The 127,148-nt window shown below is 38.8% G+C and overlaps 3 protein-coding genes across 3 annotated transcripts; 2 read left to right on the forward strand and 1 right to left on the reverse strand.

Annotated features, from left to right (window-relative positions):
- The first annotated feature begins 10,491 nt into the window (after positions 1-10,491).
- pdk2a (pyruvate dehydrogenase kinase 2a) lies at positions 10,492-17,542 on the forward strand. The gene is made up of 11 exons (XM_014983912.2): positions 10,492-10,725; positions 11,484-11,625; positions 12,050-12,121; positions 12,258-12,442; positions 13,675-13,764; positions 13,949-14,026; positions 14,354-14,430; positions 14,527-14,625; positions 15,705-15,815; positions 16,045-16,158; positions 16,254-17,542. Exons 1-11 carry the CDS (start codon positions 10,608-10,610, stop codon positions 16,392-16,394), a joined length of 1,227 nt encoding a protein of 408 aa, XP_014839398.1. The 5' UTR covers positions 10,492-10,607; the 3' UTR covers positions 16,395-17,542.
- Positions 17,543-30,033: 12,491 nt separating this feature from the next.
- Positions 30,034-116,678, forward strand: myo1d (myosin 1D). The gene is made up of 22 exons (XM_088001099.1): positions 30,034-30,465; positions 50,139-50,347; positions 50,824-50,917; positions 51,874-52,039; positions 52,781-52,834; positions 53,451-53,546; positions 54,170-54,286; positions 55,580-55,783; positions 56,226-56,371; positions 56,458-56,572; positions 57,394-57,564; positions 69,397-69,467; positions 70,485-70,559; positions 71,909-72,041; positions 72,417-72,583; positions 72,986-73,193; positions 82,661-82,884; positions 84,040-84,178; positions 85,260-85,364; positions 85,541-85,654; positions 91,521-91,675; positions 111,617-116,678. The coding sequence occupies exons 1-22, from the start codon at positions 30,371-30,373 to the stop codon at positions 111,771-111,773; spliced, it is 3,015 nt and encodes a 1,004-aa protein (XP_087857225.1). The 5' UTR covers positions 30,034-30,370; the 3' UTR covers positions 111,774-116,678.
- Positions 116,679-121,264: 4,586 nt separating this feature from the next.
- Positions 121,265-122,253, reverse strand: cdk5r1b (cyclin dependent kinase 5, regulatory subunit 1b (p35)). The gene has a single exon (XM_088000880.1). It carries the CDS (start codon positions 122,171-122,173, stop codon positions 121,265-121,267), a length of 909 nt encoding a protein of 302 aa, XP_087857006.1. The 5' UTR covers positions 122,174-122,253.
- Positions 122,254-127,148: the final 4,895 nt, after the last annotated feature.

The following is a 127,148-nucleotide window of genomic DNA, read 5'->3' on the forward strand; positions in this document are numbered from 1 at the left end:
CATCTGTTAGATTGGCTCTGTCAAAGTCTAGACCTAAATCCAATTGAGAATCCAAATCCAATTTCACCAAATCTCCCAATCAGTAGATAAGCTTGAGGTTTTTTTTGGCGAATATTTTTAGCCTTTAGATTTTCAAAGCTGATAGAAACATATAAGCAGCTGTCAGTAATACAAGAGGCGGTTCTGCAAATGATAAAGCATCATGTATCCACCACTTCATGGTTATGTGCACAACATATATTTCCAGCTGAGTAAATATTGCGAGAAAATGTAAAAACTTTCAAACTACGACAAAGGCACTGCAAAATCCTCTGCCCCTCAGGCCTGGATCTTTGCAAAAAAAAAAAAAAAAAAAAACTTGAAAATTACGGATCATTTTACAGGACTTCTCAAACGCTCCCAGGCAGATTGATATCTCTCTGTATATGATTTTGCCAGATAGATTAAGTTGAATTGTGCGAGCATTTCCGTGTGGTTCGTTGTAACTTGTCGTGTCCGTGGACATCTAAATCCTGATGAAATAAAATTAAAAAAATATATATAATAAAATAAAAAAGGAAAAAGGAAGCAATTATGTTCTGGTGTTTCGCGCTGCTTGCGGCGTTTTGTGATGGAACCGGGGCTCTTTGCGGACCGCTCTCCCATTAGCACCGAGCTGAAGTTGAAGGTTGCCCGCCAGGCTGCGGCCAGGGCATCGCTCAGACTGGTGCTGATGTTGCAAACAGCGGCTTCCAGATCGACCCCCTTTCCCTGCCTTCCCCTCCCGCCGCCTCCCCCCTCCCCCCATCAGCGATGCTCACTGCAAACACATCGCTACAGTAGTAATACTACATGAACAGATCTGTGGGAAGCACCCCTCGTCTGGCCTTCTCCCCCCCAACCCCAACACCCTGTTCACTAAAACGTCGCCATCCAACACGCAGGAAACGAACCACGTCGCATTGTTTGGGTAGAAAACACATAACTTACGCGCTCCAGCTGATCGATCCGTGGATGGCATCCCTTTTTTTTTTTCTTTTTTTTTTTTTTCCACCCCCGTTGGTGGAGGCTTAGCTCCTCCTAAAGCAAAAGCGCGTCCTCGCTTATTGTTATTCTCTTCTTTAATTTGATGTAGCGGTGAGTCCAGGTGGAAGCCCGCTCTGCTCCTCTTGTGGCGCGGCTCAGCACGCCTCCTGGAGATGCTGCCGAGCAGGACTGAGGAGCTCCACTAATGTGGGATGATGATGATGATGGTGATGATGATGTCGCGGGAATAGGAGCGTTAGTTTCCTCCTAACGAGAACATGCACCGCCTGAGTCACCGTGTATTTTCCAGGCAGAGTCCAATCTGTCAGCAGCACGCTGGAGTGGAAGGTGATTTATCAAACATTTAAGTCCGGCTGGAATTTAAATTTGAACAACATTCTTCATCCTCCACGGGGTTGAAAAGAAAAGAGAAAAAAAAAAATAGCGTGGAGACAACAAAAAAAAGCATGAATCTATTTATAGCCCACGCTTTTCCAACAGCTTACATTTAAAGACACATGCCTCTTCCAAATGCTACATCCTCCATACATCAGCTTTGTTTGTTTTCGCACCTTCTGTTTGCAGGACTGTGAGGAAAAAACGTGGCTGGAGTTGTTGGCACCGGATCCACAGCGAAGCGCCGGGATCTGCAGGCGTCTTTTACAGCCATAGGAATAATGTGGGTCAATGCCCCACTTATGTGTAGCACAAACTGTTGTCTTACTTCTTCCCCTCATATACTGGGGGTTTCATTTTCAATAAAGGTTTTTCTTAAAAAAAAAAAAATCTGTTAATAGTACAGCTAGTAGATATATAGTCTTCAAATCTAACCTTTGTGGCAGTCGGAGAACACAGCACCTGAGTGAAAACCAAGATTTGTTCAAGTAAGAAGGAAGCATGGATGTGAAAATTATCAATAAAAAGAACATGGGTAAAGATAAGAATGTATTACAGTGGAAAATAAACCCAGAATACCGAGGAATTCAGAACTAATGTGACAGGAAAGAACGGATTAGAATGGCCCAGTCAAAGTCTGAACCTTAATCAACTGAAAATCTATGGCAAAACTTGGCAAAAAGGTTGAAAAAATAAACAATTCAGAAGAAAAACATCTGATTTACATGAACCTGTGGTTCAGCTTCTGACCAGAGCACAAATTATTTAACCCAGAAAACCCTTAATTTAGGCTAGATTAAATCATCATTAAATTAGATTTTTATAGTGTTTTTATTTCCTACATATTTGACTGTCATTTTACTTTTGTATCTGAAATGCATTCCTTAAAACAATTACTTTATCGAGGCACTAGATGGCAGTGTTGTACACAATAACTCTTCACTTGCAAACAAACGTTTTTATTCCTACAGAGTGATCAATGCAATACACATCTGAATTTTTACAAACTTTTTTCAAACTTCTGTTCCTTGCAAAACGATTTATATTCCTTTAACTTTTTTTTCATATTATGTCATGATGCAACCAAACACGTTGATGGGTTTGATTGAAAATGCGTAGATATTCGCAATGTACCGAAAAGAAAATGATTCATGAGTTTCAAAATATTTTCAAAATAAAAATCAGAAGTGTGGCAAGCATTTGTAATCATCCTCCCCCAACCGTCTCTTTACTCTGATTCCCTTAAGTAAAATCTAGTGTACAAAAGGCCAATTAACGCAGACTGGCCAGCGATTACGATGTGGAAAACATTAAAGTGGTGTTAGGTTAAAAAGTTAACTCCGACGTTTTTGGACCAGTGTTCATCCAACTGCAAAAGTGCCAAGAAAAAGATAGCCCAGTTTAAGGAGCAATCAGGGAAACAGAGGAAAAGTGTATGCTAACTTTTTATAAGTTGAAGAGATCCATAGCTCACATGGAAAAATACATTGATAAGAAATCTAACCAGGCCAGAGTCATAGCTGAAAGAAAGTCATGAAGGGACACATCAGTCCCGTAGAAGAAATTTCTCTGGTCAGATGAGACCAAAGTTGAGTCTTTTCACAAAAAGAGGAAACGTTTTATGAGTTGCCTCTTCACAGAGGAACATTCTAGTGATTGTGGGGTGTTTTCCCTCAGCACAGACAGGAAAACTGGTCAGAGTTGATGGAAAGATGGATGCAACAACATACTGCCCAATCCTGGAAGAAAAGTGTTAGACTTGAAACTTGGAGAGATCTTTGCCTTTCAGCAGAACAATAATCCAAAAGTCAGAGCTGCAGTGGAACATGTGGTTCAAAGCATGTTCTTGTGTTTAGATGGGCTTGTCAAAGTTCAGACCTAAATCCAATTGAGAATGTCTGGCCAGGTTTGAAAACTGATGTATGAATTCTACCCATTCTGTCTGAGCTTGAGCTATTACGAACAACGGGCAAAATCTGAGTTTTCAGATGTGTAAAACAGATAGAGGAACAGCCCACATGACTGCAGTTTTAATTGCTGTGAATATTTTTTCCAAGACTCTGTAAATACCTTCAAAGTACACTAACATATTTTAATAGCTGAGATCCAATGAACTGTTGACATGGGTTCTTAGGAAAATTACAATACAACTGCAAATGTATCCAAAAGAAAGATATAAAGCTGTTGGTAGTTTTTCTTAATGTTTTTTTTTTAGTTTGTCATGTGGTGTGGGTGTTGGTGGTGAGGAGAGACCGCTGAGACCCAGGTTATGGTGATGATGATGAATTTAATGGTGAAAAGTAAGCTCCACAGTCCATACAGGCAGCACGGCAGAGACTAGCACACAGCTAAGTACCGGTAGCAACTGATTCATCAGACTCGACGGGAGCAAGCACAAACCAGGACTTTACAGTTCAACTGGCGAGTGACAAACTACGACAAACGACAAGGACCCGACTAGGAACACAGACAACAGGAGGGTTTAAATACACACGGGGTAATCAAGGGAATGAGACACACCTGGGGAGCAATCAACGGGGAGGACAGGACAGAGACTCACAGGGAAACAGGACTGAACACAGAAAACTCAAATATAAACACACAAAAATACGGATCTTGACAGTACCCCCCCCTCAAGGGCGGATACCAGACGCCCACAAAAACAGAAAAGTCCAAAAACACAAAACAACCCAACAGGGTGGGCGGAGGGGCGACGGAAGGAGGGCAAGAGTCCATAGAAAAACAGTCCAACAAAAAACAACCCAACGGGGTGGGCGGAGGGGCGACGGAAGGGGCCAGAGTCCAGAAACAGTCCAAAACCAAAAACAACCCAACAGGTGGGCGGAGGAGCGAATCCGGCGGGCGTCGCCGGCGCAGAAACCGGAATCCCGGAGGCGGGTCCGGCGGGCGTCGCCGGCGCAGGAACCAGAGACGTGGAGGCGGGTCCGGCGGTCTCTTCCGCCGGCGCAGGAAGCAGAGACGTGGAGGCGGGTCCGGCGGGCGGCGTCTCCGGCGCAGAAAGCAGAGACGTGGAGGCGGATCCGGCGGGCGGCGTCTCCGGCGCAGAAAGCAGAGACGTGGAGGCGGATCCGGCGGCCGGCGTCTCCGGCGCAGAAAGCCGAGACGTGGAGGCGGATCCGGCGGGCGGCGTCTCCGGCGCAGAAAGCCGAGACGTGGAGGCGGGTCCGCCGGGCCGGCAGGAAGGCAGACTCAGGAAACTCGGGCGGAGCAGACTCAGGAAACTCGGGCGGAGCAGACTCAGGAAACTCGGGCGGAGCAGACTCAGGAAACTCGGGCGGAGCAGACTCAGGAAACTCGGGCGGAGCAGACTCAGGAAACTCGGGCGGAGCAGACTCAGGAAACTCGGGCGGAGCAGACTCAGGAAACTCGGGCGGAGCAGACTCAGGAAACTCGGGCGGAGCAGACTCAGGAAACTCGGGCGGAGCAGACTCAGGAAACTCGGGCGGAGCAGACTCAGGAAACTCGGGCGGAGCAGACTCGGGGAGCTCTGGCTCGGGGGAAGGCTGCGCTCCGGCAGCAGGCTCGGGGAGCTCTGGCTCGGGGAAAGGCTGCGCTCCGGCAGCAGGCTCGGGGAGCTCTGGCTCGGGGAAAGGCTGCGCTCCGGCAGCAGGCTCGGGGAGCTCTGGCTCGGGGAAAGGCTGCGCTCCGGCAGCAGGCTCGGGGAGCTCTGGCTCGGGGAAAGGCTGCGCTCCGGCAGCAGGCTCGGGGAGCTCTGGCTCGGGGAAAGGCTGCGCTCCGGCAGCAGGCTCGGGGAGCTCTGGCTCGGGGAAAGGCTGCGCTCCGGCAGCAGGCTCGGGGAGCTCTGGCTCGGGGAAAGGCTGCGCTCCGGCAGCAGACTCGGGGAGCTCGGGCGGCTGCGCTCCGGCAGCAGACTCGGGGAGCTCGGGCGGCTGCGCTCCGGCAGCAGACTCGGGAAGCTCGGGCGGCTGCGCTCCGGCAGCAGACTCGGGAAGCTCGGGCGGCTGCGCTCCGGCAGCAGACTCGGGAAGCTCGGGCGGCTGCGCTCCGGCAGCAGACTCGGGAAGCTCGGGCGGCTGCGCTCCGGCAGCAGACTCGGGGAGCTCGGGCGGCTGCGCTCCAGCAGCAGACTCGGGGAGCTCGGGCGGCTGCGCTCCGGCAGCAGACTCGGGGAACTCAGGAAGCTCGGGGGGCTGCTCGTCAGCAGCGGGCTCGAGGAACTCAGGAAGCTCGGGGGGCTGCGCACCGGCAGCGGACTCGGGGAGCTCTGGAAGCTCGGGCTGAGGTGGAGTGAACGGTGGAGGTGACGGAGCTGGAACAATTGAGGTATGTTTCTCTTGAATGAAAGAATCGTAGAGTTCAAAAACTATTTCCAATATGGCCGGTTGGTTCTTGAACTGATGCATGAGGTGGAGGTAATCCGGTTCCGTGAGGGCGTTCCAGCTTACTGGGTCCATAATGGAAGCGTTCCTCACCAGTTCAGGTCGGGTCCTTCTGTCATGTGGTGTGGGTGTTGGTGGTGAGGAGAGACCGCTGAGACCCAGGTTATGGTGATGATGATGAATTTAATGGTGAAAAGTAAGCTCCACAGTCCATACAGGCAGCACGGCAGAGACTAGCACACAGCTAAGTACCGGTAGCAACTGATTCATCAGACTCGACGGGAGCAAGCACAAACCAGGACTTTACAGTTCAACTGGCGAGTGACAAACTACGACAAACGACAAGGACCCGACTAGGAACACAGACAACAGGAGGGTTTAAATACACACGGGGTAATCAAGGGAATGAGACACACCTGGGGAGCAATCAACGGGGAGGACAGGACAGAGACTCACAGGGAAACAGGACTGAACACAGAAAACTCAAATATAAACACACAAAAATACGGATCTTGACATAGTTATTTTAGATGTATGACATCACCAGAGCACCCTCACCTAATGGTGCTAAAAGTCTTGAAGCCCAACTTGATCCCCCATGTCCAGATTGGCTGAAAAATAAATGAAACTTTAAATCACTGTTCTTTCATTTAGATCTACTTTTTTTTTCTCAGGACTCTCATCAATGTTTTTTTTTTTAAGTGACACCAATGATACTGTGAAACTTCCATTTATCAGTCTGAATATGTAATCAGACTACTATTATCCTTTGTCGCGTGAAAAGAAACTCACCATTAGTGTCTCGGTCATTACACTTGTCAGAAACACTGTTAAGCCCGGATATTTACTAAATGGCATTTCCACAGGTAGTGCATGGAGCATTTTATTCCTGCTCAAGTGGAAACTTTTGTTTGTGTACAGAGGAATGCAAGCATTTGCATTTAGATGCACCTTTTAAATGCAAAGCGATCACAGCGGTAACGGTCCATCGACGGTTCCCCCGGGCCTACAGAGGATTTTCCACTGGGGCTGTTATTGTCCAGTTGGTCACCCTTCACGCAGCACGGCTGTGACAGAATGCCCAAACATTTAGGCCTCACATGCCTGGGCAGTTTGTTGACTGTTGGGAATTGGAGCTGACAACTGGCAGGACTGGAGCCTGATGGGGTGCGGAAAAGTACTGGTGGTAGCCCGAGGGGCCCCGCCTCCCCCCTGACCAGTACAGTTCCCATTGAGGCAACTTTGAAGAAAAATAACCTCTAGTTTCAGGCTAAAGTAAGATCAAGCTTATCATTATATTGTGTAAATAGAATTTTATGTCCTTCATGGGTTCATTATAAACTGATTCAAACCTTGTTGGAGTGTTACGGATGCAGCTGGAATGGACAAGTATCTGTTTATCCCTGATGCTGATCATATTTCAGCACCTTCTCTCGACCTGCTCACATTTCTGAAAATCAGCAAAAGTGTCTTTGTAAAGTCTCTGCAAAACTTTTTTTTTTTTTACTGATTATCTTCAATTCATTAGTTCAGGTTTATCTAATGATCCAGACAAACTTTGTCATAAAGAAAATATTGTTAGTGTACATTATTTCAGTCTACTTTCTACCTGTCTATAAATAGAAATGCTCATACTTGTCTCATTCAAAAATGGCCCCAAAACAGTTCTGTGGGTACTTTTGCGAACTGTTTCAAACGTTTGTTGAAGAATGATCCTCTTCAGGTTTGACTGTCTGAATATTACAGATGTTGAACTAGTAATTATTAAATTTAGTGGACATTTTCTAAAACAAACTGTGAACTAGCCCTAGTTTGCTGCGAAATTGGAAGTTACAGATCAGCAGTATCAACTGGTTACTGACTGAAAATACAAAAAAGCATTGGGAAACCGTATCGACAGACTGTATTTTGTCTCCACTCTTTCACCCCCTTGATGGCCTGGGGCTCTGACCAGTGAGGCACGTTGCCACCAATGCTAACAACTCAGGGGTGTCCAAAGTGCACCACAATTAAAAAATACAGAGAATCTGTCCTGCTGTAAGCACAGAGGGTTGATGCAGGTCAGCACTTTTCTAAGAAAAATCTGAAAAGAGTGAGAGTTTCATTTTTATGTTATTAACCATGTTGCTGTTTTTAATGACTAAACTTTGCTAAATAGAGCAAGGCCTGACCCTTGCCCTGTGCTTGTTCCCCATCACAACATCTGAGGACAATGGACCCAAAAGAAATTATCATTAGTACAGCAATTGTACAAGACACTTTTTGTGTTCAAGATCAACAATGATTTCCATATCACTGCTTCATTAAAATCTTGCATGTTTAGAGTGTTACTGAAGATATAAAAAATATATATATTTGTAGAGAAATTCATTTTTTGTGGCCCTTGAGTGCTCTCAACTCTTTGACTTTGGCCCTGTTGGCAAAAGGTTTGGACACCGCTGCCTTAAGTAGACAAAACTGAACCAACCGAGCTATTCTGAGCGTCTACACTGTAAAACACGATAAGTGGACTTTACTTTAAAAATGTGTACAGACTTGTTGCCTCGAAAAAAAACAAAGTTTCAAAATGTAAAAATGTTAGTATGTGCAAGTTTACACACCTTGACTAACTTGACCATTTTCAGTAAGTTATAATGACATAATAATACATGACTTAACTGAAAATTCTAAGTTCCTGGCTCCTACTTTTTATGTTTCTCTGCTCAAAGATTGACAGAAAACATAAAGAGCAGTGATAGTTTGCTCACTTTTTTGCAGTAAAACAGTCATACTTTAAAGCATTTTTACCTGAAAAGACCCTCAGCTTTTCAAACAAGTATGTTGTGCAGTATTGCAAACCTAAAGTTTAAGTACTGCGAACCTAAAATAACCCGATACATTTTGTTTAGTTGTACATGAACTAAACAGAAAATACATCTGGACTTAAAAGTCATATGCAAATAAACTACTTTGTCAAAATAACTTTCCATGGTTAACAATACTCTTAAACGTATCTAACATGTTATTCTCAGCCATTGTTTTTCTTTCTACATCACCAAGAGCATTGTATTTGTTACATACATTAAAAAAAAACATAGTGTCATCAAATCATATTTTATTTTTCAAAACTTAAAAATCAGTTGTACAGAATTTCAAAACATTCTCTTTGGTTTGCTTGAGCAGAAATGGAGTAACGTCTGGACTTGTCCTGAACGTTAAGTGTTAACCCTCCACAATCCAAAATCTTTCAAATACCTAACTTTATTTGACTGGGATTTCATCATCAAAAACAAAAACAACCAACTCTGACGTGTACATGCGATGGTCATGCTCAGCGGGGATCATATCACATGCTCGTATGAGGAGTTAAAACTACAATAATATCTAATCTCTATCTTCATGTACAAACGTCTGACTCTTCACTGTTATATTACTTTCTCTTTTGTGGTTTTTCAAAACAAGAAACTGCACAAACTAAAACATGTTCTGACTTAGAGCTCACTCGTGCTGGCTTTCTAGAGACAATCCCAGCGGTACTGACGCAGCCGCCGTTTATGTAACAAGAGATTTGATTAGGACAGCCAGTTCCCTGATGAAGGCATTTCTATTCAAAACTTTACGTGGCAGACTTCCAGGGAATCATTCACAGACTGGGAACTGGGAGGACGTAAACAAGTAGCAGTGGACCAGACTGTGTCATCAAGAAGATTAAGGAGAAGGTTGGAAATTTGATCTTTCAATGAAAAAAAATCTGATTCACATCAGATCCTAATGAATGGATGTAAAAGCAAATAAATAGTTGAACAGTTCATTTGATTACTAATTATATACAATATATAAAAAGCATAGATGGATGGACACATGGATGGACGTATGCATGTATGAATGGATCCTGTTATACACATAAAACCTGTGTTTATGTGGGTGTGTTAAGAAGAAAGCAATTTCTAAAAGAAAATCTTTGGTCATGTTTGCCGTTTGACACAAGCCACATAGTTTACACAACAAACATGCAGAAGAAAGTGCTCCAGTCAGATTACACCAAAACTGAACTTGGTACTGGTAGTGTTAATGCAAAAACACTTTGTGTGGTGAAAAACTGACCTTGCACATCACCCTGAGCACAACACCCCTATTGTGTAACATGATAGTGGCAGCATCATGCTGTAGGAATGTTTTCTTTTCAGCAGGGAACTGCACAAGCTAAAATATGTTTTGGTGGTCAGAATCGATGTGGAAAAACACCTTTTAGAGACTTTAAAAAGACTTAATATAATAAAGGTTAATCTCCCTGCAGGTCAACTCTCCTAAGCAGGCAGTCAGACCTCAATCAATAAAGTTTATTTGTTGATTGAATGGCCTAGTCAAGGCTCAAACATAAATACAAACGCATGTTGAATCAAACTTGCATTAAATGTCTCATATTAAATTGAAGTTAATTGTTTGCATTTAGAGTCAAAAATAAATTATAAACTTGAATAAACTCTAATATTAACCCACTTCATATGTTTCTGATATCCCTGCCCACCAAAGTTGCAGTTGGCGATTCGTGGAATGAAGCGGGGCTGCCAAACAGCACGTATGTTTACTTGAGCCGTTGCTTCAACTGTTCTGGAAGCGCTTCCTTTCTGGGAGGGTTCAAACGTCACTAGCCACGCCTCCTAACGGCTCCGATTGGTCAGTCTGGAGGGTAAATAAAATTCCTTTCTTCTGATTGGTTGAAGATCAGTATTTTCTTTCCTCCCGCAAGCCGTAGCAGCTAGAAACCAACCCACTCTGAGAAAACTGGGTGCAGAGCCTCCCTTCGGAGTTGTTATTGACACAAACTGGACCTAGAAGAAAAAAAGGAACCATCTAATAGCCATCATGAAGTTTGTACGCTTTATAATGAAAAACGCCGCGTTGGCCAACGCGCCGAAGCACATCGAGCATTTCTCCAAATTCTCTCCGTCTCCGCTCTCCATGAAGCAATTCATCGATTTCGGTGAGCTGAGCTCGAATTTGATTTGGTCCATTTTAGCAAAGCTACCTGAACGGTTTAAATCCGTAGCTAAATTCTGCAGCGCTTATTCATGCTGTGTTATAATAGTGAATTTCAAAGCATGCATCTGCTGTGGTGTGCACGGGCCTGCTGCAATTTGCTGTTCATAGGCGCTCAGTGTTGCATCAGATCTGCTGCAAACTCTGGCTGCACCATTTTGCCTCTAACTGGTCACAAAAAAAAAACAAGTCATAATCTGCAGGTGTTAATTTATGTAAAGGAATAATTTTACTTTAATAAAATGGTAAATGTACTCAAATAAAACAAACTTTAAAGTTGGGTCAATACGCTTGCTCAGCCGGTTTAAACTCTAAAGAACTTGGCAACTTAAAGCGAAACAGAGGAAAAATAATTTATTTTTGCAAATAAATTGCTCAATTTATTGTTTTCACTCTTTCAGACCTTTATCTACCATCAAATGAAGTTTTTTTTGAGCCAGTACTTATCTGGCTCTAACTGTTCAAATAAACAACTTTTAACCTGCAAATGGGACCATTTAAACATACATCATATTTGACTTTATTTATTCAAAATACACTCAGGTAATTCAAAATTAAATTTCTGATGGATGTGCTTGCTCAAAACTCTTCAAAATGTCTAAAAGAAAGTAGAACAATAAGGAATAAATGAAACTTTGTATATGTGTGAGAGAAAAAAAACAGAATTGATTGTTTTCCTCTCTGTTTACTCCTAACTCTCAGGTTCCATCAATGCCTGTGAAAAGACATCCTTTGTCTTTTTGAGGCAGGAACTCCCCGTGAGACTCTCCAACATCATGAAGGAGATCAACCTCCTGCCAGACAAGCTGCTCACTACTCCCTCAGTTCAGATGGTGCAGAGATGGTGAGTTGTTTATCCAGGAGACGGCCTGTCGACTTTCATTGACCTGGGTTTTGTCTTCAGGCTGAAACGTCGCCCTTTCTCGTGGCCAAGTTTTATTACAATCACAGCGGCTGTTGTTTACCACAAACTGGGGCAGTTGATCCGCCCTCTTTAGTTACATAACACTCTGAATTACAACAAAGCCGTGTGACCGAGTTGTGCTCTCTCCAACTTGCTCAGAGCGGAGGATGGTGGGGAGTGGCTCTGAGCTGTGAACTTTAGCCCAGTTTCCCCCGTCACAGGCCCACGTGACCTGTGTTATTCTCACTGCACTTTTTTTGCTTCCTTCATGAACTTTCACTTCCTTCAGATTTACTCTGCTGTGCCTCCTATGTTTCCCATCATATGTTCATGGGTTTTGCTTATTTTTATTTTTATTTTTCAGGTATAGTCAGAGTTTATTGGAGATCCTTCACTTCCTAGACAAGAATCCAGATGACCACAGAGTGCTTGCAGAGTAAGGCTTTAGTTCTTGTCCAGATGTTATAACAGAAGGCTAACTTCCCAATTAATGCGTAAATGCATCTGTTTCTGGAAGATGCCAAGTGCCCGACAGCTGAAGGTGTATACTTTCTCCCATACTTTCTCCCCAGGTTTGTCGATGCGTTGGTTACCATCAGAAACAGACACAACGACGTGGTGCCGACCATGGCGCAGGGGGTCATTGAATACAAGGAGGTTTTTCCCCAGGATGTGGTCACCAACCAAAACATCCAGTATTTTCTGGATCGCTTCTACATGAGTCGCATCTCCATACGAATGCTGATCAACCAGCACAGTAAGCCCACAACCAGTTTCGAAATTCAGCTAGAATTAGTTTTTCTGTGTTTGTTTCTTTAATTTATATTTTCCGTTTGTGGTTTACTTTCATTATTGTTTTTTTTTTATTATTATTTTATGCCAAAGCATTTTTTTTTGTTGTTAAAGACGTGTTACAAGTTTCATTTGTCGCTTGCCTGATGAACAACCTAATCACTCACAAAAGAAATCCTTAAAGGCAAAAATATTGAAAAATGTCCGTTACAGTTATAATCTGAGGTGATTTAGACAACGAACGTAACAAAAGCTCCTTGTTTTTCTTTCAGTCACCATTGACCTTACTTAGACGCCACGGTTCAGCAGAGGACAAATTTATTGACCTAGGTTTTTAAAATGTCAGTTTTGTGCTGAAAATCATCCCTTGTTGCATTTATTTCTATGAATATCGAATATTATTGAGTAGACATGACAGCAAAGGGAGCGTTTAGCTTCTTATCTCATTTGGATTGGCAACAGACATTCACATATTTAAGTTTACACAAGTCTGTTCCAAACATCACACCCCACAAATGATGAGAGCCAAAAGACAGGAGAAATAAAAGTGGATAAGGCCGCTGATGCGTCAGCATGTTCTTCATTAATCAGCTCAGATAGCCTATCTCTGCTTAGCTGCTGACATGTTTCAGGCCCCTATGCGTTTGTGTTGCAGCTGAATTCATACGTGCAGTAAAACCCGCACAACTGGTGCAGAAGGAGATAAGAGAAGGAAAGAACGGTGTCTTTTTTTTTTTTTTTTCCTTTTTACCTGGAACGGTCCTGCAAAGTCTAGTTTTGTTTGCCATAGAGCGCCTGGATAATCCACGATGTTGAAACACAAACTGCTGAAGCACACACTATCGTTGATCCAAAGTGAAATATTTCAAAACTGCTGTTGCATGAAGGGGAAACGTCACGCGTTATATAACCTCGTCCCTATCGAACCAGTTTCACACCCGGGCAACTTTTAATGCCCTGCACGTCTTTCGTAACATTTTGTTTTTCCAAACTAGGGGCCCGAGCAAAAATGACTGCATGTATGCATGGAAACGACTTAATACTTTTACTCTTCCTTTGCACAGGCAAGACCAAGAGTGTGCAATCGACAAGACTTTTTAAACATTTAAAAACTTTTTTTTCTTGCAAAAACTTTGTAGGTAAAATATAAAATGTCGAAAACCCCTGATTTTCCCTTATTCTCTTGTTTTTTTGCAGCTCTTGTGTTTGATGGCACCACTAATCCAGTCCACCCAAACACAATAGGAAGCATTGACCCTCAATGCAATGTAGGAGATGTAGTCCAAGGTGAGTCTGAACTTGACTTAAGGCCTCAAAATACTCAAACTGGCCACAATTTATAGCAATCATTTGTTTTTCAGCTACCTTGCGGTTAAAGTAGCTGAAATCATGTTTCATCTACTTTTAAAAACAATGTTTTGTGTTTTGTTTTGTCTGCAATTAAAATTAAGTTCCTTTTCATTTTCATCAGATGCCTTCCACAGTGCGAAGATGTTGTGTGACCAGTACTACCTCCGCTCTCCTGATTTGGTTCTGCAGGAAATGAACCGTAAGTTTTCCTATGATTTGTTCCATATAGTTTAACGATTTGGTGCTATGCAAAAGGTTTCATAGTCCTTGACCCTTTTTTTCACTTTTTGTGAAGTTTCACTGTATTTTATGGGGATTTCTTGAAAACAGACCAACACAAAGCAGATGAAATGAAAATTTGTGTATTGTGCCTTTGTTTTTATATTCCCCTAAACAAAGCAAACAACAGCCTTCAGAAATGTCCCCATTGGGGGAGTAGATGTTGTGTGTAGCAGATTATGAATGAAGAGCTGATATCTGTGTAGATATTTATATATATATTTTTTATTCTTCTTCTTTTGCACAGACAAGACGAAGAGTCACCCAATAAGCATCGTTTATGTGCCCTCCCACCTTTATCACATGTTGTTTGAGCTTTTCAAGGTAGGAGATGCTGCCTTCTAATTCATGCATGTGCCTAAAATTAACAATCATAAAAAAAAATTCTAAGTTTCTTTTTTTTTTTTTTTCCCTTTGTAGAATGCAATGAGAGCTACCATTGAGACTCATGAAAACAGGAACAACCTCCCGCCCATTAAGGTCATGGTGTCTCTCGGTGGAGAGGACATGTCAATCAAGGTGAGACAAAGTTTAAAGTGCAGGGCCACTACATTTCCAGCATTGGATAAGATGAGTGCACATAGTTTTACAACTTCAAAGGGCAGTAAAGAATATGCTTCATGGTCAGATAAAATATTTTATTTTGGGGCCATGAAGACACCAAATCTTTATCCTCTCTCAGGATCTTTGCACTGACCAGTCTTAAGAAATCTGAATGTGATCAGTTTTGTCTTTCAATGTGTGAAATTCCTCAGATTTAAATGAAGCCAGTATTTCCCAGCAGAAGTTGTTTTTGCTCTCTGAATGTTTGATCTGTCCCACTTATGTAACGTTTTAGTCCTCGTTTCATCGCCGCGCTTTCTGTAGCCTCTCCGATAAGATAAGTCAACATGAATTGTGCTTTTACAGTCAGCCCGACGTTTCACCGGGATCAGCAGGCGTCTGGTTGTCATCTGGCTACAACTGGCCCAGTTGAACAAACAGAATCGCTATAGAGAAAATCAGATGACCTATGTATGATTATAAAAACAAAAGCTCTGGGTCAGGAGTATCTTTGATGACAAAGAGAAATAAAGGGCAGACTGGACTAATACCAGCAATAACTTTAATGTCTTCATTTATGAGAGAAACAATATAGACCCAGAAGTACTGAGCCAAGTCTACTTTCAGTTGAAAAACAAACATAGTGCACGCAATGTAAGCTGAAAGCTTTCCTTTATTAAGTGTAACTAGACTGCTGTAGTAGCAAGGCTGAAAAACACTGGACACTTTCTCTACATGTATCAAACAGTGGTTGCTAAGTAATCCAAATTATCATCCTGCCTTAAAGTAGTAGTAGTTGCGTTTTTCAAAATATTTGATGTATACATCTGTGCTAATCATTAATCTGCTAGGGACCTTTATATATATATATATATATATATATATATATATATTAATTAGTTTTTACTTGCAAAATCTGCAGTTTAACGATTACAACATTCTACCTAATCTTTTCATTTTTGACCAGGTTAGCGCTCATCTCCCGTCAGCACTCATTCATGTCTTCTGTTTCTCTGTCTGCCCCCCCCCCCCCCCACCCCACCCCACCCCCGTAGGTGAGCGACAGAGGCGGCGGAGTCCCGTTTCGCAAGATCGAGAACCTTTTCAGCTACATGTACTCCACAGCTCCTGCTCCACAGATCAGCGACCACTCCAGCACACCGTTGGTAAGGAGGGTTTTGGTTTAGATGTACAGATGCTCTCAGCCTTTGTGCTTCTCAAAAATGTTTTTAGTCTTTTATATAGACTTAGATCTGTAGAGATTGCATTTCTACCACCTTTTTTTTTTTTTTTTGTCATTTGACGTTATCTCCCTACAGTCATCAAAAGCGAATCTAAAATAAGGTGCTACTAGTTCCGAATGGCAAGTTTTAAGCCTTTCCCCTTTCTCTGCAGGCTGGATTTGGCTACGGCCTTCCCATTTCTCGTCTGTACGCCAAGTATTTCCAGGGGGATCTGCACGTTTACTCGATGGAGGGTTTCGGCACAGATGCCGTCATCTACTTGAAGGTGAACTAGTCTGTGCATGGAATTGTGGCACAAAACAGTCGGGTGAGAACTTCCTTTTGATTTAGTAAATTTGTTTTTATGGTATGTCCCTCTAGGCTCTTTCCACGGACTCTATCGAAAGGTTGCCAGTGTACAACAAAACCGCTCTGAAGAACTACAAAATGTGCCAGGAGGCTGATGACTGGTGCGTGCCCAGTAAAGAACCCTTAGATCTGCGCAAATACAAGGTGGCCTAGTTAGACCTTCGGACGCAGCCGCCGCTTTAAGACTACAAAGCATGGATTCTCCATGAACCACGTCCTAGTATTCCCATGGGATCGTCCGCCGAAGCAGACGAGCTTCTCGCACCTCCCAGAACCAGAGCAGATTTCAGCCGGCGTCACCAGTAGCATGTCATTTCCAGCTTCTGTCATTCGTTTTGGTTTCTGTCTGCAATAGAGAAATTAGACAAACTCAGAACTGCTACCAACAGGACATTTAAATAAAGTTACCATGGAGACCTGGTGAAGCAGCCCGAGCGCTGCCGAAACGAGACTCGGCGGTAAAAGGTGGAGTCATGTGCAGGTAGGGGGAGACGGAGGAGGGCACCCAGCGAGTTATCGGGTGCCCGGAAATGAGGGAGAAGTCGAGAGTAAGAGTGGACAGAAGAAGAATAGGAAGTTGAAAGAGATCCAGCAGTTTTGAGTTAGATGTTAGAGGCTTTTACATAACAGGGGAAATTTGTTGTTCATCTATGCCTTATAGTAGCAAATCCTCCCAAAGGCACGTCTTGTTTAAATACTTGAACTATCACAACTGATATTTGCACCTCAAATTTGATGGTACTGTAACGGTGTTGGGTTTGGAAATTTTGAGCAAATGCTAGACTCTGAAGTTAAGTTTTCCTTTATTTCTTTTTTTTTTTTTTTTTGCATGAATTTTCTTGCAGACTTTCTGTGTTTCAGCCTTTGTAAGTGTAAAAAAAAAACTGATCTTGTGCTCAGTTTTCTGGACCAGGCTGAATTTAATCCTCTTTTTTTTGTGCATTGTTTGTAAGAACTACAAAGAAAAAGGGCATCGTTTTTAACAAGCCGCAGCCCCACTGGGCCCAAGTTTGCTGTCAGTCCATCAGAGTATTTGCCAGCCTTGTCTCAAAACTAAAAGCTTGAAGACAAAGTCATTATAAATGAGTGTTATTAAGCCTCAGTGGGTGCCATGTTTGTGGTTTTAATAGGCCAGTTTTTCCGCACACTGTGCCAAATGAGACTGTCGAGGGTCCAGGTGTGTTCACAATAGTTTTTATTGTGTTAATCTAACTCATGCAGTATGTAAAATGTTATTTTTATAGCTACACTTTGACTGAAATAAATGTAAATACTGTTAATAAAAACACCTGAAGGCAAAATTGTATTTTTGTCTTGTTTTTTTTTTTTTCTTTTTTTTTTTTTGTCTTGTGTTTGGTCATTATAAGGTTGTTAATTAAATCTGTACCGAGAGACGTGAACAAAGCACACAGAGCTACTGGTTTAGTGTCGCTGGCAAAGAGATCAGGTAGAGCTGACGTTCCATCATCGGATAGTTGAAAAGAAACTTCTTGCTGCACTTTTAGCTACGTTGTTCATTGCTGTTGTCAGTCTATTCGCCTGTGAGTACGAACTGTTTTGTCACACTGTTATGCCAGCAGATTGTTTTCCGGCCGTTTCTGGCTCAAAGCCCAGTAAGGCAGAGGTTGCAGGGGGTAAACCGAGACGGGAAGGGCTTGTTTGTCTAGTATTCGAAGCATGTGAGACCCCCGCAGCTAAAGGCTAATAGCCTGAGGCAGTGCTATTAATAGCTGACTGCTTATAGACTTTGCTGGATGTGATTTTTCAACCATGGAGGACTTTATGTGGTAGACACAAAGTGAAGCAAAAGGAGAATTTAGCCGGAATTCCACTTATGTCTAATTAAAAATCTACAAAATAGGACAGACACATTGAGTTCCTTAAGTCAGTGCTTTATACGGCCATCTTTATTCTTAATTTTTAAGTTTCGAGTCATTTGGGATTTTTGTAGATTTAAAAACTGAAATTCCTTCATTTTTTTCTTTTTTTTTTTGCTTAGTGGCTCAGACGGAGTCAGACTGGATGGAGAGCCTCCATAAACGCCAATCTTTAGGTCATGCAATAAATCCATAACTGGATTCTGGTCTGGACTGACTGGGCCCAGCTAAAACATGAGTATTCTTAACCCTTGTGTATGCAAGACTGAAGCGATACACCTATTAGCAGCCAGGAAAGGGTCTCCTTGGAAACTGAAGATGGAGCGCTTTAGATATGATTAAATCACAACAAGAACATTTCAGCTGCAGTTCATCTTTTATGTATATTGTTTTCAGGTCAAGTATTCTGGTTAACAATAAATGAATGAAGTACTTTGCAAAAGTATTCACACTATTTTTTTTTACAGTTCAACCACATTTTTTTTTTGTTAATGTAATTTGAAAATAAATGAAAACCCTGATATGTTTGTTGTAAGTCAATACTTTGTAAAAACCAGTTTTTGCCTAGTTGTTTGGATTGCCAGTTTTGCACATATATTGACTGAAATATCTCTCCATTATTCATTATAGAACAGCTCAATCTCAGTCAGGGTTGATGGAAAGTGTCAGTGAACATCTATTTTTAAGTCTTGCCACATAATTTCAGTAGTTTTTCCCAGTAGCAAAATGCCTTATTAGGTTTACGGGGTAACTATTTTAATTAAAAGGTAAGTTGCTTTGGATCTCCATTTTTCCCTTGAGAAATGAAAATAAAAAAAACAAACAAACAAACTTGTGTACATATGTTTTACAAAGTTTTGCCAAATATTTAAATGAGAGACAATCAAAGATAGATATCGGCATTGTAAATTGGCATTATGCTAAAATCTGATAGTTGTCTGTTAATGTGAAGTCATGATTAAAAATTGCACTTCTTGATTGATTTCATTATATTTTTCATTATCATTTCTTTGTATTTTTTTATAAGCAGTCTTCTGAGTCTAATAAAATCTCAAACAAATAGTAATGTAAATACACACAAGGTATGCTGCTGGCCTCTCTAAAGAGGAAAAAGCAACAGAGAACAGAAAAGCAACCTTGTCCAAATTCAGGAAACTGCTTCTCTTAAGTTGATCCACAATGTCAGGGAGCAGAGTTCAGTTATCCACCAAGTGTAAGTGAGTAGGGATTATCCCCAATACCCTGAATTTGTCCTGCCTATTGATGTAATCTGCAGTTATAATGTCTTTCTCCATCACTGCAATGGAGTAGTCAACAAAATACTGTTATTTACACCCTTTGAACTGAGCCATAGTTTGTCATGTTTCACCTATTGGTTACGTATTATAGCTTAATTGGTAGATCAAATCACTGCAGCCTGATATTTTATTGGGGAATCAAAATAATCTCATCATTTTACTTATTAATTTTTTAATTGAAAAATCTGGGGTGCATTTGAGTACCGTCTTTATTACTCAGATACCCCAAAATAAAATCGAGTGAAATCAAGCACTTTCAGTAACCTGTAATAAAAGAAGTAACCTGTAATAAATAAAGTCCTTCTTTGTCATAGCACCAATGTTTACACTGTTTTTCAATGCTTCCATGCAATGCATGTAAGCACCTATTACTCTACACCTAAAAAACACAGAATAATTAATTTGGTATTAAGAGATAAGCGTTTTCTACTGGTATTGAACTGCCACGAAGCATAAATCAGATTTTTACTTTTGTGTTGAATGTCTGTTTTACAATATATTTACCACTAATGACAAACAAAAAAAACAACACTTTTCTGCAAAATTTACCAGCTGCACAATTCTTGTTAAATAGTGTAAGATAACTAGTATTTCAAAAGAGCAGAACAATTTTTATGTTTTTGAACAATAACAATATTTGTTGTTAATCTGTTGCTAAAAGATGAGTGTGTTTGCTGGTAACCAAGTGCCACGAAGTGAACATCAGATTTTTACTTTTGCAAAATTTGCCGACTGTAAATGTCTTGTATCTAATCAGGCAAGCATTATTTTTGAAAGAGCTTATCTTTTATAAACTATATAACTTATTAATTTGGTTTTAAGAGATAAGTGGATTTTTTTCTGGTTACGAACTGTATAAATTGAGATTTTTACTTTTGTGTTGAATGTGTGTTTTATAATATATCTACTACTAATGACAAAAAGAATTAACTTGTCTGCAAAATTCACCAACTACACAATTCTTAAGTATAAAATAAGTAGTATTTCAAAAGAGCAGAAGAAATATTATATTTTTTGAACAATAAGAATTTTTGTTGCTAATCTGTTGCTAAGAGATTATCGCGTTTTCTAGTAACCAAGTTCCACAAAGTAAACATCTGATTTTCACTTGCAAAATTTACCAACTGTAAATTTCCTGTGTTTAAGCAGATAAGCAGTATTTTTGAAGAGCTTATATTTTATAAACAATATTACTTATTATTAATTTGGTGTTAAGAGATAAGCGGGGTATTTTGGTAAGGAACTGCGACGAAGTAATAATCGAGATTTTCACTTTTGTGTTGAATGTGTGTTTTGTAATATTACCACTAATGACAAAAAAATTTACTTTTCTGCAAAATTTACCAAGTGCACAATTCTTGTTAGTGTAAAATACTAGTATTTCAAAAGAGCAGAACAAATTTTATGTTTTTTGAACAATAACAATTTTTGTTGCTAATCTGTTGCTAAGAGATGAGTGTGTTTATTGGTAACCAAGTGCCACAAAGTAAACTTCAGATTTTTACTTTTGCGAAATGTACCTACGGTAAATGTCTTGTATCTAATCAGGTAAGCATTATTTCGAAAGAGCTTATCTTTTATAAACTATATAACTTATTAATTTGGTTTTAAGAGATAAGCGTTTTCTACTGGTAACGAACTGCCTCGAAGTGTAAGTCGAGGTTTTTACTTTTGTATTGAATGTTTGTTTTATAATATAACTACTACTGACAAGAATAATTAACTTTTCTGCAAAATTAACCAACTACACAATTCTTAACAAGTATAAAATAAGTGGTATTTCAAAAGAGCAGAAGAAATATTATATTTTTTAAACAACAAGAATATTTGTTGCTAACCTGTTAATCTGTTGCTAAGAGACGATCGCGCTTTCTGGTAACCAAGTTCCACAAAGTAAACATCTGATTTTCACTTTTGCAAAATGTACCAACTGTAAATGTCTTGTGTCTAAGCAGATAAGCAGTATTTTGAAACAGCTTATGTTTTATAAATAATATTACTTATTATTAATTTGGTGTTAAGATATAAGCAGGTTTTTTTCTGGTAACAAAGAGCCACGAAGTAAATCGAGAATTTTACTTTTGTGTTGAATGTGTGTTTTGTAATATATTTACCACTAATGACAAAAAAAATTTACTTTTCTGTAAAATTCACCAACTGGACAATTCTTGTTAAGTAATGTAAGATATTTCAAAACAGCAAAAGAAATCTTATGTTTCTTGAACAATAACAATATTTGCTGTTAATCTGTTGCTAAGAGATGAGCGCGTTTTCTGGTAACCAAGTGCCACGAAGTAAACAATTAATTTTTACTTTTGCAAAAGTAAAAATAAGAAAGCAGTGCACAAGCATTATCACAAACATTGCTAATGTAACTACTGCCCACATTAACAGTGGCCATTTTCCTAAAATAAGCTTTTTAGCTATTTTGATTATTTATTATATATATAATAAATATATAATATTTATTATATATATATATATATATATATATATATATATATATATATATATATATATATATATATATATCAGTGATTCTTGAGAATAGGGACAAAACAGGTCCTATGGATAAAGCATGAAATTTGAATAAAATATACACAAAATATATTTTTTTCAAATATCTAACTAAACTAACCTGGGTCATGTGAGCACAACAATGTATATTTTTCTTTTTTTTGCTGAATATTTTTTTATTTTAAACATTGTAGTCGGTGGATGATGCCTGTAAAAGCCCTTGTCCAGGAGCAGAACTCAACACATTCTTATAGTTTAAAACAATTAAAGAAATACTGAAATTATATATTATGACAATTAAGTATAAGTAGTCATATAAATAATTATAAAAGTATCGATAAATTGAATTAAAAATAATTTTTAGATATTTTCCAACTCCGTTAAAATTTGTCCTTAGTTTTTGTCAACACCGTCAGAAATGAAAAGAATGTAAAAAAATCAGGCATTATTGGGGGGCACCAGAACTTCTGAGGACCCCATGACGTTGTCTTTTCTCTTCCTTTGCTAGGAGGGCTAGTTAGCTCCGGTTAGCTTAAGTTATTCTTTAGTTTTTTCTTCTGTTTTATTCCTAAGTTGTTTGTCACAACCATGATGTGTCAACTCCATAACTGACAATTTACAAAACTTTGATGAAATTTTGCGAAATAAAAGCTTAATTTTGGTAAACTGTAAAGATTTAATGGACCTGACGAGCTACAATATGGCCTCCTTCAGAATAACATCATATAAATTGAGGTAGTTTGGCATTTCGTCAACTCCGTCAGATGTCAACTCCGTCAGAGTTTTTCTGACTCTTTCAGTGAAATTGTTGTCAAATCTCACTTAATTGTGCAACTAATTCATTTTAATGTATTTTACATGAATTGCATTACTTCACATGTACCAAGTTTTTCATTTTACTCACTAGTTTGTCACCACCTTCAGTTCTGTGTCAACTCCGTCATGCACTGTCAACTCCATCAGATGGACTTTTTCTTGTTTTTTGTTTTAAATAATATTTATTTTATTTCTTGAGAAGCATTTGTCTGTAAATTGAGTAAAAATATCACTAATGGGGTATTTTAAAAATCATTTTAGATTTATTTTTGTCAGATGGTGATGACAAAGTTCTGGGTCAGGTCGATTAAAAATGTAATTTTTTAAAAAAAATTCGCAACTGGGAGCCTGTACCTTAGCATCTTCATATTTTCTAAACATTATTTGTCATATTTGCATACATAAGGTTGAGAAATAATAAAAAAAAAATATGGGAAAATTAAAACCCATTTTGTCCCTATTCTCAAGAATCACTGATATATATATATATATATATATATATATATATAATCCCTTTTCACCCTTCCACAGGTGGTCTCTTTAAATCCTCTGAACTCGGGTCCTCTACCAGAAGCCTGGGAGCTTGAGGGTTCTGCGCAGTACCTTGGCTGTGCCTAGAACTGCACATTTCTGGACTGAGATGTCTGATGTTGTTCCTGGGATCTGTTTTAGCCACTGCTCCAGTTTGGGGGTGACTGCCCCAAAGGCCTCTGCGCTCCTTGGCCCTGTAGACGCAGGGTGAATCCTAGCAACCTACTGCCTCTTTGCCAGGAGTACTGGGCGCCAGCTGATGGTGTAGACGAGCCAATCTCTACCAGGATCGGTTTGGTAAATCCCAGGTTGCTGACAAATAAAACTTTCGTCATTAGGGATTTCTTTTCCTCTCAAGGATTGGATGTTTTATTTATAACAGAATCATGGACAAGTGGTTTGGGTGACTCCAGCATTTTTAATGAACTTGAACTGCGGAACTGTGGCTATTTTAATGCTCCAAGGATGTCGGGCTCTGGTGGAGGAATAGTGACTGTTTTTAAAAGTTGTTTTACTTGTAAACAGTTGCCTCTGGCCTCATTTAGTAGTTTTGAGATTAGCCTATTTGAACTCGGCAGCTCTCACACTGTGCTGTGTGCAGCGGTCTATCGGCCTCCAAAGTACAACAAAAACTTTAGAAATGACTTTTCTGATTTCCTGGCTGATATCATGCCAAGGTATGACCGAGATCTCATTGCTGGTGATTTTAATATTCATGTCTGATGTCCTACTTCACCTATGGCTCAGTCATTTCTTAATGTTATCAATTCTTTTAATTTTGTGCAGTCTGTTACTGGCGCTACCCATGAGCATTGTCACAGTCTTCATCTGGTTTTATCTTATGGTCTACCAGTTTTTAATTTAGTAATTGGTGACTCATTTTCAGACCAAATGCCTGTTTTATTTGAGATAACGCTGTCCTGTGCTAAAGCTAAAGCACGGTTCTGTCGTGTTCTCGTGATCAGTGAGTCAATGTCTCGCTCGCTCTTGGCGTACAGCTTGATGCCGTCCATGTAGAGGAGGGTTCGGGTTAGATGAATGGTGGCCCCATTCTTGAGTCGGTATCCGTAGCCAGTCTTGTTGATGATTTGTTCTGAGGGGGTTCAGATGCAGAACAGCAGTGGACACTTTGAGTGAAATTCAAACATTTTTCTGGTACAAGTTGGGCTCTGCAGTGGTCATGTTTGTGGTGACCCTGGTGGAGCATAGCATTGCTGTAGCTAGGTGTCTGGTTTGGGAATCTCATTGTATCATCTCTACTTTTTAGAGGTAATGTGGTTCTGCCAGAGTCCTACTGCCATGACTATCAAAATCAGAGCTGTTCCTCCCCATTTGATTAATTCACCTCAATGTATATTTACATTTCTGATCAGAATGCCTGCCTTTCTTTAGGATACATTCCACTGGGACAGATAGAAACTCACTGGACAGAGCATATTTCCCTTCTGGCTCTTTGAAGCTCTTCAAGAGAATTCACATCAGCTGCACAATGTCCTGTCTTGTCAGTTTTCACACATCGTTTTATGCCTTTCACACACGTTTGATGCGTTGCGCTGAAGTGTGCTTAAGCAGGACAGACCTTCTCTATGCGCGTATGGGCCTAAGCCAACCTGTGTTGGGTACACAACCCGACTTCGTGACCATATTTAGATCAGCTGCTTTTGGCCTTATGACCCACACAAACATGATACGGGTTGTGAAATAAGTTTCACCTGACCTTCTCACCAGACCTTTCATTCATCAGCAAACAAAAGTGGACAGGGGGCGATAACATCATGCCAAGTAGAACGCAGCTCTCAACTCACAAACAGGCGATTACATAAACATATTGATGCATGAACTTTTTATGTACAAATGAATAGCCTTCAACTTTCAAAGAACATAGTTAGTAGTTCTTGGTTGACTTCAAATCTGTGTTATATAATTATTGTCTTGGTTTTATTTTATTTGACAGGCGTTTAAACCTCAATCATTCAAGCACAACTTAATGTTCTCCACTTCAGTTATGTGCTGAATGAACTGAAATGAGCTTCTGAACATAAAAGTTGCATTTTTTTTTCAAGGAGTGCAAATATTTTAACAAAATGTCTTAACTTGTTGACAAACCTTATCAAGCTCACCTTTTAACCTCTTTCCTTTCTATGATAATAATCAATTATGCTAACATTTGTCGGGAAACATAAGTTATGCATAAATAAGTGGAGATGCATCCAGCAACTAGCCAGAGCTCAGATTTACGCTTCACCAACTTTAATTGCTTTTTTCTCTTTGTGGCTGACTAGTGTCAGATGCTTCCCAAAATCTGCATCCTATTGGTTGATCAGCTCCTCATGATGACTCATTCCCAGAAACCTCCAGCTCTATGTGAGCTGCTGAGTTTTGAGACTAAAAGTAGAGATAGAAACGCCAAGAAGAAGTCAAAGCCAGTCAGAATTGAGTTACCATTTGATATTTGGTTGCTTTGTTGGTTTTATCAGATTCTGTGTGGAGTTCATAAAAACTTGTATTATTTTTCTGTTTTACTCCCCTCCTGAAAGACATTCAGCTTCCCTCACTTATTATTCAAGCATGTTTATTGATTCTGAATCCAAAGTGTGACGTCTTCCCTCAAAGTTAGTGCCAACACGGCCTTTTCGTGCCACAAAGCCCTGTTTAAATTTCACAGAGAGACCAGTAAAATTGATAAAAGGACAATCTTCATTCAGTTTAGACACTATTGAATATCCGACGTGTTATTCAGAAAATGTTTCCTTTATTTTCCTGTGGTAGCAGTCTGTAAATTTCATGTCGTGTTTTCTAATTAGTTTTTTTGTCTTCCTTTTGCTTAAATATATTAATTGTAAATATAATTAATAATAAATGCTTTCATTGATTGAGTGCAAATATTCTGGATAGCAAACAGATAATCCCTCCTTCACAGTAACCAATGTACATGAATATCTATAGGCATATTTTAGCATTCATGAAACACAACACAAGCCCAATTATTCAGTTTTATTAAATATATTTTACATTATGTTACACAAGTTATGGGCTGTCCAGGTCTAACAGGCCACCAGCATCTGATCTAAAAACAACCATGAGCAAGCTGTTTACTCAAACACGAGCCGGTAGATCCGCAGACATGGAGGAGTGGAAAGAATCCAGTGGTGTCATCCTTATCACATGGAAACAAAAGCCTCTGATTAACTCGCTGTAGCAACAGGAACGGCTGCCAAAGCACATCGTGTCCAACATCTCGTGTGTATGTTTATGTGCAAGGAAGTTCTTAGAGTTCGCATCATGCATGACGTGCAGAGACTGAGCAGCAGCTACAGTTAAGTCATTTGCAATATGAAGCACTGAGATTTAAGAAAATGTTTTTTTTTTTTTGATGATTACGTTGCTGTAATGACTCGTCCTAACATCAATGCTGAATGCATCAAAAGATCGACCCTGATCTCGTTCTAGTCCTGCAGGAAGGTGAACTTCCACCTTGGTCTGCAGCGTTTTGCAGCTTCTAACAAGTTTTATCCCAGTTTTCCCTCTGAGCTCCATCCTTCTGACCAGAACACTGTCTCACACAGGTCGGCAACCTTTTAATTACTAACCGTTAAGTCTGTCAACAAATTCACCTGCCAGGTATGTGGATCTCTGCAGCTCCCAAAGGATTACTGGGTTATTTTTTCATTAATGCTCTCCTTCCCTGCGGTTTTGGTTTGAACTGACTTCCATGTCTTGGTAGATTTACAATTGGTGCCATTCTCTTTCATATTCAAGCGTTGATTAAACACTCATTGGGATTTGAAAAGTTGCTTTAAACTTATCCACAACTTTATCCCTGACCTCTGTGTTGACTTCATTTGGTCTCTGTGGCAGTGTTTGCTCGCCGAAGTTCTTTAACAAACCTCTGGTACCTGAGGAATCAATCTAGAATAGCTGGATTTAGCAGAGATCAAATTACACAGAGGTAAACGAATTAATCTTCATACATTGCAACACAAAAATTGTTGACAAAAGCGATGTTGTGGCCTTTAGCAATAATAGTTTTCTAAATAGTTGGCTATGAGGGTCTGAATTAAACACACAAGCTTTGCATTATTGATAGCTGCCCTATAAAATGAAAATGGAAGAAGTGCTCTGCTGCCACAGATAGAAACTTGACTAGATAAAAATTTAAAATGAAATAGAATTTAATCAGGATAACACAATCAACCCTTACAATAAATGCTGTTTAGTAACATGCGACAGCAACTACAATTATATGACCTAAACTGCTCAAGCTTAAGGAGGGAAAATCAGATTGTAGATATAAAAAAAATCATGGCAACGACTCCAACACAACAAATAATAATCATAAACCAATATCAGATGATAAGCAGCAAAGAATGAGCTCAGTCCCAAGTCTCACTGACCTGCACCGTGATATCATTTTATGACATCAGGACTTTACAGTTGCATCCCTGCTGTGTGTTTGGTACACATTTCAATTAAACATTCTCAAGTTTCCACAAAGACCTACAGCAAATGTATGATTGTTACTTTGATGTGTAGTAGTTACACAGAAATTTAAATTTTGTTTGCATTAAATATTTGATTTCATTGTATTTTAATGCAAGTCATAGTTGTAGTGAAAGTATCAGTGTTCCGAATATAATGTCGGGGCTTCATTTAGAACCCGTTCCTCTGCCGCCCTCTGGTGGTACGTTTGGTGAAAACAATACATTTTCAGAAAACATATGAAAGTGGATTTCCTGTAGTTTTCTTTGAAACGTCTGAGATGTTTGTTTACTGTGTATTGTTAAAAAAAAGAAGAAGAAAGAAAGAAAATAACTGCTGGAATTTAAAAACTGAAGATAAGCAATTCATTACAAATAAAATGCAGGACTCAGTGGATTTCTATAAGAATTGCAAGATGTGTCTAATTTAGTCTATTTTTCCCTCCAACACGTAAAGTACTAAAAAACTTTGGCTGTGTTTTATTTTTAATAAGCTGAAAAGAGGTAAGAAAATAATCACCTAATGTTTTATTTTTCAAAATTTTTAATATGTGTTATTAAATTTGATGTGCATTGTCTTTTCATTTTGTGCTTTCTAGGTTTAAAAATATAGATATAGATATAAAAATCTTTGGGAAATTTGAGAATTCAGTACCAGAAACAGTACTTATGTGTAATTTAAACAAACAAATAATGGGATCAAGATCTAAAAATAGGATATGGAGACCAGCGATAATAACATTTTGTTTTGTGTGCAGAGGAGTTACAATTTAATTTGTATACAATTAGTGTGGATAAAGGAATTCCCTTGGGAGGCCAAATGGAAACTAATATGGAAAATATGTCACAAAGGTGCTGATATAGAGTTTAAGATCAGTCTGGGGAAAGGTGGATTATGGAGATATTGTTTATCTTGTGTTGCAGGGAGTGACAGAGTGAAACAAGAGGAAACGATAGGAATTTACTTTTTTTCTTTATAAGTGATCCATGAACATTTGTGTGTTTTTTTTTATAAACTTATATCTTGATTTTTATTGCAGCTGTCTTTACCTTACCTTTATTAACTTTTCTGTAAAGCACATTGTACCTTGTATCGCCTAGACGTGAACTTGCATGCATTTTACACCAGGTGGGACACTAAAATCACTGTGAGCCTAGTTCCTTTCACCTTAAACAAGAGGCCCAATTCAAACATTGGAATATCAGCTTTATATAATTTTGAAGAAGGACTGGTTCAGATTGAGGTAAATATCTTCCAATACACATCAATGTATTACTCAGTCATACGTCTTTTGATGAACTCCACTTCTCTTCCTTTTATGGTAACAGAGAACATCATAAAATAAAAATAATAATGCGGTTTTCCCTCTGCTTTTTGCGCAGGCTTCGTCATTGCTGTGGAGTAGTGGTCTTTGGGAATACTTGCGATGTTTTCAGGCTGACACAATGCCCAGTCTGGCCCAAGTCTACCCAAACACCTCTGCACTTGTGTGGGCGGGGCGCCTTCAATAAGGCTGCAATCCTATTGGCTGGGGGGCGGGGCGGGTGATACGTACACAGACATTGAGGAATAGACGCAATATTGACTTTCCAGCCCATACCAGTCCACTCGTCTGCCACATTGAACGTGGCAAATTGACCTTGGTAATTGATACACTTGTGTTTGAAAACTTAGATCTAATAAATCTGAATGAGTGATCGTTGCCCTAAGAGAAACACTCACACATATATTCAACTGACCTGTAATTTTCAGTTCAGAACTAGTGACAATTCAGATAAAGAACAAAGGTTTGCAACTGCAAAATACATATTACACAAATAATATGAAACAACCACGCTTGGAATTCCGCTCTATTACACTACCTTGTAGCTTATCCTTGGTGACCTTTTGACTTCATTTCACTATCTTCTTGAGCACACAATATTTGTGAATCTGATTAACCTGAAATAAAGTTTGGTTGTCCAGTAGGGTTTTCTTTAAATTTGGTAATTTGTCTGGTCATTGAATAATCAGAGGGATCCCATAATGAAGATTTGCTGGTGAGGAGAAGTATTCAAACACTTTGAAACACTACAAATAAACCCTAATACAGCAAAGACCATAATCAATCATTCTGAGGAAATGTAGAAAAGGTTCCCAAAAGGTAACAGAACTGTCTTGCGCTGCGCCGTTGATTTTGCCCGTCATAATATGGCGGCCACATTGACGTGGGACCCGGACGTTCGTTTTGCGTCTGTTTTGGTAGATCTACGCAGCGTGAAATAAAGCGGGGGTGAATACGACTGAAGCTCGCGCACGCTGTAACGGGACGATTTCAGGAAAGAGCAGGGAACTTTGTATGGATATGAGGGTTTTTTCCTTGTGGATAAACAGAGCTGCTAAAGGAGGACAAGGTTTTGCAAACAGGAGAGGCTTTTAAAGATATGTTCTAGCTTAATTTATCATGAGTGGACATAGAGTTTGACTTGCCAAACAAATCAAAATGCGAAGCGTTCTCTGAGGAGGAGCTCAACGAAGACCGCCAATGTTCACCTTTTTCTAGGCACTTTACAACAAGTTGTTCAAATATTTTTTTCGCTACTTGTTTCAGTAAAAACAACACGGCGACAGCATGGCAGAGCACGAAAGCTTGGAGTTTGGGAAGGCAGACTTTGTGCTTTTAGACAACGTGTCGATGGAGGAATTCATGGCCAACTTAAAACTCAGGTAAGCGGTCACTCACCTTTAGAACCCCGCTGTGGCGACTAATAAGGACTTGCACTTAGAAAATGTAAGCATTTAATCAATTTTTTGGCCTGATGTGGATTATAGGTGGGGTTAAACGGTGCATCAACAGGTGCTAATAGTTGACGTGTATGCAGCTCTTAGAAACAGTAACTATTGTCATTGTTTTACAATCCTTTTTTTTTTTGTTTTTGTTTGATCTTAATTGTATTCAGTGTATAGTTTTGGAGCCACGGCTCGCGTTTCCTTTAGTTTTCAAACCGAACAGGTGACTCCTTTTTGAAAAATGTGCGACTCCACCCAGTCTATTCAGGCTCTCTCCGTCAGCCGGTTTGTGAAAGCATGATGTCAGGCATGCGAAGATGTAACATTACGCTGTTCAGGTGGGGCAGCGGCTCCTACAGCTCACCTCTGCCATCTGTGATGAAAGTGCAAACTGATCCCCAGTGTCGGTTAGAGCTTTTAGTGTCTAATTCAGCAGCTCTGGACCGTAAACCGAGAGGATATTTCTGTTTCTCGTTGTACGAATTGAAGTTCACTAATTTACCCGAACAGCTACTCTCACTGACATATTTTGACATTTTTGTCACCGTGCAGTTTCACTACAGTGTTCCTTTAGTGCTGTGTTTGTAACTGCGGTCATTTATTGATGTCCTCTTACCATTCTACCAGCACATTAAGGATTTGGTATTAAGTTTTTTTTTTTATTATTATTATTTTGTCTAGCCCTTTAAACTGCAATGTCAAGAACGCACATTGTTACTGAACAGGTTTGTCTTGGACAAAAGGAGTAGAAACATTTCTTCAACAGTTTGAAAATATTTTCATTCATTCAAAGATGACAGTTTCTGCATTGTGCGCTACAGCAAAACTCCATCTCTTCCTTCTCCCACACCCACTCAGGCTTCATTTCGAAAGAAAATAAGTCTCTTACTGCATGAAGTGTCTAAAGTATGTCCCAGAAAAACACAGTGCAGATCTTTCGTTCAGTCTCAAGTAGAGAGAGCGTTAAGTAACAGGATGAGCTGAGTTTCTCTGGTGTTCACCGACGACATTGTTTCATTCAGAAATGTAAGCTCTACTCAACGCTATATATTACATTTATGATGTGAAAACATGTTTTTGCTTCTATATCAGCATGCACAGTGCTTTCATTTTGTTTGATTCCAGCAAACTTTGGTATACTATTTTGGAATTATGCTTGATAGGCCATCACAAGTTTCAGTTATTAAATAAAATCTGAAAAATGTGGCATATGTTTTTTTTATTTTTTTTATTCAGTCCCCATTGTTCAATAATATGAAGAACTTCATTCCACTTCAATTACAGCTGCGAGTCTTTTGAAGTTTGTGGCTGCTAGGTTTGAACACCTACAGACTGAAACATTTGTCCAGTCTGTGCAAAATGGTGAATGGCCTGCGTTTGTTTCCAGCTTTATCAAGTCTGAGGACTCCAAAGCTCTTTGCACTACATCATTATTTATTTATTTTTTACCTGTTATAAACCCTCCTACTGATGGTGATAAATTACAATGTAGCTGCCCTGGAGCAGACTGACGGAGGCGAAGCTTGGAGATAGAATTTGGACTTTGTTTCCTCATATTTTCGACTTTAATCTTATAAAAGGTTAGAAACTAATAAAACTTCTTCATTGTTTTTTTTTCTTCCAAGGTACACTAATACTTCCACATTAAGCCATCATAAAAGCAACACTGCTCCAAAAAAAAAAGTTCAAATTATATCATAGGCATTTTTATTTCATGAGGTAAATTAAGTAGAGCAAATGTTGTTCTTAACACCATACAATAGTGGCATAAAGTCATATTTTAGAATATGTATATATTTTATTGATCTGCTCATGGGATGAAGATTAAAAAAAGATAGTCAGACTAGAAAATTAATTATTTTTCTTGGGTTTGCAAATGTCATCAGATGTCTGACGTTCTTTAATGCTTGGGTGCTGGAGCATCGATTTGCTATAACGTCGCCAGAAAAGTCCAGCACACTTAGCACCCCTTCCTTATCATTTTAATACAGCTTGCATGTTTACTTTAAGCCTTGGCTTGTAAGCAGTCTGTTCCCTGATGGGACGATCGAGTGAAAAGCATTTAGGAGCTTTAGTAGAAAACTTACAACAAATCGAATGCAGGTGGATTAAGATATCTTTGGAATGTTATTCTCAGCAGTTGTGATATTGTCTGTTTTGACTTCTTATATGAAACATCCCACTTTCAGTCCAGAAAAGATTAGCAGCAGAACTAAATAACATAGTCTTTTCCACGGCGCTCCATGGTGACGACTATTGTTAGAACATGGCCTGCAGGTGACTCATCTGTTATAGACTCTGTAGGGACCAGTTGTCGCGTTAACTACCAGACACCTGGCTGTCATGGGAGGTAAAGCATGCAGTTGTTAATTGATATTTTTTCACTTTAATTGTTTCAGTAAATTATTATTCTCTTTATTGTTTTCTCTCTCAAGTGCCCTTGGGTCTTTTGAAAGGTGCTTATAAGTTAAAAGTGTAATTAAACTGACATTTAGAGACTGAACAAGTATGACTGATTTTAAAAGTATGTAAAGAATAAGACGGCACAGCTCAGGTTTGCAAAGTTGCATCTGAATAAATCACAGTCGTTCTGGAACAACGTCCTCGGTCCACATGGATTCAAAGTCGAGATGCTGGCCCATAATGGACAGTGTAATGTTTGGAGTGAACAAATTGCAGCTCGCAGGAGTGATGAACTGGGCACCTAGCATTGTGAGTCTAGTGTGAACTTTTAGGTATGAAGCTTTGTAGTGTGAAGATGAATTGCTCCTGATTAGCAGTCTCAAGCAGAAAAATATTCACCGAGTTGTGTTGAGATGTTTCAGTCGGTGAATGTTTTCTCTTTTAACTAATTTCAAGCAGTGAAACTCTAGATGCCTCCGGTAAAGAGTGCTGGTATAAAAGCGAAGGGGTTTTTCTGGAGGACACAGCCGCTCTGGTTACCAGTGTTTTTACAGCCATGCTTTTTAAATTAGATCAGCGTCTGTGGTGTGAACAGTAGCTTTAGCAGTCGGGCTGTGAGACCTGAGAGCTACCAGATGGCACCAGGCATCATTTTTCCAACTATGTCCCATTTTCTGTCTGTTTGTTTTCCCTCCAGCCAGACTGTGCAGTCCGGAGGTGGCGTGTGCAGATTGTTATTTGTAGAGGGTGTGACCGGCCAGGAGCGCTTCCTTTTTGCTCTCTCCCACCTTCCCCCTTAGTCTCAGAGTGTGTGCATTCTCGCAGGGAAATGTAAGTGTGTTTGTTGGAGTGGGAGTGGACCACTTAAGGGATGGATCGAGAGGGCATCTAATGTTCTCTGTTTGATTCGCTGCAGTTTTCCAAAATAACTTGGTCTGGAGCACATCTGCCCTGTGTATTTTGGCTTCAAAGGACCTGCTGCTGTACAGCCAACTTCGGCTCTCTCTACCAAGTAGTTTATTTAAAACATATCTCCTACACTTGTAAGACTCTCTTTGAAGTTGGCAATCCCTCATATTGGGACATTTTTTTCCCCTTCATTATGGGGGATTTCTACTGTTAAAGTCCTGGCATGTCGGGTAATCACATTCCCTTGTGGCAACAATTAAGCCCTGATATGGAAAAAACGGCTCATGGTGAGACATCGTTGTTTAAGCTGACATTTGGTTTGTTTGACTTGAAGTTGACCTCTGCAGCCTGCTCTGCTCTCCTCAAAATAGAGCCCAATCAGATGCCCAGTCCATTTGTAGAGATGCCAAGATAGAAGTTCACATTCTTGTGGTGTCTTGGGAAGTTTCAGTTGATACAGTGCCTTGCAAAAGTATTCACATAATTCTTTCTGTTTTCACATTTTGTCCTGATATAACCACAAATGTTTCCAAATTATTTTTATTTAACATGATGAACCAACAAAAAAGTAGCACATATAAGCAAATTTTTCAAAATTATAACGTCAAATGCATGTGCACTCAGCCTTTTTTATGTTGAGACCCCTGAATAAAATTTAATGCTACCTGTTGCCTGCATAGGTCATAAAATGTGTAAGAAGGTGCTTTGGTCAGGTGAGGCTAAAATTGAGCTTTTTTGGAAAATGCTGTTTGTTGGAAAACTGACTCTGCATGTTACCCTGAAGACATGGTGAAACACTGTAGCAGCACCATCATGTTAGGGTGTTGCTATTCTTCAGCAGAGACAAGAAAGCTGGTTTTTGGCAAGTTAGATGGAGCTAAATAGTCCCAGAAGAAAACCCGTCGGGGTGCACGATATTCACCTTCCAGCAGGAAAAAAGCCTCTAAACATCGACCCAGAGAGTTGCAGTGGAATGCTTTAAATCAAAGCAAATCATGTGCTAGAACAGCTCTGTCAATATTAAGGTGCTAAATCCAGTTGAGACTAAAACTGATGTCCATAGCCGCTGAAATTGAGCTATTTTATAAAGAAGAAACGGGCAGAAATGTCAGTCTGTACATTGTGCAAAGCTCATCGAAACGTACTCTAATAGGCTTGCAGCTAAACTTGCAACAAAAGCTAGTTCAACAAAGTATGCACAACACACTTCAGATTTTTGTCATAACTTGGAAAACCATAATTTTGTATCATTTTGCTCCCAGTGCACAATTCATCACTGTGAAGTGGGAGCTTCACAATTCATAAAAAACTAAATAAAAAGGCTTGAAGTTTGTGGTTGTAATTCGACAGAACATAAATAGGTTCATAGTGTATGAATAGTTTTGCAAGACGCTATAAAACTTGGCATCCAACTATAAATGTTTACGCCAAAGACCGTGGTTTTATGCTAAGAGTGACAGGGAAAAAAAGGCAACCCAAGACAGGCACACACACCTACCTGCTTAATGTTTCATAACATTTTTAGGTTAATACAGATAAAATAACTACCAAAACAACCTTTATGATACTGAGCAATTTCCTACTGATTGGGGGTAGTATAGTCTCCAGTGTTTCCCCCAGAAAACTTGCTAAGCCTGGTGGTGGGGGCGTCGAGGCGGTCCACCAGCGGTTCACCGTGTTTTGTATTAAAAGATGTTAAGTTGACAGGAAATGTAAAAGTATTACTGTGTAATTATATGTTACGGGAAAAGATCTCCAATGAAATGCTATTTAAATTCACAATTAGTCTAAAAACAAAAAATTTGCACTTCTGTTTAATCCAAAGTAAGTCAGCGGCTCCATCAGGCCCCCAAGAGCTTCCAGGGCCCCATAAATGCTAATATTTTAAAACAGACCACAGATACATATATGTAACGTTTGTTTATTGAGATGATCAATCCTGTTAAAGTTTATTCACTTGTTTAGGCATACATAAATTAAATGACTAAATTGTTTAACATTTAAATGCAAGATTTTAAGGAACTGACAAGTTTACTTTGTAAAACTTCAAAGAACAATATTCATAGTTAGATTGTTTTGTTACCATAGCAACAATCTGATGCTGTGAGTTTAAACTTTGAATTTACAAATATAAATTAGTAAACTGCGATGATAGCTTATTGCTTTTTAGGGTGGCAAATTAAACTACTCCCTTCTCCCATATTTTACTAAATCAAACACAGAAGCTGTTAGAGTTGCTGATATTTTTTAGCAACAAAAGGGGCCCCTAAGTCAAAGTCTGCTCCAGGCCTCATACAGCCTTGGACCGGCTCTGCATGATAAACAGCCGCTTGCAGCCTGGCTTAAAAAAAAGTTTATTTTTTTTTTTATTTTATTTTCCTAGAAACGTAAACAAGCAACGCTTAGCCTGGCGGCGGGGCTAGTAAAGCATGGCGGGCCCAGGCTTATAATACACTGGGGGAAACCCTGGTCTGTGAGAAACAAAATTCAAACTAAACCTCTTTGTACAATTTAAAACTTTGGAAAATAACCTTTACCACCTGCTAAATTTGGAAAAAAGACCAAAACAAGAAAGTGATTAAATAAAACTTGAAAGAATAACAGCATTAAGTAAATGTTCTCAGCGTCCTGGAGATCTGACATTATGCCCGACATCTGAAATGTCTTTATAAGGCAGCATTGTTTAGTCTGATTCCTGCAGCCCAGTGGAAAAATAAAACTGCTGCATGTTTTCCTTAAATTAATATGGTAGGACTTTTCTTTTTCCAAAGTAGCAGCCTTTCCAAAATTTGAGATTCTAATATGTTTGGTATGTTTTTCACTCGTGCTAAAAACGTTAAAAGAAGCAAAACTGCAAAGCTTTGTTTTGATCTCAGTAATAAGGATCCCAATGGGTAGAAATTAGTGTTCCTAAATTGCACTGATGTGGTTTCAGCTCTGCTTGTTAAATTATTTTCAACCTGAGGCAATACATTCTTTGCTCTATAAACTTTGGATGGTGTTTATGTTATTTCCACCCCCAGTGGGCGACTCTAAAAGCTGTTGCCTTCAGGTTTTTAATGTAGCTACTGAAGGACTCTGAGTGATTTGACCCTTGTACTCATCTACAAGGAGTTAAGAGACTTTGACCAGGATGCCTTGGCTAATACGGAGCAGAGCAGGAAAGCTGGCATTTCCATTCCCTTCATTGTTTCCTGCAGCCTCTCTCCGACTTGTCTATAATTGTTTTGTACAGTTTGGCACAACAGTGCGTTTTAGCACTAGCATTGATTTTACTTCTCATATAATTTGAATAAATCACAGTTCTGACTTAACCAAATTAATGTTTGCTCTCTGTTTCTAGTAGCTCCTTGATTTAACTTTAAAATGAACCAACAAATTGCTTTCATGTGGGTGTTAAAAAAGCAGGAATTCTCTTCTTTACCCTGCAGGGAAACTATAAGTGTAGTGCATAATGAGACTGTGCTGCCTCTTTATCTCGCAAAGTAAACAAAGGGTTCGAGGCAGACTTGTAAAATAAGGATTGTCCTGGAGATTGGGTTAAAGGTCTCCTTCTTCTTTGACGGATACAGATCAATAAATGAGCCGTTGTTCCGGTTTAGAACCCTTTTTTATATTACAAGTGTTGACATCTTGTAAGATATTGAGCTAGCTCTTTTTTTTTCTGAGTTTCTCTTTATGCATTTGTTATCCCATGCACAATACACCAAAGTGCTTGCTCCCTGCAACACATACGCAGCAGATGCCTCTAAGAATATTTATTCCCAACCTGCTTATTACGGTTCTTTTTCTTCGCAGTGGTCACTGACTGGAGGAGAATATTTATAGACGATTTCTAAGATAGAGACTGTTCTCTCAGTTACTCTGTATTCTGTTCAAAATCCGCAGCAATAAAGTACGAGGTCTAATTACTGTCATAAACATGAAGATAGTGGATCTAGAGTTGATTCTGAGTGGTTGGTAACTTCTGTGAAAGTAACCTCTTGGTTCCAGGAGCGTATGACCTCTTTTAGATTTACCAACATAATCTTTTACTGCTTCCCCCAGTGTCTCTCACTGCTAGTGGTCTCACTGCTAACACTGAAGGATGAGAGGCTCTCCTGAAGCTGGCTAGATTCATAGAAGGCTCTCTGAGAAATGCTTGCTCCCCTGCAATCCAGCACTGAAAAGTCCAGTCTCACCACAGGAATTTACATACAACCCAACCAGCTGTAATCTGAAACACATTACCATTGCTGCATAAACAGGGCTGAGCCTGTGTAGCTTATTTTCCCCCTCTGAAATGGGTTCACCAGCCCTCAGAGACGTCTCATTTGTGGACTGAAGGAGTTGGCAGACGGGGTCAGGAGGAGGCCTTTAATACAGGCTTTCAAAACCCATTTGTAGTCTTCTTTTGTCACCTCTGTGTCATAGTTTCTTGACTACTGCTTGTTTTCTTTTTTTTTATATATATATAAATCCTTTTAATCCATATATTTAATTTGTGACCAGGAACGTTTTAGCTTACTAAGATAACATGTAAAATTGTGGGGAGGGAATCCATTTTATTGTTCGATTCTTTCAAAAGTTAATCCTCTTTAAAAAACCAGGATGGTATAAAAATTATTATGTTTGTCTCAATCTGTTGCTGTCATTGGTTGACCGTACAGGATGCTTGTTGACCTTAATTAAAGGTTGTGGAAGAGTCCAAAGATGCTGCATGGACTTTTGCTTAAGCCACTCTTCTGAAAAAAGTTGGTTCGGTTCAATAAAGAACTTTATGGTGTTTTCTTTTTCTTTTACTTACACTCATCATGGGCACAAATGCCGTATTCATTCTGGGCTTTTAATTATTATTTCCATCCATTTTTTGAGTGTCGGAGGATTTAGGGCTTCAGAATATATTAAGTCCCAACCCTCATTACATTATTGCTGGCCTGCAGTGTTTGGTAGGCTTTTATATTTCAATTTCCATGCATTATAGTTTTAAATATCTAGTTCTTTGTCAATCCACCCACTTGGTGCAATGTAGCAGTAACACTAGAACCAAAACAAACTCTCAGCATAATCCAGCCATCATTATATCTAACATTGTAGATCTGAAAACCTCCTCTTGACTCCTCCAAACATTCTATTTATATCTGTGGGCACACAGCTCCAGCACTGTCTCAGCTAACCGTAAAAGGTATGAAGCTAGCCCATGTGAGTACAAAAGGAAGGGGTCTTTTTAAAAACAACAAAACAAAAAAAACAGGTGTTTGTCAGTAGATTCTCGATTCTTACAAATTCATAAGACGTTTGTTACATACCAAAACCATAAAAGGTTTAAGCACATAATTAAAACAAAAGATTATTGACCTTCATGGTCATGATGAATGTACGCAAACTTCTGACTGGCACTGCGTGTGTGTGTCTAACCTGAATTCATGATCTATTTAAACTATTACTTGTTTTGCATTTATCAACAAAGCTGTGGCATGACAGGTTTGGAGAACTTTGAATAACCCACAGCAGCTCTCTGGTGTTCATATTTAGAATTTAAATTTAGCAGTCTCTCTATAGATGTTTTTCTAAAATATATTTATATTTTTTCTTTTTTAACTTTGTCAATTCATTTACAAGAGCAATTCAAATACAAGACAGCCCTATCTAAAATAAAAATCATTGTTTTGCGCTTAACTGATACTGATTTTCCAACATAGAAAATGGAGAAATAAATGGTGCATGCTCTGTAATATAAGTGGTAGCTATGATTATTCTCATTTCTGCTTTAAATCTTACACCCCTAAACCCTGAGCTCTAACAATGTGCATGTAAAGAACTGTTGTTGGTGACTGCATATTTTTAGTTTCATACAGCAATTAAGATAATCCAATTTCTTAGTTTTTATGCTTAATTGCATAATATCAGCTTTTAAAAATGCAAGTTTAACTTTTAGGGCACCTTCTAAAAGACTACCTTATTTTAGAAGGTCTCAAAAGGAATGGGGGCAGAGTTCAAAGAAGATTGTTTTACTCTTAATGTAATGTTCAAAGATCTCCTTACTCTTTGAGAAGGATGGTGGAGTTTATTGCTCACATGGAGGTAGTGCAAATCTATCCTGTAGGGTTTTAATCTTCTCTAATAAATACAATTCCAATTCAAACCGCCTTATTTAATCATGCATTCCTTAGAAATAAAGTCCATCACCAAGAATCCCCTGATGGGGATTTAAATCTGTCAGGCCTCGCATGTAAACTGTCTGGCTCATGATTTAACAAGTGGCCTCATCCTCTTCCTGCAACAGTACACCACGATTAAACCACCCTGTTTAACCGTTGTTGTAAAGCACCTCCGCCCGCAGTTTCCTAAATCTATTGGTGCGACACTGATTTTTCAGATCTCGGTCTCTTTGTAGATTAAAGACCGTGTGCTGTTTCTGTCTGCACGTTGAACGTGTCCTGTCCCGCTCTGACGTTTCCAGCTTCCTTCAGAACTGTATTGTTGTCCAGTCCACCTGCTGGAGCTGCAGTGTCCCGATCCACAGTGGGGGTAGAGCAGCTTACTCACTTTTGCAGCCTGCACGTCTCATTACTTTACAGCATCAGAGGGACACAGGCTGCTCAGACAATGGGCTGGAATGCACTTGAGCATTAAGTGCACTTTGTTTAATCTTTGACGGGCTTCTGGTTGCATTGTGTGCCTTTTTTTTTTTTTTTTTTTTTGCATTTCCAAGCCTCGGTTAAATTAAAAGTGCATATTTTTCTTTCTTACACCTAAAAGTGATATAGTTGTACTTTGGAGTTTGGATTATACATTTGTTCATCATGGTATTTCCAGAAAGTCTTTGTACAGACACTAATACTTCTGCATGATGAAATAAGGTAGTGACACATTTTGCTTTGGTTTACAATGTATAATATTGGGTATGATGGAAAATAGAAGAACAAAGTGCCTGAAAGGTTGGTGTGTCTAGGACATCAAAAAGCTATAATGTTCTGTGCGACAACCTCTTGAAAATTACTGCTTACTTTTCTGGTGTTTGAATCTGTCTATGTATCAAAATCAAAATATTCAATGTTAATCACAACAGTATCACGACTGTAATTGTCTCATAGTATTTTATACCCACAGCAGTTAGGATAATTGTTGCTTATCCATTTATAATAAAAAGGGATACGTTATTGTCCATTTAATTCATATAAGGTTGTTTATAATATTTCCTTTCAGTAAATCCTAAAATGCACAAATTTTTTATTTAGGTAAATGGGGGGGGGGGAAAAAATGAGCCATTAATTTTGAATGCAACAATATCCACAAATAATATTAGTTGCAGTCCTTGTTCAGACAAATATGAAATCCTCCTCTGCCAACATCGTATAAGTTTTCTGATGCCTTGTATAAAATTAAAGTTGTAAAATAAATGCAGAATTTGTCATAGTTGTAGCTCTTTTGTTACCAACCTTTTACTGATGTATCTAATTATTTGTCAGCTTTTTTTTCCTAGTCCTCCATTAGATCCCTGCTTATTATCTTCTGTTTCCGTTTCTCTAAATCCATCCTGTTACTCATTTTTAGGGTGTATTTCACTTCAACTTCAGTGCCACTTTCTGCCCTGTTTCATCCTGTTTTTAAAGGGTGTGGTGGAAAACTGCTTTCAACCGTATGAAGCGTCGAGCACCTGACCTGGCTCTCATTTCTTCCAAAAACATCTAGATCTGCAAGCCTAACGGGAACTTCCTGTATGGTGATGTAGAAGGATTTTGACAAAGCTTTAACTTTAGGTGTCAGGAAACTCACTTTTGTATGGTGATGAAAGCTGGTAAAAAATAAGTTAATTTTCAAGATGTGTAGCTGGCTTCTTAAATTGTATTGTCTATGCACACGTCAATAGTATATTTTATTTTAAGTGGAAGAAATCAAAATCTTGTATTGCTTTGCAACACTGAACATTTTTTATATTGTTTTACACTATAAGATACAAGCAACTTTTGTTTTCATCTTATTTTATTTTTCGTGCCTTCCTCTTGTAAGTAGGAAGTCACGTCATCATTTAGATCAGGAACAGAGTTGAAGTTGCAGTGTATTTTTAAATTTAGCGTTATGATCAGTGTAGATAGCACAGATAGTATTAATAAATCAAAAGTTTCCATGAGTTCATCAGAGAGAATGTCCTTATGCAAACTCATTTTCCTTCTCAGTTTTCTTGTAGTCATGCACCATTTTTTGTTGTTGTGTCACACAAGATGCCAATATTTGTGGTTGACGTTGAAGGGGGATGACTACTTTTTTTTTTAATGCAGTCTTTTTGATGGCTGGTTCTGGACTTGGAAGTAATAGCTAAAATCTGATTTTGTGGCATGGGATATGTGTCGATGGGCCTCTCCTCCTACGCACAGCGAGGGAGCTGCTGTTTACTAAGCAGGCTTTACAAAGAAGCAGAAAATCCCCTAATGCAGAGCCCAGATGTTGGGTGGCTGCAGACCATGATGAAAGCCTCTGTCACACTTTATATACTAGACAAGTGAAAAGAAGTGGTTTCCAGAGTTTCAATTTTTAGCAAGTCACAGACTTGCTAAAAATAGCTAAAAACTGATGTTTTAATCACATCAGTGAAAAGTATGCACATTTATATGTGCTCAATACTTGGTTTGGACCTTCTAATTATACTTTTATCTCCTTATGATATGACTACTGAATAATCATTCCAGGCCAGTAGATAGCAATCACTATTTGCAAATGAGGCCTGAGGTCATGTTTTGAATGACATAGTTTTCTAAAATCACCATTTTTTTTGCCTTTTGAATCAGAATTTTCCCCAAATAACACATTTCTCCCTCGACAAGAGATTCATAATAAATCATTGCTTGTCCTTGCAGTATCATTTTGAAATCACAATTGAAGGCAAAAATGACAATAATTGATGGATTGTTATGTAAGCAAGCCATGAAATAAAGCATAAACAGAAAACACCTCAGAGAAAAAAAAAATATTTAGCAGAACAACAGATGAAGATGGTATGCTGAAATCAAATATCACTGCTGTTCCAGTTTATGTGCATGGCATGATCTGATCAATGACTGATGTTTGACTCATCTCGAGCTGACTCAGCCTGCGTACCTCTTCAGACGCTGAGCTTTATTTGGGGTTTTCCTCCTCCTCCAAATGTTCCTTTACATATGTTTTTACTTTCATCCTGTTGTTGTCCGACTGTTCTAAAGCCAAGGACATAAACTGTGTTGAGTTCCCAGCAGAACATAGAATTGGGTTTTAGGTGTATACATGCCCATCGTTTCAGACTTCACCTACTCCATTAAGTTGTTGCTTACTCCAAATATAACCTTGTTTTGGTTAAGGTAATCCAGATATGTAGTTTTTGTAAAAAAAATGACACATTTGTGGAGGATGAACACATCTTTGTGTGTAGTGTATGTATATAATGTGCTATTAATTTTCTGCCTACCCTTCACTGGTTTGAACATAGAGCTTTGATTCTTTTGAGATGAGCTGTATATGTGAAATAAACGGAAGCAGAAGCAGCAAATGTTCTGGATAGTCATTATTTTTCTCCACAATACAGCTGTCAGGACACACCCTAAACATTTCTGATGTTTACACTCAGCAAAAGCAGTGATGAACTCGGAGATAAAAGTGGAACAGACACAGATTATCTCCCTGCAGTTTATAATTCCCATTCCTACAACGACCCTGAACACACACTGATAACGTGTGCTAACTCTGCCACAGATTTTATTGTATAATGGAAATGTAGGGCAGTTTAGATATGGCACTTATATCATTGATTAATTTACTGGCAATAAATGTTGGCCTGGCATCAGTTATCCCTTTTAAAAACAGAAATCTGTATTGGATTATGCGGAGCTAGACTTCAGTTCCTTATTTGGTTTTGAATGTGTACGAGATCTTTCAATTAGTTTTTACTTTAACTTGGAAGTAACTAATGATTATTGAACCCTTTCTCATAAAAATCCTTATTAGTCTCGTTACGCTAACATCCCCAATTAAACCTCTTCAAATATATATATAAAAAAAAAAACTAAATCAAATAAAAGGATAGGTTGGTGGTGGCAATTTCTATGTTAATTCAGTTTGGCGAACAAAAGAACATATTCACTTACTGCAAACGTCAACAAAATGTCATGGACATCTGGATCAGAGTTGCAAACGCAGCAGAAGCTGAAGGTTTCGCAGGCTATCTGTGTGACTGGAAAAGACCTCGCCCTGCTGAATGTATCTTACCACAAATCTGCTTTGACTGGTTACATCCCAAAACAATAACCATGGACCGTAATTTTGAGCCACTCGTGATCCTACAGACCACATGACGTTTTTTTGGGGCCCGTTGGGGGACATTGCTATGAGCCAAATTACACAGTAAAACCTTTTAATAAAGAAAACGGAGCCACTCCTTTTTGCAGTGCTGTGACAATAACATTATTCTGTTGCCTTCTGAAGGTCTGATACTGACTCACCAAATCTACTCCACACAGTTAAATAAAACATCCTTCTGTGTGAGATGTTGTTGGTGACTTTTTTTTTTTTTTCTGGTGTGATGGAGCCATGTTGGTGAGAAAATGTTACAAGTCGCTGCTGCTCCTCCCTAAGTTAACCATTACAGAGACCCACCCAAACAATTTTGGAGACAGTGGTTGTGTTTGGCTCTGCTCTGTAATTCTGAGGCGAGCATGACGTGTATGTTTACATGCTGTGTGTGCGTGCGTGCGTGCTTGAGCAGCAGCTTGTGTGGGTAGTATTTGGGTTTTTCTGATATTTTTAGGGCAGACAGAGTTCCCTGGATAGATTAGAAACACCAGGCATCGTGTGAGTTTATGTGTTAACCTCTAAAAGTCACTTTTTAACAACCAGACTTCACTTCTCTGGTCATAATGGCTGAACTATTCTGCTGTTTGCCTGCTTCACTGCTTGAGGTGGTGAAACCTCCAGTAGGTTAAAAAAAATGCTTAAAACTTGATCTTAGCATAGCTTCTGTTTTTATGAGGCAAATCCTGGAATGCACATGGGAAGTGGTTAAAAAAGAGAAAACAGTCCATCATTTAGATTTAATGTTTTAGATTTAAACAATAAAGAAGTCTGGTTACGACCTTATGCAGCCACGTCAAGATTAAGCAATGTTCAATATTGACCATGGCATCATAATGCTTTTGTATTTATTTAGTTACTCAATCAATAGAAGAACTATTTAATAGATTGCTAAGATGTTTGATAGCCTGTTAATGTCTTTCTGGTATGGTTTTATGGAAAACAAAGACTGCAGCATAGAGTGAGTATAGTTCACCCAGATACTGTGGAAAATAATGAAATTCCTTGTTGTCGGGGAGCACAGAGACGTACGAAGCTATTTAAAAAGGAATGTCGATGTGGAGATATGTATGGTTAATTAAGGCTGTGAGAACAAGAAAGAACAAAATCTACAGCAGATAACAGAATGGATAAACAAAATACAGCAAAATTGATCTTTTCAGCTTAGATCTTCTGTTATGCATTACGCTGATTTGAAAATGTTTGTATTCTTTTAAAAATCCCATAGTTAAGGGAGTGATTTACTTTCTCTAGAATGCACATTGCACAAGTTGTGCACTACTCAACTAGTAATAGTTCAAATATCAGAATTTAAACTTCCAACTCTTTTGAGTTTTTATCTATATTTTATGTTAGCAAAACTCAGTTTTAGGTTGTTGTGTGTCAGTGACTCTGTTCCTCATGTGTAGTGAGTAAAAAAAAAAGATTTTAAGTTCTGTTTTTGTAAAGAAAAATCGGGATCGGCGAGTCTCTAATTTTCACAAATATAGATAAGATTAAAAAAAGTAAAAGTCTTATTGTGTGTTAGTCATTGAAGACATTCAAAAAATGCATGACTCAGGTTTATACGTAATCACTTCATGCCTTCTGGTTCACCTCTTCATGCCTTTCTCAACCTCTCCCTTGTCCTCTGTCTGTTTGATCCTCCCGTGTTTCCTGACTGGGATTTGGAGAGGGAAATCGCTGGTCAGACAGTTTAATGAAACTTCCAGTCCCAGCTGAACAGACTGAAAAATGAGAGCGGATCCAGATCAACGCCGGACGTGCTGTGCCAATTCTGCTTTATACACGGTCCAAAATCTTACCTTTCAGATGGCTTTAAATATGGAATACCTTTAATCTGCTTCATTTCCCTGTATCTATAAATAGCAATTCTGGGAGATTATTTTGACTGATGATTTTCTAAGCTCAGGCCTGCGTGTCATTTAAATCCTCCTTAATCAGAGTGCAACAGATGGATCTCCAGCTCTGTTTCAAGCCTTCGCCTGATTAATTTCCCCTCTTTGCTTGTGTGCGTTCTCTCAATCCAAACTAGTTCTCAGAGGAATGAAGAAAGTTATAAACACTTGTCAGCAGATGCTTATAAACTCAGATCTGACGGATTAATGTTTGTCCAGTGTGTCGTGTCTGTTGGGTGAAATAACTGATACCTCTATGACACACTGACTCTCCCAGTTGCATAAATATTCCCACAGATAATCACTTCTTGCTTTTCTCCCACATATTGTATGAAGCAGTCACCAAAATAACCATCTCTGAAGTTCAGTTGCACAAAGTTTTTCCATACGATTGCAATAATCATCTCAGTGAGGATCAGTAATCATTAGCCCACACACTCTGTGTTTATTGCTCATGTTTCATTTAATTGCTGATATGTGTTATCTGTAAAGGTGGAACAAATTCGAGCTGGAAGTAGGTTGATTAAGACGGCTCTAAAGTTATGAAACAATGAACTATTTAGGTAATTTTCTGCTTCTGCAACAGCATACAGCAGGCTTGATAAATGGCAGTTTCGTCATATATAACATGCAAAACTATAAAATGGGAAGTGCATTCATATCAGGGATCTTCTCCATTTCTTTTTTACATATTGTGCTTGTCGGCAAAGTTTAGCTGCATCCGTCCAAACATTTGGAAACTGGAAGTGACTTCTCTCAATTTTCAGTTTTAAAGGAACAGTAAAGCTTGCATTTCATTGTAACCAGACTCTAGTGCTTACCTTTCCCTGCTTGCTCTAACTCAGTGTTTCCCAACCCTGGTCCTCAAGGCTCACTGCCCTGCATGTTTTAGGTATTTCCTTCCTTCAGTCCAGCTGATTTCAGTCGATGACTGATTAACAGGTGTTTGTTGAACTGCAATCAGCTGAATCAGGCACATTAAAGCAGGGAAACCTCTAAAACATGTAGGACAGTGTGCCTTGAGGACCAAGGTTGGGAAACACTGCTCTAACTGATGCTGAAAGTGGCTATCTTTGACTTTTTTACTTTCTACAGTCAAAACCCAGAAGTGTTGATGGCACAACGTGGCTGTTCTGATTTTTCAGTTTCTCACTGACTTGTCAAATCTCGCAGTTGTGGTGAAAAGCAAATTTCTCAGTTCATCTGTTTTTTTGTTTTGTTTTGTTAATTTGTTCTGTTCTATTTATAATCTAAAGCAAAACAATCCTGGTCTATCAACTGAAATCCAAGTTAAAAGAACGTGAAACAAATTCTGTTATTAAAGCAGATCACCGCTGATTTAAATGTATTTTCTTGGCACCTGATAACATCAAATATTCCCAAAAGACAAGTCCACTTTAGCCCATTGATGAGAGAGAGCGAGAGAGAGCGAGAGAGAGCGAGAGAGAGATATTCCTGTGGTTACTTTCATTTATTATGTTTCTGAACACATAATTTCAACACTCTGATCTTCCATATTCTGCTGAAGCATCTTATCATTGAGAGCAGGCTCGGTCACCTCCTCTACTTATGCACTGGGATCTGAGATACATCCCTCCTCTCATGTAAAGCGTTCTCCACAGTCCAGCAGAAGCTATTACGCATAAGGCATAAGTGGGCAGCTCATTGTGTTGGCTCACACAGGAGGAGATGGAGGACCCCTGTCAGACAAAGACCTCCGTTTGACACATAAACAATGGAGCTGGCACACAGCAGCCTTCAGCCTGGGCAGAGGAATGGCACAATGGGTCTGTTTCTGCTGCAGCACGGAGGAAGAGTTTGCACGTTGCTTTGTCATTGTAATTCAGAGTTGTGTTGAGATAGAGAATATGAAATGTATTCGTCTTATTGTCTCATACGGAACAAATTTCCCTGAATGTATTCAAAACAAGTGCATATTTTATAGGTTTGTCGGCGTCATACAATTTGTGTTGAAGGTCACGTCTGAGCCGCTGCAGGTTTACAGGATTGGACACCTAATGAGGCTTGATTATTGTTCTACACATCACTTTCAGATAATCGTGTTCTGTTCAATTTAAGAGGCTGAATGCCTGTTACGTCTGCAGCATTGTGGATTAAACTGCTTCTATGCAGAGATGCTTCAAAGCAGTTTATTTTTAGGTCTGGAAAGTATAACAAAATATATAAAACCTCCATCAATCCATGCTTTTCCTGGTGATTTATCCATCTACCTTTTTTTATACATCTGTTTTTCTATTAGCAATTAATCTGTCCCTTTATTAGTCTGTTCATTATCCATCAATCTATCAGTTTGTCTAATATCCATCTCTCCACCCTCCCATAAAATCTTGAAGAACAATGTAAATCTTGACCTAGTTACTTTGATTTAAAAAAAAAAAGAAAAGCAACATTTTTTTTCTTACCCCTGTGAGTTAATAGTGTAATATAAAATATTCAGAAAGCAGTAAATAATTAAATGTGTGTACAATTTAATTTCCATCCCTATATTTTAAGTGATGAAACGTGGACATAATGATTAGGATTTAATGTGTTACTGGATGCCAAACATCATAAAAAGAAAGGTTTGAAATGAATCACACATCCTTTGTGACTCTGACAAGCTATATTTTGCACTCAGACCTTACATGGGCATGTATGTCCGCACTGTCCTAGACACACCAGCATCCTGTGTCACCTTCACCCTACAAAAAACCAGGATGTGCTCATCTGAGCTAATCTTACTGATTTACTGTACGCGGCCTGTTTCCTGTTTGTTGCTTCTTGTTTTTGTTATTTTTGTTTTCAAATGTAGAATCAAGCAAAGTGTGAAACCAAAAGGAGAAAAAATAAACGTAACCGGTTGCAAAAGCCAAGACTTATGTTGTAAGAACCTGTAGCTAATTAGCTCCACGGCCTTCCGTTAACAGTCTCATGCACAGCGATGTGGATCATTTAGCTCGATGTTTGAGGACCAGAACGATGGCAAATCTGCTCATTGCAGCAACATCAGACTATAAAGAGCTACATCTTTTCATTTAGTACTTGAGTCAGCATTTTGGTTTTCGGGGAAAAATGAAAAAAGAAAAAAGCCCATCTTTTTTTTGGAAACAAACAGTCATGATCCATTTAGTTTGTCTGGAACTTCTTCAGTCACAAAAGCTTTACACTGAGCTATTAAGAATGTCTTAAAAATAATGATCTCTTGGCCGTCTTTGCAAGGCAGCAGCAGAGGTTTGGCAGCTGTGAAGAAAGGCACCATTCTTCTGTGGAGAGAAGCAGGGACGCTAGCAGCGCTCGGACAGGAAGGAAGTCAGCCTGGCAGCCTCATGTCGGGAGAAATGTAGGACTAGAAAGGTTGCACGAGTCTGGGAGTGAAGAGCACACACAGATGGAGGCAGAAAGTGAGACAGGAAAGTGTATAAATATCTACGTCTGGCACGTCGGCAGGATGTGAGCATATTGATTCTCCATAATATATAATATTATAATATATAATATAATTCTCCCATTATATATCTATTATGGGCATACTTTCTGAATAGCTCATCACCTATAAAGCAATAATTTAGTATTAAAAATATTCTTCAAATGAATTTTGAACTAGCTTTGAGACTAGATTTTGGTGCACTTATTTATCAAACAGGAAATGGACGTATGACTCGAGATCACAATGTCAAATTTACATTTTTATCATTTTTATTTTGTAGGCACTCTTCTTCTTGAGTCAGCAATCGTCCCATTGAATATAGGCCAAGACATGGCCGTGCCTTAACCTGTCTGTATTTAAAATAAATCCTTGTTAAATTAACAAAAATAAATCAAATATAAAATCTATTTAATGATTCATTGATCACTTACTGTATTGGATTTCTGAAGTAGGACGGATCACACGTGAGAGCCCATCATGCTGACATTGTCAGAAGTGTTCCTTTCGCTGCTCTTTTTTTTAAGAACATTTCTGCTTTATATGCTATTGCTGTTATTTAAATGTATAAGTAGAAAGGATACATAGCTCCTTATTTGTGTGCTTAAAGCAAATATTTATTTAGTTTTATTTTTTTATACCAAAAGTAACGTATAAATATTTCTTTTTCCCTTCAGGTTTGAGAAGGGGAGGATCTACACCTACATCGGTGAGGTGGTGGTGTCAGTAAATCCATACCGTGCCATGAACATCTACAGCCGGGACACCATAGAGCAGTACAAAGGTCGTGAACTATACGAGAGGCCGCCACACCTCTTCGCCATCGCCGATGCTGCGTACAAAGCCATGAAGAGGAGGAACAAAGACACTTGCATTGTCATCTCAGGTACAATGAGAAGTTCATGAATCACAAAAACACTTTTTTTTTTTTTTCATTTTAATTTCACATGGTTACTTTAAAATATATTTGTCGTGTTTTACTTGCATTTAGTGTAAAACTTTTGACTGTTTCTCAGGTTAATATTCCGTTTGGCCATTAGCAATGATAAGGAGGATAAAGCACCACTCTGTGGACAAAGAAGGAACTGAGAAACTTTAAATCTTAAACTGGTTGGAAGATTTATAGAAGAAGTATGATGTACTAACATGTGTTGTTCTGAATGAAGTAAAAGAAAAATAAAAAAATACTAAAAAGAAACCCAAAAGCGACTAAAGGACTGACTTGCGCTGAAACTGTTTATTATCACCAGTACAAGTCTCGAAGACTCGCTGTTCGATTTGCAAGCCATGCAAACCACTGCAGGGACATCAATGCCAGAAATACTTTATGGTTTTATATTTATCTCTTTCTTTTTATTGCAGGGGAAAGTGGTGCAGGAAAAACCGAGGCCAGCAAGTACATAATGCAATACATAGCTGCTATTACCAACCCTAATCAGAGGGCGGAAGTTGAAAGGTGAGCTGAGTTTTGGGAGGAAATATGGATTTTTGTTCCGTTGGATTACTCTCCTGCTTTGATTTTAGTTGTGGAAACCAGTCAGACATATTCAGTAGGAATCAATTTGGCTTCAGTCAACAGATTGCTTTCATTGTTTTCAAGGAGTCGTTGTCTTCTTCTTGGAATGCTCACCGCCTTACATCAAGGCTCTTGCATCATAGTCAGATAAAGTTACAGCCCAGCAAGGTGTTGTCATTGTCTCAGGTAACTGAGCAGCTGGTGTTTGCCTTTAAAGCACTAAAAGATGTTATTGCTCCACAGTACAGAACAATCAATTATGCTTTAGGGTGTAATTAACCTGGACTGATATAAAGGAGATAAGTAGAGCTTTTTGCAAAGCAAACAAAACGCAGGAAGGAGGCTGAAAGGTAAACATCGCAGATTAAATATTGGAAAATACAACGGGCTGGTAATAGACTGAGGAAGCATAGCTTCATGTTGGGGGGGGTTTGTTGGTCCCTTATTGCAGCCAGAATAACAATCAAACAATCAAGGATTGGACTCCACTGAAACCCTAAAGGTCCGTTGTGGTGTCTGACCCAAAGATTTTAGTAGCTAACACCCCAAACTCATGGTTGTTCTCCCCAAAACATTACAGAAGAATTTTTGCTTTATCACTTAATCCTGTTGAAGCCACAGGATGAAAAGGTCACATGCTTTGCCACAATGCTTAAGTAGGAGGTAAATGTCAAAGAAACATCTAGATAGTTAGTGGGACTCCAGGATTTCAGTTCTGAACAATGTAATGTAAACACCATGCTGTTAGATGGATGACCACAGATGCAATGTTTCATACATTTTGGGTCTAGACTGCTGTGTTTTTGAACACTGTACACTGGCGATATAAAGATGTTACTGATGATGTTTGAATCATTATCCCCCCCCGCCCCCCGTACCACCTTCCCGTTTCACAGAGTAAAAAACATGCTGCTGAAATCCAACTGTGTCCTGGAGGCCTTTGGAAACGCCAAAACCAACCGCAATGACAACTCCAGCCGCTTTGGCAAATACATGGACATCAACTTTGACTTCAAAGGAGATCCCATCGGGGGCCACATCAACAACTACCTACTGGAGAAGGTGGGGTGGTAGGATATCAAAATGGGATACCTAAAAAGATTTGTTAAGACCAAATGTCAAGTCCTGTCTATTGGATTTAGGTCTGAACTTTGACTGAGCCATTCTGAATTTGAGTTGATGTAAATCTTTCAGTTTTAGCTTTGGCTTGTTGTTTAGGGTTCTTCTCCTGGAGGAAGATAAATCATCACTCCAGTTTCAAGTCTTTTGTGTTCTTGGACAGTCAGACAGCCACTCCATCATTTTCCCATTAAACTTGTCCACGTTTAAGAAAAGTATCCCCACAGCATGATGCTGCCACTGCCATGTGTCATGCGTTTGCTTTCTAGAAAACTAAGTGGCCAGATTTTTATTTTTTATTTTTTTTAATTTTTTTATTTGGTCTCATTTAACCAGAGAAGCTTCTTCCACATGTTCACTGTGTTCCCTGCATGGTGTGTGGTTCGGTCGTATGCTATACAGATATAGATCTACATTACACACTGTGTGTGACTTCCTGTTTGTGACACTGGATTTTATTTAAGGCCATCAGAACATCCAAGGCTGAATACAAATACATACTTTTTGATGATCTTTCACATGAAATGCTTATGAAATACATTAAGGTTTGTGCTCTGAATCCTTTTCTACACATTCCAGACTATCTTTATGTTTGGCATCAGTGATGAACAGGAAAACCATTGTTGAGTTCAATTCATGATGTTGTGACTTAACCAAGCTGTGTTTTTTTTTCTACTAAAACAGTCCAGGGTAATTTTCCAGCAGGAAGGTGAGAGGAGCTTCCACTCATTCTACCAGGTAATTATATTTGCACACCTGTTTGGATTTGCATGAACTCTGTGTTCTGTTACACAAGCTTCCTTGTGGGGTTTTTTTTTAATTTTTTTTTTTTACATTTGATATAACCATGGGAATGTTGACTTGTTTTTGTATTTTTAGCTCTGCTTTGTTGCGCACATCTACATATATTCTAAACTGGGTGCAGGACCAGTCTGGCAACTGGTTTTACCACTACAATTACATGAGGTGTAGCACATCAAAAGGAAAAGCCCTAGAGAATTGTAGATGTGGTAAATAAGTCCATGGAAATCATCTAAAGGGAAATTCACTATATTACCATTAAATGTAAACATAACTTCACAGGGCTTATTTCAATATGGTAAGCACTAAAATCTGCATCACGAGTCAGTAACAATCCTCTTGTCTCTATTTATAGGAGTATATAAAGTGATTCTTGTGGATGTTTGTGTTGGTAGTTCAGTTGCATCCACATATTATTTAGTAATGAGACCCTTCTGCTTCATGCACTTTATTCCTAAGATTGACAAAGTTTCAGTTCATTCAGTAATACTCCACTAAAAAAAATTTAATCAGAAGTTTTCTAACCAAAATATGCCTTCTTTTTTTTTACTAGTTACTGAAAGGAGGTCCGGATTCCCTCCTGCGCTCTCTTCACATTCAAAAAGACCCAACGGCCTACAACTACATCAAAGTCGGAGGCCAGATTAAGGTATTTCAGACTTTTTGTTAACACATGAATAATCTACAGCTTGTCATACTTAAAACCCCATTTTTCCGAATCCTTCTTCTTATTTATTAATTCTTATCCTGTAGGGCATGAAAAGTAAATCTACCTTTAAAGCTACATGTTTGGGTTTTAGGAGCAGCAATGTTGTGACCCTTCAGGCAGAGTTGCTGTACATGGAGCTCGATCCTTTTCCAGACCTACTTTTTTCAGATCTGCTATCTCTGTTGTTGAATGAGTCAAATGATTAAGAACAACATGCAACCAAAACACTGTGCAGCATCCAATTAGCTGATGTCATGCAGCACAGCACACCCAAACAGCTGAGGTGCAGCTTTCCACTCTGTGTCTAAGCAACTTGTGTTTTAATTTCCAGGACATCTGTAATTGAATTAACACCTGAACTAGAAACCCAGCCTTCAAAAAACAAATAGACCACAACATTCAGTGGGAAGATATTACTAATATTTGCTTTTTGTAATGTCAGGTTTATAGAAATAATAAATGTTGAATCAAGTACACTTTGTTTCTTGTTCTTTGAATGATTTAGTCAACGTGCCTGAAGCATGTTTTTATTTATTTATTTATTTATTTTAATCTCTTTGCAGTCTGGCATCAATGACAGTGCTGATTTCAAAGCTGTAGCCGACGCCATGAAAGTAATTGGGTTCACAGTCGACGAGATTCAGACTGTTTACAAGATCCTGGCCACCATCCTGCATCTGGTAATACACAGAAAACCTCAAACCTCTTCATCTTGGTTGGCAAGATTTTTCCTTTTGCTAAAAAAAACCCCAACAAAAAAACAAAACAAAAACTGGAAAGGACAAATTTAAATTCAGTTATACTGCTCAGTCACACCTAGAAACATTCTCCTTAAAGGTTGAGTGTTGGACTTTCCTTTTATAAATGTCAGACTTTGGCATTATAAGAATAAAGGACTCATTATGTTTATCTTGCCCAACAAATGATGAGAAAAGGTGCCAACAGAACACTGTGCCCCTTATTATGGCAATATTTTTCCCCTAACCTCCCAAATGAAAGACTCATGAAGCAGACTGTTGAAAAAAGAAACGCTTAATAATTAGTACAGCGCCTACAAATAAAGAATAGAGAAATTATGTTTTAAAACGGGAGCAGTTTCATTATTTAAATACTCATAATAATAAGTAAACTGTAAAGTTTTAAATTCAAAACCATCACTCAAGAGTTTCAACAATGTTTGACTAAACAGCAAAAAACATTTTGTCGAATAAAAAAAAAAAAATGCTTATAAATCTTTCGTTATTTTGGTAAATTATCCGCCACCAGATTGTAGATATAGATTTTTGTGATGTACACCAGGACAAAAGAGGAGAGTCACATACATGAACTACAAAGTATTAGAAGTGTGACGGTAAAATGTTGTCCCGCTACCTCAGATGCCAACAAGCTCAAATTTGCTGAAGCAGCATTGGTACGTTAGACACCAAGAAATACAAAATGTAGCTTTTGCTTTTATTTATTTATTTTTTTCTTTGCATTTAACCAGAAACAATCTGGAAAATTAAAGAATTTACATGATCAAGTAATCAAATGTCTTATCAGGCTAGTGTGAAATAATGTGAGCCAAATCAAATATCTGGTCATAAAATTAGCAGCACTATAATGGATTCTGATGTTGAGGAAGTCAACACTTTGTATATGTATACATATAACTGTAACATTGCAGTTTTACTGAGCTAATCAAACACTATGGTATTTGTTTACCTGTAATAGGGATGCTAAAGTTAGGATATTGAAATCAGAAACTTCCGTAAATGTCTATTTCATTTTGATGTCTTGGAGGGGTTGAAATGATGTAGTAAAATCTGAGTAGAGTAGATAGAGTAGGCACATAACTCATTATTTAACCTATTAGACTTGCCAGTGGCGTGTTGCAGTTGCTTCGATAAATTATTGTTGTAGTTTCATATTTTTCTTACTTAACCAGAAAAAAAAAACGTCAATGAACCCACGTTCTCTGTTCTGTCCTGCAGGGAAACCTGACCTTTGGAGTGGATGGTGACGTTACCCTGATAGAGAACACAAAGCTCGTCTCTGTGATCAGGGAGCTCCTTTCCACCAAGGAGGAAAATGTGGAGAAGGCTCTGCTGTATCGCACAGTGGCCACTGGTCGAGACGTCATTGAAAAACAGCACACCACACAGGAGGCTAGTTATGGTCGAGACGCTCTTGCAAAGGTTATTTCTGGGCACAGGTTCTGGTGACCCTTTTGTGTGTTTGTGTTTTTTTTTGGGGGGGGGAGCGGGGGGGGGGGGGGGGGGGTTTGTAGCAGCACTAAAGAGATTAAAACAACAGAGGTCTACATGTGCCTGCAGGGTTGTGACATTTCACTTGTCGCTTTGTGTTACTTATGATTCTACTTATCGCAGTTCACAGTAACATATGAGTCACAGTGTTTTGGCATCATACAGAGACTGAACATTGTGGAGGATGCAGTTCATGTAGGCAGTTGCAAGACCAGTGCAGTGAAGCTACTAACAAAAAAAAACAAAAAAAAACTGACTCATTGATATTTTGACACTTTTCATTCCGGTTACTCAGCTGTTGCTAAGCGTTTGTGCCCCGAGATGATGTTATTTATTTCCCGCCACCCTTCTCAACGTTTTACATTTTCCTCAGGCAATGTACGAGCGTCTGTTCTGCTGGATCGTTGGACGCATCAATGACATCATTGAGGTGAAAAATTATGATGCCAGAGTCCATGGAAAGAACACGGTCATTGGAGTGTTGGACATCTATGGGTTTGAAATTTTCCAGAACAACAGGTGGAGATAAATGTGAAAAAAATTGTTTGCATTTATATCGGTAAATATTTTACAATTTATTTTATGTGCTTTTTATTTTTTTGTAGCTTTGAGCAGTTTTGCATCAACTACTGCAATGAAAAACTGCAGCAACTCTTCATTCAGCTGGTTCTGAAGCAGGAACAGGAGGAGTATCAGAGAGAAGGCATCCCCTGGAAACATGTATGATGTATTATTTTTTTTCATATTAAACTATGTTTGTGTAAAATTAACCTTCCATCCTTAAAGCAATCGACTATTGAGTTTAGTCGGCAGCACTGGTTGTCAGACGCGTTAGAAGTTTTCAAAGCTTCTAACGCCATGCTGTCTAGAGAAACACCAGGTGTTGTCAAATGTTGGGGAAAAAAAAAAAAAAGCAACGAAATTCAGCTTTACAAATAATCAGGAAAGACCCTGATGTGAACAGTCCCAAAAGGGAAAGCAGGCGACTTCTCACCAATCTCATCTAAATCTAAAATGGCTTCTAGATACTTAAAACCTAAAATTATTTGCACTATTAAACATATTTTTAACATTTAAAAAACTATAACAAGATAAAAGAAGAAACAATGGATCTTCATGATTTTCCACAAGAAGTACACACTCCTGGGTTTTCTTCCAAATAGTGTGTGTTCATGAGAGAACTGTCTCAGGACCCCATAAAAGGGAGGGTCCTAGAACCCAGAAGTAATCCACAGTTGGCACAGTGATGTATATATGAAGTTGGAGTTCTTTGTGCCCTTAATGAATTAAAAAAAAAAAAACAATTAGATGTTTTAGCTTTTCACCTGCTGATCAGATGAGAAGTAGGAGATTTACATCTGTGGCCAATTGACTGGTGTATTTCTACTCAAGAATTTGCTGCAAAAACTTTTAATTCTGGTGTGTTTTTTTTTGTTTTGTTTTTTTTGTTTTTGGTTTGCACTTTTATCATGTAATCATTTGTACATTTCTGTTTTCCCAAACTGAATTCACCTCAGTCTTTGGTCTCGTTTTTTTTGTAGATTGATTACTTCAACAACCAGATTATCGTTGACCTGGTGGAGCAGCAGCATAAAGGCATCTTCTCTGTTCTGGATGAAGCCTGCATGAATGTGGGCAAAGTCACGGACGAGGTCTTCCTGCAGGGACTGAACGTGAAGCTGGTCAAGCACGCCCACTTCACAAGCCGCAAGGTAGGAAGAATGAGCTGCGGATATTAATCATGTTTTTTTGTTTTGTTTTGTTTTGTTTATAGTATGTGACTCTTTGTAGCAGAGTTTGGTCTTTGGAGTTGAGCAACGCCAAAGCCGGCTTGCCTTTTTGTAGTTTTGTGTTTGAAGCTGATTGCAGATCTGCACCTCACACCGTTTCCTTCATTTTACCTTTCGCGTGAGCTATGTGTGCTATATTGCAATTTCTATTCTTGTCCAAACGCGTCAAATATCCATATCTATACAATGTGAAATGTTTCCCCTCATAAAAACATCTTGATACAGAATACTATCTTTTTCACATCCTTAATGTAGCTGTAATAATCCAAGAACAGCACAGGGCAGGTTGCGTTAAGTAGCTTTTAGCGCTGTAAGTGGAAACTGAATAAACAGGAAGATTCACCGTCTAATTCATTCTAATTGTGTCATCAGGCTCCTGAACTAAAGCTAAGCCAAATGTCCTGCCATTCATTTTTGTTTGTGACATCTCATCTTCTCTGATCTAGTCAATATATGACATGAAAAGATCTGCAGAAGTTAAAAGATTTCATGCTACAGATGTTTTTCTTTTTTTTGACTGGACGTCTGCTGCAGTCTTCCCACTGAACACCAGGGGGCAACAACCGTCAGGATTTGTGTTTTGGGAGTCTGACTCAACAATTTGCACAAGTGATGTCACTATCAGCCTATAGGAGAGTGGAGGAGACATATTTACAGATTTATGAGGAGAGCCATGCAGGGGAGCTAAAGTTAAGTGAAAAGGAGAGCAAAGGATAATGCTGATCCAGTTGGAATGAGTTTTGACAGCGTGCGTGTATCTGTGTGTGTGAGAGAGGGAACCTGTTAACTGAAATATATAAATCAACAGGCTGTGCCAAAAACTGTTCAAAGTCTTCATGTTCCCATGTGAAGCACAAACGCCCAGCAGGCCCGCCGTAGTTCAGTACCTGGTACCCACCGTAGTTCAGAGTGAAAAAACTGCCCCATGTCACGGGGAGCTGTGAATACAGAAAGACTGAGGTAAAGATTGTACTGCAGGGTTTATTGATCCCCGAAGCTCCCTTTCCTCCTTTCATCCACAAGTCGATATGCTCTTCAATATCACTCTTCTTCTGCTGCTCTCTGACCCGCTCCTCCTGCTGGAATTTCAAAGACATGCAGGGTTTCAGAATACACTTATCCCGCTGGTGCTTCCTGGAACTAATATCTGCATGAATCAATATTGTCTGGACTGGAGACCTTTTTGTTTGCTGTTCTGTTTGAAGTCCTGTTCCTGCACAATGTTGCTGTGAATTAACTTTTTTTTTCTTTATTTTTTGTTAAGAAGTAATATGAGTCTTTCACTGCTTCAGTTGAATCCCATATAAATTCTGAAGGTGTAAATATTTTTTATGTTGAGTGTGAATACAGTTTTTTTTTGCTTAAAAATTAATTTGAGCCTATTATATGAATAAAAGAATTGAACCTTCAAACATCAGATAAATGATGGTTAAACCAGCCCTTTCCTACAGTTTCTCATGGAAGTTAGATCAGTAAAGGTTGTACTCACCTTTGTTGCCAGTGGTTAGGGTTACACTGGTATACAAGCTGTGCACTTTATACTGTTATACTTTGCATAACACAATGATTACAAAAATGCAAGGGGTGTACTCCCTTTTGTGTGATACTGTATGTACTGGTTGTGTCCCCGTTGGGATTTGAGAACTGATGACGAGAATGTCTGCTCGAGAGCAGAATTCATGGCTCTATCTGTAACAGCAAGTCCAGAAGCAGTAAAACAGTCTCTGACCATCACAATACCACCACCATCTTTGACTAGAAACTCTTAAAGTAATTTTGGCAGGTTGCCACATTCTTTTTTTTTTTTTTTCATTGCTGGATTATGACTCTCGCTTGGGATTTTAAACTCTTTCTATGCTGATGTATGTCAAAGACTTAGTATTTAATCTATTGTTAAGACTGTTAATCTACTGTTAAGACTAGGTTTTCTAGCCTAGTTCACATTATTAGACGGGTTCTGTGTAATGGTTTTATTGATTGTACAGAGAAGAATTGGGCAATGGTCTGGGGGGTGATCACTTTTTCATATAGGGTCTAGGTTGGTTTTCTTTTATTTTGTTTGCTTTTGGCCTTTTTTGCACTTTATTGTTGCAGCTGCCACCTGCTGGTCACATTGTTTTTACACAGCTTATTAAGTTGCAGAACAACATTTTTACAAATCCTAAATTTTGAACATAGATAAGATGTATTTTAAAAGATAACCCAAAGTAGTTTTGTTATTGTTTGTTTTTGCATAAGTTTGTTGTTTTTTTTGCTCTACATCATTTTTTAGACTTAGGGATTTTAACTTAAAGGGGAAAAAAATAAGAGAAATTCTGCTGTTTTGTTCTAACATAAAATTCTTATCTCTATCCCCACGTGCACGGTGTTTGGCGGTTCTTGGAAAAGGTTTGAAATTCACAGATGTTTGAGGATAGGAAATCCACACAAGTCTCCAGACTCTATAACCCGCCCTGATTTGCCAGCTTCCACCATTCACACATTCACCCTCGCAGACAGACTAAAGCAGATGTGAAGCTGAAGTAGGAAACGAAGTGTGAGAAAGAAAGAGGAGTCGGTGCTGTGCGAGAAACTTAGAATTAAGTATGAGGTGAGATAACCACACCAAGAGGCAGCAAGAAAGAAAGGTGCAGAGGCATGTGGAAAGACTGTATGATAATCGGTTATATCTGTAGTTAATGATGTTTGACATAGACTTTCGGCAACATTACAAAAACTGTTTTGTTTTTCCAGCCCATAAACTCCATCAGAAACGTGTATCACAGCCACAGCGGGATGTTTTTTATTTTTCTCCTTGATGAAGTTTTGTTGTCCGTTCTGAGCAAAAATAATAAGTAAAAATATATCAGAAAACTAATATAATATAGAACTGAGAAAGCACTATTGCACTTGTAAGAAAAACACCTGAAAACATTGCAAAACATAAAAAATGAAAAAAAAAAAAATTAACCCCAAGAGAAAATAAAAAATGAGTTTAATAACAATAATAAAAGTCTGCAGAGCCTTAAGATGGATTTAAAAAAATGCAACATATACCAAACAAAACATAACTCTGTGTTAGATGAGCTAATTCAAAAACATCTATTAATATACAAATAAAGACTGGAAAGACCTGCTATTTACTGACTTTTTTTTTTTTTAACATTTTTCAAATGTTTAACATTTGTATTACTTGTTTCCTGCTGCAAACAGAGTACACAGAAAAGACAATCTGCAGGAACAGAGTGAGTCATAGGTCTTGGCCTATGGAGATGCTCATCTGACAGGATCTGTGCAGCATGTCTGCTTTTTTCTCACCCTCCTCTCTGTGCTAAATGATGCTCCGCTGGCCGCAGACTGACGCACAGGCACTGTGTCCAGGCTGTTTCATTGCTTCAGTAACTCGCTCTCTACATGCAGCATGTGGCCAGTAAATACACTGTAGCCGCACAGACGGCGTGCTCAGATCGGCTGCTTCCACAGATGGGGAAAGGGTACGTGTACAGAGAGAAACTTTAGATCCATAACAGATGCACTTTGTTGTGATTCTAGCCCAGTCTGTATCATCTCTCTGTCATGATGTTTTCCAGTCCGCTGATCAGAAATTCCTTTCATTTACTTCCCAGGGTTCTTGGCCTTATCAAATACTCAAGTTGTTTGAATACTTGGAAGCTTCTGGCTTGTTTACACATTTTCTTCAACCTAAAAGGATATGTTTACATTTGCATAATTGCATGCGATTTATTTATTTTTCTTGCTTGTTTTGGGGCAGTAACATCCAGCTGTCTGCAACATTTTTGCATCTGGTTGTTTGCTATAGCTTTTGACTTTAATCCACCTAGATTTTTAAAAAGGTTTTAGCCATGCTGACCAGCTGCTGTTTAGTGGCAAACTTGTTCAGTTGATTTCTAAAAAGGTTTTTTTTAGGTCATCATAACACTGCTTAACTTAAGTAGTCTCTCTCTCTTCCTCTTTGCCTGCTTGTAATCAATTGTTAAATATTAATCGTATTTATCATATCATACCTAACTATTAATAGACCCCTCATCAAATGGGTGCATTTCTACTTGATACATGTATAAAAATGACAAAAAATGAAATTTTAAAACATGCTGATCTTTTGAGATCTTGCTGACGTGAATAAAGAGTATTTCTTTATTCAGTAACAGTATCCACACCGAAGAGGGTGTGACATGTGGCTGTCGGTACCTGTAGTGCATTCATCAATTGGAACAAGATACTTTGTCGTCATTTTACTCAGTGAGTGAACGTGTAACATTTACAACTTATAAGCAGGGGTGAAAGTAGTTTTAAATTCTTGGGGGTAGTATGACCAAAAAAAATAAATAAATAAAATAAAATATATATATATATATATATATATAAATTGCTACTTTGCAAAGCGATAAAAGTTGGGTAGCTCTTGAATTGCTACAAAATAAAGCTGTATTTCCCTCAGCTCACTGGCTGCAATGGTTGAACCTTGAGACGCCATGAGACCCAAATTCTGAACACCATGGCATGGAGTGCATCCCAGTTTTCTATGTCTGGCATATAACCGTTCATTTTAGCTTTTAAACTGTTTATATTGATCCTGTGTCCAGACAGAGGGATAATCAGCAGCCTAGCATCATGACCTGTTTGTTCTGAAGATCCTGCAGCTTCCACTTCTCTTCCTAACATGGCGCCTCCTCACCCCGACTCTCATACTGACAGGAGGAACCACAGAGCTCTGATGAGTTATAGCACATCTTCTGAAGTTTGGGATATTTTTCCTCCAACAGGTTCCAGAGGAATCACCTCAAACCAGATGTTGGATTGGATTTTATTTCAATGTTATTTGTGAATATTAAAGCCTCATATTCAACAGTGGAGCTATAAAGATTGAAAAAGGTTATTATTTTGGAGAAAATCTCATCAACATCAATATTTCCACTAAAGAGGCAAAAATAAGTAAATAAATAATTGTTTGATAAAGGAAAAGCCTCTCAGACTCTGAGCCCGACAGCACCAAACTATTTTTTTATATTAGACAATTAATTTAATTTCACATAATTATCGCCGTAGAAGCCATTTATTTGTTAAATACTTAATGAAACATATTTACCGTGTTTGATGTTTGTTGTAAATGACAAATACTCACAAAGAACGAGGTAATTAGTCCAAGTTTGGCGGCTTTCGGTTTGTCACTTAATGCCGAGATCGACTCAACACCTTCTTCAATCGACGTATTGCACCGCTGCTCTAGCAAAGCAAGAACAGTTCAGAAACTATATGAAATGGCAAAAAAGTTATTTATTAACTGATTAAGTCGTGTTTTAGATTGTTCTTGAAAAACTAATCAGTCACGGCTGATTAGTGGGTGAACTCACTCCACAGTGAACCCATTGATTCCTTACAGCAGACAGCCGCTCCTCTCTTTTGCAGGTACTGCGTACCCCCGCTAAATCTTTTAGGGGTACGCAGTACCCTGCCGTACCCCCTTACTTTCACCCCTGCTTATAAGCAATCAAAACTAAAACTAATCAAGTAAAACACACAATCTAAAACACACACACACACACACCTCCAACAGCTTTATCTTCTGCTCTTTAGTATCTCACTTTTTCTCTCCCCCAGTTGTTTTTCTGTTTGCGACGCCCAGTTTACCTTCAGCTTCCTGATCGTACCTTTCACATAGATCCCAGCACGTGTCGTGTGCAGGTGCAGAATACTAACAAGTTGTTTGTGTGTGTGCACTCCACCAGCTGCCACATGTATGAATTCATGTAGGGGGATGTCCTGGGAGGTAGAGCTTTCACGCACCATGTGTTCATAGTGCTAATCATCCAAACGAAGTGGTCATTAACACCAGGGAGGTACAAGGTCAGCAAATGTACAAAGGACACGTGGAGGGAGTCGAAATGATGCCTGTGAACAGGAGGATATTATATCTAACAGGGCAGCTCTGTGGCTTTACTAATGGGCTGGACTGGGTTTGTACACATCCCTCTGCTAAGAGCCAGGGAGGGACGTTGTATGTGGTGGTTTAATGCCCTGATAGCTGCTGCAGAGATTCAGAGATGATCAGAGGCTTCTCATCAGCAGGACTGGCCTGTTTGCTGGGAGAGCTCTCTTTATTCCTGGGGACAGAGATTATTGGGGCACAGGTGGCTAAAAGGATTGCTGGACAAGTAAAAGTGATGGGAGATGCATGGGAGCATAAAGTCTGGCAGGAGCAGGGGAGGCGAAGATAAAAATGAAGTCTGTTTTTATTGGCAGTCTATCAAAACGATCTGTGCTGTAGAAAACGAAGGACATCCTCCTGTACACCAGCCGAGTTTGCCAAGAATATTTTTTTTTTCTGTTGACTTTAACATAGAACATAGCAAATCTATGTCAACAAGTAAATCTCAAATTAGAATGTCATTCCAAATGTGCTTATTTTAGTTCAATAAAGAAAACGTTATATTAAATTTGTTCACAACGCAGTGCTGTATTACAAGTGTTCTTTTAATTTTGATGTGAACTAATGAAAATGCTAGATTATTTTCAGGCTTGACTATACTGCTGAAAATTACATCATTATCTTAGGGTTTCATATCAGTCGATATTGAATAGTTTTTTTTTTTGTTTTAAATATCTGAAGTACTGGTGAAGTGACCTGTTTTATCCAGTTTCCTCTCCAGCTGTTGTACTCATTTTCTCCATTCGCTCCACATAGTTTTCTTTTTTCTTTTTTTTAAAGCAGTTACGGAGCTGATGTCAAAACATGAAAATGTTGCTGTGCGAATTTCTCAACAGGTTGTTGCTAGGTAACCAATGAGTCAGTTAGATAGAGATACAGAGGAAGTTAATGTCATGCAAATGGTATAGAGCAACAACCTTCGTCAATATCTGTGTTTCTGCTAATTTTGCATCCGTTTTCTCTGGTGATAAACTCCACTGTTGAAGGTACAACAGGTTCTTACTACTTTCTGAGCAATTTTTGTTAGCTTCACTCGTGGTCTTCAAAAGAACAAATTACAAAAGCTGTTTTAAGATGCTCCATTCTGGTTTTCAATTAACATTCATAACATTGAAATGTCTCGCACCAAAAAATAAAACTTTCTCTAACATTACCCCTTCTGCTTTTAGCCATAGCCACTGATTGCTCATGTTCACCCACAGCACCCCTTCAGTTTAACAGCTTCAGCAACAATGTCTTTGTTCCTTAATTGTTGACCGAAAATCCACAGAAATGCTGAAACAGCATCACAGGTTGTTGCGCCGGAGGTTATAAAACGGGTTTTATGGCGTTGTGGAGTTTTCATGCTTGCCACGTACTGATTATGAGCCCCCAGGAAATGGAAATCAAATGACCTCCAAACAGTTAGAACAGACGACCCAATCCTCAAGTCTAAGTCGGGGAAAATCTAAACTATTTAAATTAAAAAAACGTGTAGTAGCCCTGTCACACAGTGAAAGACACACATGTACAGTCTGACGTTGGTCGTGGCAATAGGCTGAGTCCAAATCCAAATCACAGGAGGGGTGCTAATAATGAAGATGCCAAGCTTTGTTTCTGGGGTGTGTGTTGGAGTGTGACTGATCGTTTTGGATGAGGGGACTGTGTGGCGTCCAGCAGATGCAGTCTGCCTGTCTGAGAGAGCATCTGCTCGTCTGCTCTGTTTGTCCTTTTCCTGATTACCTCTTAAAAGAAAAACTCATCTGTAAACAACTTTCTGAATAAACAGAAACATATTTTCTTTGTGCATATTTTGCCAGAGAAAGTGGAGTTTTTTTTTGTTGTTTTTTTTTGTCTTTTATTTATAATTACCCACTAAATTCATTGTCTTCATCGGGAATCGTACTTGGCTTTCCTTTTTAAAGAGTAAAAGCTTCTGATAATAATAATCTCAATTAAAATCCCTTTTTCAATCACTAAACTCAGCTTTATTGATCATTCCAGAATAAAAAAAAATAATCCTAAACTGAATGGATGCACCACTGTGGTCTACAACACTTCACAAAGCTAATATTTTTCCGACAAAGACTCTACTCGAAATGACTGAAAAAGTTCAAATCACTTTTAAAGCATTTTTCAAGGAGGTCTCTTAAAACTTGTGAGTTTAGTATCTAGCTTCCTGCTAAGGTGGTTGTTTATTGGAAGGTTTGTCAGCATCACACAGTAAAGAAATTGGCTTTTGATTACGTTAACATGGTGAATTATGAAGCAGTTCAATAGTTTTAGGGAGGAAATGTTTGAAATAGAAAAGATTTGATATACGAATAGTTTCTGTGTGAATACAGCAAAAGACGCACTTCATTCTAGGTTCTTTGTGTTGCTGTTGCTCAGACACAATCGTCAGAGGAACACATTTTCCTACGCAGTCTGGAGTATTTAGCCTAGAAATCTTTAGTTTAATTTGAACATTTTTATCATCCTTATAATTATGGAGAAATATTTGTATTTGCAGACTTTATTCTCTGTCCCATTGTCTAAAAATACTTTGCTAATGGATCTGTCCATCTGCCATTCATTTGTCCATCATCTGTCCAGTCTTTCCCTTCATCTGTTTTTCCCATATATCCATCCCTTTGACATGGATATGTCAAAAGCACTAAGTAGTTTATTAAACTATTTAGTACTTCATTCATCCATTCTTTTCTGCCTTTTCTCTACTATCTTCATTTGCTCATCCTTCTATCAATCAGTTGATCCGTTTCTTTTCGTACATCTATCAGATTTGAATGCGTCCATTCACTTCGTCCGTCTGTCCATCCAGCATCATCTTGCAGTTTGTATTTCAAATTTAAAGCCTGACTTTGGTATAAATTCCTGCAGCACGCTAATTGCGGACTTCCTTCTTTTGTCTAAAAGGATATAAAACATTTAACTGTGAAAATTTGAGTCTTGTAAAATGATTAAATTTAGACATGAATAAATAATGTGTAAACACCGTCAACCTACAATCCCTTTGAAAGAACCTCAAAGGGATTGTAAGTCAGTCAGAGTGAAAGTGCACAGACTCGAGCCAATCACCCACCTACACACACAGGCAATCACACATTTCTTTTGTTTTCTCATCAAACTTTTGTCGACAGTAACTGGAACCAGCTTTGTGTCTCAGCAGATTTCTTTTCTTTTTTTCTTTTTTTTTTTTCTTTTTTGCCAGAGAGGTAAATAATCTTTTGATTTCCACCAGGAGTTTTTTTTTTTTTTCTCAGATCCGTCAAAGATTTACTTTCAATCCCTTTGTGGTTTTGATTCGGACCTTGGACTTGGTTCATTCAGCTGTCCAAAATAAATCCGCGGCTCTTATTTTGTTTGCAGAATTTCCTCTTGCTTGTGTGTCTGTGTTTCTTGTTAAAGTCTGAAAGCTCTTAGCACACCGATGAGTCATTCATCACTTTCATAAACTAATTGAACATTTTGTAACGGCTGATTTGATGGAACTAGCCTCTAAATAACCATTAACATGACTGTAGAAGGTTGTAATTTATTTTTAGCATATACCACCTGAACCTATTAAATTACATTAGATATGATGTAGAGAAAGCAATTCATAAAGCAGGATACATTAAAGCTCTATGGTCAGCATCAAAGAAGCGCATTGATCAACCATGAATAGCTTTTCATTACATGTTCATCTGAATACGTTGGAAGATCATATAAAGGTTTTTATTTTATGAATTGGGTCCATACCATTCCTTTTCATTGCCAAATACGCATACTGTTCATTTTTACAAGTGAAAACCCAACTAAGTTTGCTAAATAAGACTAATAAAAAACCATTTTAGCATAATAATACTATGTTATGCACAATCATGGAAAAGTGCTACAATTATGAAAGTTACCTAACAGACAGTTGGGCGACTTTCAGTCCCTGGACAAAAAGCCACAAAAGGTCATTGCTAGATGAGAATGTGCTCCGTTCTACTGTGGTATTGTAGAGGATTTGGACATATGTTTTAGTTGTTTTATTTTATTTTATTTTTTTTTGTATTGCAGGAAGAATTTTCTGCATGTTTGTAAATTTTCTATGGTAAACTGAACCATTGACTTATCTGTAACCTATAATAATGTAAATGAATTCAAATAAAAGCTTCCATCTAATTAATCTTTACGAGTTTCACTCAATGAATTCAGTTGATATCCTAATCTATATATATATATAGATACACCTGCATTTTTCCTCCTTGTACCATTTGCTGTTATCTCCCTTCTTCCTGCTTACCTGAGTCTGTCCTCTGCTCTCCTCACATGTTCCCATACAGGCTTCAGTATCACCCTCTTCCTTACCTTTGTTGTCCCCCTTGATCTCTCCACCTGTCAAATTACTTTTATTTTCCTCGTCTTCCGTCTTCTTCAGTCCTCCTCTTGCTGTCTCGGTTTGCCGCCCCCCCGGGTTTGATTTTACTTCCAAACGTTGATGCACGTTCCTCTCTGTCCTCTTGCTCTTTTACTGTGGGACTTAATCAAACCTGACAGTCTCTGTGTTTCTTGCACCAGTGGGTTTGCTGTGTCAGTAATGCTCATAGCTCTGCAAATCACTCTGGACACTCAGTTTAGCCATCACAGCTTGACTTGCGAAGAGTTATGATCAAAGGGCCACCGATGACTTGACGCTTTGTTTTAAAGTAGAACTGGCGCAAATCTTTGTGACGGTAAATTCATTTGGAGTTGAAAAGAGTCCTGCTGAGCCAGATTGTTTAAAGGGGGTAAAAATAAGGTGTTTGGATTGATGAGAAATTACGGCAGGTTTGTCGCCAGTTTGTATGAAAGAGGGTGAAATAGAGCAACCAAAACATGTCTCCTCCTTCTCTATGCTGGCAGAGCTGCCTTTATGTCACAGGAAATAAGAATCTCATTGGTCCTTCGGTTTGTGTTAAAAGCGTTGCTGACTGGGCTTGGTTGCTGAGTCAAATTCAGCAACCAACTACAGTAGCTTCAGAAAATTTAATCTCCTAAAGAATATTTGACCTTGAAAAAAAGCTAAGATTTTTGTCAGTCTTTGCATAAAGAAATCTGTCTTCTTTTCATGGCTGTATTAATCCCATTAAATGTGTACATAAACCATCGATCCAACTTATAAAAAAGAGGGATGTGAACTGTTTTCTCAATGATCTTATAAGATGTATAATAGACAAAATTTGGAAAAATATCCCTCAACTCGGACAGTGTAATCACAAATACACAGTTACATTTTTGACTGTACATAATTGTAAAATTTGATCAATTCTAATAAAAGTATTGCACATTTTTTTGGATAAGACATATTTTTCCCCTCATATGTCATATTTAGACTGTGCTACGGCTCAGTTTACATTAAATAACTGAAATCGAATGTTCAAATTTTAATTGTATTCAAATGTGTTTGTACACACACACACTTAAAAACAACCATATAAATATTTTGTCCAACTCATATTATAAATTACAATAAATTTACAACCAATCAATCTGAATACAGACAAATTCTCCTTTGATTAATACATTAAGTTGTTCCAGAAATGTATTTTGGTTATATTTAGAATATTACCCTCTAAAATCTGTACAACATATTTAGTCTAAATTTTATATTAGATAATTTTTTTCCACCTTGCTTGATTTTCCTTTTATTTACACTTAGGAGACTTTGCAAGGGACAGATTATGTGATTGGTATTGAGCTTAACCTTATTAATGTGGGAAGTGTGACTGCAGATTAAAAACCTCTATATATTTTTCTTTTTTAGCCTGTTTGCTATTGAAATATCCAGCTCTATGTTCACTTTTTTGATGTCCACTCACTGTTTGTGTTTCTCTTTATAGCTCTCGCCAACTGATAAGAGTCTGGAGTTCGACAGAGACTTTCGCATCAGGCACTATGCAGGGGACGTGGCGTAAGTATCTTACTTTTTTAAATTTTTTTTAAAACTTATTTAGGAAGAGCTTTTACTGATGATTCATCCTCTTTTGTATTCCTTTATGCATTCATGTCTCAGAGCTGCTGACTAGAACCAAAGCCAAGAACATTAAGTTGTTCCAGAAAAAGACTGAGGTTACTCATATTTCCTAAAGTAGATTTTAACCAGAATAGACTTTATTAAGCCAGGTTACTTTGTCCACTCCATTCTCTGAAGAGAAATATTATTTTTTTTCAATACGGTTTCTTTTGATGTATAATAAGGTGAAATATCTTTGGTTGCTGACTTTGGGTGCAGCTGTTTTTCTGTTGTGACAAACATGTGCTTCTCTTTAAATAAAAAATGTGAATGTTTTATTTCAGCAATTTAATTCAGTAACATATTGTAGTTTCATGACGCATTGGGAGATTTTTTTTTTTTTCAGGCATTTATTTCTGTAGATTTTTATCAAACCAAGGACGCCAAATTGACTTTTTAATTGAATTTTAATTTATTGAGATGTACTTGTATAGTATGCATTCATAAAAAAAATAGCATTAAGCATTACCTTATTTTTTTAACAGTGTCATTTGCAGGTCAAGAGTAACATCTTCAATGCTTGCTGTGAGTCACTCACAGTACCTGAACATGACTTGTATGATTAAATCACACACACTAAGAACCATCATAAGGGCTCTCATGGAAATGTGTTGAGCCTATTTGTGAAGGCTAAGTGTCTGGTGCTCAGGGGAGCAGGGCCAGGCTTGGCAGCCTTGATTGATCCCTGTGACACAGTTGTATAAGGCAGGAGATTTAAAGCTCTCACAGCATGGATTATAACAGCTCAGTGTATCATCGAAAGGTGTACATTAGCACCAGACATTCTGTACACTGGCAGGATAAAGCTGAAAAGGTCCCATTTCATTTCAATGACCACAATTTGTGTAATTGACAGTATGTCCGTACATTAAAGTGAGCGTCGTGTGTATTTACCAGACGTTTTTCTTTTCACAGGTACTCGGTGGTGGGCTTTATTGATAAGAACAAAGACACCCTGTTTCAAGACTTCAAGAGGCTTTTGTACAACAGGTGAAGCACACCTTTAAACACGTCCTCACATTCTATTTATATCTCTCGTTGCACTTTCAATTCAAAGACTTTCCTTGGGTTTATCTACCACTACACTCTTTCAGCTTGAGTTTGTTCTTGTAAATGTGACATAATAAATCCTTCAAAGTCACGTGTGCTCTGTGGAGATTTCAGTTGTTCATATCTTTTAAAGCAAAGATTTGGGAAATTAAAAGTGAAAGTTTTGTAGCTGAATACAGTTTCCTAATCTAAAATATCCATCTTTGATTTTTCAGTGTAGGCATGGAATATTACAGTCTACTTACGTTATGACAACCTTGAGTAAAGATACCACTATATCACCATTATAATACATATTGTAAACCAAAATGAACATTTTTATCTAACTAGAAAAGCAGCTGACAAAAGGCCTACAAATCTACATTATTCCATAGGCTACAGTAGTACAAAAATTATTTCCAAATCACTGAAGTAAACATCACTGGTTATGGAAAAGTAACCTAGCAGACTACATTCAGGGCTATTTCAATCCTGTTTCTACTTGAACACTAATGAAGAAGTAAAACACTGATGGGAATCAGTTCATCAGCTTTGAGCTCTGAAGCTGATTAAGTATTTTCAGTCTTTTTTATTTCCAAATAATCGAACAACAAAAAAGAAGACAAGTTTCTTTAAATTAAATTTCGGAAAGCCTACAAAGTTGTTCTCTTTCCTACCAAATGTAGGTATTTTAGTACTTTGAAAATTGACTTTCCAATATGTGAATCTATTAAAAGGCTCAAACGTTTTTTTGAGAAAAATGTATGAGCAGCTAGTGTATTTATTTTTTTTTACCAATGTCCAAATTAATCAGATGTTGACTTATCTTGTAGGCCCATTAAAAACTATTTTAAATCAGAAATAATCTCATGTATAGCAGACAAACAAAGGTTTGACTCTAATTTATGCACAATCACAATGAAAATGGAAAACAAAGGTGTAAAAGGTTTAAGGGATTTGAGTGGTTTTACAAAGGATGCTTACCATAAGTCTGTTCATTTAGCTAAAATGCCTTTAGGCGTGAATAGAAATTTCAGGGTTGGTTTAGACGGGTTGTGTCGGTGTCTGAATACATAAAAGCTGGAAGCGGCTGCTTTTATTTTTAATGGACTGAATAAATCAAGAACTGGATGTAAACTGTTGCCTTAAAAGTAAGAAACTGTGTTGGACTATATGGTGCATCATTTTCACTAGAGAACAAAAAGTAATTTTATTACTTAAGATTGCTTTTTATTTTATAATATTTTTCCCTCTTTATGCATCAGTCCCTTCAATTTTCTTATGTATTTTTCTTTTTTTCCCCCCCATAGTTCCAATCCAGTTCTGAAGGGGATGTGGCCTGAGGGCAAACTGAGAATTACGGAGGTCACCAAACGGCCGCTGACGGCAGCAACAATCTTCAAAAACTCCATGATCTCTTTGGTGGAGAACCTTGCCAGCAAGGTGAGGAGTCAAAATCAGTTGAACCAGTTTCATGAACAACATGTGAACTCTATGAAAGACGGTGGGACAAATCCTAAACAATTCCACAGCTATTATCACAGACCTTCATCCTTGCAAACAAAAATAACAAATTATTGGATAGCATAAAATTTAGGACATTAAAATAATCATATTGTGTTGTGCGGTCAGACCGTTAGTTCCCGAAACTACACCAAACAACAAAAACCCTTGTAAAAGCACATGCTGGGTCAGTATGACTACGCTGAACCACATACAGGATAAAAAGTTACAGGGTCCAATGGATCAGCCATTATGATGTGCAAAAGAAAGGGACAACAACCTTTCTGTTAATCTTCTGTCTTCTACAATCCACAGGAACCCTACTACGTCCGCTGCATCAAGCCCAACGATGTCAAATCTCCTCTTCTGTTTGAGCCCGAACGCTGCCGCCACCAGGTGGAGTATCTCGGCCTGCTGGAGAACGTCAGAGTGCGTCGGGCCGGCTTCGCCTACAGACAGACATATCCGCGATTTCTACAGAGGTATAACAGCCATAAAATAATGATAGAGGCCGTCTTTCAATAAACTACACAATAGCGTCTTAATCTTTGGTTCATTGTCCGTTTATTGTTATCAAGGTGAACTCCTTAATAAAAATTCATCTTGACTGCCCTTGAAAGTTATTTATTCGCCTTGAACTACAAATTTTCTCATTTTTCAGCTGTAAACTTCCATCTTTGTTGCCGGGATAGACCAAAACAGTGTTTTTCTACTTATGAAAATCAGAAAATTGTGATCTGCATTTATGTTCCGACCTCTTTACTCCAATACCGCTACGGCGTAAACTTAAAATAGTTTAAAATAGTAGATTTAAAAATAGTTATAAATGTAGCTTTGGAGCATCAACACTGCCGTTTCTCATGTCTTCACTGTGGTTTCTTTAGATACAAGATGATCTCAGAGTTTACATGGCCCAACCACGACCTGCCGTCAGACAAAGACGCCGTTAAGAAGCTTCTGCAGGGCTGCAAGTTTGACCACGACGTGGCTTACGGCAAAACAAAGGTCTTCATCCGCACTCCGCGGACTCTCTTCAGCCTGGAGGAGCAGCGAGCTGAAATGGTCAAAAGAATCGTTGTCTTCCTCCAGAAGGTAATCATGTGACCACATGGGCGTATTTTATTTACTTTATTGCAATATTTTATGTAATTAAATCTTTAATCTGTACAGTTCTACTGCTACTTTTTACAATTTGTCCCTCATTTTCTTTCTTGTATTTTAACCCATCAAACAAACTGATTACTATTTCATGGTATTTGGTAATAATAAAAGAGCTCCTAACTCTAAACATCAATCATTATTAAATCTGCCTGCCGGTTGCCACCCATAAACATAAATCATTTGATTACAACCTTGAAATGAGATTATGAGCTGCCTGTGTTTCCGAGGCCAAAGATCTTGTTTCTTCTGGATTGCATCGGATGCTGTTCTGCATATGAATAACCTCTGAGAGGAATAAGTCTGTGACTCTGCAGTTAATTGGAAAAGCTCAGAGGTGTTTCAGAAGCTTAAATCATCTTGTATTATTGGTGTTGCTTTTAATTTTCTAGTTTTGGAACTCCTTTATCGGAATGTAGTGGTTTTAAAACTGTTGATTTTCCTATTTGTCATAAACTGCAACTTAGTTAAGTATATTTGAACACATTTAAAATAATATGCTGCGATCTCTGGATGCGTCACTGGACTGGGTGGTTGTTGTCTTCCTCATGCGTCAGTGATTTGATGACACTTCCTTCAGGCGAGAATGCCAAGATCTTGGTGAGATTATGCTGCATTCGCTGACGGGCGTCGTTTTAGTATGCATAGGAAGAATGTGATGGTTTGTAAACGTGGACCGACACTCTGTCTCAGGTTTAAATTGAGAATATGCAATGCAAATTCTATGTCGGCTTTAAAAAAATGCCACTTCTGACTGACGGTCACACTTGTACAGCATCAGTTTATCAACAGTGTGAGAGAGCTCTCGTACATAAATCAAGTGAGGCACTATTTGTGCTGCGCTTGGGACCCGACTGATTGGCATTCATACATTTTCCCTACTTGATGTCAGCAGATTCCTCCCCACTGTGGTGTTGTATTCCTCCACAGCTTTAATGTGCACCTTTGTCAAGGTAAGCCCTGACATGAAAGGGTTTTCCAAGGCGAATTACCTTCTGTAGTGAAATGATTGGTTGACCTTATTTATTGATCGATGCGACCCATCAGGAGTTTCTTCTCCCCGAGGAAACCCTTATCTTGTATCTGCGTATAATCCAGCTTTGATAACAAAGAGAAAGCTCAGAGGAATTGTAGCTCTTCCGCCAAAGCAAATGGCTCAGCATGGTTGACTGTTTTTTTTCCCAGAAGCTGTATTTAATCTTGTCCTCGGTCAGTGTCGAAGCAAAGCTTTCATTATGTGCATGCTCACACACTCCATATTTCCAGAGCGTCAAATAAAAGCGTGACAGCAGAATAGACTCCTGTATCTTTCCATGCTGTTACTCAGAAAATATCCCAGTCGGAGTCTGATCTGCTGTGCCAAGCGGGCCTCTTATCAGCACCCGGCACACCATCCAACCTTATGCCAGGCGGCACAGTGCCAAAAGTTAGTGCTGTATGACTGAGGCACAGACATTCTCCGTGTCCTTATTTACCTCACAGATTTATATTAATTCCACTTAGTTTGCCCTGTCAAACAAAACAATCTGTGACTCTGCATACAGCTTAAGTGTCAGCTCACACTGCAGCTGCGTGTGTAAACCGGGAGACACCGGGCCCCACTGTTCAGACTCTCTTTTTCTTCTCTTAATGTCCAAAATAGTTTATCAGGGCTCTGTATTGGAGCCCATTTTCTTTCATCCTTCCATCCATTGTCTATTCCTGCTTAATCTGGGATAGACCAGACTAAGCATTCTGTTTAAATTTGATTTGTTTTAAAAAGCCATATTCTATGTATATGCAGATGACACTTATGTGATTATCTTCCTCAAGATCAGCAGTGGAAAATCTTTCCAGTCGGCCTTTGAAATTCAGATCTATGTTGCACAGTTGAAGTTCGAATTGGACAAAAACAAATTAAAGTTTAATTTGGCTAATTAGAGCTGACTATGCATAAAATTATTAGATTAAAGCATGTTTTACTATAAATTTTTTATTCGTATCTAAAAAAAAACAACCACATTGACATATAATGACAGGCGTTCAAACAAACAGTTTGTGATCCAGTCTTAAAAAAATCAATACCTTGAAGATTTCTGGCTACAACCTGCATTGAATATGAGATCGTTTTGACCATATCTGAAGTAATGTCAAAGTCAGGTTTATTTAAACCTTGGTAAATATATTGTTAAATGCATGAGAAGATTTAGGAGTTGTTAGCCATAACAATATGCCATGTCTGTTTACTGAAATAAGAGTCAGACTTGATCAATAGAGAAATGTTTGCTGATTTTAATGGAGAAAGAGAAGATTTCACGCCGTCAGTGTGACTGTTTTTGAAGTGGATGCTCCTTCTGTTTTGCTGTAATGGTTTTGTTGTGTACTTGTTTATGTTGGAAGTTGGTTATAAACTTGTATTCCATAAGATTACCTATGTATTTTATGGGGTTTATGTTTTGCTGCCTTTATGAGCTGGTCTCTCTTGGCAAACGTTTCTGCTTTTATGCCTTTAAATTACCATAATGCCTCCTACTTTTAGGTGGGGGGTGTAGTCGGAGTACTGGAGGGGCGAGGACTTCTCCTCATCTCAAATTAATCCTCCATTTATGAGTTCTTTCTTTATATTCTAGGGTTCATCACATCCTTCTACTCTTTTTATTGTCTGGTTTTGTGAAATCCTTCACTGACATCAAGCTGGGGGCGGGGGGAAAAGCAGTTTCATTATTCCTACTTTAAAGAACAGGAAGAAAAACGACAAGAATCCCAGAGTCCAACATAAATACAGATAGCCCTTAAATTATGCATAAACTTCCCCCACCTGCTCTGTGTGTTGCAAATGAATATTTCATAAATCCAAGCTCAGCCATCCACATCACAGTACCTGTCGGCGTTTGTCAGAGTAGGCGCCATGATGAGACGACACACCCCCCTCGTGTACTCTGAGCCTCGGTTTTAATTGCTTTCCAAAGCTTTACATGGTTGATGTGTGAAACTGGGTTTATCAGACATGAGGAGTGTTTCGTTATGGGTCATCAGCTTTTATAGAGAAGCCACATGGGGTTTATATGGACAGCGTCTAGAGGAAAAAGTTTATTTGATGATGACATTTGTTTAATCCTTTCCACTGATACTCGGTTGGTAAATCGTGTCAGAAAGCAATGAATAATGTAGTCGTTTGAATCTTTCCTTGGAACAATATTGTTGGAGTGATAAAGAGGACTGCTAACATTTACCTGTTTGTGTGCTGATTTTCTGAAAAGTCTGCACTACCTTGGATCCCCTCAACAGCCCACAAATATCTTTATTCTGGAAAAAAAAAAAAAGCTCAGCAGAAACACAGTCTCTGATCCTTTTATCCCTCCTGCAAAAAGTTTTCGAAATCCTTTCTAAAGAAACTCAACACTGTGACAGAGAAAAATCTGATGGTTTATTGTGGCAAGTGATGTTGCTACGGATTTGGTTTTTAATTTTCTTTAGTCGGTATTTTATTTTTTTATAGGATAACAAAGTGCACAACTAAGTTACAAACATGTAAGGCTGAAGGTGCCGCACTTTGTTACAACATGGCCAAATACTCACATTTTTATTACATTTCAGAAATGAACAACAGGATGGCTAATTAACTAAAAACAATAGCAAAACAGTTGGAGTTGAAGCCAAAATAATATTTTAAAACAAAATCCACATATTCTGTGTGGAATTCATACATCTTGCATGTTGAATTTTGTTTTCTTCACAAATCACACCAATTCGGGACATATAACAGATATCAGCTACCCCACTGTGCATTAAAGTTGAAGATGCATCAGACTCTAATGTCATAAAACAATCTCGACTTATCAGTCTATGTGGACAGTGAATACCAGTGTTGTGGTACTCGAAGTTGGTCTTGGTCTTGTCTCGGTCTCGGGTTAGGTGGTCTTGAACACAACACTGGTGAATACTTTCACACTTTCTTTCCATGGAGCTGTAACATTATACTCAAATCATGAATCAACCATCAGCATTCAAATTTAATTCTGGATTATTTCAACATTTGATGGATTTGTAAAACAACACAAGAGTATTACCGTGAATAAAACTCTTTATTAATCATTCTCATCCAAGAGAAACTTTCACATGCTCTGACTTCAAAATACAAGTGTGCATTAAATCCTTAAAAAGGTTTTATATGCCTCATGTTTTGAGACACCAAGGTGCCAACTGTGTGGATAAGACTTTTCTCGGGCAAAATCTAGAGTTCACCTGCATAAAGACCGTTTTGTACGTTCATAGTTCAAATCACCCGAGGTTTGTGTGCTTCGCTGCACCTGTAATGTAAGAAAATTGCTTCTAATGCTGCGATGAATAACAAAATCTTTCCGATGTTTTCTTAGATGAATCACCCAGTTAATTTTATTGTCCTTCAAATCAGTTTCACTGATGTTTGTTATTTAAGGCTTATTCTGCTGACTATACGCAATACACCTAGAATCTATTTGGTCGAGTCCCATTTCAATGATCGATGGAGCCAATTCATTTGACTCTTCAATAACACCTATTTAATGAGACCTCAGTGTTTCAAATCAGTTTGAACACATTTGCTTCACATCACTGGAGGGCATTACCCCCCCGAGGTAAAAGTTTAAACCCAATGCAGAGAGTACAGGGGAATGAGGAACTGTGGGTTACTGGTGAGTGTGCCACTCAGGAGGCCTTTATTGATTTATGATAATGACTGCTGCCCTCAGCTTCTTCCCAGTGTTTCCCTATGACAGCAAGAGGTCAGCAAACCTCGCAGCTTCACCAGATACTGTCACACAATCCTGATATTAGCCCCCCTCACTCCGCCCCCCTCATTGAGTTCGTCATTTAAAAAGCAGTTTGATGTCCCCTAAGGACGTCAAATTGGTCCTTCTCAGAATAAAGTGCTTTTTTTTTTTTTTTTTTTTTTTTTTTACAAATCTCATAAAGGAGTTGTTTTCCATATCTTAGACTGGTCTGTGTACAGTAGTGACAAGTGTTTACCTTCACAAATGCATCACTTCATTGTATTTCTAGCCTGGAGTAATCTGCAGTGTGTATTCTGATAGGGCTATTTAGATCCCCTGCTGTTTATTCTTCTTAAAAAAGATGATGTCTACTTAGTCATAGTGCTGATATAATACCAGTTTTCAAGGACCAGAACTAATGCCAGCTCTGGTCCTGGTTGTTGAAAATCTCTTGCGTGTAAAGAAGGGTTCTTTGAGCATTTGAATAGACTGACAGTGGTCACACTAACAATGATTATATTGGATGAGCTCTGTGATGGACTGGCCAACCGTTCAAGATTTACCCTCCCCTTTGCACGCCAGCTCCTCCCGCGTCCCTTCAAGGATAAGAGCGTATAGACAGTAAATGGATGAATTTTGCTTCTGGATAGCAGCTCACAGTGAGACTCCTGCTGTATTTTATGGAGCTCGGTATCTCAACAGAAACCCTCCAGCTCTTCTGAGTTGCCCTAGCCTTTATTTAATATTCATTTCTCAGCCCAAACAGCATCAGTCTGTCCAGCTTTGTTGCAACAGAAAAAGATCTCCAATCTGGGTTTGATGGGCTCGTAAACCCTGAGCCTCTTAGCTTGGTGAGGACCGCCTCCATAATGATCAGATGGCTTTATTGGCCCAAAGATTGAGGCGGCAGACCGTCAGGGGCCTCGTTACAGGCCTGATTTATCCTCAACCCCCTCCTGGGAGTCATCTCCATCGGTCGGGCTCAATCGTTGGAGCCAGAGTGCTACAGTGTGGCTGAACATTGTTGTGTCTAACTGTGGGGCTCCTGTAGATACCCCCACCGTTTCTGCACCATCGCTGTACCTATCACACTCTAATGAAGCTCCAAACACAGTGCAATGGGTTTATGTCTGCTCTCATCAATTATCTGTTTCGTGATGCTCTTTTTATCCCCCTGCATCACCTCTTACCACTGACATCAGTCACATTGTAATTAGCGACTTACGGCTTCGCTAAGCAGAGTTGTTGATCTGGCAAAGACCTGTGCACCATGTGGGCTTTAGGCAGCCAAAATATTTCATGAGCTCTCATTGATTCCCCAATTGGGCACTTTTGTTTTGTTCTTTTGCTTCCATTTGTGTATTGGAAAATTTAGACGGGAGAGCATCCTTCAAATTGAGACAAAATACAAGACATTTAACCAAAAACAAAATTCTTGTTTGCATTAAATGTAAGCTATTCTCATTTAACATACTTCATGTGGGAGTATTAATTGTAGGTAACTATAATGAATAGGCTTAAAATAGGAATTTTGTTTTCTGAATTGAAGGATAAGAGGGTGTATAGACAGTAAATGGATGAATTTAAAAGCAGCATCTACTGCAGTGAGGCTAAATATCTTTTCAACTTGCAAAATATCTATATGTAACTGGAAATCTCAATGAAAATATCACATTTTAAATTGTCCTTTCAGTATTATTAATGTGCACAATGATACTGATATGCAGCCCTTACTTTAAAGTCCATCTATTATTTTAAAGCTCTGCATCTTCTTGGTGTCTCTTTTTAGCATTCACTCACCCAGGAACTGTGCTAATGTAGCTATCCAAAGAAAGAAGCTACTGTAGGAGTTTTTGGCAATGCAAGCTGATGTTTTAACATAAATCTAGCCTATTTAGATTTGTGTGCAGAATAAACTTATTTTATGTTTAATTTTAGATTTTCCATTGACTATTACAGGCCAGTCCGGATTATCAATGCAGTTTTGGGATCATAGTTCTTTGAAACGGCTAAAATGGAGAAAATGCCTAATACCACCTTTTTCTCTGCAGACATCAAATACAGGCACACAAACTGTAGCTGAGAGAAAACTCATTGCGACTCTGTTAGTTATTGTTATTCAGTGGGTTAGTTTAGCTTAATATAAAAAAATTGCAGAAATTGTAAACCAGTTTTATAGGTCAAACAAATATGTTAAACATAAGTAACCTCCCATAAAATTCTTACATGTTCATGCATGTAAGGAGTTTATTGCATTCCAGTGGATGTAACAGTATCTGAATATATGACTCCTGCTTATCTGTCCCCATTGTGTGACTGAAAAGCCTTTATCTGCTGCCAAATAAAAAAAAAAAAAAAAAAGCTCCTCATTTTTTTTGTTATTGATTTGGTGTGGATGGCTTTAGTTTTGAGTTAATTTGCTTTTGGTTTAGTCTACTCATGTATTACATTTTTTTGTTGGAATAAGTTAATCAAAATGAAATGTGCATACAGAATTTGATGAATGAATTTGGTGCAAATGTGTTCACCATTATGACTGTTACATAGTCTTTGGTCATGTTTAAGGTAAACACCACCCCATCTACTTTCTACCCTTCGTTTACTCTTGTTTTGGGTCCAGGTGGGGCTGGTGCTTAGACAATAAAAGGGTGTTATTCATAGAAGTACAAAGAATGTAAGACATCTAACAAAGGTGTGTCAAGATTTTAAATAATTATGCTGGCATTCAAGGCTGATGCACAAATGTCTGTCTGAAATTCGAACATAAGTGTCTCTTTTTAGTGTCACCCTGACCATGATGGAAAATTCTTCATGTTTTAAGCATAAACATTTAACATCAGGATGTTAATGCATTGACAACCTTATGTCGTCGCTTTCTATGCCTTTATTTCTCGCAGCAATATGTTGATAGTGAGGCTTGACTTAGCGCCTTCACCTTCACTACAGCCCGATTTACAGCAGCTTAGTGATTGCATGCAAAATTGAAAGAGAAATAATATGTTAACCTTATTCCCAGAAAAACAATCAAACACGTTCATCTTGTTCCTCCCACTGCCATCACCCTGAGCACATGGGAGAGTCATCCCAGTTATCTCTCTCTCTTTTATTCATGATGCATTAGAGACATTGCAGCATTGCAGAAATGAAGGACAAGGTCTTCATTATTCAGCCTACACAGCAATGGAGGGACGATTTTATTTTATTTTTTTGTGAATGTAGAATGATTTGCATGAACAGAAAATAAATTAGAAGCCTTACTAAAAAAAATAGAGTAATTTAATTCTGGATGTCTGGATGTGACACAAATTTCTGTTCTGATTAGAATCACAAAACATTTGAGGAATCTTGGAAATCATTTTCCTCAATGGTCAGCCTACTTACTATAAACCACACTGGCCTGTTTTTTTTTTTTTTGTTTTTTTTTTGTTTGTTTTTTTTTTGTTTGTTTTTTGTGGATTTTATCTGCACAGACCAGGCTGATCACAGCTTAATTCGCATGACATGATTGAACAAACTTAAAGGTCTGAAAAGCCAAAATCTCAGAAAGCAGTTTGGCTTTGTGATTAGAAGTTGTAATATTTCACTCATGTGTCTCAGGTTACTGTGGATCATGAATACTTTTATGGCTGTGCTGTGTGTGCAGCTGCTTTCTACCTTTTTTTTCCAACATGACATTTTCCACTGATAAACAGAAATGTAACACTTTTATTTGCAGCCTCTCTGATCGATTTGTTTGTGTCTTCAGTGCTCCAGCTTGTTCTCTGCACACTGTTACACTGCTGGTCTCATCAGGTGAAAACTGCCTCCTCCGCAGTTTCAATATGCAAATAGAAGAAAGCCTTTTCTTTGCCACCCGCCTCCCCCTCAGTGTAAAGGATTAAATATTCATGATCTCCATGATTACAGTGCATTATACTGAAGTGGTATTCAGAAGCGTGCCTTCAATGCACACTACCATAGTGCTTTGAACTGTTGATGTTTAGGGCCCTGTCAGTGGATTAGTGGCTTCCAGGGATTATTTAGGGGACACATTAACACCAGATTTGGTGCTTGTGTCAGAATGAGGGAGTACTGTTAAAGCGGAGCATATGGTGCTAGTTTTAGAGAGGCTGGATTAGGAGTTACAGCTCTCTTGGGTCCCCCCTTGCATCTATTATTGATGTTATAAAGGATCTGATAGCCACTCAGTTTATATTTGTTTATATGCAGTTTTCCTTTCCTCTTTTTTCTTTTAATATTTGTAAGATTATTATTTTCTTCTATATTCTTAATTTCTTGTCTTTGTTTCCTTGCTGTTTTATACTTGTGTTTTCGTCTTTAGCATGTTGAGGACAATATTTTTGTTGAAATCTCCTTTGTTGTATTAGTTTTGTTGGTGGGTTATAGCTTTCACTTACATCTTTGTTGATGTTTTTGCTGTTTCAATCTTTATGGCATCAGTTTCAGCAAGATGTCTCTTTGATTATAAGAAAATCTAGAATCACCTTATATTTGCTAATATTTATGCCTGTCCATCTTTACCATTTTTTTTCTTTTATGCATTTATTTATTTATTTGCAGGTATCTCCTAAACCAAAAGAAATGTAATTGACTTCAAAAGATCAATTATATTTTGTGAATGCTTACTTTTTTTTTTTTTTTTTTTTTCTATACCATTCCCATGTGTTCCAGGTTTGGCGGGGCACTCTCGCTAGAATGCGATACCGGCGGATGCGCGCTGCCCTCATAATCCTGCGGGCCTACCGACGCTACAAGGTCAAGTCCTACATCCGCGAGGTCAACCGTCGCTTCAAAAATGTTCGCTCCATGAAAGACCATGGCAGACACGTGAAGTGGCCGACACCTCCTAAAGTCCTGCGCAAGTTTGAAGAGGCAATGAAGAGCATCTATAACAGGTATTCGACCAGGACATCTAGTGATGCGCCAGACGCCGATTTACAATCTGTAGTTTTTGTCAAACTTTAATTTGCCAATGCTAGTTTTATTCAATTAAGATTTGTTGCTAAAGACTATCATTTTAAGCGTACAGCACATTTTTCTTGCTAACCTGCTGTGAGGTTAGTACGTTGCATAGCTTTTTGGTTTTTTTTTACCTGTTAAGGTCAGGTCTGGGTCAGTCAGCTTATACATTGGTATTTATTCATCAACTTGACAACACAGTTATGCATTGACGTCATGTGGCAAATGGCTTCATTTCTTACCTAAAAGCATTGGATAGCAATAAATAAATATATTTATTCATTTTATTCTAGTTGCACATTTCTACAAAGTTTGGAGTGACACTTGGTTTTTCATAGCTGTTATTAAACGATCCCAGATAAATGCTACATTGATCTGATTTATAGCTCTTACTCGCATCCTGGACTCATTTTGGAACGGCGGGTGTTGATCTGTGTCTCAAGAGTCACTGATGCTGAAAGCAACAGCACTCCTAGGAGTGAGTCGCTGAGCATTAGTGGATGTAATTTGGGCTAACATCTTAGTTTTGGATCCTACTTTTGGAATGTTAACAGCTAGGATAAAATAAATGTTCAAATGGTGCAGTTTATATCTTCCTGAAGCAGCTGTCGTTTTAAAGTGAAACTCAAATCTCCAATTACTCATAGAAAAAAGAGAGGTCATGAATATTTTGGACAAGATGCTTAATTTGCTTAAAGGAAATCTCACTGTAAACAACACATGGTCCAGAGGGTTACTAAGAACCAGATGTGTCCCTTTTCGAGCTGTTTACACCTGTTTCCCGTGGCTTCAGGCTCACGCTGGGTATTGATTTTATTTCTCCTCCATGAGGGACTCACCTCTGTCTTTCATCTTTGTGTCAGTTTTTTTTTCCACCCTTAAGGCAGCTTTAGATAGCTAGCCTTCTTTCAGAATCATGTTGGCTGTCGGGATTTATGAGTGAAAAGGCATCGAAAAATAGCACAATGCAGCTGGTGTCTGCTAACCCGTCGACAGAATGAAAGCTTTGAGCGGAGGCCTTGATGGAGAAACTTTTCATTTCTGCGATGGGTTTTTGAATCTTTATGAATGCCCTTGGATGTTTCCGTCAGGTGGTGGGCATGGACGTTGATCAAAGGCCTTTCTCCAGAGGAGACTCTGCAGGTCAGGGCCAAGGTAGCCAGCCTGGAGGCCCTGAAGGGCCAGAGGGCCGACTTGGGCTTGCAGAGAGCCTGGGAGGGAAACTATGTGGTGAGTAGGTGAAGGAGAACCAATTGGATTAAATTAGTTATACAGATGAAGAAACAGACTCATAATATTTAAATCAATGTGAAAATGCTCCTAGTTATGCTTGTGTTTGGGTAACACTTTATTTGAAGGGGGGTGAATAAGACTGACATGACACTGTCATAAACATGACATAACACCTGTCATGAACATGAATAAGCCTTCATGAATATTTATGGCTGTTGTCATAAAGCGTCATTTGGTAAATTATGACACTTTTAATACAAAGTCGACATTCAAAATGTCTTTGTTATGACAACTTGACATTAACCAAGAAATCATTACTGATATAAATTTGTTATAAAAGTATTACTGATTTCACTTTAAAAATTAGGTAACTTTATGTTATTAAAGGTAAAGTTTAAACAGTAATGATTTCCTGGTTAAAGTCAAGTTGTCATAACAAAGACATTTTGAATAATGTCAACTTTGTATTAAAAGTGTCGTAATTTACCTAATGACGCTTTATGACAGTCATAAATATTCATGAAGGCTTATTCATGTTCATGACATGTGATATGTCATGTTTATGAAAGTGTAATGACAGTCTTATTCACCCCCCCTTCAAATAAAGTGTTACCGTGTTGGTATGTTTTTGTCCTTTTTATCTTTTTGCCTTTTTAATGGACTGATTGAAGGACAATTAAATTGTGTTCTACATATTGCAATGGCATTAATGATGATTTTTCACCATACATGGCAGTGGATATGCAGCTAAATATACTATTACATGTAAAATCTAGTTTGTCTTAATCAGCTTTTTATAAACCTAGTTTGCAAGTTTATACTAAGAGTAACGTGTAGGATGGCTTCTTGCTGCAATTTAATAGCAGAGCGCATAATCTTTACCTAATTTTTTCTAATACACATGAATATTTCTTGATGCTGTTAATTGCTTAGCCTCGAATATAAATTAATTAATAGAGAAATCTGGAAATTTGAGATGTCTGAAATAATATTGGAAATGTGTAAGAACGCTTGTAACTTGGTACTCACTGCGATTTGCTTCAAACCGTTTTCTTTTTTCTTGCTTTGTGTTGGGCAGAAGCGTGACAACCCTGACACCGCTTCGTCATTCACTCTTGTTTCCAGCGAGCTGCAGCGGAAAGACAAGTTCATGAGAGTTTTGTTCTCCTGCAACGTGAGAAAGGTAGCAGGCTATAAAATCGCCGGTCCTCAGCTCGCCACATTTATCCGCATGTGTGCACAGCTATAAAACCTTCTACTGGAGAGCATCATCTCCCTCCAGGGTGTGGAGGTTAGCCTGTTTGCCAGCTCATGATGCATCTCTGGGGGATGACTAACGAGGAGCTTTGTGTTTCCCAGATCAACCGTTTTCACAAGGCGGAGGACCGGGCTCTGCTCATCTCTGACCGACACCTGTATAAGATGGACCCCCTGAAGCAGTACAAACCCATGAAGAGCATCCCCCTCTACAATGTATGACACCCCCCCTTTTTACATCCTATTTTTAAGCACACACTAAGGGTAGTAAACAAAGAGCTCATCAGAAACTCAGTCACAATGTTCTTTTAGAAACTCAATTAGCCATAGATGATTAACTTTAGATCTGAACTCTGACTAGGCCATTGTAACACATAAATATGCTTTGATCTAAATCCTTTCATTGTAGCTCTGGCTGTAAGTTCAGAGATGTTGCCCGGAGCAACCAGTGATGAGCAGTTTCCTTTTATTGAATTTGTTTACAATGTACAACAAAAGAAGTGGCTCTTTATGCCTAAATTTATTAGTAACTTCTGTATTTTTTTTTATTTATTTTTGTTGCCATGGGTACTGGTCACAATGGCTCTGAGCCTTTTACACCTTTGCAGTTTTGGTAATTTCACTTACAAATTTCTACTGCAATTTGGCGGCGTTTGCTGTAAGACATTTTGTAGCAGAGGAAAAACCAAAAACCACAGAACAAAAACAGGTTCACCCTTCAGAGGAGGAAGACATTCACATCAGTCAACATTACTAAATAAGAACATAATCCAAAGCAAAATCTGCAAACACAGTAAATTATTTTTTATTTCCTTATGGTTATTTTGTTTTTCTTTCTCTTTGGGGTGATAACAAGACTTGAGCAATTATGTATGATTAATTGCACAGTTCTGCTATGAATGGCATATTTAATGGTACCTTTTTTAATCTAAAAGAAATTGACAAGTTTTGTGCAAGACATTAATTGAAAAAGAGGCACTTTGAGAAAATACCCACCTATGTGTACTATATGGTGGAAAGGAGAGATTTTCTTTTTTTTTTTTATCTACAATGACATACATGTTTCTTGCACTGTTTTTTTTTTCCTGTAAAACTGACCTGGAGGTCATTGGTAGAGAGGAAATGTGCAAGACAGTAATCTGTGAGGCAGAAGCAGGAATAAGTGAGATATAAGGCCGGTGGGCACCGACAGCTGTGACGAGACACGGCAGTGTTCAGTCTAACGAAATGACAAGAAGGAATTGCAGAGCTGGAAAAGTGGAAACTCGAATCCTTTATCAGAGCATCTGGAGGAAAGATGTGGGGATCGAGTTGAGACAGATGGTGTCAGAAAAGACGCGTAGCAGGAGTTAACGGGGTTTTTGGTTATTGTTCATTCAGGGACAAACTGTCACAAACACAAACTGTGAACTCAGTCTACATCCAGAAGGCACAGAGGCAGCCATCAACATAACTCTCACTGACATAAGAGAATGACAATATGCACAAAGCTCAAAACATTTAAATATTGTTTTTCACAATCGTCTGTAGTTTTGTTGGCAAAGTCTGTACAAAAACCCAAACCACTTTGAACCGACAGATCAGATTAACAAACAATTCGACTAAAATATCCTTTTTTGTGTCATGGTGCTTCATCAGTCAAATTCATTAAAAACAAAATTAGTCACTTTGAGTGGATTAAGTTGTATCACTGAAAATCTGCAAATAAACCAAAAATACTCCAAGTTATGAGACAGAGGAATATAAAACTCAGCTTTTTAAATACTTTTTGAAAAGTCTTTCTCTCAGCAGTCTAAGAAATTGGTAACATATAGATAACTTTTGGCCACCTGACATGATGGACCTATTGCTTATTACAACAGTAAGTGAATTAGAAAAATGTTTTATTGCGTTGAATTTGATTTATTATTTATTTCTATGTTCCTGATTATGAACCAGTTCGTCTAAATTGCCTTGGGATGCCATTTGTTGTAAAGTGACGATACAAAAAGCCTCTTGAATGTAACTGAATTGCATTGTGACATCACTGCCTTTGTGTAAACAAACCTTTTCCACACAATAAAAGTCGAGCTGTGAGGGGAAGGGAATTGGTCAAGGTGAAAAAGTGCTGATGTAGGAGTGAGTGGAAAGGTGCGTATGTGTGCGAGTCAGAATATATAGAGACATAGGCCGGGGGCCAGCGCAGCGTGACATGGAGCTATTGATCAGAAAAGGTCAAATAAAGGGGAAAGCAGTTAGCTGGTTGTTGATTAGCGCTGATAGGCCAACAGCACAGCATCCCCTTGGCTGCCCTACAGCGACTATTTACCGCTGCTCCTGAGGGGCAAAGTAAAGACACTGGCTGGCCTAATAGATGGTTAATAAGTTTGTGAGGAATCGACAACTGTCCAGCTAATGATTTATGCAGCAGTAAATACTTGTGGGCTGAGATTAAACTATTAGTTTAGAGAAATATCCCCTTTTAATCAGCAGATTTTGTTGCTGCTTTTTGACATCTTATTGGTTTCCTTTTTTGTTTTTTTTCTGGGGTTTTTTCTGTTTCCCATCTACCCCCTCCCCATCTAATCCCAGCTACCCCCCCACCCCATCTCCATGCTGTCCTCCCGTTGTTGTCATGCCAACATCCCGGGAGACAGTGTTGTCATGGTTACTGAGCACAGAAAGGATCAGCTGATGTTGCTCATGTATGTGTACTAATCGGACTCCCGTATGCCAATGTTTGCCCTTGTTTTCATTTGCTGTTTTTTATTATTATTATTTTTTATTTAGCCCCAAAAAGGACAAATATGCAACATAATCATGTTGAAATCTATTTTTATACACGTAAGAAAATCTGGTGTTGAAATGTTGCTGGATGCAGCAGGGCTTACATTATAATCCATCCACTGCAGAGATCATTTGCAGAACTTTATGTTCTCCACAACCATGCTGGTCTCTCTAGTGGCTGTCAGTTCTGCAGCAAGAATGGCTGCTAAGCTTCCCTCATTATATTAAAATAATGGAATCACTGATCTTTCTGTTTTGGGCTGCTGGCTTCTGTTTTGGTTGCATAACCAAAAAGGTTAATCTGGGAGAACCTGCTATTCAAATTATGTACTTGTGACATCCATGAAGCAGAGCCCTTCAGACCAGAGAGCACTTTTTAAATGAAGCAGAGGTTCTACCCGGTGGTGGATTTTTTTTTCTCTCGAAAATAAGTGGGTGTTCTTAAATACAGTTACATTAAATAGCTTTTTTTTTTTTTTTTTTTTTTTTTTTTTGCCAGATTCATACAGGCATCTATTGTAAAAATCTGTAAAAACAGTTAAATAAATTCATACATTATTGCCATAATGCATATCAAGCTGAGAAAGAAAATCCAACCTATAATTTTGATTTATTTTGTGGGGAGGTAGAAATAAAAGAAGTCACTTTCATGTTCAGACTCAGAGATCAAATCAAATTATTAAAGCTTACTTTTGGAGAACAGCAGCAGTTTCTTATTAGGGTCCCTAAGTCTCCATGAACATTGGCCATCACCTACACACCAACTGGTTGTTTGGTAGTTTTTCTGTCCCACCATCACAAACGAAAACATGGTGTTTGCAAGAAACCCTTCTGTGTCTTTAACTCAGTTTTAATCAGATGAAACTAAGACTGAGCTTTCCTCGAACACTCTGGATGGGTTTCTTTCGAAACAAAGGATAAAGCACCTCATCCGGACTGAGTAGTTTGGAATATCTGTAATGCTGTGGGCTCTTTTCTCTCCTAGTTTCCCTGTAAGCCTCTTCGAAAGCACCAATAGTAATAGATGTAGGAGAAATATCAAGAATCAAACAAAATCTGTTTAAACGGATAACGGCTTTTGACAGATCAAGTGTAATCTCTTGATCAGCTGGATGCATTCTTGTTTCTATTTTGTAAAAAAAGAGCAGAAAAATCCCTTCAGCTCTTTGAGAGAATTAAAAAAAAACATTTTTTATTGGTGTTGTGTGACGGAAGCAGCAGAATAAAGCATATTTGTTGCAGTCATATTGATCAGTCTGATGTATGCAAGACTTTTATCAGTGTGTCAAGGGTTTACAGTCATCAGGGAAAAACGAAGCAGAACAAATCTCCAGCGCAGAGAAGATTCTTCATTCTCTTGATTGAGTCTGACAGCAGTTTGAAACATTGCTAGGTAAGATTTATGACCGACAGCTGCGCAGAGGAAAACCTCCTACAGATTAAATAATTGGGCTTCTGTGAATTTATATAAAATATGAGAAGGAAACGAATACTGAAAGTTCATCATTCAACTCTTTGGAGCATAAATTGTTGTTCCTTGCAATTGGACTTTTACTATAAATGTAGATGTGACGACCTTTTTGTACCTACCTGATTGTTGGCTGTTAGAGAGCCCTGGTTCTTGAAGCCACATGCATCATTTTGATTCTTGCGATGCTGGTGGGATGAACCTGCCTCTGCCCGTCTTCCTTCCTCTGATGGAGAACGTTTCCTGCGGGACCGAACTCTGTTGATGGGTGGTAATGTACCTTACTTGATGCCCCCGTGGCTATTTCCTCAACACTCATCAGCTGTAAATCATCTTACAAAGACAGATGAAGTGAGGAAAAAAGAGAGCAGGTAGAGAAGAGATGGGCTGAACAAAACAAAAAGAGATAAAAGCACCCAGAGCAGAGGAAAGGAAGTTAATGAGACATAAAGCCGAGCTCCTTTTTCCTCTGAGAAGTGTTTTCCTGTGAAGATATTGGCTTCTTCCTGTAGTTTGTACAACAAAGCAGGGATTCCTCCTTTAACTTGGCTTCTCTCCACTGGCATGTGGTTTGAGGTTTCTAATTAGTGAAATAAGATGGGTCCCCTGGGATTCTGATCAATAATTCTATAACTCCTCATGCTGACTCTGTTTTTGAGGGAAATCTTTCCCGTTCATTATCAGGCACCACAGAGTGCCTCTTTTTTTTTAAGTGATAATAATTCAATAATGCATTCCTGGCAGTATTTCAGACTCATGGTGGTGCAGAAGTAGGATATAATGTAAATTGTTTTCGGTTCAGTACGAGTAATTTGTTAGTAAGGCTGTCTGGTAGTACCAATAGAAGAACAATACATGGTATTTAGCTGCACTGTCTGAGAGAGAGATGATTTCTAACAAACCCTTATTTGTTTTAATTCACTCATTAAATGTAAAAACAGTGACAGTGAAAGAAAATGTGATGGGAGTTTTTCTTTTAAATATCTGTATTATGCTTGCTTATGTCATAGGCCAAGAAAAGAGAGACATTTCAATTTTTTTGTTCCCCCCCACTATTTGATGTATAGGTCATCAGTCGGGACTGATCAAGGGCAGGGCAGATTGATTAGTGTATCACAACTTACTGTTTGTGTTCTATGCATATTTGTTTCATGCTAGTATGTTTTTATAAATTATATTTGTCTCCCTCTTGGTCAGGTTTCTCTTGCGCAATTTAAATATGATGAATAAAACATACAGTGTGTAGCTTCTCAAACGGACAAGATGTTTTATTATATTTGTCAATGTATAATTCATAAAATGGTTTCTTGTTTGGAAAAAACAAAGCACAACAAAGGAGACAAACAAGAAAGACAACCAATAATGCAAATACTAACACCCAAGAGCATTTTAGGACAACCAGTTAAGCTAAGGTGGATGATCTTTTTTTGCTGATTGAAGGAAGCTGAAGTTCATAGGGACTTACTCCGCACAGACAAAATCCAGCCAGGATTTTTACTTCCCACCAAATGCCTGCAAGACGACAGATTCAACACCTGCTCAGTCGTGCGGTCCTTTAGTTTGTTCCGACCTCACTGACTCAATAGTTGTTTGATTTTATGTGGGGAAAAGCAGTTTTTCACTTCAGCAGTTTTTTTTTTTTGTTTTTTTACTGAATCTAGTCATGTGCGCACAGATGTGGCATCTGTTGTGCAGCCCTTTTAACCTGTTTGTATCAAATCATTTATTTCCTGTTGCTTGTGTGCCTCTCGTCGACACGACTGTGGTCTAGATTTTTGTGTTTTATGACGGTCTATATGATTTTCCCTCTGTTCACTCTGGTTTATCCTCTGTGTTTACATTTTGCAGGTGACAGGACTGAGCGTGTCCCCTGGGAAGGATCAGCTGGTTGTGTTTCACACCAAGGACAGCCGGGATCTCGTGGTGTGCCTGCAGCGCATGGTGCCTGCCAACGAGAGCCGCATCGGGGAGCTGGTCGGCACCCTGCTCAGTCATTTCAAGAGGTTAGCGATCAGGGGTGGGGGGCCGTGATGACAAGTAGTGGACAACACATACCGTCAAGAAGCAGGATTTATATTGTATTTGCCATCTAAAAATATAAAACTTAAAAAAGAAAAAAAAAAAAACACTCCACAACATTTAGCTCATTGTCCCCACTTAAACGTTTGGCATTTAACTTTATTTGCAGCATCACTGTAGCAGGAGTCTTGGCACACAAGCTGAAAACATCGTCTGTTTGTTCCCTAAATGAAAGCGAGGAGCTCGTGTGTGATGTTGACTGAGGTGACCTCAGGCGGCAGGATTACGGGGCAGGAAGAGGACACAGTCACGGCTGTCCTCAGTTAGACTGTAGTGTTCGCTTAATGTGAGCTCTGTGTTATTCAGGACATCAACAACACAATATGGATTTTGTCTGTTGCTGAAGGGGGGGGGAAATGTCTGTCCAGCTTGCTAAACAGTCATACTTTGTCAGTAAACGAGAGAGTTTTAATTGACATGTCGTAGTAATGGCTCCGTCAGTGAGAGAGGGGCCAGATACAGTAAACGGGCTTTGATTTAAACCATCCCCGTGACAGGATGTTGCCACTACCATTGTGGAGGTGATGCGGTCGGCATGATTTGCGGCGTGGCAAAATGCAAACAAAACTTCTTAAAGTTTCCTTTCAGTAATTTAACAATCGTGCCCCTTTTGTGAAGGCATGATTCTCAGTTTTTAAGATTTGTCTCGTGTCGCAGCCAGTGGCCAATTTGATCCACACTTGGTGCTACAGTTTAACCGTACCCCCATGTGTTTTTGCTTAAGGCCATGTCTGTCTAGTTTACGACAAGAAAAACTTTTTTGAAGTCAGAAAGTATTAGGCAATCAGTCGTTTATTTACCGAACAGAGGCTCTGTGGTGCGTTTGGACCTTTATCCCTACTTAAACTCAGAGCTTTATTTGATTCATCAGATTTAAAGTAATTTGAAGTACCCACAGCTGGCATTCCTCGTCTGCTTCGTTTTGTGTAGTGTCCTGTTGTCCTAGCATGATTTTATTTCGACATTAGCACTAATAGAAAGGAAGCTTAATTGGATTAGGGGGAAGTTACCTGCAATCCCCAAATTCTCAAACGTGTGTGCAAGTGTTTCATTGTGAAATCTCTTTGATCGTTCCTGGATGCTGGATGTTGACTGAATCGGGACACGTGTAACTGACAAGTGCCCACTTTCATTTACATGCCTCATTGTGATCTGTTTTCACAGCAGTCTGTCTGAAACGTGATCGTTTTTTGCAGGATGTTGCCACATCCGTTTGTTCCCTGTAGCTGTGTGTGAGGAAGGCGTTAGCCTGCTCCGTCACTGCCGTTCTGTGATAGTATCTCATGCTATTATGGAGCTCATTTCTCTGTCGGCGCCAGGAATGAGGGAGGCCTCCAACGAGCCTCGTGTAATGACCCGCCATGTGTTTCACATGCAGACTCATCCATCACTGTGAAGCCCTGGCAGAACAAAGGCAACACCAGCATGTGGAAAGTGGTGTGGATATATATGTGTCTTGTTTATCTGTGTTTTTCTGCCTGTGGAGGGATTCCTGTAGGTCAGTCTGCATATCATTACTTGTATATCTGATGCCGTAGGTTGTTTTTTTTTTTTTTTTTTGTGCTGTTCTGCCTCTGCAGCTCCTCATATATGTAGCGTTAACCTTTGTCTCTCTTGCAACACGCTTCACAGAAAGCAAGATGCACAACAGCAAGCAGGCAGATGGAAGGGCAGCTTACCGCAGCAACAAAGCAGCGCTTTATTCAACTGATAGTGACAGCAAGGCCAACACTGCCACTGGATGTAGACTGTCCTCTAGATACTTGATTTCCACTGTAGTTCCAGGTTTTTTTCCGGTAGTTTCCAAATGAATTTCATATGTATTTTGCGTTTCGTCATAAATTTGATCTTTACGTGTGGTTTTGATTTAGCAATGGCATCAAATATGAAGTTATCTCCACATCCAGCTGGTTGCCTCTAACTGAAGTGACTCAGAGATTTCTGCAGCATTTTGTAAGAGGATAACCCTCTTATCAGTCTCGGCGCTGTCTGCAGAAATTCAGAAATGGTTCATTCTTATTTCGCATTAAAAAGGATTGGAATAAGATTCCCATTCCTTCAGCTTCCCTCCTCCTCCTCTCTTCATCCCCATTTCATGCTTTTATTCCGCATGCCTATTTTTAACTACATCCCCCCATTGTTATCACTCGGGCTTCTAACGGAGCCCCTTCAGCCCCATCATTCTCCGCCTCTTGTTCACGCTGTCTCGTTTCCTCCCGACTCCCACTTTCTTCATTTCTGGCAAGGAAGCAATGAAATATTTAAAGCTGCTGCTGCTGAGCTCTATATTTATACAAGACAGATGCACATCTTTTCCTCGGTTCATTTTCTAAAATGTTTTCGTTTATCACAGTCAGTTTCCAGTAAACAGATGAATAAACCCAAGTTTTTAAATTCTGTGATTACATGCTGAGAGAACAAAGACAGTTGAAAGTAGTTTTGTCACGTTGCACAAAGTAGGACATAAATGTGAAGTGGAATTAAAATAAGATGTGGTTTGCAATATAGTGGACCCCCACCTATTTGCGCAGAGATGCACCTTGCCCAATCTTACAGATGGTTTACAAAGAGCTGACAAGGACACGACCCCAAAGACTTTTGCCTGTAATGACAGTTAAAGGTATGCCATGCCATCCATCACTGTCCTTCTAATTCACAATATATATTCCAAACAGTGAGGATAATGCATATCTTTATATAATACACACATAATTACATTTAAGTATTTCTTGAGAACATAATGACCGAGAGAACAAACCTGACACATTTTCATTAAGGGTAGAGTTTATTTTCTGGACATTTAAACCAATCGCTTGTTTGACTCGGTGAAACCCACAGCTGTGCTTCAGATGGTTTTCCCATTTACTTATGTTGCAAACAAGTGACCCACAGACAAAAAAATCAGAAATGTCTCATAGATGCGCAAAAGACAATATCCCTAAATGCCACAGTTTTGTGAATGACTGATAAGTTTTATCTCATTCAGTTTTTCCATCAGCTCTTTACTTTTATTTCTGAGTCACTTCTGCATCATGCTCTTCTGCTCGTTTTCACCCCATTCGCCCCTCCACTGAGCCAACATGTAAAAATAGCTTGTCATTGAATTATTCATTCTCAACCCCAATTCGCACAGGTGGAAAGCTGCAAGTTTTCTCCCCACTGGAGTCAACCTATTTATGCAAAAATATTCTTTTCATCCAAAATCAGGAGAAATCAACCACGTTGAAAGGTGACATTGAACGTGCATGGATCACGTTGCTCCAGCTGTGTCGATTGCAGTTAATTGTCACGGTCTCACACTTCTCCATTGTCCTTGCGTGCCAGTCAACACCTAAAGACTAAGTTGTTTGCAGACCTAGGTTCTATATTTTCCTAATTGTCAGGATTTTTGCAGTTTTCCTGTTCCAGAAACCGAAGAGTTTCTACGGAAAGCAGAGGATCATTTGACCCCACAAAAACATTATCTGCACACATGCGTTACGTCTTTTACTGCATACCTGTTGTTCTGTGGCCATCTTTGAATTTGAATCTATAAGTCTGATGATGACTTAAAGCAGAAATTTGCCATCAACATCTGATTTATCTCTGGAAAAGTGTAAAAAATTTGGCCGAATAACTTTACAGGTCAGGATAAGTGTTGAAAAATGGACATAAGCCTATAGAAAACTGTTAACATTTCAAGACCTTTTTTTTTTGTCCTCCATTGTGCGAACTTGTTTCATCTGCTAAGCAGTCTGGACATCATTCCTTTGGGTCCATTTATAAAAATGGGAACTCTGGCATTCCTCTGCTGAGCAACTCTCTCAATCTCTTTAATGCAGATCCCAGTGTTCTGTCAGAATGTACATGTAGTCCCTCCAGCACCTTCTCTGCTGGAGAATGCCCCCCCCCCAAAAAAAACCTTCAAAAGGGAGCTGCTGAATACTGCAGTTTGTCAGATTCATTCCAGACTGTCACATGATTTTGACTTATTCCAGTTTCTCAATGAAGCTTATAATATGGGACGCTAGCAGCCTATTTTTAGGATTTCTACAGTGAGTTCCCGTTTATTATTAACACGAGAAACAGGGTTCTCCTTATAAGCTTAAAGTAATACCATGTGATTACAGAAATGACCTTTTAAATGTATTTAGCATCTTATGATGGCAGCTTGCATTACCTTACCTTAACTATGAAGTTTCCAAAGAGGGGAGAGTATTTCTAAATGCAGCATGTTCTGTATCAAACAGAAGTCTTACAACATGAATGTACCACAGACATGCATGTTTTAGAAAATAAATAAATTGCATCTTAGATCTCTCTGCTTCCTCTGACTTCATTTTAAACCCCTCACTGATTCTGAAAATTACTAATTTGGAGACTTACATTAGTAACAGCTTTCAAACCTGGTCGCACTTGCGTATAATACATTCATTGATTGGAAGAAGATGGGAGGTTAGAGGGGTGTTACCAGAAGCCTCTAGAACAGCAATTTGACAGGAAAGAGGGTGAAGAGAGATTTGGAAGACGTGCAGCAAATGGCCCAAAATCCTCAATCAGACCGGGTCAACCACTTTGACGACTAAAGCCTCTGCTCACGGTTAGGTTACGCCTGCTCAACCAGCGGAGCCACTCAGCGCCTGAAAAAATTAGATTTTTGAGTTTCCTATCGTCATGTTGTCAATCAGCATTGATCAAGATGAAAATCTGACTTTAGTTGGCAAGAAATTTCTAGTTGCTTTATTGTTGTTATTATTATTATTATTATTATTTTTGAATGAAAAATATCAAGATTAAAAAAAGGAAACGGGTAAATTACATTTTATTTCTGTTTTATATCTACTGCCTTAAACGGTACAAGTTTGTCAGTATAACAGATTTATTGCATCCATTCATTCTTTCTTTCACTCACCTCTAACCTCCTCCACTTTAGTTATGTTCTTCCTCTTCTTAATCTTCCTCCCACCTGATATTATGACTCAGCGCCAATGTGCGGACCTGTGCACAGACCTTCATTGATCTGTCAGTCATATGGTCATACGGTGCTCAACACCTCCCCCCGAAGACATCAACATTTAACTACCCCAACTGTCAGCTTTCGACACTGCAGGGGGGATTTGGGACGTGTCGGTGGGAAGAAGTGTGGAGAAGTGAGGCGGAAAGACTGAGAGTGTTAGAGTGAGCGAAGAGGGAGGGAGGAGATGAAGAAACGAGTTAAATGATCTCATCGAAAATGAGCAAAAAAAAAAAAAAAAAAACAGATGAGGATGGCGTCTGTAATTTCAACCCCTAGTTTAAAATCCATTTGGGTTCTTGGTTCTATAATCACCTTAGTCTGACATTGAAGGATGTCATCATTAGATTGTCTGTATAAGCTCTTAGGGCATTTGATTAAAAGTTTTCTTTTCAGTCCTTGGTGGATGTCACTCATCATTTGCGTAATGCCTGTTGAGTTTTCTGTTTAAACATTAATATTAATATTTTCTGTCCAACTTTTGCAATTTTCCGTCATTGATGTATAACTTCATCTTCTCCAGAGGTCTCGGGATTCACAATTTAGAACATACTTTTCTTTTTTTACTTTGAAGTGACAGTTTTATGAAACTTTGCTGTTTTCTTATAGAAAAACATTTCACTGATCATTTAGGCTAACAAACTTGAACCCCTAACTTTATTGCCTAATTTCAAAAACATTATTTCAACTTAAAGGTAACAGTGTTGATGCTTACTTGTGCAACTTTGTAAGGATGTAACATTATCAAATCTTACCAGTATTTATTTTGCACAAACTAAGCAGTGATCAGTTTGTCTGCATGAATGTTAATGTCAACAGTGTTTGCATTGCTGTTATTTTTATTCACCATTGCTACTTGTTTTAGAATTTCATCACTCCCTCAAATTACAGTCGACTGGCCTAACAAAACTAAGCCTCATTCAGGCTCAATATTTAATACATGGACGTCTCCTCTGCATTCATTTTGTGCTCTTTTTGGTCCGTCATTAAGGATGCACAGCCAAGCTCTGCAAATGCAACGATACCTCCAGTAATGGTGGGGGGGCACTGTGGTGCACTGTGGCTCTTGTGAGATGAGCAAAAATAATATAGAAGATGAAGACCGACATGGGGGATCTTCTTCCTCCACATCCTCATAGATCGCTTCTGTCTACCGCTGTGCCTCTTTCTGAGGATGTATCTTATAAAGTCTTTGTCCATTCATGCCATGTTTGCTCATTTTTGAAACTTTACCAAAAATTCAGAGACTAACTGAGAACTGCCCTCTAGTGGCTACGTTGATTTACAACCATTCTAACTTAAAGTCATTGAAAGCAGGAGAGCATTGACTCTTAACAGAATTGAAGCGGTTGGACTTGTTTATGGTCATAAAGGGAGCATAAATGGACCTTTTTAATGCCACTGAGTTGTTTAAGACTTATGAAGGCTTCAACAAAGCCTTGTATTATTGTTCTGGCTGTCTTTCCAATATAATCAAACACAGTGAGGATAGTCCAAGAAATATGACAAGATGGTAACAAATTAACCCGACTGAGTAAAGTCTAATGAAGACCCCAAACGTCTGGGTAATAACTTAAAAGGCATTAGCTGTCAAGGTGCTGAACACAAAGGAGTCTTGTGTTGCTTTCTTTTGGCATGGAGCGATGACAAAAGGATGGTCAAAAGGTATTCTGTTGGAGTTATAATGTCCAAACTGCAGCTGCTTTTCACACCTGTTGCCCTAATACCAATTCATCAACGATGATGAGTTTGATGTTTTTAAATGATGTGGTCACTGAATAAGATGTTAGTTCCTTTTTAAAACGATTTTCAAACCAGTAAATGTTTCATTCTCACTATGCAAGTACTAACTTATGAAGCTTGAAAGAAAAGGAGGAGAAGAAAGTCAATCTGTTTAAGTAAGACCATAGAACAGGATTGGGGGAAAAATGGTCCCTAAAGATTTCATAATCTGTTTGCTCTGGCAGATTGTCACCACGCTCGAATCTTTCACAGTCTTACATCTCCCACTTCAGTGCTCTGATCTGATTATTTTTTTGTTGATGTTATGATTATGATTTGGCAATCTGTTTGCAATTTCACTGAACTGAATCCAAATGATTATTTTTTTTATTCCATCATTTGGTGTAATGGCTTAATGTTTTCTCACTCAGCTGTTAAGATCCTGTTCTATACCAACACAATGTCGCATGTAATTTCATTTTCATTGCATTGACAATTTGGTGTAATTATCAATGCAATGTTGCATTACTGACTAAACAAATAATTCACCATGTCGAAGGGGTGAAAGCTAAAAATATTTATTTAAAAACAAATCTGTTGATAGCAGATATACTAGACTTAATCTGTTTGAGTCTTTGCAGCAGGAAACTGATTCATTTGGGAACAAATATCTGCTGTTGTGGGAAATGTGTTAGCCGAGCAATTTAGATCTAACTAAAGGCGACGTGGCCATTGTTTAGATCTGCTTGATAAAAGCATAATGAGAGGGAGGCGGCAGAGAGAACTGATGAGGAAAGCAGACAGAGAGGAGGAGACAATCTGCCTTTGTCGTCCTCCTCCAAGGTCACCCTTTCTGCTGAATCAAATATTTCACTCTGGGAGAAATGGGCATCTCTCTCCTCCTCCCCCTTTTCCTCCATCCCTCCTTCTCACTTTCCTCCTCCTCCATCCATCACTTGTTTCACTGCCGCCGCTCCCCCTCCCCCCTCCTTGTTTTTCACTTCACATTCCACTTCTCCTCCTCGCCACCGTCCTCCCACTCGCCGCCTCCCTCCTTTCTGGGGCGCTGCGGATGCAGTTCCCATGGCAACCATTGGATCCATGCTTGTCTGGATGTGATCCATTAATAGCCCCGCTGGCTGCGGATAACACCGGCGCATCTTGCGTTTGGACCACAGTTGGAGGAAAAATAGACGGAGACGCGCGATATCAAAACCAAAACATTCAAAAGAGAAACTGTGCGAGAACGTAGGGAAAGATGGAGTTTGCCTAAACCTAAATTTAGCCTCACTCCCCAGACAGTTAAAGCCACACGTTAACTCCAAGTGCATCCCTTTTTATCTTGTGTCCCCTTAGCATTTCAAACAGAAATGTTTTGAATGCTCTTGATTTGTTGTTTGGCTGGTTTTCCTATTGAAACCTCAGATTTTTAACAGAACAAAATCTTTTACGGCCATTTCTCTTTTGACGTCCACCATATTGACAGAACTTATGATTTTTGTTGTTATATTTCACAACTTACAAGTGATTTTTACACATCGAGACTGGGACGCTTATCTCCGTGGCTCATCACATTGGCAACACTGGCTAGGTGACATTTTGAATGGCAGGTGGCCAGGCCAGAGTGTTTGTGTGTGTGTGTGTGTTTTTTTTTTTTTGTTTTGTTTTTTTTGCGACTGTGTGTTTATCTCTGCAGACCTCGTAAGTACACATCAGAGATAATGCTTACAGGGTTAGAAATGTGCGGTTTGTCGCAGAGGAAGCGTATGAATGAAAGACGGAGGGTGTGTGAGAGACGGTTTGACCTACTTTTCCACTGCGGAGGACCAGATCCACAGAGATCCAGCCAGCCGCCTTCTCGCCGCACCTCTTCATTTTGTCTCGCCCACAAGGACAAGAACAATTAGCAGAGTGTTCTGCAGACCCACCAGATCTAATAATGGCAACACATTTTACTTTCAGATGTGGCTCATTTAACAGCTGTGTAGGTCAGACGGTCACTTAACTTTTATTGTGAGCCACTGCTCGGACACTTACTTGGCTTTACCGCATTTCTTTTATTTCACAGAACGTATTTAAATTACTTGATGTGCTTGATGTCCTGTGTGACATTAGAAGATTGTCATATCTGTTAAGTTTCTGGTCAAGATAAACTCTGAAGTTTCAGAGATGTTTTAGCTTTTGGATTCAATGTTCTGGGAAGAATTTATTATTAAACCTTAAGACTTTATAATAAACATCTCATTGGATTTACCTGTTTAAAAATCTTTTTTTTTTTTTTCTGGATAATTCAACAGATTATGCTCTCCTCTTTCAACCACTTACTTTTCAGCTGTCGGTTTATTTATCAGCATTTCAGTGTGTTTAAATATTTCTGATCAGAAAAATTGACTCCCTGAACTTTGCCTTTTAGGTTCCCATTAAAACGCTAAATGCGACTTGGCACGTCTCATTCATTAATTGCATAATGACTTTCCTCTGCAGTGAATCAGACGCTAATTACAAACAGATCACAACCATAAATTAAATGAGAGACTCAGTGGAAATTAGCTGCCATAGATTTGGCACGCATTGTCTTCACAGCAATTGCTTCGCTTCCCCTTTATTCAGCCTACATACATAATCATAAAAAGACGTATGTGTGCGATGGAGAATTAAGGAAATTATCTGGTATTTGTTTCGTTGCACTCAGACAGGAAAAGAGAAATTATTTTTAGATGCTGATGGCTGTTGGAACCAGAACCCATCTGTGTGCGTGCGTGCGTGCGTGCGTGCGTGTGTTTGCGCGCGCGGATGTCCATTTGTTGATTTGCTCTGGAATTCCTTCCATGAACTCTCTGCTTTACTGTAGGAGCCGCGCTCTGGCCTCAGTAAATGAATGAAATCGGCCACCTTGCTTTTAGATCGCCTGATTCATAGTGTATAAAAGCAGTAGTTAAGTGCTGTACCATTAAGAGGTACCTGTGACCTCTACAATCCTCTCCCAACCCCCAAACACACATTTATTTTGCCCAGCAACAGCAGCACACCAGCTTCCTCTGTCAGACCAGTTATTATGGACCCATTGCCCTCCATTTCTTTTTTTTTTTCTTCCTTCCTTCTCCTCCCATCACTAACAGTTTCTTCTTCCATTTTTCACCTCTGATCAATCCTTCTATCTTGTCCCCTTTTGTCTTATTGATATTGTCTTTCAATGAATAAGTCCACTTCCACAAAATCTCTTTTACACCAGTTTCCGTTTTCATCTTTTCAGTAAATGACACACTTTATCCTGGTGACCTGGCACTTCATCTAAACTTCAAGATAATGAAATAGGTTTAGATTTCACTTTTGGTGTCAAACAAATGTTGTGTTGTGTCAGCATTTTAGCACACTTTTAAAATGGTTAGAAAATTTAAATTTAAAAATGTACATTAACATTTACCTGGCACAGTTAAGAATTGACCTAAAACAAGTAACCTTCCACGTAGCAAATTTGTGTTTCTGTTTTTTTTTTTTAGACGTGCAAAGTTGAAGTTTTGAAGTTGGACAAGCAGTACATCTTCTTGATGTATGCTTTTTATAGAATAATTACTCTAAACATGCAGGTAGAGCTACAATGGAGAGGTTTAGATTGAAGCACTGTATGGCCCAAATATCAATATGTAGATCCAAGGGAGAACATGTGGCAAAAATTGAAAATTGATGCTTGGAGACCCTAACCATTCATCTTCTGAAAGATGAATGGGTAAGTCAGAGAGCTCCCCACTGCTGGGAAGATTCTGACTGCCTTATAAAAAATGATCTGAATCTAAACTGTCCTTTTTCTTTTTCCCATACTCATCGTCTTGACTGACACTTATTAAAATGGAAAAAAATCTGTGAATTTGATATTTTATCTCCATCTCCTGCAATGATTCCTTCAGCACCTTTGAACTCTTGCAGCAGGAAACTTATCACGACTTGAGATCTGTTTTAAGAGATGAGACTTTGATTATGCATTGACTGGCTGTAATGAGCAAAATTGGATACGTAACTACTTGAGAAGTGAGCGCTCACTCTTCAGAAAAAAGACTCGAAAGGACGCGACCCGTCTTTATCTGCTTTGACTCAGTGTGAGCCAGAGTATTGATTTACCTAATGTGTTTTAAGTTAACTCCTTTGGCCCTTCAGACTGTGGAGTGTCCTTTAGAAAAGGCCAAAGGAACAGCTGATTGGCGAGTATGATTTAGCTTGGTGGTTTTGAGGTTTTAAGAGGAGAAAAGGTCCAGCGGTGTTGACCCGGTTGGAAATATGAGCTGGTTAAACCACCTGCTGTGTGGCTATAATGACTGTGCAGTGTGTTAGACGCCACCATCTGTGGAGCGGCAAAGGTGTCCCCCAGGGAGTCCTTTGATTTTTGAGTTTCCGTTCCTAATTCATCCCCCGCTGATCTCTTAAACAGTTGAAACGTTGAGGTGAGGAGTGTTCTTTTGTTTAATGGGGGAACGACTGGGAACACCAGACTCTCAGCAGCTTAAATAAGAAATGCCACTGATCCCCCCTATTCATTACATGTCCTGTGGGAGTAAGAGGTGGTGAATCTAATAATGGCATATGGAGCACCTTTTAGTATTTTGCATATTTAGTCAATTTATCTATCCTCTACTCTCCTCAGAATTGAATTCTGGGATTTATGAACCAGATATTAATAAGGAGCAACAGAGACGGTGGAGGGGGGGTCTTTGGCATACCAGCAAGAACTGAGTTTGTTTATATAATTAAACCATCACTTTTATTCATATTTTCATTTAGTAGATGCTAAATTTCCCTTCTAGCATAAGACACAAAACATTCTTAAAAGATGAGTGTCCTTTTCAACATTTATTTTAAAAAGCCACATGAATGTAATTTAACTCTGGATTTATAGTTTCTGTCCAGCTGGAAGGAGAATCCCTTCTCTGGTTTACTCTTTTTACTCTTTAAACAAAAAACAAAAAAACTACAGGTTTATTTTTTAAGGATTGCCTTTTTTTTTTTTTTTTTTTTTTTTAGCTCCATCGATCTAACTTCCCTCTCCTTGCTGAAAAGAAGTGTCCCTGCAATTTGTTGCTGCCTCCTTGTTTCCCGTTAGAAGTGGTGTGTTCAGGATGATGATGTTCAGTGCCATATAGGCCAAAACACTCTGGTCTCCTCTGACGGTGTCCTCCTTCTAACAACCTTTCTGTGGTAAACAGCCAAGTATTGGTGGATATCCTTGTATCATTTTCTACATCCAGGAGGATTTAAGTAATTATGTGACATCTTAAGGCACTTGGTTGCATTGGATTTTATTTGGGGATGTTAAAGTAAAATGGGCTGAAAAAATATTCCCACCACGTTTTTTTAGAGTTTCATTTGCAAAAAAAAAAGGAAAAAAAAAAAAGGGAAATCATCCTTTTCCTTCTTCTTGCACTTTACAGTTATGCACAACTTTTTTGTTGGTTGATCATATAAAATTAGGATGGAATAAGTTGCAGTTTGTGGTGAAAGCGGCAACCAACACAACCCACAGAACTTAAAAGCACTTCACACAACACGATAACATCTGTACTTTTGTACGTTCAGAAGCTTTTGTTGGCCTTTGGCGGCTTTTGATTGTCAGCGTTTCTATTCCATAACTGCAGCATTCCAGATCCTGCTTGCTGTGCAGAAAAATAAGAGAGACTCATGGAGAATATTAAAAAGTAGGGCTCCTTTAGCTTAGTTTCCTGCTTGTGTATAATAAAACTTCATATTGCAATTCTTGTACTTTCTAAGCTGCAGACTGACTTTTCTTTAAAGTCTAATCTGTCCTTTGGGGACAATGATGTTGTGTAATACACACCCTCACATGTCGGAGGTTTGTTTTTTAAGGACCTATATGATCTGCTTATTATTTTTATCTCATTCTTGCTCAGCTATGTTTAGGTTTAAAGCAGGGGTGTCCAAAGTTGGTCTTTCAGGGGTGTCCAAAGTCGGTCCTTGAGGGCCGGCATCCTGCATGTTTTAGTTTTCTTCTAGTGGTAGAACAACCTCCTCAGTGTTCTGCTTAGGCCTTCTGATGAGCCATCATTTGATGCAGGTGTTGTATTCGGTTTTGTATTCTGATCAGATGGGGAGCAAAGGCAAAATCAGTTTCTGATGCTCTGATTTCCTCCTTAAGGTTGTGAGTGAAAAGTTTTAATTTGACTTTAGAGTTGATCGTTTGAGGAAATTTGTCATCATTTTAACAACTTTTCCTTTTCAGTTGTTTCCAGGCTCGAGTTCCTAACGGTTGAGGTAGATTTTGAAATTTCCGCTCCAGTTTTGACCAGGATTGTTGATCTAATGTGCTCAGGCATCAGCACGTTCCTCCCTACGGTTGTCAGAATAGCCTTCGTGATGATATCAAGCTAAGCAAGGCTTGTGCAAGTCACACTTTTCTGCACTTAAAAAGTCTTTGTCCCACTTGTGAAGTAATGCCGTTGTGAAAAGTTTGTTCCGAAAGAGAACCTGCCATGTTTGAAATTGGCAGGTTCACAAAATTGGTCTAAATTAACCTAAAAATCTCTGACAAGTGCAGCTCCTGTAAAAAAAAAAATACTTTAAAGGAGTGCAAGTAGCCATACATTAGGTTTTGTAACGTCTTTATTGACTGATTTAAGATCCAGGCTCATGGAAAATACTTCCATGAGCCTGTTTCAATTTCTTTTGAACCACTTTCTCCTTTTGCGTTTCTCTATTTGAAACATTACATCTGCACTTTGCAGCTCCATCAAAACTGCACAGCTCTAAGGCACAGTCATGCTAATTAAAGAGCTGCAGTCAAACAGCCTCTCGGGCAGTTTTCACAGCGTGAACCCCTTTAAACCACAGCCACTTTAAACTGGGGCAGATCATCTTTTCTTTTCTTTCTTTTTTTTTTTTTTGGCGGTTTCATCCGTCCAGCTGCTTTGAATCAGGTTCTTTGTGTTATGATAATCAGGGACAAGAACTGTTCCACCTATTTGCTGCTCTGGATTATTTTTAGTTTTTATGTAGGTGTGAGTCTGTGCTGCTGAGTGCACGGTGCCATTTGTTCCTCTGTGTGAACGCAGCTCACAGAAGGATGTGAGACATGCAATGCAGCCATATGAGACAAAGAAAGTGTGATGGTGAGAGGAACAGAGTTTTTTTTTTTTGTGCAGATCTGCTGAATATATGTCCAATTAACCAAAAGGAGGAGGGCAGGAAGTTATGAAAGATGATGACTGGAGTATGCAAAGCTTGAACTTACAGCTTGAGCATCCTGAGGATTCTGAGGCTTGGGTAGAAAACCTCTATGAGACATCTCTAGAAAAACATTAAAGTCGCTATTTGTATTGTCAGAATCGATTTAGAACATTGCAGCACAAGTGAAAATGTGTTTTAAACAGATTTAACTACTTAGCAGTAAGGACTTTGCGAAACAAAAAGAAATCACAGTCGACAATTTGGAAAGCTATAAAATGAATTGAACTTGTTTATCATGTCTTCGTTCCTCCTGTATTTACCTCTGAGTACATTAAAGTTATTTCTTTTTATTTCGCTTCTGATCTGATCTGCATTTTACACAAAGACCAGAAAATCTGATGCGGTTTATACACAGAATACATTTTTTCCAGTTCAATCTAATTATACAGACAAATTCAAAGTCCATTACGCATCTTACAATCCGATACCAGTTCTAAACATAAAGGCTCACGTTCAGTTTATTGTTCCATTTGGAAGAGGTAGCTTTCTGTATCAGGTCTGTTTTAGTAGCAATAACATCATCCAGAATTCATGTGTGGCCCTTTAAACCGGAGGAAGCTCCAGCAGATCATGGCGGCCCCTTGGCTTAACTGAATGAGGGCGGTCAGAACACCAAGCAGACACAAGAAACACAGAATCGCTGCTTTAGGAGTACTTTGTACGTTAAAGAAAAATGTTAGGGTTAATGTCAGCTGTAGTTTCTTAAGTGGCTACATCTAGAATAGAAACCCAGCAAACATATAAACTCTGAGCCCGCGGGATGAAAAACAGAGTAAACATAGTTATTCACAGCAGTAAGTCCTTTAACTGTTTACTACTGGAGAAAAAACAAAAGGATAACATAGTTACAGGTAAAGGCAGTAATTGCAGATGATGGATAATTGGAGAGTAGTAGGAGAAAGTAGCAGAGCGGGGAAATGTGGTCACTAATGTCCTCCGGCAGCCTTATGGCATTACCAACTGACCTTGCATCTTGGTACATCCTGGTATAGATGCTGAGTATTGCATTTATTTGCAAACATGCAAGGACATTTCCAACAGGATCATAAATAGGTTTATGCTCGTTTAAGTTGCAAAAAAAATTATCCTCCTTCTGGTTGTTTCTCACTTCAACTAAGCCACCTACAGTACATCGACTTGGTGGAGTCTAACCGAACAAGAAAGGTTGAGCAGATTTTAACTAGAACGCTCGCGCTCTTGCATCTTCCTCATAATCTTTTTCTTTTGAGTTGTGTTTCTCAGGGGGAAAAAAATCTAAAAGCATGAAAGGAAATCCTTCAGAATCTGCGTTAGAATCTGGCATAATTTACACATTATACAGTTATCCAAATCGAAGGCATCACCGACTACTAAATCGAAAGTCCAGAAATATGTGAAAAACTTTTTTTTTTTGCTATAGAACTGTGTGTATATTGTTTGTTTGGTTTTTTTTTGTTTGTTTTTTTTTTATCCCGATGTGTTTGTGTGCACAAACCAGCTTGGATAGAAACCTGACTGTCCATCAGTCATAAAGGCAACACTATCCAGATCTGACCTGATGGTGTTTGAACTAAAAACACAATACACACTGTCTGAACACATATCAAACATATTTCTCCTTTTTTATTTCTTTCATTTTGATCTCCAAGTTGTCTTCAGATCTAAAATATTGACATAAAGACAGAGCTTTGTGCACCTGGGAAGCAGATCCTCTTTGAAGCGTTGACAGATGTATTTTTCTGATTCAATCTGCACGGGGTGGTTTCTATTCTGAATCAAGTACGCTTCCTCCTCATTGCCGTTACTGATACTAAAAGTTGGAAACCTAAATCTCAGCCTATGAGGGATTAAAGTAATTTGGAGGTAAAAACAAAGAGCTTGATTAAAAATTCTGTTCCATCAGCCTTTAAGTTTCATTCCCAAATGTCATCTCACCCAGAAAGGAAGGAAGGAAGGAATATTCCGCTTGGGTCAGAACAAACTTTAGCTTTCCAGAGTGCCATCGCCTCCTCACCACCTGCAGTACTTATATATATTTTAGCAGCTGTCAGCTTGGGGGACAGTCCAGTACCCTGTTAGAGGAATGACTCAGAAGGTGAGCTGGATGGTTTAATGCATCCGAGGCGATCTCCACTGCATCTCGTCCCTCCTCCACTGACCTTGTTTTCCTATCTTTTTAAAGACTTGTTTTAAAATTGGGACTATTTTTACTTAAGCATTTTTAAATTTTAATTAAACAAATTATAACCCATCTACCTCAGTAAAGAGATTTGAAATAATAATAATAAGAAAAAGAAGAAGAAGAAAAAAAAGGCACAGAACAGGACGGTAAACATGGATGCAATCACTTTTTATTTGATGTTAATTTGTGACAGTTTTTTTCTCTGTCAAATACCAAAATTAAGATTCTTATCATTTTTGATTCTACAGCGAAAGCACATAAATAACAAACCCAAAGATCCTTTTAAGTTATAAATATAAAACAAAGAGTAAAATACTAAAGGCGAGGAAAAGATAACTTTATGTCGATTCAAACGGTCACAAAGTTGGATATGGAAGGCTAAAGCAATGTATTACATTATAATGCAACGGACTAACCTCTAAGTAAATGGTTGGAGAAATATATCCAAAAAGGACCTCAGATAATATCACATTTTTTCATTTTGATCCTGCGAGGAACAGAAAGACTTGTTGTTTTCCCTTTTTCGTTTCACTTGATGATTCCATATCCAAGGTCACCCTTTATTACTCTGTCCTCCAACTTTCTTCTCTTGGCTCTTTATTTGATTAGGTTAAAATATGTCACTCATAAATGGGACACTCGTTCAAAAAGCTGAACTGCCGTCATTGATTGTAATGGAAGAAGGGCTCCTGCACCGGGACGGTTTTTATGCTCTTACTGAGAGAACAAAAACATAATGCACTCTAAATGCTGTTGAAAGTACTGACGCATGTAAAAATAACTTTAATAATAATTCTCCATCAGAATATTTTCCAACCTATTTTTAGGTGTGAAAAAATGATTAAAAAAAATAGAATTATTTGGTTTCTATGAAACTACACAATCTGGTTTTTTTTTTTTGTTTTTGTTTTTTGAGCTAATAATAAGGTATGAAGGGTAAACTGACATTCAGCTTTTCTTTCCTCCCAGATTTCATTTTCTCGCCTTCGTCTTTCTCCAGCCTCTTTTTGTTCACACAGAGGAGCCACCTTTGGGGAAAAAAGTGATTCAGGACTCACGTGGCTTGAAGGGCAAAGACGAACACATGCAATGGACTGGGGGGGAGGGCTGGAGTAAAGGAAAGAATTGATTTTCCAGTCAAAGAGGCCATCCAATGATGGACCAAGTCTGCTCCCGGGGTTCAGGGGGGCGACTGAAGGGGGGGTTCCGGCTGGCTCAAGCCGACTACGAGTAAAATATGGCAGTCAATGAACTGAGCTGATCATCATTTCTTTCTCATTAGAGATAAAGTGCTTACCGTTGTTTCTTTAAAACGAGTCTTTGTTTGGTTTGGCTCAGAAATGCATCAAAAATTCGTGTTTTTTTTTTTTTTTGTTTTGTTTTTTTTGGTGAGGTGGTTTGGACGGGAGCATTTCGGTGTTTTTCGCCCTTCACACGGCGCTCGGCCCAGCATCCCCTCTGGCATTCCAGCAGCACGGTGAGACGGAGACGGACCGCGATGAGAGACGGACCGAGGAACAGACAGATCGCTGCGCACTCACGCAAACACTACCATTGGCTGGCTGGCAGCCATGACAGATGGGGGAGTTGGGTTCATGGGGGGGTGGGGGGGTTGCCATGGAAACCAGCACAGGCGCTACCCTGAGCCTTTTCCACCCTGGATAAAGCCGAGCTGCACATGCTCTGCAGAGGAGTGCAGCGTGGGCAGCACAAGCCTTATTTTTATTTTTTCTTCGTCTTGTTTATTTTGTTGTTGTGCAACAAGTCAGATTCAATAGGTTCACGCCTGAAATTTAGACTTTAGATTAAAGCGGCACAGAGCGAGATGTGGAAAAAAAACCTGAATTTGTTTACACAATTTAGTAACTATGTCATCAGGGAAAGTGTGTCGGAACAAACACTTGACCAAACAGAATCGGATGCATATTTATTTATCGTGCTGTCAGCCCTCTGGCCCCGGCGGCTCTATATTCCCATCACTTCCTCCTCCCACTCCACCAGAGAGCAATTATCACACAGTCATCTTCTCGATTTCCATCACAGTAACATTATCTCACGTTTCTGTCTCCCTCAGCGGCCCCACGGTTCCCGCTGATTATATTCTCACTGGCTGAGTCCCTCCATCGATCCTGTCGGAGAGCAAACGAGGCAAAGCCCCAGTTCACCCGCAGAGGGTCTAACTGGATGTGACAGTCTCTAAAAGCCCGGCCACTACCGCTCTCTGCTCCAGAAACACAGAATGGGTTGATCCTTCCATAGCTCTCCTCCATGGTTTCTTCACTTCATTTTCTCGGCCTCTCTTCTCAGACATGCCCAGACCATGGTGTCTGCAGCAGTATATATAGATTCAGCTCCCGCTGTCCTTCTTAAATACCGTTATTTTCTCCTACACAATCATTCACGCTTTGATCACATGCACCTGTTCTCACATACGTATAGTCTTTTTAAACCTTTTTGGTTTAAAAATTTCTTTTGATGGATGATGTAAGACAAGAGGCGTCTAATGACTTCCTGAATCTTTGCTGATGTTAATTTTTAAATTTCCTGCCCCTTGATTCTGATAAAGCCAAAGTCTTTGTTACTTCCCTGTTTCACCAAGTATTTTTACTAGGTGTGTCATTTAGAGTAATTTGATAAATTCTTCAGTCATTCCTCATGTCTCTATATTTTATCTCCAGGAGTCGAACCCTCTTGTGATACTTTGATGTGTTCTTGATCTAAAATAGTCTTGGCTTTAAGATGGTCATTTTAACATTATTTTGATCACAGCAGCTGAAGTTCAAGTACATTCAGTTAAATTAAATTTGCTTTTAGATCAAAGATTTTGAGCCACCCTTCACAACTTTATATATCCTGTTATGACTCTTTTTTTTAATGCATTTTGTATTCTAACATCATCTTAATATGTCATCTGTTGAAACATTAGTTTTAAATACACCTCTAGTAACTAGTTAAACAAGTAGATAACTTGCTGCACTGATTGAGTGCTGTTGAACAAACTGGCAGCAGTTCCTTTTTTTTGTATTGTATGAGTTGATGGATTTTCAGATTTGATATAAAACTGTTTTGTTCTTTAAGAACAAGGGTGGGTTTACATACAGAAACAATTCATGAAAATTAGAAAAAATAATGTCTTTAGATTTCTTTACCACATGTATTCCAGATTATTTATATATATACCAGGCAGTAATTTGAATTTATTCGTGTTCTGTTACACGGTGTCTAAATCACTTTGAGACAATTTTTTTTTTTCCTTTTATAAAGCTTCATTCTTATGCAAAACAGTTTGGGATTTTTTTTTTTTTTTCGGTATTGCTGCGAAAAATGTCAAAGGCGCCTTTCTGAGTGAGACAGATAACTCGGTTTGTATGTATGATGATGATTTATGGTTCCTCACTGAGTGGGCGTATGTGTATACCTGTGTGAGTGTGACTGTATGATAAATGTGAGATACAGTTGTGATTATGATCCCGTTTATGTCAGAGAGAGGGTAAAACCATAATTTATAGCATAATCCACATTGTACAGAGTTTTCTAACGCTAAAGGATTTAATTTTAGTGGAGATGATCCTCCAATCATCTTTTTTGGCCTGCAGAACAGTGGAAAGAACGATCTGACTCCACCTCACGTTTGCGGAATCTAAGGAAGGATTTTGTGACGACAATGATGATGATTCAAACTTTTTTTCTTTCTGTCTATACTTTCATCCCCCTGCTTTTTGAATATTTATATGTCCCCGTTTACTGTTCTCTTCACAGTGAGAAGAGGAAGCTGCAGGTGAACATTACAAGCCCCATCCAGTGCAGCATGAACGGACGAAAGTGCACGGTCGTCGTCGAGCCAAAGATCAACCAGTCGCATCCGGACTTCACCAAGAGTCGAGCCGGCTACATCCTGGCTGTTCCTGGCAACTGAAGCGGGCCTGAAGAAGAAAAGCGTAACGGCTGATTTTAAACCATTCCGAGATTATGATGAAGATTGTTTTGATTTGCAGAGCTGCTGTTGATGTGGCAAGAAGCTCTATGTATGAATTGATTCTTTAAGCTAAGCCAAATTTGTCCTACATTTGCTAGTCGTACCATTGGAGAAGGCGATATCGGCTAAAAGAATATGCACTTATTACTTACCAAAGGGGAACTGTTGCTTTGGTTAAAATCTGTATTTGAGTTGATTTGCTTTGTGCAATATTTAGTTCGCTGTATACTGACTAATGTTAGTCGAGGTGAGGACGGATTATCTAAAAGCTGTTCTCAGAAACACCGTCGTTGCGTAATATCATCAAAATCCAAACGTTTCACAGGAATTTCTAATCCCTGAAGCTCCATCAGTTGGCCGGCTCAAATGGGAACCCTTGAAAAATGAAAAATACGGTTGATTATGTTTGCTTTAATGTGTACCATTTGTGTTTTCAAATACTACAATGCTACCAAACACCGTACCTATCTAACGGAGATAATGAAGAACCTGGAATGTCTGCTTTACTTCATGTTTACAGGTGTATCATGAAACTGGGCCAAAGTCTCAGTGACAGATTATTTTAGTTGTCATCACAGGATGTTTGTTAGAATGTGTTGAGCACATCCTGCTTACATAAGAATGGCAAAAAATAATGAACAGCAAGTAGCAAATTAAACTCTCATTTTATTTCATATTGTCTGTAGGCGTAAAACTCAATGCTTTATCAGAATTGCTTCCCAGCACTTCATACAGATGGAGATCATGTTTGAGTGAGACTAAAGATGCAGGTTATCTTTTCTAACTCCACTAGTTTGCTCAGAGCTTCACCTATAGACCACAGAGACGGGGTTGGACACATTTGGACAGTTCTTTTCATCAGTCAGCTCCTTGGAGACTTGTCTTTTACTTTTCTCAAAGCTTGGAAACCCACACAGCGCAAACCACATGATTTCACTTGGATTTGTCTTCCACAAGGTGTCAGTTGTGCTAAAGTCATCCCTTTGCTTTTTTGTGTGTTGGCTAAATATAGAATGTGTTTTTCTCTGTTTTGCAAAAGAATCTGTCAACACTGAATTTCACCAAACACAAATGTCACGTTTTAGGATGTGGATTTCATTGTACGGTAACGAATGGGGGGGGGAAAGATGGATATACAAAGTACAAAACCATTAAAAATAACGAGATTCACACAGTTTGGACAAAGGCGATGTCATCTAAAAGCCCCTGGCCATTCACACCACGAATACGTAGCTCACTCAAATAATATTCAAATCCGTCCTTGGATTGAACAGACAAAGTAGAGATTTTGGGCTCAAACTATCCTAACCCCATTTACCCATTGAGGTGAAATATTTATTTCTGATCTTTGTAACATTTTCCACAGAAAATCTTTCTTGTAGATGTTCTGGAGCTTTCATTAAAGTATTTGTTTCTAGAAAACAGGTTTCCCCCCCCCCCCATCTTACATTGTAGCTTACAAGCTAACTGCTATCATGCTAGCTTACAAGCTAACCACTAAGTCAAACAGTTTGCTGCTGCTGTGCAAGCTAGTTAGATGACCATTAATATAATATAACAAAGAAATATACCCAAATATTTTCTCAGATTTTTCTTCATTTAGTCTATTTTGATGTTAAAATCCATCCAGAGACTGAACAGAAAAAGCTAAAATTCTGACCTAAATATATATTTTTTCAACTAGTCGTCTAATCACTTTATCTATTTTACTGTTTTAGGATGTTGCTTTAAAAGGACCAATCAGATTGATTTGATTTCTGTTTACATGGCTCCTGGTGTTTAGGAGAGTCTGCTAATAATAGGAGCGACAAGACAGTTGTATTGAATTTGAAAGTAATCATTTTTTATTCATGCTGTCTTTATATTAAACATTAGATACGCTTAACTATAAAAAAAAACAAATAAAAAATGCATTCATGTACAGTTTCTTTGATACTTTGACTGTCGTTCTAGTTTTGATCCTGAAAGTTACTAGAGAGCTCCAGAACATTTACAGAAATGTTCACTTCCTTTGCCGTTTTCTTTGAACAACAGGAAATATCTGCCTAATCTCCCTGTTCTGCTTACAATTTCCACACAGCTGGTTATAGGAGGATTAAATGTCTTTCTAGATGTTTTAATGGGAATTGCATAAATGACCAAATCAAGCAAAAAGACACAAAAGGACCACACAGCCAAAAGCTCCCATTGTGTTTTCTCTGGACTAAAAGCTTTCTTTGTGCTTCACAACAGGAAGGAGAACTTTAGTGGACTTTCAGGCAGCACAGTCATCCAACTGTGTGGGATTTATCCAGATATTGTTTAATCACTTTGACAACGTTTCCACCTTTTGAAGAGTTACACATATTCAGTTGGTTAATGAAGCGCTTTCAGACGAGGAAAACTGTTGTGAAAATCGTAGCTAAAAAAAAAAAAATCGAATCAGGGAAGTGTTGCAGGTTTTACTAGACAGTCTACAAAGGAGTGTTGCTGTGCGTGTGTGTGAGCTGTAGCAGTGCAGCTCTGCATGCATGTCCTCCAGCGTGGTAATTTCCCACCGGATTTTCCTCTTTTCCCTCCTCTCCGCTCGGCTCTTCACCGCTCATCATTAGGATGGACTTTATGTCATTTCTTACTTCAGCGCTTCTCTCCGGGCCAGAGAGAGGTGTTGGTGAACAAAGCTTCATTTTTTTTATTTTTTTTTTGCTTTCTTTCCTTCTCCTGTCTCCCTCATTGCATGTCTCCACTCTACATCAAATCACTTGGTTCCTGGGCCAGCATAGCTCACCGTACTGCTGGGCGTTCAAGGATTTTTTTTTGTTTGTTTTGCTTCATGTTTTTTTGTTTTGTTTTGTTTTACTCTGTTATCATGAACTCAATGTTTTCAAGTAAAATTTAAAAATATACATATACAAGATTGCAAAGAAGAATTATGGATATCCCAAAGCATTTTATAGAGTGCACAGTATTTCAAATTTATCGTCATTTTACTACCAACAATATTTGATTGTTACTTTGTTAAATATTTCAGAAAGAGTTCGAGACAAATTTGGTACTTTCCGAAATATGGATAAGACTTCTCACTATCCGAGTTTCATGTTGCAACGAAGCTAAAAACAAAAAACTGTAAAGCTACGTACATCATTATTTATCACTAATCATGTAGCCATCGACGTTAATCTATATATTCACATATGGTGTGTTTTTCTGTTCTTATGCCGCACAAATGCTCACAATCTATCTGGCTACAAATCTGTTTTATTATTTTACGTATTTTGGAAATACACAGGGTTTTTTGGTACAGCAAAAAGAACTTTACTGTGAAAAGTTCTAATCCCTATTTTTTTTTTTCATATTTTACTTCCCATGAGTGAGATTTTGTTGTAATCCATCAAAATGGTATTATTCAAAAAATTGGAGAGAAAAAAAAAAAAAAAAAAAGGTTCTTGGGCCCTTAATGTTTTTGCTTTGGATTTTTGATGCTTTTTCGCTCAGCTCATCACAAAAACACAGTTTGTTCCCATTTCATTTCATGAATCTGTGAAACACACTTTTAAAAAAACAGATTTGTATTTTTTTTTTTTTTCCTTGACATGATCATTTCCAATCAACTATTTGCTGAAAATTTGGCAGACAACTAAAAGATGGTGCATGGAAGATCTTTATCAGACTTTCAAGACCTGATTTTCCACTGCTGTTCATCATCTGTATATATATATATATATATATATATATATATATATATATATATATATATATATATATATATATATATATATATAATTATTATTATTATTATTATTTTTTTTTTTTTTGTCCCGCATTTGTCAACTTTTCCTGTGCTCAATACGTAATGACAAGCTTGCGCAGTCTGGTCAGGAGCTGGACAGAAGACGGGAAAAAAGCAGCCAAAGTCCAAGGAAAAACTTTTAAAACAGAAAAGCCCAAAAGAACTAACAATCAAACCCACTTCCGTAGATTACTAGAAATTTTTCAATTTGGTAACAAATTATAAGAGTTCAAAGGTTGTTTCAAAATTATACACAGTACTTATACAATATAATCTCATGGCAAAACGCTCAAAACTGAGTTGTAGTTTCCCCAAGATATATAGTTCAAAATAAACCGTCACAAGCTGTAGGCTGGAGTAGTTTTCTGTTCTGCCCTTAGAGCAAATGAATAAAAGCCAAAAGCAGTCAAGTTCTTGCATCTGCACTTTTTAACTTTTGCTGATTTGTGGCTAAATCTGTAAAATTAACCCCTCAGGATATTCTGATCACTTGTTTCTGAAAAATACCGTACATTACAATGCATACATTATTATTATTATTATTATTATTATTTAAAGGAAAAATATGCAGTGTTGGCAGATTTATTTTTCTTTGATTTATTTTTGGGATATTTTTTAAAATTTGACATTCAGTTAATATAGAAATATTGTTAAAAACCATCTTATTTCTATTTATCCCATTAAACATTAGTCTAAATCTGTATGACAGCTTTTGTGCCATTACATCCTTCACCTCACTGTGATCTATTTTTTTTTTGTTGTTTTTTTTTTACCCAATCCATGTCAGCCAAATCACAACTGATTATATCTTCTCTCTGTAATTTCTGTTGTCAGCGGCTTTAAGTTAAATCTGTGTGTCTGCACCTTTCCTTCAATATGTGCCTAATTTTATATTAAGTTTATATTTTGTAATATTTCCATGATTAAAAAATATATATATCGCAAGTAAAACTAAAGGGAAATGCTGTAATTCTGTTATGCATAGTGTTTTTGTATGATTGAGGTTCAGCTGTTTATGATGTTCCACAATGATAAATATTGCATTAATCAATTTATTAATAAATGTATTTGCTTCAGTTGCTGCCTCTGACTGTGTCTGTTGCCTGTAATGCAGAGACTGACGTTGCGCTGGCAATAAAACTCAATTCCTCTCGGAAAAGTGACTGAAAAAGAAGCTGAGGCTTTAAATCTGCTTACATTTATTTTGTATTTTAAAAAAATGACTATTTCAGCCAGATTGTAAGCAAGTTTTATTTCAAAGAGTTGAAAGCATTTTTGGGTTGTACGATTCAGAACATAGACAAAATTTGGCCTGTTCTTTATTTCATGAAGAACTACAGTATCTAGAATATCACATAGTATGTATTTGCTTCTGTGTGATAAGTGGACTGTTTAAATGAATGAATAATTTCCCGCTGCTTGTCCAAACCTTAAGCATCACCTCTCTTCTTGGACACAGCAGATTGAACAGGATAATTGAAACTTTGATCTCTCGAATCGACTTCCTGTTTCAATCTAGTGGTTATATATCCTCAGATATCTACAGGCGTGGGCATTCACTCCTTGCACCTTGGTGCTTCAAAAGTGGGGCTGTTGATTAGGGAAAAAAAGTGAAAACTGCTGCTGTGTTCACATTTATCAATCATAAACGACAGAATGGCAAAATATGTGTTTTGCTTTGTGCTCGCTTGATTCCACGTTTGCGATGTGGGTGGAGTGAAAAATGGAAGGAAGGCTCGAGAGTTGGCAGCTCTGATTGGTGCTAACTTGACAGAAGTGGACTTTTTAGGGAAGCCAAACATGCTGCTGGCATTGTGATGGTATGTGGTTGCTTTGCTGCGACTTAATTTAACTGTTGGAACATTTAATTTTGGAAAATGTCCAGCAATCAGTTAATCGGTTTTAGGTCAAAACTCACTTGGGTTATGCAGCAGGACGATAATCCAAAGATATCAACACATTTCTGAATAACTCCATAAACAAAAAGCTAAATGAAGATTTTGAAGTGACCCAGTCAAAGTTACATGACAGTTTACCCTCCCATATGGGTAAATTGAAGCCCAAATACTTTCTTCCTGCCTCCAAGTGGCCCAACCAGTTAAATCAAGGGAGCAATTACTTCTTCAGACTGGTTGAGGCTGTTTTGGATCATTTGTTTCCCTTAGGATTGGAAACCAAATTAAAATAAATATGATGCCCTAAAACATTTTTAGCAAGAACAAGAAAACTGTGAGGGGGAGTAGATACTTTTTCACATCGCTGTAGGCCTTACGTTTTGCACACTTTGATTCAAGAAACGAGTCTCGGTGTGACGTTAGGGGTCTGGAAGCGACATAAAATATCACAAGAGACAAAAATTGAGCGATCAGTGCATTTTTATTTTTTCATCACAGTACAAAAATAAATTAAAATAAGCAGAAACATACTAAAAAAAAAGTTTAAATTACAGCAACTGCTTTCTTTTTTGTCATTTTCTTTTTTTTAAAAAAAAAAAAAAAAAAAGAAGAATGACTTTATCGAACAGCATGTACACCTTCCTCCCACCGAGTCCTGGTACCACTGCGTATGGTTGCTGTTTGCCAAGTTATCCAACACATTCTTCTGTACAAATAAACGCTGCAGCTTACATACACTCAGCCATGCATTCTCACACACATACACACACACGCACACACAAACCTGCAGCTCATTGAGCAAATCCTTTTGAAGTTTTTAAATCACTGTTTTATCTACAAACGACAAGATACAGAAAAAGAATCCGACAGAAATATTTCAACTATCAATTTAGTCTTTTTTTTTTTTTCCTTCTTCATGTTTTATAAGCTTATAAACAACTAGTGAACAATGCAAGTGAAGAAACATGGCACATTTCAAGCTGAGAGGGGGGGGAAATGATTTAGTCTGTTTCAACCCGACCTTCTCTGTAGTTCCTGCCTGGTCTGAAGAAAACCCAAAAGAGCTAAAACAGAAATAACACGGATTGCTATTTGGAAAAGCGCAGCCCCGCACTTTTTGATTCCCACCGTCTCCTTAATCGGGAGACGACGATTCATACAAGATATCTTCAATAGGTGATCTTTAGATATATATATAGACTGCAGCTGTTATCTGCTTCTGATATGTGGAGCATCAGGTTGGGTTTCTTGAAGTTAAAAAATAAAATCTCAAAGCTGTGTAGTTTTAGCATGGTCACAATGGAGGCTGCAAATGGTGTTGGTGATGGTCAGATTAAACGCAGGTTTCGATAAATGGGCCCAAAACATAAACAAACCAGCTCAATCTTCATTCTCACCAAGGATAAGCGCGCCTCCTGCACCAACAACCCCTTCCTCTGAGAGTCCTTCCCTTTCTCATCACTCCAATGTGCCCAACTGAATAAATACCTAAACGGCAATAAGTTAGATGTTGGGATAAGTTGCCTCAACGTCCAGTGTCTCAGTAGTGTTTTCCTCAATGATATGGCACCGTAAGAACATTTTTAATGCTGAAGCATGAGCACAAGAGTGGCTGCAACACAACCCGTCGACAGAAAAAGTACAAAGAAACTTTTTTTTTTCTTCCCTGGTAAATAAATAGCCTTATTTTAGCAAGCAGAGATAAATAAAACTAGCGTCACTTTGTTCACAGCATTCTCTTAACGCAGATGCAGTCGGTTCGCAAATCAAGTAAAAGGAAGAAACATAATAATCCTAATAATTATAATAATAATAATAATAATAACAGCTCCTGGAGGCTTCGTAAAATTGCATGGCACACGTGCAAAATGTTACATTTCTAAGTAGAAAAAGAAAACTTGTTGGAGAACAAAGCAATAAATAAAGCCCCGTGGAGCAAAAACATCCATGAACATGTTGTCTCTCTTTTTTTTTTTTTCCTTTTTCCTTTTTGTCAAATAATGTAAGTCCTTCCGAACACACGATATTCATCGTCCAGTTTTTTTGTTGTTGTTTTTTTCGTTTTGCTTTTTCTTTTTTCTTTTGTTTTTTTTATCAAAAGTTCAACAAAGCAGGGCTGAATGTCCACTGACAGACCCCTCCAAACCCCCCTCACCCCCGGCCATTCTACCTCACCACCCTTAATAAAACTCAGGCTCCGATTGGGCTCTCTGTCCTCTGACAGTCAGATATGCATCGCCGCAGGAAAAAGAAGAAGAAGAAGAAGAAGAAGAAGAAGAAGAAAAAAAAGACAAAAACATCCGTGTCAGTGGAGGGGATGTCCCAGAGAGGCAGCGGGAGTTGCCTTGTTCATCCGTGGAGCATGAAGCAATCCAGTCAGGCGATGGCCCTCACCCTCCTGCAGTAGGCAGTGCACATCACATCGTCAAACAGTCAGAAGGTCACTGGTGGGCAGCTGCAGCTTCAGTCCTGTTCACATTCATTGCTGCAGCTTTTTCATACAGTTTTTTTTTTTTTTTTTGTTCTATTTTTTTTGTCTTGTATTTTATATAATTATGCTTATCTAACAGTTGGTAAAGAACTCACCCAAATCTGGCGTTTTTTTTTTTTTTTTTCTTTCATAACGAGTATATACAGTGTTTATAAATCATCTCTAAATTCTTTCAGTTTTGCCTCCCAAGAAATCTGATAATCCTTCATAAAGGTCTTAAAACAAGATGTCTTTCTGAAGGTCATTCAAGGCTTTTTTTTTTTTTTTTTTCTGGACAATTGTGCAGCGTGTACTAAAAAAAGAAAGAAAAAATGAGGGAGATGGACTATTCTAAAATAATATAATCCTGTTCCAGAAGCTGGAAGTTGTGTCTTTTAAGACTGGACACAGAACCTGAGACATGGATCACGCTGCAGCTGAGGTTTTCATTTTATAGCTCCATGGGAATCTCTTTTTCCCTTGTGGAAATCCTTAAATCTCTCTGCCATTCTTTGGTATTTTTTCACACAGGCTGCCAGCGGCGAAACCTATTGGGTGGCACATAATATGTAAATCAGTGCTGAGGTGCTGCACTAAAAAGTGCTGATAAAGCATCCCGTGATAAGAAAAAACCTCGAGTATCGATTTTCAAGTCTTGCCACGGCAGCCGTACATCTTCTGTGGCCTCCAGCACGACGGAGGCAGGATGATCCTGCGTTCAACTCCATCCACCTTCCCTGTCGACTCTTCACCGTTTTGGCGAAAAGCATCCTAAAGCTTTTCTGTTTGCTCTGGCAATGGGTTTTCTGAAACGTAGACCAAACTGTTTAAAGTCTGAAGGACCTTCAGAAAGCCTGAAGTGTTGATCAAGACCATGAAACGATTTACAAGAGAGCAAAAGAAATCTGAAGAATCAAAGAATGACTCGTGTACAATCCAGTATAATAAGTCTTAAAAAAAAAAAAAAAAAAAAAAAAAAAAAGCCTTCATTCTTGGGTTCACATTATTTGCAAGTTTGAAAATAGATTTTGGCCCTGACATTTACAAGCAAAAAAAAAAAAAAAGTACTGTTCTTGGGGGAGCATTGTGATCCTTTCAGTATATGCAAATATTAAACCAAATGTCAAAACTGCTTCATACAAATATGGAACACTCCCTTGTGTCACCTGGCGTCACGGCAGTTTGGACAGTAGTGAATAAATAGCATCATTGATCATTTCTTAAAAGATGTCAAAATGCCAGACTGGAGTTAACCCCCTCCTCCTCCCCACCTCCTCCCCCGACCCCCAGCATCCCCTCACCGGTCCAGGCCAATGAGCAGGCGGCTCCTCTCCTCCTCCTTCTGGCTCTCGTTCTTCAGGTCGGCAAACACCTGAGTGAAGTAGTGGGGATCGGAGTTGATCTGGAGCATCTTGGCGCTCATCAGGTTGATGATGGACAGGCACCGGTCCCAGAAGGTCTCCTTGGAGCTCTCCACCAGGAAGGGCTTGAGCGGATAGGAGATCTCGTTGCCCATGTAGGAGTAGGACAGGTAGAGGCAGGTGAGGAGGACGGCCTGCAGCTCGTGCTCCGTGGCCACCTCGGAGGAGACCACGTCGCGGCACAGCATGTAGACGAAGACCACGTTGGCCGGCGTGATGAAGCCCTGGTCCTGCCAGCCCTGCAGCAGCAGGGAGCGGTCCACGCTGCGCAGCCACAGCACCGGGTCGGTGGGGGAGAGGTGCTTCAGGCGGTAGCAGCGCCGGCACAGGAACTCCCCCAGGCAGCGCAGCAGCTCGCTGGTGGAGGCCTGAACGATCACTCTCTTTGGGGTGCCGGGGGCCACATTGGAGTTAGTCAGTGGGGCCTTCTTGACCGAGGATGTCGTGTTGTTGGAGCTCTTGCTGAGAGCCGGGCTGCTCTGGTCCTGGGTGAAGCTGGACAGATTAGCGCAGGACTGCGACTTCTTCAGGTTCTCGTTGTTCAGGTGGGACACGTTGTTCTGGTACGTGGCGTTGGGCTGCACCTTCTTGGAGCTCTTCTTCTTGGCCGACACCGCCACGATCCGCTTCCATGGCAGCACGTTGATGAGCGAGTGGCGCTTCAGGTTCTTGTCTTTGGCGTTCTTGCTGTTCTGCACGGCCGTGTAGTGGCCCACGGTGGCGGGGCCGTCTTCGAAGAGCGCCGCCTTCCGGTAGCTGGGGGACAGAGACAGAACGGTTCCCATGGCGGCTGGTAGGAGGCGTCCAGGAGCGTCAGGGTCAAAGGTCTGAGCTCTTTGAGGGGGTATCTATCACCTGGACAGCCTGCACCTCCTGGAAGCAGAAACATAGTTGGTAAAGATATATATATATATATATATATATATATATATATATATATATATATATATATATATATATATATATATATATATATATATATATATATATATATATATATATATATATATATAATTCTCCAGTCATTGGATTCATTTTAGATAACATCACAGCTCTCTGCTCTGTAAAACTCTATCAGATATCTTCAGAGTGGTTTTATACCTCAGGATGTTAGAAGCATTGATTTGAATCTCTAAGAGGCAGAATGCATCATAAACCACCAGAAGGCATTGCGCTGCTTATGAACAGTCCCCCCAGCCCCCACGTTTCACATTTGGTCACATAATGAACCAACACAATGTAATCAAATAAAAGGTAAATTACACACTTAGAATCTGGATTACAGGGCTTAAAGTTAAAAACCTAGAAACTGTTGAATGTGTTTGTACTAAACCCTGTTTTCCCTAAAAAAAAATAATTAAAAAAAAATTAAAATAAACGATACAAGTTACGTTCATGAATAACTAAATTATTGCCAATTAGTACCTTGCGGAAACCACATTTTGCTGCAGTTAGAGTTGTGATTATTTTGTTCTATATCTGCAGCAGCTATGCGAAATCTTGTCAATTTTCCTTTGCACAATACCTCATCATCAGTCCCCTTGGATGGACATCCATAAAAACGTATTCTGAGGCCCTGTATTAAGGCATGGACTTTGACTATTCTGAATACACAGGTGAAGCTCCAGTGTCAATGTTTTCATATTTTGTTGTTTTCCATTCACCTAACAACTTGACCATACCTCCTTGTGCCTTGTAAAGCAAAACAATCCCACAGCATGATGCTGCCATCACTATATTTTGGAGTTGGATTCAGGGTGATGCCAGTAAGAGTGCCCTCCATGTCTTGTGGCAAAATGTAGATGGGAATTTGTACCGCTTTCCTTTTCCTTGTCATCCCCACTGTCCCACTGTAATTCTGGCTGTATGTTTATGGCTCTGATGCTGCTGGAAGGCGAAGCTCCTCTCCAGTCTGTAGTCTTTGGCAGCTTGTAACAGGTTTTCTTCCATCACTGCTAGTATTTAGCCCCCTCCATCTTCACAGCCATTCTGAAGAGTGAAGCATCCCCACATCAAGATATTCCCGCAAGCACCACGTTTCACCGTGGGTATCCAGAGTGATACATGGTGTTAATGTTTCGATTTTTTTTTTCTTTCTAAAGATTAACTTGCTGAGGATGTCGTTTTATAACCCAACCTGCTTTAACTTCACCTGACATGTCCGATGTGTTATCTAATGTCCACGACGCTGTTTGTCCACTAATGTTCTCTAAAGAACCTCTGAGGCCTTCATACAGAACAGCTGGATTTATTGTGAGACTGATGAACACAAACGTAGACGACTTTTTTTTTTTTTTGACGATTTCTGGATGCGGTTTCAGTAAAGTGGGCTTGAATACATAGTTTAAATGTTTTCTTTTTAGTCATTTTGAAATCCAAAAATAATTTTCCTTCCGCTTCAAAATTATGCTCTTTTTTTTCTTCTTCTTCTTTTTTCTTTTTTTTGATGGCCTGTCATATAAAGTCCTAATCAAATAACATAGAAGTTTGCGGTTTCAACGTGATAAAATACGGAAAAATCCCAGAGGAGGTGCGAATACTTATGCGATGCTCTGCAAACTGGGGGGTGGGGGGGGGGGGACTAAATATAGCCACACAGATAAAGAAGACGGTGGATTTGAGCTACACGGATGATTGAAGATGGATCCATAATCCATAATTTACAGTGTGAGATTTATGGCGGACGGCTCAGAGTGAATCATGCGTCTCCCCCATCCCCCGCACTAAGATGGACGGCCGGACCGTAAACACCATTTTAGTAATAATAATAATTTTTTAAAAAAAGGTGAAGGAGGTCGACTTTTATCCAGTATTGAGCCACAAATAAAAAAAAGCCAAGGTCACATTTGTATTTCCTCTCAATTAAAACCCACTAAACACGCTGAATATTGGATCACCTCCCCCCACCTCCCCCTTTCCTCCGCTTCCTCCCTCCCTCACTGCAGCGTTAAAGACCCTCGATCCAACAAGCTTCGTTCCTTCATCATATCATCATCATCTTCATCATGTTGTCAACCTGATTACCGGTTCCTGAGGTGCGGGAGAAATACCAGAACATCCCTTTTTTTTCATGTGTGATATTAGCGGATTAACGTTGCAGGGATGAGGAGCTGCGTGCATGCTGCGCTCTCCGTGGTGCTGAATTTGTGCGACCAAGACAGATCTGTCGCTCTGATAGGCGGTGGCTCACAAATAGAGACGTTATTATTATTACTCTTTTTCTCTCCCCACCCCGTCTGTTACTCTACAACATACCACCATTTACCACCATTGTGCTCATTTTAATTACACTTAAATTATTATGTTTTGTTAATTAGAAATAATAAGTGCGCATTTATCGTTCTCAAGAAGAGGAATCCACAAATCCGTTCTACCCAACCAGTGGCTACAGGCTTTTTTTTTTCCCTGCGCAAGGATTACATCAAGAAAGCAAACAAACTCACCAGATCTCCAGCTCAATGATTTGAAAGATGACGGTCTTCCTTAGAATGATGCGTTTGAAAAATATTAAACCATCTCGAACAGAGTAATTGCAGCAAATAAAAAAAATAATCCGAGATGATCCAGAGAGAGAGAGAGGGGGGGAGAGAGAGAGAGAGAGAGAGGAAAGAAAGAAAGCACAACAGATGCAGGCAGCGTAATAAACTGGCCTGGTTGTCGGCAGTGTGCAGACGGTGCCGGGCTGTTGTGGAATGGACGCTCAGATGAAGGTGTGCTCCTGGTCCCGATGGCCGCGAGATGCGGGATGCAGCGCGAGCTGATGTTGTGATCTGTGATGGTTGACGCAAAGGCGTAGCTGCGGCCGCCGCGGGTCGCCAGGATCTGCGATGAAACGGCGCCCCCTCCTGGCGGGCGTCGAGACTGACTTTTCCAGAAACCCAAAGAGATCGGGACTTTAGGGTTAGCAGCGGCGGTATATGGGCGACATGAGCGGCATGGAGATCGGCTATTAACTTCCAGTTTTGTATATAATTTTCTCCCAATGCGTCACATGTTATTGGAGTAAAATGCACTGTATTTTGTTGTTTAAAGTGACAAAATGCAAAAAAGGTTCAGTTAAATACGTTCACAAAACACTACTATCTCAAATTGTTCCCCCCAAATAATGTGGAGCACATTGTCCGCTCCTGTTGTTGTGTTTAACAGAATTGTGAAACCACAATGGCCTGGTACTGACTTATCAATCACTTTATTTAAGAAAATATAATTATTTGTATAAGTCACTCAGATAAAGTCTTTTATGCTTTTTTATGTTCTTTTTTTTCCTTTTTGCATTTCAAGTGGACCAAGATAATATTTCAACGAGTGTGTTTCTTAGTTCAAATGTATTTCTCTGGTCTTTCAAGAAAAGTAGATGAATAAGAACCCGCCTAATAAACATAATTAAAGAATTATTTCAATGACCATTGTTTGCCCCCACTTTATACAATAAATGTGTTTTGAAAAGAGGCAGCCAAATATGGTGTGAGGTTTGTCTTTTCCAGTTTCTTGCACAACAAAGGTCAGAGCAGCTAAAGAAATTAAGGTAGCTCATGTTCTCTTCAAACTCACAGATTATATATATCAGTGATTCTTGAGAATAGGGACAAAATGGGTTTTAATTTTCCCATATTTTTTTTTAATTATTTCTCAACCTTATGTATGCAAATATGACAAATAATGTTTAGAAAATATGAAGATGCTAAGGTACAGGCTCCCAGTTGCGAATTTTTTAAAGAAAATTACATTTTTAATCGACCTGACCCAAAACTTTGTCATCACCATCTGACAAAAATAAATCGAAAATGATTTTTAAAATACCCCATTAGTGATATTTTTACTCAATTTACAGACAAATGCTTCTCAAGAAATAAAATAAATATTATTTAAAACAAAAAACAAGAAAAAGTCCATCTGATGGAGTTGACAGTGCATGACGGAGTTGACACAGAACTGAAGGTGGTGACAAACTAGTGAGTAAAATGAAAAACTTGGTACATGTGAAGTAATGCAATTAATGTAAAATACATTAAAATGAATTAGTTGCACAATTAAGTGAGATTTGACAACAATTTCACTGAAAGAGTCAGAAAAACTCTGACGGAGTTGACATCTGACGGAGTTGACGAAATGCCAAACTACCTCAATTTATATGATGTTATTCTGAAGGAGGCCATATTGTAGCTCGTCAGGTCCATGAAATCTTTACATTATACCAAAATTAAGCTTTTATTTCGCAAAATTTCATCAAAGTTTTGTAAATTGTCAGTTATGGAGTTGACACATCATGGTTGTGACAAACAACTTAGGAATAAAACAGAAGAAAAAACTAAAGAATAACTTAAGCTAACCGGAGCTAACTAGCCCTCCTAGCAAAGGAAGAGAAAAGACAACGTCATGGGGTCCTCAGAAGTTCTGGTGCCCCCCAATAATGCCTGATTTTTTTACATTCTTTTCATTTCTGACGGTGTTGACAAAAACTAAGGACAAATTTCAACGGAGTTGGAAAATATCTAAAAATTATTTTTAATTCAATTTATCGATACTTTTATAATTATGTATATGACTACTTATACTTAATTGTCATAATATATAATTTTAGTATTTCTTTAATTGTTTTAAACTATAAGAATGTGTTGAGTTCTGCTCCTGGACAAGGGCTTTTACAGGCATCATCCACCGACTACAATGTTTAAAATAAAAAAATATTCAGCAAAAAAAAGAAAAATATACATTGTTGTGCTCACATGACCCAGGTTAGTTTAGTTAGATATTTGAAAA

This window comes from Poecilia mexicana, unplaced genomic scaffold (genome assembly GCF_051168715.1).
Source record: "Poecilia mexicana isolate PSO_F unplaced genomic scaffold, ASM5116871v1 scaffold_19, whole genome shotgun sequence".
In the NCBI taxonomy this organism is placed as follows: Eukaryota; Metazoa; Chordata; class Actinopteri; order Cyprinodontiformes; family Poeciliidae; genus Poecilia; species Poecilia mexicana.

Bases quoted from the DNA above. Each gene is read 5' to 3' on its own strand.
- pdk2a (XM_014983912.2), top strand. From the start codon at position 10,608: ATGAAGTTTGTACGCTTTATAATGAAAAACGCCGCGTTGGCCAACGCG. The intron at 10,726-11,483 runs GTGAGCTGAGCT...CCTAACTCTCAG, and splicing joins GAAGCAATTCATCGATTTCG to GTTCCATCAATGCCTGTGAA. The intron at 12,122-12,257 runs GTAAGGCTTTAG...CTTTCTCCCCAG, and splicing joins GACCACAGAGTGCTTGCAGA to GTTTGTCGATGCGTTGGTTA.
- cdk5r1b (XM_088000880.1), bottom strand. From the start codon at position 122,173: ATGGGAACCGTTCTGTCTCTGTCCCCCAGCTACCGGAAGGCGGCGCTC.
- myo1d (XM_088001099.1), top strand. From the start codon at position 30,371: ATGGCAGAGCACGAAAGCTTGGAGTTTGGGAAGGCAGACTTTGTGCTT. The intron at 72,584-72,985 runs GTATAACAGCCA...TGGTTTCTTTAG, and splicing joins TATCCGCGATTTCTACAGAG to ATACAAGATGATCTCAGAGT. The intron at 73,194-82,660 runs GTAATCATGTGA...CATGTGTTCCAG, and splicing joins TCGTTGTCTTCCTCCAGAAG to GTTTGGCGGGGCACTCTCGC.